At 36.3% G+C, this 144,179-nt stretch overlaps 2 protein-coding genes across 3 annotated transcripts; one reads left to right on the forward strand and one right to left on the reverse strand.

The window, feature by feature from the left end:
- The first annotated feature begins 9,286 nt into the window (after positions 1 to 9,286).
- Positions 9,287 to 48,544, forward strand: FDFT1 (farnesyl-diphosphate farnesyltransferase 1). 2 transcript variants are annotated; one of them, XM_074287936.1, is made up of 8 exons: positions 9,287 to 9,560; positions 20,108 to 20,205; positions 25,671 to 25,854; positions 34,113 to 34,241; positions 36,345 to 36,536; positions 38,239 to 38,415; positions 42,542 to 42,694; positions 47,700 to 48,544. In XM_074287936.1, exons 1-8 carry the CDS (start codon positions 9,462 to 9,464, stop codon positions 47,919 to 47,921), a joined length of 1,254 nt encoding a protein of 417 aa, XP_074144037.1. In that variant the 5' UTR covers positions 9,287 to 9,461; the 3' UTR covers positions 47,922 to 48,544. The 2 variants fall into 2 exon arrangements, with proteins under 2 accessions (XP_074144037.1, XP_074144036.1); XM_074287935.1 differs by lacking the exon at positions 9,287 to 9,560 and having other exon boundaries at positions 19,741 to 20,205.
- Positions 48,545 to 50,408: 1,864 nt separating this feature from the next.
- On the reverse strand, positions 50,409 to 80,728 carry CTSB (cathepsin B). Its single transcript, XM_074287937.1, has 10 exons — positions 80,560 to 80,728; positions 58,931 to 59,081; positions 57,431 to 57,519; positions 56,885 to 56,999; positions 56,010 to 56,128; positions 54,544 to 54,629; positions 53,410 to 53,556; positions 52,780 to 52,896; positions 52,134 to 52,262; positions 50,409 to 51,598 (listed from the first exon to the last, which is right to left on the reverse strand). The coding sequence occupies exons 2-10, from the start codon at positions 59,054 to 59,056 to the stop codon at positions 51,513 to 51,515; spliced, it is 1,014 nt and encodes a 337-aa protein (XP_074144038.1). The 5' UTR covers positions 59,057 to 59,081; positions 80,560 to 80,728; the 3' UTR covers positions 50,409 to 51,512.
- Between the last annotated feature and the right edge of the window lie 63,451 nt (positions 80,729 to 144,179).

A 144,179-nucleotide genomic window follows, 5' to 3' on the forward strand; every position in this document is an offset into this window, starting at 1 on the left:
GGATATAATGCCCTTCCTTATCTCTTTTAATTAGATCAATTTTTGTTTTTGCTTGATCTGAGATGAGGATGGCTACTCCTGCTTTTTTGGTTTTGCCTGAAGCATAATAGATTCTGCTCCACCCTTTTACTTTTAGTTTGAATGTCTCATCCTGTTTCAGGTGTGTTTCCTGTAAACAACATATAGTAGGATTCTGACTTTTAATCCAGTCTGCTAACTGCTTCCTCTTTATGAGGCAGTTTGCCCCATTCACATTTATGGTTAGAAGGACTAATTCTATATTGCTTGCCATCCTATTAACCCCTGCTTATGCTTTTCCCCTTTCCTTCCCTTTTACCCTCCTATCCAGTATTCAACTGGTAAACACCACTTGCTTTTCACAGCCCTCCCTTTTTAGGATCCCTCCCCCACCTTAAAGATCCTCCCCTTATTTTACCCCTTTTCCTCGAAATTACTGTATTCCCTTCCCCTTAGCTTACTCCTTCCCTTTCACTTTTCAATGAAGTGGAAGAAGTTTCACCATAAATCGAATATGTCTATTGATACACGCTATGTTCATCTCCCTCTTTTCTTTCTCTCAGATATAATAGGTTACCTTTGCCTCTTCATGAGATGTAGTACCACCACTTTATACTTTTTTATGATATAATCTCCTTTCCACCTCTAGTTTCTAAGACAAATTGTACATATGTTCTTTACATATTTTTTTGACAGAAGTATAGTTCTCAAGATTTCTTTTTACCTTTTTTAGAAGTCTCTTGAGTTCTGTATTTGAAGATCAAACCTTTTATGTAGGTCTGGTTTTTTCATCAAAAATAGATGGAATTCATTTATTTCGTTAAATGTCCATCTTCTTCCCTGGAAAATGATGCTCATTCTTGCTGGGTAAGTTATTCTTGGCTGCATACCAAGTTCCTTAGCCTTTCGGAATATCATGTTCCAGGCCCTGCGTTCTTTTAATGTGGACGCTGCTAGATCCTGTGTTATCCTTATTGTGGATCCTCTATATCTGAATTGGTTTTTTCTAGCAGCTTCCAATATCTTTTCCTTTGTCTGATGGTTCTTGAACTTGGCCACTATATTTCTTGGCGTTTTGATTTTAGGGTCCCTTTCAGTAGGTGATCGATGAATTTTTTCAATGTCTATTTTACCCTGTGTTTCCAAAACGTCTGGGCAGTTCTCTTTGATAATTTCCTCGAAAATGGTGTCCAAGCTCTTTTTTTCCTCCCATTTTTCAGGGAGTCCGATTATTCTCAAATTGTCTCTCCTGGATCTGTTTTCCAGGTCTGTTGTCTTTCTGGTAAGGAACTTGGACAGTCTTTTCAATTGTTTCATTTCTCTGGTTTTGCTTGACTCCCTCTTGGTTTCTCCTTGAGTCATTCATTTCTACTTGTTCCAGTCTAATTTTCAATGATGTATTTTCTTCACTCACTTTTTTTATATCTCTTTGTAATTGTCCAATTGAGTCTTCCATTTTATCCATTTTATTTTTTAGAGAGCTGATTTCTTTTTCCAGCTCTCTAATCCTGTTTTCCTTGGAGTTGTTTACCTTTTCCAGCTCACTAATCCTGTTTTCCTTGGAGTTGTTTACCTTTTCCAGCTCACTAATCTTGTTTCTCAATGATTTGATTTCTTTATCCACTCTGACTTTGAATGCATGGGATGACTTCTCCAGGCTCTCTTGCCAAGCTTCCCTTTCCTTTTCCCATTTCTCTTCTAGCTCTCTTGTGAGAGCATTTTTGATTTCCTCTATGAGGTTCTTTTGTATTGAGGAGCAGCTTATATCCCTCCCAGGGATACATCTGGGGACAGTCTGTTCCTAGTCTCCTCAGCATTTGAAGTCTGCTCCCTCTTCACACAGAAGCTGTCAATGGTTAGAGCCCTTTTGAATTTTTTGTTCATTTTGTCAGAGTAGGAATCAAAGAAAACAAACTGACAAGAGAAACAATTGGTCTGTTTTGCGGGGGATAGGGCTGGATGGTATTAATGGGCTTCCTCTACAGACTGGGGGTAGGGCAGCAGCGAGCCACTAACAGAACAGCAATGACTGTACTGAGTCTGCGCTCTGAGGCTCTGAGAACGCACCGAGTCAGTCCAGGTGGGGGTTGGGGGTGGCCAGGCTCTGAGAGACGCTGGCTTTCTGGGGTTTTAATCTTCACCTCCGGTGTTTACACCCTCTCCACCGCTCCTGGCTTGCTGCCAAGACGGAGCATCCACACTGGGGCAAAAGCCCTTTCACAGAAACAGCAGAGATCACACCCCTCCCCCTCCGGTCTGAGCTGTGTGAGCTGCCTGTCTTGCTCTGGCTGTCTGCCCTCAGTCTGCGCCCAGTCTGATTGACCCTCCCCCGAACAAACACAGACCTTTTCTGGCGACTTTCAAGGATGTCTTCTCTTGGTGATAATTTGTGGATTTCTTTCTGGGTCAAGCATTAAGTCAAAGGCTTGTCATGAAGTAAGTTCTGAGAGAAAACGAGGAGCTCAAGCAGCTGTCTGCCTCCACGCCGCCATCTTGGCCGGAAGTCCTACAATAAATTTTTAACTAGTTTCCTTGCCACCATTTTCCATCCACTACAATCCATTTTCCATTCAGTTTCCAAGCTGATTTTTTCTCAGTTGTGAGTCTGACCTTTTCCCTTCCCTCTCACTGAGCTCCAAGGATTCCTTTTATTATCAACATCAAACAAAGTCTGGTTAGCATTTAAAACCCTTTTTAATTCTGCCCCTTCCTAGAAACCATTGCTGACTAATTAGATTTTATACCTTCCACTAACTCTATAGTCTGATTGCATCAGCCTACTTGTTTCTTAAACAGAACTCTTTTATCAACTCATTTTTACGCTTTGATACTCTATTTCTGAGGCTTGGAATGTTCTGTCTCTTTCATCATGCTTTTAATTTCCCTGACTTAAAGATTTACTTCAAGTATCACCTTCAACAGTTGGCCTTTCCCAGTCTCCCCAGCTGCTAGTGTCTTCCCTTCTGAATCTACTTTCCATCCACTTCTGTATGTATCTTATGTGTACCTTACATATAAATCTTCCCCCATTAGAATAAGCTTTTTTGAGCAAAGAGACAGTTTTTCGCCTTTTCTTTTGTTTAATTTCTTCCCGGAAATATTCATTCCTCTTTAGTCTATTTTTGACTATTCCTTTTTCTATTATGTTCCCACCTTCTTTTCTCCCTCCACATTTTGAATTTCCTTTTTAATGTGTTTTCCTTCATTACAGTGTAAGGAGCACTTTTTCCTTTCATATTCCCAGTAATTTGCACAGTTCTTGACACAATAAGCAATTAGTATTTGTTCACTGACTATGCCTACTTTGCTGTTTACTTTGTCAAGACTCTGTTTACTATTCTTTTTAGACTATATCCTAGAGATATGGGGCCAGTTTCTGGTTTTGTTCATGTTTCCAGTATGACAATTTTAGCTAAGAATGAATACATACATACACACACAAATACATATGTAAATAATAAAAATCATATAAATGGAGAGATATATTCCTTCAAAAACTACTTTCTTCACAACAGCATTGTTAGATAATTGTAGCATACTTATTTCTACAGATAAACTGTTAAGTACCTTGTTCAACCACTAAATGGCTGAATTTTTCCAATATTTCTGCCTTTCCACTAGTCTTCCCCCCCCCCCCCCCCAGGCTGGAGTTAGTGACTTGCCCAGGGTCACACAGCTAGGAAGTATTAAGTGTCTGAGACCAGATTTGAACTCGGATCCTCCTGAATTCAGGACTGGTGCTCTATCCACTGCACCACCTAGCTGCTCCTCCACTAGTCTTTAATCATGAATTTGTGATTAATCTAAGTCCTTTATATGCACTTTAAAGGCCATTTCTTTTGTTACCCCTTCTTTGTGCAATATGCTTAAAACCCTTTAAATTGGACTTTTGTGTATCTCTTTTGCAAGTCTAAAGCTATCTTTTCAATCAATGAAAGCTTGGTGAATTAGGGATGTATGCTGCTATGAACTCAAATGGACATAGGAAACATTTTGACAAGTTCCAATTACTAAGTATATGTTGGATTATCCTTTGCTTTCATTTTGAGGGAGTTTGGGGCAGAAGATGATCTATGATCCATCAAACTTGTAAAAAAGATTTTGCCAGCATTTCTCAAAACAGTTGTTACTCCCAAGTTCTTCAAATTCCTTAGGATTAGCCAATGCCCCAGCCATATCAGATTTAAAAGTATATTATAAAATAGACATCAAAACCATTTGTTGACTAAGAAATAAAGTGGTGGATCAGTGGAATATGGTTAGGTACAAAAGACATAATAGGCAATAATTATTATCTACTGTTTGAGAGATCCAAATATTTCTCAGGGATAACTCAATATTTGACAAAAATTGTTGGGAAAACTGAAAAATAGTAGGGTAGAAGCAGATTGCTTACTGTTTTGGCAACGGGGAGTAATTGAAAGAAGGGGGAAAAAATTGGAATTCACAATCCTACAAAAATAAATGTTAAAAACTGTCTTTACATATAATGAAAATGAAATATTGAGAAAAAATAATTCTTAGTAATTAGCAGAAATATTTAAATATATTAAAGAAATGAAAGAAAGAGCACTTAACTAAGAAATGGGAATACAAAAAGAGACATTCCTGCTCATAAAGAGCACATGTTCTAATGGAGAAGAAAATACATTCATGAGAATAAACTTTTTTGTAGGTATACAATAAAGTAACATGGCTCTGTATTTTTCTGAACTTTGTATTTTTGGGGTTTTTATTACTAATTGGAATAGACATAGCATCAAAATTAGGAAAGCCTTGGGTTCAAGTACACATCTTTACCTCTGTATGTCTTGGCAAGTTACTTAATTTCTTTAATGTTAAGGCAACTGTAAGAATATAAATTGCTAATAAAGTTCAGATCTGCATTGAATCTTTCTCTGAGATTTCTCCATATCTATGATATTACACATCTGATTCCTAAAAAGAAAAAAAAAACTCACTAAATTATTGGCATACTTATCAGTGTTTATGATGGTCACAGTTTTCCTTTCTTTATTCTGCTTCATTTCTTATGGTGCTTAAGTCTATGTATTGCTGTTTGTCATCATGGGAAGTAACATACTCCTAATCAATCTACTTCCTTCTTTCCCCAGGTATGAGAATTAAATGACAGTGGAGCAATCAGAAAAGTACAAGGTGTTTTGCTAATGTTAGGTGGCATTTTTTTGCCCCATACCCTTTTTTGAAGAGAGTTCCTTATAATTTGATAATCATAGGTGACAGGTCTAAAGTCAAGAAAACCTGAGTTAAAATCCTTGCAGGATTGTGATGAGATCACATTTGTAAAGTGGTAAACTTTACAAAGTGTAAAGTACTGGTAGATGATATATAAATGCTTATCTCACCCCATCAAAGAATGTTTTTCTTTCAAATCATTCTCCAAAGTTTAAAAAAAAAAAAAAAAAAAAAAAAAAAAGGGCAGTGGAACCCAGTACATCTGGCCTCAGAGGAAGGAAAACCCAAATTCAAAGGTAGCCAACCCCTGACATAAATTGGCATTATGGCTCTTGGCAATCATTTAAAGATGTCAGTACAGTAGGTACTTTCAAGGGAGGTTCATGGTGGTGTAGAAACTGGGTGAGGAGACAAATATCAGATGTAGAGCTGAAATAGATCTTAAAGTCATCTAGATTAAACCCATTTTTTTTTTTTTACATAAAATTTGCATTTTATTTTTTTCTCAATTATATGTAAACAGAAATTTCAACTTCTCTTTAAATGCTGAGTTCCATATTCCCTCCTTTCCCTCTTCCCTCCATGGAAGGCAAGCAAATTGATACAGGTTATACCTGTGCAGTCATACAAAATGTTTCTGTATTTGTCATGTTGCCATAGAAAACAGACCAAAAAAACCAAGAATATCAGGCTTCCTTCGGATTTCATCAGATCTTCCTCTGGTATTGCATTTTTTATAGTAAGTTCCTTAGAATTGTCTTAGATCATTGTATTGCTAAAAATTGCTAAGTCTTTCACAGTATATTATCATATAATATTGCTATTAATATGTACAATGTTCTCTTGCTTATTGTATTTTATATCAGCTCAAAGTAAGCTTTCCCAGGTTTTTCTGAAAACATCCTGCTTCTCAATACTTAATATTCCATCACAATCATATATCACAACTTGTTCAACCATTCCCCAATTGATGGACATAGCCTCAATTTCAATTCTTTGCCACCATAAAAAGAGCTGTTATGAATATTTTTGTACAGATTTTGGAGTAGTAATATTGCTAGGTCAAAGATTATGCAGTTTTTTGGGGCATAATTCCAAATCACTCTATAGAATGGTTGAAATTACTTCACAACTTCCCCAACAGTGTATTAAGATCTCAATTTCTCCATACCTTCTATAATCTTTGTCATGCTTTTTTTTTTTTTTTTTTTTTTTGATCTTATTATCCAGTCTGATAAATGTGATGTGGTACCTCAGAGTTGTTTTAATTTGCATTTCTCTAATCAGTAGAGCATTTTTTCATGTGACTATAGTTTTGATTTCATCTGAAAACTGCCAGTTCATATCTTTTAAGCATTTATCAATTGAGGAATGACTTTTATTCTTATTAATTTGGCTCAGTTCTATTTGAGAAATGAGGTCTTTTGTCAGGGAAACTTGTCAAATATTTTCCCCAGTTTTCAGCTTCCTTTCTAATCTTGGTTGCATTGATTTTGTTGTGCAAACCTTTTAAATTTCATGTAATCAATTAAATGTAATTCATTTCACATCCTGTAATGTTTCTCTTTTGTTTGATCATAAATAAATACTCTCCTTATTCATAGAAACCTGACAGGTAAAATATTCCATGATCCCTAATTTGCTTATGTAATTTGCTTATATTCAAATCATTTACCCATTTTGACCTTATCTCAGTATACGGCATAAGATTTTCAATTATACTTAGTTTCTGCCAAGCTGCTTTCTACTTTTCCCAGTAATTTTTGTTAATGATTTTTTTGTCCCAAAATGCTGGATCTTTGGGTTTGTCAACACTAGATTACTATGGTCTTATACTACTGGGTATTGTGTACCTATCCCACTAATCCACCACTCTTCTTAATATACTAGATTATTTTGATGATTTCTGCTTTGTAATATTGCTTGAGATCTGGTACTCCTAAGCCAATTCCTTCATATTTTGTTTTCATTGATTCCTTTGATATTCTTGACCTTTTGTTCTGTCAAAATATTTTGAAGATACTCTGTTTCTCAAAACTAAGATCCAACTTGTGTCCCAAGTCTGGCATAACAATGATTCTTTGTGCTCAAGATGATATTGCTCTCTCGAAAAATGTATTGCCTAGACTGCACCAGGTGCTCACTGAGGGATTTAATTGTCCAACCTCCCCCTTAATTCCCAGGACCATCCATCACATGTTCACAATCTGTGTTCCTTATCACTGACAGGTACTATATACCAGTTCTCATCATAGAACTTTGATTCTGTGCCCTGCAGAGTGGCTACAACCTCCCCAAACTTGAGGCAATGACTGTTTCCAGGCAACCATAGAACACCTGCATTGTCCTAAGAAATAGTAAACCTGAGGACTCTCTTGAGATCTATGAATGATTGTATTGTAAGGCAATCCCTTTTTTGTATATCAGTGACCTCAGCATCAGCAGCATTAAATTTTCCTTTTAGGAAGTATCATTTTCCTCAATCTGAAATAAACATTTGTGTTATGTCTTGTCCTGTCCCTAGCCTGTTTTGTATGACTCCAGCCACCTACAGAGAAGTGGTTGGTTCTGTCCAGTTAACAGTTGTTTCAGATAAATTGTATTATTTTTTTCTAGCTCTATAAAATAAAATTTTGGTAATTTGATTGCTGTGACACTAAGTGAATTAATTTAGATCTTAATTTTTGTTATATTGGTTTGGTCTACCTATGAGCAATGAATACTTCTCTAATTGTTTAGATCTGATTTTTGTGAAATGTTTTGCAATTATGTTTGTGTAGTTCCTGGGTTTGTCTTGGAAGGTAGACTCCCCAGTATTTTATATTATCTGACATTATTTTAAATACCTACCTCTTGGTTAGAAGTATATAAGGGCATACAACCTAGCAAAACAATCATAAATTAATGTTTTGAAAATACAGGTTTTGAAATAATAATCATCTTGACTCCACATAAGATATATGGGAAGGGGGCACGGGTGTGGAATATTGCATATAATTTTAGACTTTTTGGAGGGAGCCAATTTTTTTTCCCCTTTATTCTTTTATGTGAGAGATGCTTTTCTGAGAGAAGCACTTGTATCTCAGAAAAGGGATGCAGAGCCTAATCTAGAATATATGGAACTAAAAGGTAGTTTTTCTATTTTTTTACCTATTTTGCCTCTACTGCTATGTCTGTGACATCCCTTATAATATTGCTTTTGCGGGCAGGAACGGTTTTCATTTTTGGCTTCTTTTCCACAACACCCAGACTCAGGTTCCTGACTCCTAGCTGGAGCTTAATTAATGCCGTTTGATTCAGAGCAGCTTGGGGATGGTGCCGAATCATACTAGGCACTAAGTGATGCTGGTTGTTCACCCGATTTATAACGCAATGGGCAATGGGGCGGGGGGAAGGCAGGGAAGCAGCACCACTGAGGAGTAACTAGGTGGCGGCTGCAAAACCACGTCACCTTTCAGAGGTCCCGATTCCCCGAAATTACGCAGGCCTGTCCTAACTCGGTGGCCGCTCCTCCTTCTCTCCCCTTCCTCTCCCCCCAGCCTCCGCCACCTTTACCCCGAGAGAGAAGAGGGCGGCGGATGTTAACTCCCCACGCTAGAAAACGGAAGCTTTCTCCGGTTCCTCGGGCCACAAGAGCCGGACTACTGGGCGGGTGGAGCCAAGACCCCCGAGGCGGAAGGGCTCGGATCAGCGAGGGTGGAGGGGGAATTAGAACTAGCCCTAGCTCGAGCCCCGGGGCGGAGCCTGAGGTAGCCACCATCACACCCCGGACAATCGTACAATTCCACTCACGGCCCACCCTCACGCTCAAATCCTGCTCCCCCTCGACTAACAAGAGTTCCGCGGTAGAAGCCCAGTGGCCCGGGGTATGGAAAGCTCAAGCTGGCGGTCCAATGGGCTTCGGGAAAAGGTCCGTCACACCAGGCTCGCCCGGCTTGCCTATTGGCCAGCGTCTTCCTGGTGCGAGTAGTATGGGGCCAATGAGCACGCATAATACCAGCCGGTGATCTCGGGAGGGGGCGGGACCTCGAGCATCAAGCACCGGTTGGTGGTGCGGTGATAGAAGGGGCGTGACTAACGGCTTCGAACCTCCTCCGCCGCGGTTCTTTCCTCGGGGCTCCGCCCCTTTGACTTCAGTGTTTTAGTGGTCTGTCAGTCACGGCGCCGGCGGTAACCAAGGAAGGGAAGGGAAGCCGGCTGCTAGGCTGACTGATTAGCTGGAAAAGGAGCCCGTCTGCAGCCCCGACATGGAGTTCGTGGAGCTGCTCGGGCACCCGGAGGAACTTTACAATCTCCTGCGGTTCAAGATGGGGGGAGCTAGGAAGATGATGCCCAAATTGGACCAGGTGAGTGGGGCGTCGCCCGGGACCCCCGGCGGGCCGCAGCCGCGTCCAGTGCCCGCCCTCCCCCTCTTCCCCACTCCTCCCCCTCCTCTTTTTCCCCTCTTCCCTTTCCCAGCGCAGTCCCCACTTCCGGGGGGTTGTCAGGCCCGCCCCCAGCCTGGAACAGGTGAATGATCGATTCATAGCCGCTCCTCCCAAGATGCTTATTGTGCTTCCTCGCTTCGCGGAGGAAGGACCGGTTCTGTGCCGCCCCGCCCCCGCCCCCCCTTACAGCCTAGCAGAATATCTAGGGCACATACAGAAGGTCCCTAGCTTTCGTGATTGGAGGGGGCTTGGAAATGACTTTACAACATTCCCAGCCTTTACTTCTCCCACCCTATTTTACCAAAAAGGGAACCAGTAAGTACAGAAGGTTTTCAGGAATCATTTAGTAGAAGCAACTAGAAGGGACCCTCATACTCAAGGTCAACCGCCCTCCCTTTACAGGTGAGGTCATACAGTTTTGAAGCCAGAACTCTGACCCAGGGTCAAGGTGGTGGAGACAATACTACAGGATTCATGAAAAAAATGAAATCCTGAAAATAAAATTGGAAAAAACTTAAGGTGGAAAAAAGGTCTTGTGTTTGAAGTCAAGACCCCCCAAAAACAAACAAACAAACAAACAGGCTCTCCTGAATATTAACTCTGGGTCACGGTTTTCTCCTCTGCAAGATAAATGATATGAGCCAGTTAATTTTTCTCTTTTATGTTCTATTTTTTAAAAATAGTATTTCCCCCCAATTTTATGTAAAGATGATTTTCAGCATATAGCCAGTTCATTTCTAAGTCTCTTCCACCTCTAAACAACCAGGTTCAGGGTTCATGCCCTAGTATTGGGACATAAAAACAGAATTTTATCTCCTCTGAATTAGAAGAATTGGGGACTGGTCACCAGCCCGGTGAACTGTCAGCTTCAGCACTTTTTCTCTGTTTCCCTATCTTCCCTAAAATAAAAGATTAGATTCGAGCGTGTCCAGTACTGGGCATTTGAGAGAATTTGCTTTTAAAAGGCAGGAGATACTAGCTTCGGTTTTTACAAGAATTTTTTGAAAAGTGTATCATAGTCAAGTGAACTTTAGCAGAAGACTGTCTAGAACAAGTTTAGCATTATGGGGGGAAGGGAGACATTTGTTCTTTAGAAATTCTCTTCTAGTAGGGAAAATAGAGTTGCTCACCAGAAACAGCTTTTGTACTGTTTGTTAAACTACAAGATCAGAAATAGTAAGATTACCTGGTAAAGACAAGTGAATCATAAGTGAAGGAAATACCCAGCTGATTTAAACCTTGAAAGTGGGGCAAAATTAGGGTGGTCAGAGAGGAGGGCAAAGGACCTTCCATTAAGAGCATGAGAAAAGACTTGGAGGTGGATTGATCCTGGCTTGTTTGTGAAAAGCTATGGATTTGTGAGGAATTGCTCTAAGACTTAAAAAAAACTCTTAGTAAAGTAAATAGAACTTGAATGGAAGGTAAAAGATTTGCAGTTGAAGTGCTAGGACAAGCTATAAGAAGAGAATATGATGAAAGCAATTGTGTACCAGGCACCTGCTATGCAATGGAATACAAAAGGAAAAGCAAAAACAACTCTTGTTTTTGAGATTCTTTCGTGTTAATTGGAAAGACCACATGTATAAAACAACATATAGGATAACTCCAGAGAGTATATATAGTACCTAACTCTGGAGAGCATCTATGAAACTGGCAACTGGGCCCCTCATAGAATAAACAGAGCTTGGGATGAATCTTAAGTCACTGACCTAAGAGGAGGAGGTTAAGTACAGAGTGCATCCAGGCACAGAGAACAAACTGAAAAGTCATTGAGATAGATAGGGTATGAAATGTTCAAGGAACTGCAAGTAGGCCAATATTACAAGATTGTACAGTGTGAGGGGAACAGAAAATAAGAAGATGGAAAAGGAGGGGCCAGGTTATGAAGAGTTTTTTTTTTTAATTATTATTATAGCTTTTTATTTACAAAACATATCATGCATGGGTAATTTTTCAACATTGGCCTTTGCAAAACCTTCTGTTCCAACTTTGCCCCTCCTTCCGCCCATCCCCTCCCCTAGATGGTAGGTAGTCCAATACATGTTAAAAATATTAAACTGTATGTTAAATTCAATATATGTATACATATTTATACAGTTCTCTTACTGCAAAAGAAAAATCAGATCGAGAAAGAAAGAAAAAAACCTGAGAAGTAAAACAAAAATGCAAGCAAACAATAACAGAAAGACTGGAAAGGCTATGTTGTGGTCCACACTCATTTGCCATAGTTCTCTCTCTGAGTGTTGTTGACTCTCTTCATTACTGAACAATTGGAACTAGTTTGAATCATCTCATTGTTGAAGAAAGCCATGTTCATCAGAGTTGACCATCATATAGTCTTTTTTTTTGTTGTTTAAATTTTTATTTTATTTTATAATTATAACTTTTTTTTTTTGACAGTACATATGCATGGGTAATTTTTTACAACATTATCCCTTGCACTTACTTCTATTCAGATTTTTTCCCTTCCTCCCCCAACTCCCTCCCCCAGATGGCAGGCAGTCTTATACATGTTAAACATATTACAGTATATTCTAGATACAATATATGTGTGTAGAACCGAATTTTTTGTTGCACAGGAAGAATTGGATTCAGAAGGTAAAAATAACAGTTTACATTCATTTCCCAGTGTTCCTTTTCTGGATGTAGCTGGTTCTGTCCATCATTAATCAATTGGAATTGGATTAGCTCTTCTCTATGTTGAAGATATCCACTTCCATCAGCATACATCCTCGTACAGTATCATTGTTGAAGTATATAATGATCTTCTGGTTCTGCTCATTTCACTCAGCATCAGTTGATGTAAGTCTCTCCAAGCCTCTCTGTATTCATCCTGTTGGTCATTTCTTATAGAACAATAATATTCCATAACATTCATATACCATAATTTACCCAACCATTCTCCAATTGATGGACATCCATTCATCTTCCAGCTTCTAGCCACTATGAAAAGGGCTGCCACAAACATTTTGGCACATACAGGTCCCTTTCCCTTCTTTAGTATTTCCTTGGGATATAAGCCCAGTAGTAGTATGGCTGGGTCAAAGGGTATGCACATTTTGATAACTTTTTGGGCATAATTCCAGATTACTCTCCAGAATGGTTGGATTCTTTCACAACTCCACCAACAATGCATCAGTGTCCCAGTTTTTCCACATCCCCTCCAACATTCATCGTTATTTGTTCCTGTCATCTTAGCCAATCTGACAGGTGTGTAGTGGTATCTCAGAGTTGTCTTAATTTGCATTTCTCTGATCAATAGTGATTTGGAACACTTTCATATGAGTGGAAATAGTTTTAATTTCATCATCTGAAAATTGTCTGTTCATATCCTTTGACCATTTATCAATTGGAGAATGGCTTGATTTCTTATAAATTAAAGTCAATTCTCTGTATATTTTGGAGATGAGGCCTTTATCAGAACCTTTAACTGTAAAAATGTTTTCCCAATTTGTTACTTCCCTTCTAATCTTGTTTGCATTAGTTTTGTTTGTGCAGAAACTTTTTAATTTGGTGTAATCAAAATTTTCTATTTTGTGTTCAATAATGGTCTCTAGTTCTCCCTTGGACACAAACTCCTTCCTCCTCCACAAGTCTGAGAGGTAAACCATCCCATGTTCCTCCAATTTATTTATGATTTTGTTCTTTATGCCTAAATCTTGGACCCATTTTGATCTAATCTTAGTATGTGGTGTTAAATGTGGGTCCATGCCTAGTTTCTGCCATACAAATTTCCAGTTTTCCCAGCAGTTTTTGTCAAATAATGAATTCTTATCCCAAAATTTGGGATCTTTGGGTTTGTCAAAGATTAGATTGCTATTTTTATTCACTATCTTGCCCTGTGAACCTAACCTATGCCACTGATCAACTAGTCTATTTCTTAGCCAATACCAAATGGTTTTGGTGACTGTTGCTTTATAATATAGCTTTAAATCAGGTACACTTAGACCACCTTCCTCTGACTTTTTTTTCATTAGTTCCCTTGCAATTCTCGACCTTTTATTCTTCCATATGAATTTTGTTGTTATTTTTTCTAGGTCATTAAAATAGTTTCTTGGGAGTCTGATTGATATAGCTCTAAATAAATAGATTAGTTTGGGGAGTATTGTCATCTTTATTATATTCGCTCGGCCTATCCAAGAGCACTGAATGTCTTTCCAATTATTTAAATCTGACTTTATTTTTGTGGCAAGTGTTTTGTAATTTTGCTCATATAATTCCTGACTCTCCTTTGGTAGATATATTCCCAAATATTTGATACTATCGACTGTTATTTTGAATGGAATTTCTCTTTGTATCTCTTGCTGTTGGATTGTGTTGGTAATGTATAAAAATGCTGAGGATGACCATCATATAGTCTTGTTGTTTCCATGTATAATAATTCATTTCACTGAGCATCAGTTCATGTAAATCTCTCCAGGCTTCTCTGAGATCATCCTGTGGGTTATTTCTTAAAGAACAATAATATTCCATCACATTCACATACTATGACTTATTCAGCCATTCTTCAATTGATGGACATCCATTCAGTTTACAGTTTCTCGACACTACAAAAAGGGCTGCCACAAACATTTTTGCACATGTAGGTTCCTTTCCCTTCTTTAAAATCTTTTTGGAATATAGGCCCAAGAGAAACACTGGTGGATCAAAGGGTATGCAGTTTGATAACTTTTTGAGCATAATTCCAGAATAGTTGGATCTGTTCACAATTGTGACGAGCTTTAAATACCAAATGAGGTGCAGCTAATTGGGCACTACTGAAGTGTATGTGACATGATCATACCTAAAGTTAAGGAAAGTTACTTTGGCAGTTGAATGGAAAATTATTTGGAATAGGGAAGACTTGAGGCAGAGATTAATTAGAGAATTTTTGCAATAGTCTAACAAAAGCTCATGAGGCTTGAACCATAGCAGAAAAAAAAAAGTGGAAGTAGAAACAACATTTGACAACAGATTTGATAAGTGGAGTGATTAAGAGAATATAGAGATTTCATAGAAGTTGTGAATCTGTATGAGTGGAAGGGTGGTAACAAGACAGTTGAGGAACAGGGTAGGGAGAAAAGATACTGAGTTTTCTTTTGAACATGTTGAATTTGAGGTATGAGGTGGGAGTTGGAAGTTAATGATATTGAGGGGTTTAAAGCCTTAAAATGGGTGTTGTCAGGGAATCTTTGAGAAATGTTTACTTCTGGAGAGCAGTGCTCAATACAGGAATATGTCAGGAAGCTTGAAGAATAAGCACTATTACTGAGGCAATTTGTTATTAATAAGGAAGTTTATCAAAATATGTATTATCGGCTTTGTTTCTCGTCCTTAAAATGCTTTTCCCTCATACAGAATGAACAAAAAAGTCAAGAATGATTCAGGTTGCAATCCTGAGTGACTAGAAGGATGTTGGTACCCTCAACAGAAACTGAGAACTTAGAAGAAATAGAGAGAATAATGAATTATGTTTTTAACATGTTGAGTTTGAGATGCTAGTGAGATTGCCAGTTTGAAATATTCAGTAGACAATTACTGATGTGGGACTGGAGCTCAGGAGATATACTAGGGTTAGATATGTAATCTGAAAGTAATATTTGAAGAAATAGTAACTGAACTAATTTGAGCTGATAATGCTACCAAAAGAGTAGAGAGAAAAAAAGGCCCAGAATAAAGCCTCTTGGGGGAGAAATTCATATTCCTTTGTAAATGAATAGATGGCTTCCATTAGATGACCTGTCAGAAACCTATATTTAATGGTCTTACATAGAGATATATGAATGTATGTGCATTTAAATGTGTATGACTATAAATATGTATATATACACATATGTATATATGCATGTTTAAATATATCCATATTTAATTGTAGCATTCTTGGGGAAGAGGGTAAAGAAAAATAAAGTAAAAATGCACAGGAGAGAACAAAAGAAAACCTGTAAGAAAACAAAGAAAAGATGAACAATGTGTAGTATTTATTATACAAGCTTCTTGAAATGAAAATGTATTCCTTTGGATGGGCACATGACTTTTTTTTTTCTTTTTTTGATACTGTATTTAAAATTTTAAGTTCATAGCAAAAAACAAATAAAACATTTTTAAAAAGTCTTTTATTACAAAAGGGGCTTTTCTCCAAAAGAAAAGTTTCACTTGCGTTAAATAGGCTGTTCCTTAAACTGCTTTCTCATGAAATATCCTTCATTTGTGCTTCTGCTCTTGTCATTGGTGATTATTGTCTGTGTCCTCCTTTCAGCCAACCAAGGCTTTCTGACAAATGTTCAGGTAGGACTAGTACCTCCGGTGTCCAGGCTGGCTGCTCATCCACCTTTTTGTCTTACCTCTCACTTATCTCTCACCTTTGGCTCTAAGAAGCTGTAATACGCAGCTACAATTTATGTTGGCGGACAGGTTAAACTAGGTCATGGATAACTAAGGACCCTCATGTTTGTCAGTGAGTTAGTTAGTGATGTCTATCTTGAGCATGTGAAGACTTCTGGTGGAATGGACAAATGAAAACAATTTGTTCCAACAGCCATGAAGGCTTCAGAAGTCAATATTTAGGAGCATATAGAGTTTGGTCAGGCATCAAAAGTGCCGAGGTCATCCACTATATCTCTAGCCATTGCTAGTCATCTTGATTTTGGCCATTGAACTTCAATGACTTTGGAAGAGATAGGCTTTGCTTCATTTAAATCCATTTCAGGAATGAGTCAAGACATTACTCCATGATGTAATTGGTCCTTTCCTAATTGAAGGATAAAGAACAATATTCTGAAGATGCAACATTGTTTCTTCATCTTTGTCATTAAATGGCCAGACTCACCACCTCCTTTTCTACTCATAATGAAGTCTTTTGTCTGCTTTTTTGATGCTCTCTATTGCTTGGATGACCAATAATTTTGATTCTTTAGAACTCTTGGTGTTTCTTGATTTTCAGTCAGTGGTTCATTATTGGGGGAATTATTAGAATTAGAAAAGTTTTGGTGACCATGAGAACATTGAATATCCTTTGAATATTCTTTTTTTTTTTTTTTAATAGCTTTTTATTTACAAGATATATGCATGGGTAATTTTACAGCACTGACAATTGCCAAGCCTTTTGTTCCAATTTTCCTCTCCTTCCCCCTCCCCCAAATGGCAGGTTGACCAATACATGTTACATGTTAAAGTATAAATTTAATACAATATACATATACAGAATATCCTGAATACGTATACAATACACGTATACAATATACGTATACAGAATATCCTGAAGAACATGGCATTTCCAAATTCAACCTGTTCTCCTCTTATTCAGTTCTGAACTTAATCTTCATTATCCATCTAAGATGCCTGCCCAAAGATAAATGTACTTTTTTGATTTTTCTGATGGTATCTCATTTGGGCAATATCCATTACTTTTCCACTTCATTTTTTTTCTATGTGTATATATTGTTCTAGAACTCTTAATGGCTGTTGGTAAAGTTATTGTCTACCAAAAAAAGGGGGGAGAGGGGGATTTAAAATATTCTCTTCATGAGCTATCTACTTTTTTTTTTTTTTTTTTTTTTGCTGAGGCAGTTGGGGTTAAGTGACTTGCCCAGGATCACACAGAGAGCTATCTACATTTTTTAAGCAGTAAAACTACCAGAGATTTAATATAGAAGTATTTTGCTGTTTTTATTTTCTGATACAGAAATATTGTCTGACAATGTATACAGTATTTGGTCATAGAAATCAGCCATCTTTATAAAATGAATGTACAGATCTGTTTCATCTATAATGATAGTACCTTTGTGTGATTTTTAAAATAAGTGTTGTGTAAATATTAAAGCACAGTGTAAATTCTAGCTGCAATCAACATGGCTTATTCTTAAGGACCTACTGTGATTTTTGCATTTATTCAGTCTTAACCACCTTTTAGTGGTAATTATGTTATTGTAGCCCTTCTATTTATTGGTTGATTGTTGTTTTTTGATTTTTTTTTTTTTTTTTTTGTCTCTCCTTATTTTGCTTTTCGCCATTTCCGAATGATTTTTCCATGTTTCTCAGGATTTCTCATATTTGTCATTTCTTGCTGCACATTTTCAGTTATATTCATGCCTTCATTTTACAATGAACACCCTCTTAAGTTTGTTTTTTTTTAATTGTTTCAAAAAGTACTATGACTTTTGTTTCTATTTTTGTTCTTTTTTCTTGGAGTGTATACTTAATAGTGAGATCACTGGGTCAAAGGATAGAAATAGTTTAATGATTTTTTTTCTCTCATAATTTCAAATTTTTTTCCAGACAGGTTATACTACTTCATATCTCTGCCAACAATGCATAAATGTACCTGTTTTGTTGTAGTTCTTCCAGTATTTATCATTTTCCATTTTCATCATCTTTGCTAACTTAGTATATATCAATTGGAATCTAAGAATTGCTTTAATGTGTATTTAATTATTTTTATTTGTCTCTTGCTAATTTTGATTTCTTTGAAAACTCCCTGTTCCTATCCTTTGACCGTTTTATCAGTTTGGATTATCTCTTCCTACCCATTTGAATCACTTCCCTATATAATCTGGAAATAAGACTTTTTAAAAGAATTCACTAGTTTTTTTTTTTTTTTTTTTAATCCCATTAATGATTTTCTTTTCTAACGTTAGCTTCATTGGATTTTTATCCAACCTTAACTTCTCTTCTGATTCTGCTCTTGCATCTCTCAGCTGTTTGTTAGACATTTTGAACTAGATGTCCCATAGATAACTTCATTATGTCCAAAATTGAACTCATTATCTTTCCTCTCAAACCTTCTCTTCTTCATAACTTTGTGATTAAAAGTCACCATTACCTTCTCAGTCATTTAGCCTGGAAACGTTATTCTTGTTGTTATTCTTTTTTTTTTTTTTTTTTTTTTCTGAGGCAATTAGGGTTAAGTGACTTGCCCAGAGTCACACAGCTAGAACTTGTTGTTATTCTTGACTTATCATTTCCTTTTACATTCCATATCCATGTGTTGCCAAGGTCTGTCTGTTTTATCCCCCTTTTTTTCACTCCTCTTCAGACATTATCGTCACTCTTTCTTACATCTCATTATCTTACATCTAGACTATTGAAATAGCTTTCTCATTGGTCTCCCTGCTTTTATTCTCTTTCTACTCCAGTCCATCTTTCACTTTTCTGCCGAGGTAATTTTCCCTAAGGGCAGGTCTGGCCAAGTCACCCTTTTTCTTCCTCTCCTACTCAGTAAATTTGTTGGTTCCCTATCACCACTAGAATCAAATATAAAAGCCCTTTGTTTGAGCACTTAAAGGAGTTGGTATGAAATTTTCAGCAGATTCCCCTCCCCCCATACACATTGTATTTACATCAGAAAAATTGGTAGAAAAATTTTTTCCCCCTTTGTACAATTTGTCCTTATTCTTTTCCTAGTGACATCATTTGGGGTTTTCTTGGCAGAGATCCTGGAATGGTTTACCATTTCCCTCAGAAAACTGAGGCAAAATTGGGTTAAGTGACTTGCCCAAGGTCACACAGCTAGTAAGTGTCTGAGGCCAGATTTGAGCTCAGAAAGATGCATATTCTTGACTTTGGGCTTGATACTCTAGCAACTGGGCCACCTGGCTGCCCTTTATTTCTTCTTTAGGAAGAGTAAATAATCTAGTGAGTTTCAATTCAGCTAAAAGACCAGCCCACATTGTAGTCAAAAAAGGAAGGTAGCCAAGTACTATAACAGGAATATCCAGCTTTCCAGTAAATTCAGGTCTTATTTTGTTGGGGGGGAAGCAGCTGTAGTACCTGGGCTTTAAAGAAGGGGAATTATAGACATTTTAATTGTTCAATAAATACAAAACTTTTTGAGAATAACAATGTTGTTTTTTTTTGTTTTGTTTTTTGGTGAGAATATGGTGTACCATAGACTTCCTATTCCATTTTTCTCTAAATCTGTCAATCTCTAATTAGAAGGTAATAGTGCTGAAGTTCAAAGTTAAAAGAAACTAGGAATGCAAGGTCCTTCTTTGGATTTTAAGGGTTAAGGAAGTGGGCACTTGTTATTCCATGTGTGGGGGCGGAGCATGTAGTGGAAGGAGGTGTCCCTGGGCCTTTTGGCTGTTTATCTAGCTGAAACTGGGGAGTGCTTGTTTGTTTTGGGGCTGGGAGGTCAATACCTCCCCTACTCCTAGTCTGTAGATCTTCTCCCTCGGGCCATGGAAAGGAACTTCTGCCTGTTTCAGTACTGAACCCCGCCTCCCATGGCTGCTGCCTGCTGCACTAAGGCTGGGGCCTTTTTCAAGCTCACTCTGGGGCTGACGCCCACAGCAGCTCCCAGGGCTTCTGGGATAGGCGTCGGGAGTTCTCAGCGTTGTTGTGTCTCTGCCTTTCCCCCCTGGACTAGTAGAGATTGGTGCAGAGGAGAAGGAATATGTTATTGGCTCCCTACTGTATCTCGATTTTCACAGCCCCGTGCCTCCTCAACTTCTACCTCCACTTCTACTTCCACCTGTCTTCTCTGTCCACAGGACACTCTCAGCGACGGCCTGAAAACTTGTTACAAGTACTTGAACCAGACCAGCCGAAGCTTTGCTGCAGTGATCCAGGCACTTGATAATGAGTTGCGGTGAGTACTATCAGCTATGCCCTCATTCTAGGTAGAACCTCCTGTATGGATAGTTGACTCATCTGATTTATATAAAATGGAATTGAAGTTGTGAAGAGTACTTAAATGCAGCCTAATATTCCTCTGCATTGTGTCCTGTCTAGATTGTTTTCCAATCCATATAAACTTTCCAGCATTGAAATTTCTACGTTTTTGATGGGAATGCCCTTTGAGGCCCTTTGACATTTAACAAAGTTTGAAAAGGGGACTAGTATGTCACTTTGGAAGGATAGTGACAACTTTTTTCCTGCAGGTTTTGTACCTGAATTTTTGGGATAATGCCTGCTGGATGTTTAAACTAAGATTCCTTATATTTTTTGACTGCAAAATATTTGTAATGTTTTGCATGCTACCGATATATATATATATAATGCTTATATATGTGTATATATTGCTTTTTAATTAAATATAATTCTTAGTCTGTTTTATGTGTATATATATTGCTTTTTAGTTAAATATAATTCTGTTAGTCTGTTACAATCAGTACACATCAATAAGAAAAAGTGATACAGGTGCAGTTAATTGTAAAAGAACTTTAGGTGGGCTTTTAATTTTCACATGGTGATCAATCAGAGGGCTTTGTTGCATGTAAAAGGTGGGAACTAAGCCAGGAAGCATTTATGACCTTGACTATATGGTATCCAAAGTTTATTTATCTTTTGTTCAATTTGAAATCTTTCTCTGTAATCTGATTCTTAATATATAGAATGTGTGGAATGGTAAATCAAATAAAACTCATGAAGAAGGAAGTTCACTGTTGAAGGACTTCCCTGCTTTTTTATTTTTCAGGGAGGGTAGTCTTTTCATTTGAGTTAATATGTATGTTTTGAAAATTCTTATCAAATTTCTTCCCTTAAGAAGTTACTTGAATTTGGCAGACATTCGTCAATTGGAGTACAATGTGTAGAACACTCTTATCTACATCAAGGCTGCAAAAAGAAAAAGAAACAGCCCTTGTCTTAAAGGGGTTTACAATCTAAATTAATAGTTTGTTTAATTGGAAGTTATTCATAACTACCATACATAGATTACCATTTTTTCAAACTGAACACTAGTGTGAATCCTTGATTCAGAAAGTGCTTCAAGAATATCTTAATACCTCATCATTCATTTGAACTAATGCAATGATCTCCTAAAAGGTATTCCGACTTCTTTTTCCTTTTCTAACCATTTCTTTTCACATCTCCCAAATTACTTTCTTTCCTTTTGCATAAATTTATAGTTTTGTTACTCCTTTGCTCAAAGCCCCCCCCATCAGCTACTGAGTAAAATGTTTACTCCTTTATCAGGCATCTGTAGTCTTTTGAATCTGGCCTCCTCCCATTTTTATATTTATTTTATATATACTTAATATTTTATATGTATGTGTGTGTGTATATATATATATATATATATATATATATATACTTTTCTTTTCTCTTGTTCCTCTTTTTTAGAAAATTTAATTAATATATTTTGTTTTAATATCACTCTCATTACCATAATAACCCATCTCCTATTCTCCAGAGTTTTGCTAAAGTTTGCTAAATTTGAAAATATATGCAGGTTCCATATAGCTCCCCTCCCTTCAATGAAGCCCATCTCTACAAAGAAGGCACATGCCCCATTTTCCTGTCTCGTTTTCTGAACATGCTTGGTGATTATAAAATTCAATCATTGACATTTTTTTGTTGTTTTTTCAATTTGCATTGTTCAGTCATTTAAAAATTGTTTTACTGGATCTTTTTATTTCACTTTGTGTTAATACAAAATAGCTAGCCTTGTTTCATAGTACCTTATAGTATTACATAGAACATAGTTTTAATTTTCTTTTTACTTCAATAAAATTAAACTATTCCAGTACTTCTCCATCTTGATAAATTGTTTGCCCCAGTTTTTATTATTCCTGAAATGATCTTCCTTTGTCTTGGGGAATTCTTCCTGTTCGCTGAAAATCCAAAAGATCTGAAGGGGGAGGGATGAAAAAGAAATTACAACATGATTCATTTCAAGCAAACTGTTGGTAAATCCTGATGATAAAGCAGCTGTTCTCTACAGTGTTCCCTTTACTTGAGGGGTAAAGAACCTTTACCACTATATGTTGGATAACTGTAGCATTCTGTGAAAACAGACATTATTAAAAGCTTGCTTACCTTAAGTTTAATAAACTTTTTCATGTTTGAAAGCATTAAAATTGCTTAGGATTTCAAAACAAATCTGCATTTTCAGAGTGCAGCAATTGGTGCTTTGCAGGAGACAAGTGAGGTTTCTCTGGTTGGTCTATTTGTGAATACCTGCCTTTATGTTTTCCATCATAGTCATGCCAAAAGACAGCCATAGTGCTCTATAAGTAGAAAATGTGTTTAAATTCCACTTTGTGGAAACTTTATTTCCTTCTCAAAATGTTTTTGGTATTTGAATATTAGATATTTTTTCTCCATGGAGTCACATACCTAAGCATATGATTCTGAATGGAAAAAGTAGAGGTTAGAAATCAAGTATTGGTCAGTTTTTTTTCCCATTTTCATTTATGTGCAAATTCTGAATATAAAAGCAAAGACATTAAAACACCAATGCAACCAAAGGTATTTTCATTAAAAAGTTTGACTATAATTCAACTTTACAACAATTATAAATCTGTTAATTTATTTTTTCTGGACAGTGCCTGCATTTGGATTTTTTTAAACAAGTAAATTTCTTATTGGTAGCAATTGAATGGTGTTTGTAGCATTTTTATGATACAGTAAATTTTATCCATTCACTATACTTTTCTGAGTTGTTTTACATGCAAGTACATGCTTTTTTAAATATGTTAACATATTAAACTACAAAAAAGAAAAATTGAAAGAAAGCCCAATTCACATGCTTTCCTCTTCCATAAAGCCTTCCCAGATTTTCCCAATTGGTAATAACTTTACTTCCCTCAGACCTTATATAGCACATAGCACCTCTATAAATTACCAGTGTGTGTATGTGAGGTATTTTCCCCTGCCAGGCTGTAAATGTCTTCAAAGGCAGGAGACTATGTCTTATCAAAGTTCAGTCTCTACTCCAGGCCCTTAATAATGTTTTTTGAGATGAATTTATATAGTGTTTATACTTTACATACATTATTTCATTTCAGCCCTACATAGTTACTGTAGGAAGAAGATAGAGTAAAATTTCCACACACACACATACTTTACAAACTAAAGCTTATGCAGAGGTTAAACAATTTGCTCAAGATTTTATAACTAAATAGCAGTGTCAAATCTCAAACCTATCCCTTCTGGGTACTCCACTCTTTCTGCTACACCATATATAAGTATAGGACATAATAAATAGAATTTGTACTGAAGATCTGACATACATTACAGAGAATTGCATGGTATGATAGAAAAAAGTTTGGAATTGGGAGGGACCTGGGAGAGATCTTAGCTTTTGGATGTGCTAACAATGTAACCCTGGCTAAGTCATTTTTAACACCCTCTTATTAACTTACAAAGTGGAAATAATTAAAGTTAAGCTAAAACAAAAAACAACAGAGATATGACCTGTGACAATGTATGAATTGCTCATTGTCTATAGCCCCTACCTTACTATCAGGAGAAGAGAAAAATGCAATTCATTATAAATTCTCAAGTCTAGCATTGTTCATGAGTTTGATTTGAGATGACAGCTTCTTTTGTGATTCTTTATGTTTAGATTGCATTTTATTTATATATATTTTTTCTTATTTTGCTTTCTTTGCTCTTAAATCAGTTTATAAAAGTCATCTTATACTTACCTGTATTCTTTAGTCTTCCTTTCTTGACAGCACACTATAATTCTATTGCATTCATATGCCATTATTCAGCCATTTCTCAATCTTTGGCATCCACTTTCTTTCTTGTCTTTCTTGTCTTTCTTTCCTTTCTTTCTTTCTTTCTTAAGTGATTTGCCCACGATCACACAGCTCGGCAGTGTTAAGTGTCTGAGACCAGATTTGAACTTGGGTCCTCCTGAATTCAGGGCTGGTGCTCTATCGACTGCACCACCTAGCTGCCCCTAGCATCCACTTTCTTTCCAGTTTTTTGCTGCTATAAAAAGTGCTGAATGAATATTTGGTACATATGAGACCTTTCCTTTGGTCTTTAATTGCCTTAGAGTAACAAGAAAATTATTAGGTCAGAAAGGATATGAAAGCATCTAGGTGTTACAGTGGACAGAATGCTGGAGTTAAGTAGATGTCAAATCCAGTCTCAGACACATACTAGATATGGAACCCCCTATATTTACCTCTGTTTCCTCAACTATCAAATGGGGATAATAATTGCACTTACCTCCCAGCATTGTTGTGAGGGTCAAATGAGATAATATTAATAAAATACATATATCACAGAACCTTACATATAATAAGTACATAGTAAGTGCTGTGTGTTAGCTGTTAGTTATTATTAAATGAAGTTAGTCACTTTCTTAGCAATTTCACAATATTCTCCAGGATTGGAACGTTTTTCAGTTTTACTAACAAAAGTATGACTATATATTTCCTCTACTTCTCCAACACTAACAATTTGTCTCTCATCTTTACCTATTTGGACACAAAATAAAATCTTGAGTTGTTTCATTTGCTATCTTTCCCTCCCATCCCATTTTCAGATTTTTATTGTTATCTTTTGTTTTTCTATATTGCTTATATTTCTCCATTGTGTGCCTCTTCCTCTTTCCCTCCAAAGAGCTATATCTTGAAACAAAGAATTATTTTAAAAGCGGACAAAAAACTCACCACAGTCAAAAAAAATCTGGCAAATTCAAAGGCCGTATCTGTGGACAGCCCATTTGTGCAAAAAGAGTGGGCAGAAGTATCTTCTCACATGTCTTCTTTGAGTTCAACATTGTTCTTTAATAATTTTACATTATGTATCTTTCAGATTTTTTGGTGATAATTTTTTTCCCCCATTTGCAAAGTTATCATTCTGGTAACCAATGTGTATATTGTTTTCCTGGATCTGCTTGCTTCAATTTGTATTAATTCATTTAAGGCTTTTCTGTGCTTCTATTCATCTTGCTTGTTCTCGTCATTTTTTTCCATCATAACATTTTTCTTATTAATGATTTACATTTCTTTGGTTGGAAACTGTTTATGACCTTTGATTATTTATTGGGGAATGACTCTTAAATGAATTTATATCAATTCTCTATGCTTCAAAAAAACTTGATACAAAGATTTTTCTTTCTGGCCACTCAACAATTTCTCTTAGTTTGCTTTTGTCTTTGAAATTATTTTAAATAAACTGCATGCATACATCAGAATTAGCTTGTAAAAGTAAAATGATGAATTTTCAATAAATTTATTGTTTTAAATGACAGTGTTAATATTATATGACATGTCATTGAAATACTTTGTAATGTGTGAAATGTCATAGCATTTATTTATTTAGTTCTCAGTGCTTTAAGACATAAATATTTCTTCCTCCTTTTTTCAGCAATGCTGTGTGCATATTTTACCTGGTCCTTCGAGCTCTGGACACTGTGGAAGATGACATGACAATCAGTATGGAAAAAAAGGTCCCATTGTTGCAAAATTTTCACTCCTACCTATACCAACCAGATTGGAGGTATATGGAAAGCAGTCAAAAGGATCGGCAAGTCTTAGAGGATTTTTCAACGGTATTAGATCTAAAAATAATATTCTTCATTTTTTGACAGATGATTCGTTGTTGCCAGCTACTTGCCAAAGGCATGAACCATCACTTCACTGGATTGCCAAAGGCATCTGGTAACAGAAAAAAGAATTCGGGGAGAAATTTTGAAGAAAATAGATACAATTATAAAATAATAAAGAAGTTAGGTTTTTGTTTTACTAGGGCAGCACTAGATTTATTTCTGTTATCTCTTTATGTATCTGTTTATGTGTCCATAATATCTTCAGTTTGAGTTAACTAGAAGACTTGACCATCTCTTTCAAATTCAAGGAGGAAAGTGATATTCTACCATATTATTTGTGCTCATTATATTTGTAGCCAACATTAAATTAATTAATCTTTGAACCTTTATTTTAAATATTTCAATAATGGACATTTTCTCTAGTGGTACAGATGACCAGTCATTCATATTTTCTTATGCTCTTTGACTCTTGTCTGATTTCTTCCATAGAGGTGCTTTTCAGCTTGTTAGAAGCTATCCCCATACCTGGAATGTATTTCTGTCTTCTCATCTTTCCTACAGAAGGAAACTTTTAAACTTTACTTTCATAATAAATCTTTTTCTAATGTCCTGTTATAAAAACTTTTATTTTCTCTCTCTTCTTTATCTCTTAAAATTTAGTGTAAATTTACAATTTACACTTTCATCATTCCACTAACTAAATTAAAAACAAACAAACCAAGCAAAAGTTGACAATCATAAGAGTAGTTTGCATCTTTAGGATAGTTTGAATTTCTATTCTGTAGGGATAATTCTGTTTATAGAACCCTTACTGGTTGCCTGGTAACAGAATCCTCTCTCCTAGGCAATGATAGAAACATTGAAGTTCTTTCTTAAGGATCTTTCCTTTTTCTAGATTCTGTGCAGGCCACCATTCTTTATTATGACAGCCTTTCTTTGATTGTGCTATAATGATATTTAAGATATAGAAGTATTGTCTTAGTTACATACTTATTCATATCATTTTTGAAAAGATTATGGAAGATAAACGGGTTCCCCTGACTTTTGAAAGAATTTCTTTTATTGATTTCACAACACATACAGCACTAAATTTGCAAACCATTTCTTAGAGTGATTTTCTTAAGATATTGGCTAATCAATTTGACGTTAATTTTTATTGACATGAATTTTTTTCTGAAAGTTTTATTAATGTTTTTTCTTTTTTTTATATTAACACTTCTCTCTGACAGTCTTTCCACACATCTGTCAAGAGAACTTTCTCTCTTTTTTTCCTGAGAAAATTGATGTTAAGTGACTTGCCTAGAGTCACACAGCTAGAAAGTATTAAGTGTCTGAGGCCAGATTTGAACTCAAGTCCTCCTGACTTCAGGGCTGATGCTCTATCCACTGTACCACCTAGCTGCCCCAGAACTTTTTTTAAACAAATTAATATAATAGCAACATCTTAGAATGACATTTACTAACCTTTCCAATTGGGGACATAAAGTATATTTAAAGTTTGCAGCATCCTGATTATATAGGATTCTTTAAGGTAGTTTTGCAGTTAAATAAAATGTTAGAGAATTATCTCTCAGATTATGGCCCAGAGGAACAGTACTTTTATTTTTATCAATTATAAGATCCTTACAAAGGATTATCCTTTTACCACTATTTTCATTGGTCCTTATGTAAATAAATTTTTATTTTTGTTGTTTTTGTTCTGCGGGAAGGGAAACAACAGGGAAGATGTGCTATATAGTGAAGATCTTTGCATTGCTTTGCTTTGTACTCTGGAAGCAATTAATTTTCATTACATCACAGTTACTCAAATAATGTTAGCACCCTTAGACTACTCACTGAAATAAATATATGCCAAAATAAAATAGAACTGGAAACCAGGAAGAAGAAACTTCAGGAAAAATTAAAACCCTTCTTCAATTCAAATATTTATTGAGGTAATTGAATACTGCATATGATTGAAGCTTAGTAAAAAATAGAATTCCTGCCCTTAATATATTTTCAGATTTCTTAGATATTATCTCTTCAAAGGAAATATGAATCTCATAAGAAAGAATGTAATTAAGTGCAAAATTTAGGATACATATAAGTGCTATTGAAGAGATCAAGTTTTTTTCTTCAGAAGCAGTTTGATTTGTTCATCCTACAAAATGCAAATGTTTTTAGTAGTTATTTATTCTGGAGTTTATAAGGAGTACTGGGATTTTATCTGAAGTAAAGTATCAATTAGTTGAGTGATTCTCTTGTCTATTTTTCCCCCCTGCCCTAGCCCAGCTCTTTGTAAAATTGAATCTCCTTTAATTCAATAAATAGGTTTCAGTGGTGAGATGGCATCCCTGACCCTTAAAGATTTTGTAATCTAGAAAGGGAATGATGTATTTACAGAAAAGCAATCTTTGTGATATATAATACAGAGGAAAGAGTTCTGGATTTGAAAGTCATTGTTATACTTTTCACCCATTGTAGATCATAATGGCTATTGTTTCCTGGTTCTCCGGTCAATCTCCTTTTCTCCTCCAGGAGTTCAGCTTTTGGATTATTCACTTCCCTTTTCTTCCCAACCTTCCTGTTTCTTAGTTATCTCAAATCCAATGAGTCCTCTACTGTAGAGATGGCCATATCCTGAAACTTAATAATACCCACAAGTGTTTTTCATACTTGATTAAAAACTGCTCTTATCATTCCATCCCTTCCTTAGGTCTCATCCTTTTTAAACAGCTTCTTTTTCCTCATCAGAACCTCTCTTCTCTCCATTTCTCAGTATTTTCTCAAGCTTTGATTCCTGCTTTGTCTTTTCCTATTGTAGCTAATCAGTTCAGCCCTTTACTGCCCTCTACTTTGAATTTCTTTACTTGTCCTGTTGCCATTCATCCCTTGCCATACTGTAGTCCAGAATTACTTCCATTTGCAATTCCTCTTGCCTCTGCTGTCATGCTCTTCAACTCAGCTTAAGAAAGTCACACAACAGAGTCAACTATGGAGAATAAAAGTTTATCATCTAACTTCAATTGGGTCTCTCTAATTGATTGCCTGTTATATAATCCCTCAAAAGTTACTCTGTGCCGTAAGAGGCAGAGAAGTGGTGCAGTGAGGAGAGTGATAGATCTTGGTTAGGAAGATATGAGTTCATATACAACCCCAGACTACATACTGGCTCTGTGATCCTGGCTCAGTCACTTAAGGTATGTCTGCCTCATAAAATGTAAAATGGGGATACTTATAGTGAGGATTTAAATGAAATAATATTTAAAAAACATTTAGCATAATTCTAGGTACACAGTAATTAATATAATGCCTCAAGTTTCCCATACCTCCTCTGTTTCTCCCACCCTGCAAGTTGAGGATCCTCCCCTCTTATATTCCTGAGAACATTGAGACATTGTCTATGAAGAGCTGCTTCTCCCCTTCTCTATACCACAGAACCCTTTAAAATCATTCCCTGCTCTTTTCCTCCAGCTTTCACTAATGGGGTGGCCAGTCTTGTGAAAGCTAGTTTCTCTCCATGTGTTCTTGTTCCCCTCCCCCTATATCTTCTGCAGGTTTCTTCTCAGTCATCCTTTTCTATCTCTAATCTGTGACACCTCTCCATTTAGTAGTTTTTCCCTGCTACCTTCAGATCTGCCTGTCTCTCCTATTCTTGAGAAAGCTACACTCTCCACTTGACTTTACCATTTTTTTTCTCCTTTTCTTTCTCTCTTCTCTTGGCCACTTACCCAGGAAAATGTGTTGATTCTCTTTGTCTTCACCTCCTCTTCTCTCACTTCTCATTGCTATTGGTGATAAGGATGGTGGAGTAGATCTTAATTCAAAGTTTTCTCTTTTCTTCTTGCAGCAAGAACCATACTAGAAATGGGGCCAGTAGTCAGTATGAATGATCTTTCACTTAGCAGTTTGTTTTTCTCTTAGAGGCAGTATGGAGCCATATTGAATAAGAAACGATAAGGTCAGACGTGTGCTTTAGGACCATATTGGGGATGGATTGGAGAAGGGGAAATCTGGAAGTCTGGAAATGATTAGAAGGCTGTTGGAATAGTTCTGTTGAGGAGTGAAGTGAATCTGAAATGGAATAGATGTGACTTGAGAGGGATATATTTTGTGGAGGTAGAAGTGATAAAATTGGGCATCTTACTGGTTATGTGAGAGTGACTAAAGGTAGCAAATATAAATATATAAAATAAGTTTACAAATCAAATATTTACTGATAATAAATCATAATGTTGTGAGATCTGATATGGGAACTTGACCCATAATTTTAAGAAGCTGGGGTCTAGAGAAGTGGTTATGAGAGAAAGGAGAGTCAGTATTCAGTAAACATTTTATTATCTCATTTTGATCCTTATAACAATCCTGAGAGGTAGATAGTGTTATTATCTGCGATTTATGATTGAAGAAATTGTGGCAGACAGAGGCTAAGTAATTTGGCCAAGCTCCTCAAAAAGAGCTTACAATCTAATGAGAGAAGACAATACACAAATGGAAGCTGAAAGGGGGAAGATGGACCACCAGAAGTTACCTAGTACAGGGACATAATATTTCTGGAGTGGAAACCAAGCAGCTGATGGTAATTGAATTTGACATGTGTCAGTTCTTTTCTACCTCTTTCTCCTCCCTCCTTCTCCCCCCCCACCCCCCAGACTCTCCTTCTATATCTGAGATTCTCATAAGGGAGACTTGGGGAGAAGTTCATTGCTCTACCCTCAGCCATGTAATTAGAGGGGAGAGGAAACTGAGGCTGTTGAGGAAGTGATGAATATCAAGGCTGAAGTTAATCTCCAAGTTAATGAGATTTCAGATGATGAGCTTATTCTGGGTGAAGGCATGAGGAAAGTGAACATGTCTTAGTGATAATTTTAAGTGGGTCCAGAGACATTTTGTAGTAAAAGAGGAATAATAAATTCTACTTTGGAAATATTGCCCTTGATATAGCTACAGAACATCTCTTCATTGTCTGATAAGCCAATTGGCATTGTGGGATTGAAATTCAAAAAGGAGGTTAGGCCTGAGAATTATAGATATGGCAGTTACCTGTTTAAAAATGATGATTGAACCTAAGAGAATTGTTAGAATCACATATGAAAGAAGAGAGGGCCTAAAATAGAACCTTGGGATATTTGCAATTGAGGATGGGATGTAGATCCAGCAGACACTCAGAAAGAGCAGCCAGACCAGGATAAGGAGAAAATGAGCAATGTCAAGAAACAACCCAGGGTAAAAAGATTATTTAGATTAAATTTAGATTATTTAGAACAACAAAGGAGTTTGTTCATTGTTAAGTTTGAGGACTGAGAAAAAAAGCTATCAGATTTAGAACTAAGAAATGGTTAATGGGTAAAGAGAACACTTTCACTTTAGTGGTGAAGGTAGTGATCCAAATTACAAGTGATGAGACATTTACTCAGAAGAGAAGAGTGTAGAAGCAATAATTGTGATGTTGCCTGCCCTGCCACCTCCATTTAAATTAGTTCTTGCAGATTTCACATATAACAAATCAAGATGATCTGAATAATCCTCTACTCTTAGAGAAAGGACAAATACTACACAGTAAGCCAAAATTGTCTCCCCCATTAGTGTGTAAACTCTTTAAGGCTAAAAATTTTTACTTTTGCTTATAATTTATCACCAACACTTAGTATGATACCAGATATTGTAGTTTGTCCTTTATTTTCAGAGGCCTGGTGACATGCATTAATGTCTTGACTCATGCATAATTGGATTTAAATGAGGCAGAGTTGCAAAATCAGCTGTCTAATCTCCAGGGGAAATCTTAGGTTAGACACCTCTGTAATTCACTGTTATGTTTGAAGACGTCTGGTTACCCTCAATCTGGTTTAGCCAGTCTGCCCACATGTTTTACAGGGTGAGGCTACTGTGTGTACGCTACACTTTTGGAGCAACAGGTAAGAATTAGATGCCAGGTGGACACCAAAGATGGATGAGCAACTCTAAAAAGGTCTTGGCAAGTCCCATACCAGAAGTGCTATCACTAGGCATATTAAAAATTTAATAAACCAGGGTCAAGAGTATTGTAGATTTAAAGCTGGAAGGAATCTTAGAGGCCATCAGAGTCTCATTTTACAGATAAGGAAACTGAAGCAGAAAACAGGTAAGTGATGCTTCCAAGAGTCTAAGCAGAATTTCAACTTTCATGTTAGCCAATATTCTTTATAGCTACCACTTCTCAGGACTGAGGGTAATGGGATAGGCCTTCTCTAAAAGTTATTTAGAGACATCAGCTAGTGAAAACAAAACTAAATATTGACCAAGGTGGAATTAATGCAATATTGGGGAGGAGGGAGAGTTTTCTAGAGTATTGTTTATATATTATCCCTTTGAAGAAAGTGTTGTATTACTTTGTATTATGTGACCTTTCCCCAGATTATAGTGGATTATTGAGATCATCTTCTTATTTGTATATGTGAAATCTGAAGAAGCTTATTTAAGCTTTTAGCTTTACTTTACATTGTTGCTGGAATGTAATTGTGATTTGGTTACATATGTGAAACTGCAGACTGATGCTAGTTTTGGCTATACTTAAAGAATACTTAAGTCATTATTCCACTACTTAGTTGGATTAGGATTTGTAAAGTAAGTATGCAGTCCCAATTGTCACTTTCTCAAGGTATGTTTTATATATAATAGAGCCTTACTAAAAGTTGAATGATTTTTAAGAAAGTAGTTAGAAGGTAATGGTGTAAAGAAAAGCTTACTTTTAGGAACGAGTGAAAGAAGACCCCATCCTTACCGTATTACTTTGGAAACTATTTACCATCTTCCCCTTTTTCTGTGGACTATTTCCTTCCTATAAATAGACTGTCTTGGCTAGGAAAAAAAAAAACTGGAGGAGAAAAGCATAGTTAAAGGAAGAATCAGTATAACCTAATAGATCTATTGTATTCTCATGGGCATCAACAACCAACTTTGGAGACTGGCTTGAGGTCTATGTCTTCTGAAAGATTTGAATAAACTGATCTGGTTTCATGATCTCTTTTGGGGGTTTCAATTTCAAAGAAAAGTATTTGTCCTAAATAGTACAAATATTTAAAATAAGCCAAAAAAAACCCACCATCCTATAGGCACAGTCCCAAGTATGTACAAGTTATTTCTTGACCAAGGTCTATTTACTATGTTTTAATTTGGATCAATAATCATAACATTTTCTAACATTTCATATAAGTTTTCATGTTGCTGTTGTACAAATATTTCAGTTATTTTGAAATGAAGTAACAACAAACCAATCTAAAATTAACATCAGAAACATTATTGAACATTACTGAACTATTCATCCATCAGCACATGTATCTTTCAAAACATAATCTAAAAAGATATTTGATGTGCTCTATAGTCAGGTATATTTTTTAATTCCAAATCCAAAACCAAAATGTTAATTCCAATTGGAAAATATTATGCCATGCTTAATGGTGTTTAAGTATAGAAATTAATAGTTGGTAGTATGATTTCAGTCATGGAAAAAAGACTTTCCTTTTTTATGTATATCATAAATGACAACTTCAGATATACTTACACACATACATATTGAAAAAATTTAAAAATTAAAAACAATAGAAAAAGAAAAGGAAAATTTTTTTTAAATTGTCATGTGCTCAGCAGGGAGCTGAGGATTCAAAATCTATAACAATAGACTTCCCTTTCAAGAAAGCATATATATATATTAAAAGAGATATTCATGACTGTCCATCTTTTCTTTGTTTCCTTGTAGATTACTCTTTTTCTCTACTGGGTACTTTTTACTTTATTCCCCCTCTCCCCTTTTCATTCCCTCCATTCCAGACAGACTACAGTTAAGCATAAGTGTATTCATACACATACACATACATTTACACACATGTAGGCATGCATCTAAAACTATTAGTATGGCTGACATAGATTTATCTCTTAATCAAATCTGTTTGACCTATTCAAGATCAATGATTATTAATAAATAATATTATAAATTATAATATAAATAATTATAATTAAAATAAATAAATTAATAAAAAATAATATTAATAAATTCTTCTCCAGAAAGGTGTTCTTTTTAAAGTTGTGTGTGTTGTGTGTGTATCTAAAGTTGTCATTTATGATACCTTATATTGGAGAAATCATAAGTTACTTGTTAAGTATTTGAATGTATAGAAAACTTAAGGCAGAGTCAACTTCAACTCATTTTAATAATCATTCTGATTTCAAAAAGTTATTTCTCTTAATAGCTTTTAAAGGTCATGCCTCATTCTCATAGTTTATATTTTTTATGGATTCTGTTTCAGGTCTCCTTAGAGTTTCGAAATCTGGCGGAGAGCTATCAAGTGGTGATTAATGACATTTGTCAAAAAATGGGGCATGGAATGGCAGAGTTTTTGGAAAAGAAAGTGAACTCCGTGCAGGAATGGGACAAGGTCAGTGTTATTTTAAGTTTGTGAAGGAGCATTTTGTAGGAGAAGAATAATTACAGTGATTATACCCAGTGCCAAAGATTAGGGACAAAATTGATAGCTCCTCTCCAATATATGCCTGTCTTACATATACATAAACACACAGTTATATATGTGGGTATATACATACTAACCATGATAATCATATCTTGAAGGTAGATTTTTGCATGTTGTTCATGCCCTTGAGAGTGTTAAGTATTTATTTGATCAAACTTGACATAGCTTATTCTGTCTCAGGTATCTAAGCATTAGATGACTACAAAAGAACTATATATGTTAAATCCTAATTGTTGCTGGAATCTCCTGTTAACTTACTGTGATGATAGGTAAAATGCTTTTTGTCCTGTTTTCTTAATCTCTGATAATAAAAGTAACAATGACTTTCACATTCTTCTCTCTTACAAGTTCAATAGTTTAGTACTTGTGGTGGTTGCTGCTTCTTCTAACTTATTTCCAGTCACACCCTTCACAAAAGTTTAATTTAAACTCAGGGGGTACTGGAACCATTTTAAAGCTATTGGCTTTTGAAGACTAGATTAGAATGTTCATCTTGTTCTGGATCAGATAAGTGTATTTCTTGTTCTCCACAGAGCTAAAGGGTTGAGAGAAGGGACAAACCTGCATGTTGTATGAATCAGGTAGAACTTCAGGCTTGGCTTTCTTTTTTTCTGTCACCCCTTCTCCTTTTATTTTCTTCTAAAACTAGTAAGAATTGTGGTGGAAAGTAGCTGCAGAAGTAGATGTTGAAAGCCAAGGGGGAATGAATATGGCTATTGTAGACTATCAAAAGAGAGAGGAAGAAGAATAGAGTATAAGAGAATTATGAACCTAGGGGAAATAATCATAGCTTTTACATAACATGATTTTACCTTTGATAGATAGCTATCTTTGGTCCATCCTCAGCACTTAAATAGGATATTTAATAAGTATTTTTTATATAATAAAGTTTATGGATGTGAAAGATTAGCAAAACATAACCTTGTAGGAATAATACATAGTGACTGAGGTAGCTCATAGGTGTTTGAGGTGTTTTCATATGTATGTTTTATGTAGTAAATAGCTTGATTCAGCTGAATGCAGTTTCCTGTATTCACCTAATGTTTCTTTTGTACAAAGTCTTGTATATAAATAGTTGGGAAAGTTGTTAACCTCAATGTTTCCTAATAAATCAGTTGTGTTGGAACAGATGTTCATTTTTCAAGACTAGCATTGTAGTAAAATTAACTGCATTTTTCTCCTTTCCATAATGCTAGAGTCACATGAATAATAATAATCCAATTCTCCCTTTTTAATATTTTGTATAGATTTAGGTAGTTTTACTTCCCAGTTCCTTGGATGTCATAATGAGCCTGTGTTATATAATCCATTACTATTGCAATGTGCTTCATGTAAAATGTATGGGATTGCCTGTCATCTAGGGGAGGGAGTAGAGGGAGGGAGGGGAAATTTTGGAAAAATGAAAACAAGGGATAATGTTATTAAAAAAAATTACTCATGCAAAAAAAAATTTTATATATATATATACATATATATATATATATACATATATATATATATATATATATATATATATAGTAATGTGCTTTCTAGTATTATTTTCCAGGTTTTTGTTTAATGTTAGTCAGAGAGAATATTTATTGTTTGCTATTTCCCTGATTCACTGATTGCCTTTTGTGGTGTGTCTTGGAGTCCATTTTACTTTGGCTATATAACTCACTTGAAAGATTTTTTGGGTAAAAAGAGATTTGTGTGGTGATTTTTTTCCCCAGTTTGGGGGGGGGGGAACTAATTTTTTGTTTATTACAAATAAGTTTTTTCTTTGTTTAGTCAGCTATTATTTAAAATAGTAATTTGTTGATTGTTAGTTCCTTGTTATTTCCTTTAAAATTATGATTATGACTGAAACCACTGTTAAACATTGAAAATATTTTGAATTCATTAAAAATGTAATTAAACTAATATAATTAGGTTTCTGCTAACAAGAATACTTGATCATGACATTGCATTTACTGACTCTGCAGAATAACAAAAAATTTACTATAGTTTTTAAAAAAAAATCTTTTACAGTACTGTCACTATGTTGCTGGACTAGTAGGAATTGGCCTTTCTCGTCTGTTCTCGGCTTCAGAGTTGGAAGACCCCATTGTTGGACAGGACTCGAAGCTTGCCAATTCTATGGGTTTATTCCTACAGAAGACGAACATCATTAGAGATTATTTAGAAGACATTATGGAGGGGAGAGAGTTTTGGCCCCAAGAGGTAACAGAAATCGGTAGCTATGAGAAAAAATATTTTAGAAACTTAAAAAAAAAAAAAAAAAAAAGATTGTAAAAAACAAAAAACTAAACACTTACTTAACAAAAGATAATAAGATTGAAGGATTTTCTTTTCTAGTTTTTATTTGCTCATCCTTTTGCTTTCTTATTTGTTTAAAAAAAAAAAGATGCATTTAAAGCTGTTAAAATTTTATCATATGGAATTTTGTGGATTAATGGAATACAGACCATATAGTTAAAGAAGTTTAGTTCTTTTGCTTAAAAATTCTCTTGGTGAAAATGTGTTCAATTAAAGATTCACATAAACTTTTCATCAGTTAATGTGACTTTTTAGTTTGGAAATTGTCATTGTAGGAGGCTTTATGTAGTTTAACACCATCAAACTAAAGGCATTACAGAGGACTTTCTTAAACTTGTAATCTAATAAGTGCTTTTTTCCCCCCCCTCTCTTGTCTTTAGTTTTACATCCTGTAGAATATTTTGGTGGTTAGGAGTCAAATTGTGATGGAGAAGTTAAGGAGAATAACTTACCTTTAATTTAAATATCTTAAGAATTTTTCTTGAAAAAGACAATTTATGCTCTTACTCCAAAAGCTAAGCTAAAGTCATTTATGATTTAATTTTGTAGTTAACTATTTTTCTAAATGAATATGCTCTTGAATCCAGTTTCTTTACATCTGCATTTCTATGCACTTTGTTTTGAATATAGAATTGTCTTAAAAAACACAACCTATGAAATTTTGGCTAGCTCTGAGAAGATTTCTGAAGACCTTGAAATCTATAGCATCTCCTTTTTTAGAGGTCCTGAAGAGAGAAGGATAAGCATTAGTCCATCTGGGATGTGTGTTAGGACCAAGAACTTAATTTATTTCCCAAGACTTCCTTTAGCATTATGATTTTTTTTAGGTGAAAGTACATACTTAACTGCTTATAGAACTTAGAACTGTTTTAGACAAACTAACAGGATTGAATAGATTGGAATTCATAGGCAAAATTGAGTACAGGTAAAGATAATAGCATTAATTTAAGTTTAAAAACAACACAATTACACAGATGGAACTTTTGTTCTATTTCTTAGAATAACAGGGTAGGAAAGACTCAAGTCTTATTATTTTATTTATATTTATGTTATATTTACATTGAGATTGTAAATTCAGTTTTATTTTGCCAAAGGAAAAATAGAAAAATTCATAGGAAATGTCCAACTTACCTAATACCTATATCTCTTTATTATATTTCCTTGAGGAAATTTAAATCGACATGTTGGTGAATTGTTTTCTAGAATGTATTGTTTGATTTTTTTACAAGCAATACTGATTTAATAATTGCTATTCTTTAGTTTTTGTTTTTTTTTTTTTTTCCCTTTAGTTTGTCTTAGGGGTTGCCTAGCCCTTTAAGGTAAATGAATTATTTTTAGAAGTTACATTTCTACTTGTGGTATACAATGTGCCAAAACAGTAACTTCTTAATGTGATAGAAGTAGTTATGTACTTTCTATGGGTGCTTACCATTTTTGTTAGAGTGTAATTTATTCTAGATTATAATCCATTTGTTTGACTTTTATGTAGCATAACTTGACAAATGGACAGACTTGAATTTTAGTAAATATTCAGCATTGTTGTATAAATTCTTCAACTCTTAATTTTCACTTTGGTAATGATGGTTTTTGTATCATTTATGTCTAGGTTTGGAGTCGTTATGCCAAGAAGTTGTCTGATTTAGCAAAACCAGAAAATATTGACTTGGCTGTTCATTGTCTCAATGAACTGATTACTAATGCTTTACAGCACATCCCAGATGTCCTCACCTATCTTTCCCAACTAAGAAATCAAAGTGTGTTCAACTTTTGCGCTATTCCACAGGTATATATGGGGCTATCATTAGTTGGAGGTGGTCTTTTATCTGGATCTGCATTTATTCATTTATTCTCTGTTCTGGATTTATGGTTATGATTCCTTTATTTATTTTTAACTAATTACTTTTTTGCTAAGGCAATTGGTTAAGTGACTTGCTCAGGGCCACAGAGCTAAGAAGTGTTGTCTGAGGTCCTCCTGACTAAAGGGCAGCTAGGTGGCGCAGTGGATAGAGCACCAGCCCTGAATTCAGGAGGACCTGAGTTCAAATTTGGTCTCAGACACTTAACACGTCCTAGCTGTGTGACCCTGGGCAAGTTGCTTAACCCCAGCCTCAGGGGGGAAAAAGAATTACAGTAATTTGTTTTGCTTATGAGGAAGACTTTCCCCCCCCTCGTTTCATAAAGATCAGGTTAAAGTACACCTGGTTCTATAGAATTTAATGAATTTTTAGATTATCAACTTATAAACTGTTTTTACCTTTTGAATTGTTATTATTTCTCTTTCATTTTTGAAGAAGACCGGGACATCAGAGAGGTAATGCTATGACATGCAAGGGAATTGGATTGAAGTGAGGGAGAGCTGTGCAAGTCACCAGCCTTACTTTCTCCAGAGCCATTTGGATCCAGTAGCCATGTATAGATTAGGACAGTTGCCTGGATACAGGAGACCCTGACCTTTTTAAAGCTAAGATCTTTAACTGGTCTCAGTTTGACCGAGGCAGTCACCCATTCATTGATTAAGGCTAGGTAAGAAAAAATGAAGGCCTTCTTTATTTAGGGTTAGCAAAACTCAAAACAACAAAACAAAACTCAATTTGGGAAGGGAAGATTTCGGAGTTTCTGGCTAAAACCAGAAAATCATGCTATTTACATTTACTCTGAGGCTAACTGGGCCCAAACAGAGGTCTTTGTTGGATCTTTTGAATTACAAAGAGATATAAAATAATCTTTGGGTTAAAATAATCAAAACTTTACTGCCTTAAAGTACTTCACTGTTCTTATGCTCAAGACAAAGAAACCTGTGACTACAGATTGCTTCTAACTTTGCTTCCTAAGAATTAAAAGTGTGGTTGAAACTTTTTTGTTTTAAATAATTAATCCAGGTCAGAGATTATACTTATTTAAACTGTTAAACCTGATTTTTGATATTATCATTTTGTTACTGGGGATGAATAGTGAAGTTTAACTAGGTGTTAGTGACAAAAATTGCCTGTTTGGTAATTTCAATATTTGTTTGTCTTTGGTGGCTTCAAATAACAAGGTGAGTGTAACCTCTCCTTCAGAGATTACTGCTTGCCAGGGCCATACATGCTAATCTTCCCCAGAAACACATGGAGACCAGCAGATGTTAAGGTGCCAAACAGCCTTTCTTTATTGATAATCTCAGCAGGGGTTAGCAGGAAGCAAGAGCAAGTGTATATGTTATGTATGTAGGTATGTATGTGTGTTTGTGTCTGCATCCTTGAATCTCTCTACATCTCTGCCTATCTCTACTTCTCTCCACATCCTTCTCTGCCTATGGACTCAAAGCTGGCCATTTATATTTCCTCTCCTCTGGGAATCCTGTGCCTAACCCACTCAGCACTGAATAGGTGGATTCACAGAAGGGTGAAACCTGGAGTTAGTGCTGTGTCCTAAGAAAAGATCCAATACCTTTTAGACAACCTCCTGCATCAGAGGCCAAGCCCCTTTTTACTTTCTAGGTCCACCCTACCTGCTGACATGGCAATTCTCAGAAGGAAAGTCTCTAACATATCACACTTTTTGTTTAGTGGGGACCACTCATAAAACCAGTTTTGATATTAAAAATATAAAATCTATATATAAAATATAGGCTTGAAATAGAAAAAGTACAAAAAATGCAATAAAGGAAATGAGAAGGGAGTATGTTCTAGATTCATCTGTGGCAAAGGGACAAAGGTCTCATCTTCTGGAACTACTTTAGACTGACAAGGGGCATGTAGCTGGCCCTACTCAATGGGGTCCATACTGAAGAAGGGAGATAAGTGACTTGTAGGCAGCAGCAGCTGTATCCAGTACCAAATGTCAAGATCAGGTCTAAGGTGATTTCAGGTTGACCAGTGGTTGGTATTTCTAGAATCCTTCTGAAAACCAGTGGCCTTCCCATCAGGGCCTGTAAGACATAAATATCCCGGCCTTCTCCAAAGTATTAAGGTTGGGCCTTGCTAATGTCCTTCCTAGTCCTTTCAAAGGACCTCTTTTGAATGTTCTCTGGCTCTTGAAACCTTGTTTTCATAGGATCTAGCCACATCCACCCATCTGGCTCTCTAACTTATATACTACAGCATGATCACAAGCAAACTTATACCCTAACCCATTATGCATTCCTGCCTTCCTGTCTCTCAAAGAGGCTGTTGAACCTTTGCCTCATCAAGCAGTGGTTCTTGTTCAACAGAGCACCTGAACACAGGAACTTGCAAGCTCAAGTTTGAAAGACACTGGAGCCAACGTTCTCACATCTTTTTATCATCTCCTCAAGGCTTGTGCCCTTATCTAAAGAGGACATAGCTTTCTGGCAACAGGCATTAGTGTTCTCTCTACCTAATTTCCGATAAGAAGCCCAGATGCTTCTCCTTTACCTACTAAGTTCAACAGCCCACCTGTAGGTGAGCCACAAAATCAGGGAAAGGTTCAGCTAGGTCCTGTTTGCAAAGTGTCTGCAAACAGTGTCATCCATTGGAGAAACTCCCCAGGTGTAAGGCAGACTTAGCTATAGTCTTCCAATTATTTGGTGTTAGTATTCTTTTTTTTTTTTTTTTCCCTGAGGCAAGTTAAGTGACTTGCCCAGGGTCACACAGCTAGGAAGTGTTAAGTGTCTGAGATCATATTTGAACTCAGGTCCTCCTGAATTCAAGGCTAGTACTCTATCCACTTCGCCACCTAGCTGCCCCTGGTGTTAGTTTTCTGCTGGAGGCTAGGAGAGCCAGCAGCTCCTTAACATATGGAGATTCAACCCTGTAAGTGTTAACTGCTTCTTTCAATTCCTTAAATTTCTTCCACTCTAGTGGGGCCCATATTCTTTTCTGGGGACTATCAAAAGCCAAATCCTTGCTTCCTGGTTCCCTTCATTTGCTGTCTTCTATAACATACATCCTTAATTCTGTCTGTAAATCTATCTACTTCCTGCTTCTTTCCTTGCTGCCTCTTCCTGTGATGTCACATATACTTTTTGCTTGCTTTATTAGTCTTGGGGTCTCGTCTCCCTTTCCATGATTGGACCAGCCGAACTCATGAGGTCCCTGACTAATCCTGCCCCTGTTTCAGGCACCATTTGTAACCTCCCTCTTCAAGGTTACTGATTGCCAGGGCCATACATACCAATCTTCTCCGGAAACACACAAAGATGAACCATGTTAAGGTGCCAAACAGCCTTTCTTTATTGGTGTTCTCAGCAGGAGTTAGCAGGAAGCAAGAGCAAGTGTGTGTGTGGTGTGTGTGTCTCTGCATCCCCGAATCTCACTACATCTCTGCCTCTCTCTACTTCTCTCCACATCCTTCTCTGCCTATGGACTCAAAGCTGGCCATTTATATTCCTCTCCTCTGGGATTATCCCGTGCCTAACCCACTCTGCACTGCGTAGGTGGATCCACAGAAGGGAGACACCTGGAGTTAGTGCTGCATCCTATAAGACATGACCTCCAGTCTCAGAGGCCAAGCCCCTTTTTACCTCCTGGGTCCACCCTACCTGCGGAGATGGCATACATAGCAATTCTCAGAAGGAAAATCCCTAACAGCTGAGGATAATGTAGAGGGTAGGAACAATAAAAATTCTATACTTATCCTGATTTTCCATTTATTCTGGATGTACACATACATCCACATAATGCACACAGTACATATATTTGTATGCCTCTGTGCTATATATTTGGTTTTAAATTAAGATACATAATTCCATGTCCTTTCTAGTCAGTGTTAAATGGGAAAGAAAAGAAATAAATCATGATGAATATTGATTTTAGTTGATTGCTTTCTTCTTGATACTCGACTTGTTTGAGAGGGTGATCTCACTCTTTCAATAGTAATGGCTAAATTGCTTTTCCTTGTTTCCTTCTGATTCTGAGTTATAGGATTAATTAAGAAACTTCTGAGGGTTGCTTTTGGTTTATTTGTAGGTGATGGCTATTGCTACCCTGGCTGCCTGTTATAACAACCAGCAGGTATTCAGGGGGAAAGTGAAGATTCGGAAGGGTCAAGCAGTAACATTAATGATGGAAGCTACCAACATGCCAGCTGTCAAAGCTATTATATACCAATACATGGAAGAGGTAAATTTTGTTTCAGATGCCTTGGATAGCCCTGGTGTGCACGAGAATGCATGTGTTTTGTGTGTGTGTGTGTGTGTGTGTGTGTGTGTGTGTGTGTGTGTGTGTGTGTGTGTGTGTGTGAGAGAGAGAGAGAGAGAGAGAGAGAGAGAGAGAGAGAGATTAAAGATAGAATGTATTATTGGGGAAAAATTGGAGAAATTTTAGAGCAGTAGAACAAATCAAAGTCCATTTAAAATATAAAAACACAGAAATTAAAAAGGAAAAATTAGGTTAATATTTAGTATTTGCTTGATTTTATTGTACTTTACAGGTTACTTCAGGTCTTTTCACAGTTTTTCTCATTAATGATAATAATGGTTTTATATTTCTATAGTACCTTACTGTCAGCAAAGCAGTTTCCTTTTTTAAAAATTCTATATTCAAAAAGTTTTTTTTTTTTTTTTTTTTGTTTTTTTTTTTTTTTTTTTTTGTTTTTTTGAGAGGTACTAAAATGTGGTATATAGAGAGCCAGCCAAGGAACTGGGAAAACTGAGTTCCAGGGTCTCACTTTTGAGTGTATGTGACTCTGGGAAAGGTACTTAAATTTTCATTTATCCAGAAAATAATTATCTTTAAGACTCTCAGGTAGCTGAAAAAGTTCTGAGTGGCATTGGTTAAGAAGCTTTCTGTACTGCTAAGATAACAAGGTGTCCAGTCCCTGTCCTTAAAAAAAGATTTCTAGACAAAAAGAAAGCCAGAAAAGAGGAATTTAATATGAAATGTAAAATCTGCTTATATACAGCTTTTCTTTTCAATGTATTTTACATTTAACATGGTAGTACCAATATTTCCCTGCTTATCTGGATTCTCCTCAGATCCACTTTATTTTTCATTGAAACTTTTTTTCCCTCTGAGGCAGTTGGGGTTAAGTGACTTGCCTAGGGTCACACAGCTAAGAAGGTGGTAAGTATCTGAAACTAGCTTTGAACTCAGATCCTCCTGACTTCAGGGCTGGTGCTCTATCCACTTTGCCACCTAGCTGCCCCTTTCATTGAAACTTTTAAAAAATCTTTCCTTTTTTATCATCATTGTCATTACCTCCTTCTATATATACATCCTTTTCCCTCCCTTTCCAAACTCACAGTTAAAGCATTTTTCTCATTTGATCATGGTAGCCATCAATGCTCTAAAATAATGGTGCTGTCATAACATTTTCTGCTTTGTTTATAAATACAGTAGTAACTTTTAGTTGTTTATTTTTGTAGTGAGATAAAATGAGACCCAGATAGTCACTTCGGGAGGATCTCTCAGCAACTTAGTGGAAAAGTAATAATGTAGGATTTGGGAATTTGGATTTGCTTAAGTATTTGAAACCATCATGATGCAATTATTCTGTTTCATCTTTATTCCAAATTATCTTTCTAAGTTCTAATTTTCTCTTCTGTGAAATTGGGATAGAAGGCATTATTTTACTAGTAGCTAATAATAGCTATCAGAGATCAACTACTTGCCAGGCACTGTGCTAAGCATTTTGCAAAAAAATGTGTTCTCTCATTTGATTTTCACAACAACTTGTGAATTGGTGCTGTTATCCCCATATTACAGGTGAGTAAACTGAGGCAAGCAGATTAATGACTTGCTCATGGGTCACACAGCTAGCAGGTGTTGATGAGACTTGATTTGAACTTGAGTCTTTGACTCCAGATCTAGCACTCTATCTGCTCTCAGGGCACTCTGTTGCTCCTGCCAAACATTAATTGCCTCAACATTCTGTATGTGGAAAGATTAGCATACTGCTAGTCTTGAAGTCTGAAGTTTTTGAGTCTAGCTTCTGACCTTTACTAGTCATAGATTCCGGGTAAAAATCACCACACTAAAGATAAGTCTTTCATTAACATAACCTCATAGGGATTTATAAGGAGAGTATTTGGGAACCCTTAAAGTGCTATATATAAATGATGGTTTCATTATTGTTAACTAATAATATTAAGACACCAAAATTCTCAAAACACAAAGTTCTGTCTTTTTCTTCATTCTCTTCCACAAGGGAATTCCTCCATCTATTAAAAGTTCTAATTGCTAAGAAAGAATGGATGAAGAGGGGAGAAGAGTGTGGTCCTCTGGTATATGAGTAGATTTTAAGTATTTAATTACTTTGGGAAGGAGTCTGATTATTAACGTTTTATATTTAATCTCCATAGATTAGGCCTGTGGTTTCTAATGACATTCATTTTAATAAAGTTTTAATATAATACTTTGGAAATATTATGGAGCTCATCATAATAGAATTTTCAATGAACTCTATAACCAAAGTTTCCATTCCTCTTTTGTACTTTCCTTTTATTAAATTGTTTTTAGACATTATTGTCAATGTTTCTAGCAGAGAGAGCAACCAACTGTAAAGGGGAAAGGAGAGAGATAAAAAAGTCAGTATAGCTACATTAATTTACATTAATGGCTACATTAATTTATTGAAATGGCTGAAAAAGTTCCACTATTGACTAGAAAGCAGTGTCTATCAGTCTATAAGGATAAACACAGCAAATGTGCCAATATCACAGCCTTCTTATAAATTACTTAACTGTAACTGCCAGGTGGGCATGCTACAAATGGCGCCCCACGTTAGGTGCCATTCTCTTTATCCTGGCTCCCTAGCCTGGGTGGCCAAGCCAAGATGGGTAGCCAAAAGAGGTAAGGATTTTGGTAGTGAACATGTGGGTCTTCTGACCAGGTGTTCACTCGGGAACCAACAAGTTAGGGCATTATGTGAGTAGGTATGATAAAGGCTTTTAAGATTACATGTGGCTGTTCTTGTGTGCGCTACCGGTTATTAAACTATAGATTCAAGAGATTGTGGCCAGAGACCTTTGAAGGTCTCAGAGGAGGCAAGCTGGGTAGAGTTGACACTGCAAAGGACAGTGGTCAAAGGTACTCTGTTGGGTCTAGGACAGGCTAGTAATAGTAACTGCCAGGAGGGCACGTTACACTTAACAGTAAATTTAATAATTTGCAAATGTGGTTTCAAAATAGAAGTTTTTAAATATTATTAAACAGATAACTATTGGTGGATGCAGATTTGTGTCTTGTGCTGATTAAATGAGACTTGAACTGAATGAAAGAAATATCTGTGGTTAGAGGACATGATCTAGAGAATACAGCAAGAAACATATAGAAGGGACAATTATATAGGAAAAGCAGGAGAATGGTGTCCCAAAAGACTGGAGAGAAGAGAATCGAGAGAATAATCAGTAGTGCCAAAGGCTGTAGAGAGGTCAAAGAAAATGAGAAGAGAGGAAAAATTCTTTGGATCCGGCAACTAAAAGATTGTTAGTAATTTTGGAAAGCTCAGTTATGGTGGATTGATATTGTGAGAAGAGAGAGAGGAGAGACAGTAGAAGCATCTTCTATAGATGGCTTTTTTGAGGCATTTAGCTCCAAAGTGCAGAAGAGATATAGGATGATAATGAGGATAGAAGGATAGAGAGGGTTTTTCAAGATGGGGGAACAAAGGCTTATTTGTAAGCATTGGGAAAATAAGTAGACAGGAAGACATTGAAAACAAGTGAAAAAGGAAGGTCAAAGGAACAAAATGTTGGGAGTAGACTGAATTAGATGGGATCAGTTGAGCAAATGGGGGGGGTAGCCTTGATAGAGAGAAAGCCCATTTCATCATATGAGACATGGATGAAGGAGGAGATAGTAAGAGAAGACATCTAGTAGTAGGAAATGAGGAAGAGGAAGTTTTCATTGAACAAGCTCAACTTTTTTCATAAACTATGAGGCAAGGTTCTTAGCTGAGTGGGAAGAGGAACCTCATAGGAGGTTTGAGATGGAATGAAAAGGTTTTAAAAGGGCCACTGTGGGACAGTAAGATGGCATATTGATAAGAGGAAGTGTAGTAGAAATGTCTAACAACAGGGAGGGTTGAGATGAGGTTATGTAACAAATTTGTAGTGGACCCTATTAGAAAATGTATATGATTTTTTTCCAACTTCCTTCAGCATGTGTGTAGGAGTGAAGATGCAAATGATGGGAATGATTTAAAACTGAGAGTTAGGTGCATGTAATCAGCAATAAAAGGGGACTAGAGACTGAAGAAAAGAGGACTGTGATGGGATGGAAGAATTCATGGAAAATGAGTAGCGTGAGAAACGAAGTGTTTGAAAGGGGGAGAAACAGTATTTATATGAGTCTCTTGCTTTGAGGGCAGGAGTTTGAGGAGCCTTACAAATTCATTTCATACAAGTTCTCATTTGAACCTCACAACAGCCTTGTGAAGTAACTAAGGAAAATGAATAAATGTTATTCTTATTTTCTTATTATATGGAAGTGGAAGCTTTTACTGATTAAAAAAAAAAAAAAAAAAAAAGACTATAAAAATAAAACATCTGGGAAGCATAGCACTGACCCTGGAGTCAGAAGAAAAGGTCAAATCCAGCCTTGAATACTTTCTTAGCTATGTAATCTTGGGCAAGTCACTTCTTCTGTCTCATTTCTTCCATTGGAAAGTAGGAATCAATAGTATCTACCTTCTAGCTTGTTGTAAGGGTCAAATGATATGTATTTCCAGTATTTATTTTTGTCAAGGATGATGCTTGACACATAGTAGGTCTTTTATAAATGTTAGCCATTGGGGTTCAATGTGTTCAAATGTGGTCTCAGACACAAGTCACTTAACCCCAGCCTCAGGGGGAAAAAATGTTAGCCATTATGAAGAAAGTCTGATCAGAGCCTACAGATTTGCACAGGATCAGAGCTAATAAGTGGAAGAACAAAATCCAAGTTCAGTTTGCCTTCTCTCTACAGTGTTTGTAGTGGGGACTTTGACTACGCTATTGTTTGGGGGATTTTTTTGCTTTTTTCCCCCCAGAAATTTCATGGTACAGGATTTGTTTCTAAATCTGTGAATCTCTTATGTATGATACTACATAGATATCTATAACTTGGAGCGTGGGGAGGGTCATTGAGACAATTTAAAAAAAAAAAAAAAAAAAACCTTCATATGTTTTTTTCCTCCTTCTGACAGATTTATCAAAGAATCCCAAGCTCAGACCCATCTTCCAGCAAGACAAAGCAGATCATCTCCTCAGTTCGGAAACAAAATCTTCCCAGTTGTCAACTGGTCTCTCGGAATCACTATTCACCTATTTACTTATCATGTGCCATGCTTTTGGTTGCGCTAAGCTGGCAATATCTCAGCACCATGTCCCAGGCCACAGAAGATTATGTTCAGACTGGGGAACACTGACAAGTCAGCTCAAGACTAAAATTTAATATTCAGTGGAATATTTTTAAAGGAGTTTTTTTTTTCTTTTATTCTTTTAAAACTCTATGATGGCATAAATCCTCAGAAACTGAAATGCTGTTGAGAAGAATGTAAAAATAAAAAGGGAATGACCTGATCTATTCTTAGCTGGCAGAATTTCTACATCTTTGTTCAAATTATTATATATGAGACTGCCAGACTTGTTTTCATAGGAATCCTTCTTTATAGGATTATAATGAAATCTATTTAATTGGAAGTGACCCTACTAGTACTTGGAATTTTGGACATTGTCTAGTAAGATTCGTGTGTGTGTGTGTTTTTCTATGTTTCCTGAATGTGTAATAGATTCTTTTGCTCATTATTCCGTTTTTTCTTTTATTGATTTGAATATAAAATGAATGTCATTAATGTTTATTAAGAATAAGTAAATTTCATTGCATGAGGGTCAGAGGCTAATCTGTGGGCCCGATTTTTTTTTAATTGTTTTTGGAGGGAGTTTGGTTTCAAAAGAAAAATAATGGATAATTCCTATATTGTACCTGAGTCCCATTCTAGGAGGTGAAGGAAAATCTGCTTGCCTCTAATAAAGGCTAAAATTTGCAAAAGTTTCTGTAATATTTTTAATACCCCATGAGTATGAAAAGTAAAAATTAAAGTTAGAATCCTACAGTGGCACTTAAAAAATGTAGACTTTCACAACAAAAATGAGATTAGGTGATGAGAATAGAACTACCATATAACAATTGGTAATCCTTGTGGTGTGAGAATTTGTGTGTAAAGAATAGAAATTCCCTAGATACTTAACCTCAATTACCTTGCAAATAAAAAATTGGCTTAAGTGATTTGTTCAAAGTCACACAGCTAATAAGTGTTAAAAGCCAAATTTGAACTCCAGTCCTGATTCCAGACATGTGCTCTATACCATCTGGCAGCTGCCCCTAGTACTTTGATTTTTAAAAGATTGTATTTTCTTTGATGTGGTTATTCCTATGAATGGAAAATAAAATGCCTCTAAAAATTGGCAGATCTTAAGAGTTGTTGTGGCCAAAAAATTGCATTGACCAATCTGGTAGTGAAAACACAGAATATAATTTATACATTGTACTGCTGTGACTGGCAAAGCCATAGTTTGCAGATTATGAATCTGTTACTTAATCTCAATTAGAACTCACAAAGAAATTAATTCCTTTATGTACTCTACTCCTCCCCTCCTCCAATGCCTATTCCACATTGTATTTTCCTTAAGCCTTTCACACAACTGAGAACCTTTCAACATAACATCTCAATTTTTTCAAAATCTATCAAGTATTCTACATTTCCTTTGTTCTGATATTCAAGGAAGAAGCAACTTTTCTTGAAGGCCAATCTCTCTAGTTGTAGATTTTCAATTTCTATCAATTCCCTGCTGCAACCATGTTGTAGGTGCTCCTCTCCTTCAAAACTGTACCAGTCTCTGAAGCTATTATACTTAATAAATAAAATAAAAACAAATTTCTTTTTCCCTTAACGTTCAGCTAGAACTGTTGTAGCCAAGGTCAGTAAAACTAACAGTCAACAGTGTCCCACCTCTACATGTTTTTCATGTGTGATTTGGGAGAAAAAAATTATTTTTGAGCCAAGCCATGCTGTTTCATAGGATTGTTTAAATCTTTTCCTCCATTTATCATTAAATTTATCCATTTATAGAATTTTCTATTTTTACATCTGTATCATATTCTAACCTTACAACAGTATTAGAGGTGGCAATGTATACAGGAAGAACCATAAAGCAAAAAAAACAAAACAACACCCCTCTTTGGTAGTAGGATCACAACTGTTGAATACAGCATAAACTTTCAGAGAAAGAAAGGGTCAGAAGTTTTGTTGTTTTCTTAAAATTTGAAGGAAGCAGAGGATACAGATCAGGCAGGAACAACAAAAATGTGTCCATTATTATTTATCATGCCTAGAGGGGAAAAAATGAGCAAAATAAAAGGCTTTTATTGAGATTATTTGAAATCATTCAACATTAATACAATTCTGTAACCCGAGGTAATAATATTTAAGATTCCCTGAATGAGGGAAGTTAAATATATTAGTAAATTTGTAGTGAACTGTTTAGCTCAGAACCTGTCTGTACCATTTTAATACCTGTCATAATTAAATCACTACACTTTGATTAGCCATCTGTTTCTTCGACTAAAATATAAAGGACTTCATCTTCACTAACTCACTCAAAAAGATTATTGTGGTTTATAAGGGCTTAAAAAGTAAGGTATTTCAGAAATGTATAAAATAAAGGTATAAAAGCATAAGCTGTTTTTATGTATTTAAAAATTAAATTCTGAGAGTATTCTTGAGCTTTGAGACTACCAAAAGAATCTACAAAACAAAAGAATTGGCTTTATTTAAAACCCTTAACATTCACTTTTTAGTTTCAGGAGAAATACCATATCCCTCCCCACAATTATCCACCAAGAAAAACAAAACTAAGTAAGAAGTCTTTTATTGGCACAAGGGTTCTGGGTTTCATTTCAGTCACTAAAAACCAATATTAAGGTTAAATTGCTTGAGAGATTAAAGAACAGTAGAGCTTGTTTCTCCTGTGGCCACAAAGTTCTGCTCATCTTCCACCTTTCCCAGAGACATCAGCAGAGGGAAAATTGCCTTTGGGGTGGAGTGGGGGGGAGAGTTTACCCATCTAGCTTTCTTTTCCATAGGCTCAGACTTAAATCTATTGAGTACAAATGATCCTGGCAAACTCTTCTTTGTATGATCAACCAAGGTATACTAAACAAAAATAGAGATCTCTATATTTATTGGTATCTCTTCACAAAAAACACAAAAAATATACGTGCAATACTGCAAAGCTCGATTGGTTCAGGTTGACTGATTCTAAAAGTGATCTAAGGACAAGTATGGGATTGTTAGTAGTGAGACTTGGGACAGATTAAGAGGCTAAAGCCTTGAGGGCCCCCCCCCCCCAACAAAATTGTGTGGGAAATCAAATTGATTTCTGAGAATCAGAATCCTTCTTGCTCAAGACATTTTTAAAAATCCTCATTCCTGTGGGATAAAATTTGAAAACAAAAAACCACCTTTCCCTTGAATCATTGTTGGTTTGTTGGTTCCTGGCTATTTGATACTCCTAAAAGACTGGTAGTGGTTGAAGGGGAGGTGGAAGGAACTGCAGAAGCATGACAATTGGGAATTGGGAGACTTTTTTAAAGAAAGCATCATAGATCTCTAGACCTAGTACACAGCCTATTTACCAGCAGTGCTATGTGCTATTCACAGAATTACTTAAAACTTGAAATGGCATGCATTATTAGATGGAGTCAGACCAAGAAGTATGTACCTATGTTATTACGGATGGAGCTGGAAGACTTCACAAGAATTTGGCTCAACTAAATTAAGATCCAATTTGTCTAAAATCTCAACCTTCCTGTTTAAAGAAAATGTGAATAGAACATGTATCTCTAGCTCCAAAGTCTTTTAAAAATATTCATTTCCCCCCCCCATTCACCTTACTCCCATTTTCAAGTTTTCTTTTTTAAAAAGTTAAATTGGGCAAATAGCAGATTAGATCTTCTTTCAATATTGCTCTGTTCGAGGAATTCCAGCTACTATTTCAGATTCTATTCCACAATGATCCTTTCCCCGAAGGATTTTAAAGAAACCTAAAAAAAAAAAAAAAAACAAAACAAAACAAACACACATAAACTCTGAAATCCACTCCAATAAGTACTGACACTTAACTCTCACTTATCCATTTAAGATAAAATACCCACACAAATACCTCTTTCCCAATCTCTCTTTTCTGGGATAAGCAATGTAAGTAAACTATCCTCAATCTCAAATCACAACTCTTTCCAGTGCCTTCTGAAAGTTCTCTAGAGCAACCTCTTGAGGGAAAGCTATGGGGATAAAATTCTTGCCAGGTTTTATCTCAAGGACATGAGAAATTCATGTCCACTTTCCTCACCTCTATGAGTTCCTAGCTGGCTTTAACTCCTTTTTGGTGAGATAATTAGGGTATTAGGTATTTTTACAGGGTCAAACAACCTATGATAGAAGCTAGGTGGGGCTGAACTTCCCTTACTTCCGGACTCCAAATGATTTGCTAACTTTTGGATTTGTACTGTTACTTCATAAGCCCTTGGAAAAAGGCAGACAAGTATTTTTGTATGTAGCTTACTAGCTCTTTTTACTCACCATTATCACCCCAATCTGTGTTCCAGGAGTTGGCAGCCAGCCAGTAAGGAACACCATCTTCCACACCCCAGCCTAGGATACGAATGGCATGGCCTCCAAGCATGTCTCCAGTCACATGTTGGTATACTCCTGGGAATAGTACAATGGGGTGTTTGATGCTGGCTCATGGTCCAAGGCAATTAATCTCTGTCTCCCCCCAACTTCATATCACCTTCCTCCTAACTCCTGCAAAGAACTTTTGTCCTCAGAAGTAGCCTTTATGGTTGTTCAACAGTCTCATGGTTCTTAAAATCAAGCAACACTTATGAGCTCTCACTCTAGTTATAAAGGAAAAAGCATGAAAGCTTCCTTCTAAAAAGCATGCATAATGAAGGGAGCAAAGAAGGAAGACCACCTGGGACTTCAGGCAAGAAAGAGATGTGTGAACTGAGACTTTAACATCTATCAACATTAATCATCTGTTTGCCAGAAAGCTTTATCATTAGGAAAAAGAGTGGGAAGGGAAGGGTAGAAAGAATACTGGATTTGGAAGCTCAAGAACAATTATTTAGTGTGAACACGTCAACTAGACAGTCACTTCTACCAAACACTTTACCTGATGGCTCTCCCTGGCCTTCTCTGGACAAGTTCTACTTTCTCAACTCACCAGACTTGTACTGGAGGAAGTCAGCATACACAATAAAAGCTCCCTCTACAGGGCCATTCTTGTAGATCTCAGCCATGATCTCCTTCTCACTTGAAGGTACATTGTAAGCGGTTGATCCTGAAAGACAAAATAGTCATCTTGATTTTTATCCACTCCACACTCAACAGGATAAGGACAACTGCAACTTCATTTCAATCTGCCTTCTTTTCCCTGTCCTATTTTCACCATTCTTAGCATCCAAAGCAAGACTGCAGTTTTGTGCTGCCAGTTGCTGAAAGATTGTCCAATATATTCTTTCTGCCCAAACATTTATAAACAGAGCACTGTGGACAAGGGAGAAGGCTGTGTATTTTCTGAGCCCCCAATTTCTATGAAATCAGACCAGCTTCACTTCAAGAGCTACATGGGTCACAAAATCTGGATGTCAAAATGCATCTGCTTTCCCTTGTTCATCAGAATTTCCCTTGATTTTATTTAAAGTCTTGCATACGCCTAGTCAACCTCCAGCTTAAAACTTGAGCTGATGTAGGATGTGAAGGCCCAACCCCACAGGCCCTGTAAGGGAAAAGAAAGATTTATTGCTAATTCTGGCTCTTCATATATACAATACAAATCCTGAGTCGTGCTCACCATAGTGTTTGTCATCTTTGTAGTCAGGAGAATAGCCTGCTTCACACTTCTTGTTGCATTTAGGGGTATCTCCTCCCTCTCCAGTACAGGCAGGGCGGGAGCCATTCACATGGTGCTCACAGGGAGGAATGGAGTAAGGTCTGCAGCCTAATAGAAACAAATAGCAATGGGGTTAAGATTTTATCTACTTCTACTTTGTGCCTTGGTTCTTAGGAAAGGCCTTCTTGGAACCAATTTATCCTGTGGCACTTAATTGTATTTCTCCCATGAACTCATAAGCAGGATATTACAGTAACAGAATTTATAATATTAAGAATGAGAAGAACCAATACATCCTTTTAATCTTTTTATCCATCCCATTTAAACTGGGAAAATGTCAACCTAAAATATTTATGTAAAGAAAGTATCACATTGGCAATTTTCTTTATTCAACATTTACTTACATTGGGCTTTATTCCTTTAATTTCTTTTTGATCTTTGTTCCCTTCTATCACTTGCAATTCCTAATGTATCTCCCCTCACTTCCCCACCTAAGAGATCATATGTACCTATGTTATTACTGATGGAGCTGGAAGACTTCACAAGAATTTGGCTCAACCAAATTAAGATCCAATTTGTCTAAAATCTCAACCTTCCTGTTTAAAGAAAATGTGAATAGAACATGTATCTCTAGCTCCAAAGTCTTTTAAAAATATTTCCCCCCATTCACTTTACTCCATTTTTCAAGTTTTCTTTCTTTTTAAAAAAATTAAATTGGGCAAATAGCTAAGGAAAAATAGTTCAGAAAAAAACCAATTAACTTAAATAAGGGCATATATAATAATCTACAACCATAATCTCCTACCTCAGCAAAGAAGGGAAGTTGCAGATCTAATATCCCATTCACTATAGAGAAACAAGGATGGATATTACTGTCATTTCATAGAAGGTGAAAAAGGGACTTGTCCAAAGTTATATAGCTATTCTAGTCTAATGATCTCCCTGAGGGACCAGAGGAAATTCTCTTTCAGAAATCTACTCAGATAATCAAAAGGATAAAAATCAAAGCTCCTTTCTTCCTTTTTTCCCCTAATCCTACCATAACTAAGTTGTAGGCAAGAAAGACACTTAAAAAACCCATGAATACATACTTACCCACATGGGAATCATAGAGGCCACCAGATACAAGGCCTTTCTTGATCCAATACTTCCAAGCTCCAGCAGGAAAGCCACCATTACAACTGGGAGACAAGTCCAGATAAGTATAAGCTATTTCAGTAATTAGTAAGGTACCTATTACTAGAAGGGTTAATAAGATTAGATGAACAATACTTAAACTTCTGATACTAGTATTTTATCTCTTAGGTAGAAATGACCATAATCAATGGGCTAGTTAAAGCAAATCCTTCCTTGAAAACTAAAGGGAGCCTTATAGCATTAGATCTATCTCCTTTTATGGGAAAAGGAGAAACTGGAAGATTAGAAGACCAATCATAGAAGAGAGTTGGGATCATAGGATTTCTTTAATCCTTCTGCTTGAAAACTGCTAGTAACAGTGAACTCATCCTACTTGGTAGTAAGATATTTCTTAAGTCAATCTGAAATCTATTTTTAACTTTTGTTTATGGCTCCTAGAGACAAGTTCCATGCCTAGGAACAAGAAAGTCAAATCTAATTCCTCTTCTCTACAGTGGACCTTTCATTTACACATATTTACATATTACATTTAATGTGTATATTTTTTTCCCCCCTAAGTTTCAGCCAAACTAGTTCCCTGATCTTTGAGTAACATTTTTCTAAACAGTGGCATCCAGAAGTGAATACAATAATCAAAATGAAGTCAGACTAGTATATTACCTCCCCTTGTCCTAGATATTCAAGATGACATCAGCTTTTTGGCAGTCAAATCACCACTGATTGATTGATTGATTCTCTACTTGGTTTGACAGCTTAATATTTAATAATAACTTTCTAAGAGCCAGACTTTCTGCTGGGTGGTGACATACTGCATCCAAACTTATCTTATTTGCATGTATACTTTTTCAAAATAACTGCAAAAACAAAGCACAAAACCCACATGGGTTTTGAGAATCAAATCTTTGATTCTTAAGGGAGATAAGGGAGGCACTGTAGGGGTCAGCTAGTCCAAGCCCCCTCACATTAAGAAGGAAACTAACACCAGGAAAGGATAAGTGACTTGCTCAAACACATCCACTGTTTAGACAAAACTCAGGTCTTTTGATTCTACAGTACAGAATTCTTTCCTTTTTTGCTTGTTATAACCTTCTCTATCCTAAAAGATAAACCTTGATGCTTGTTCTTGAATTATCTTTCCAAACATTTTATGATCACACTTCAACATCAAAAGATTGGATCTCTACCCTAACAACAACGGTGTCCCTCTCTAGCATATCCTTTCAGGGCTGGCGTACACCATACATATATCAAGACAGATAATTGTATTCTCAAGGAAAGGCAGATTCTAATGCTCATGGATTACATAGCTCTAACTGTTTCCATTTCCCACTGGTTCTCAGGAGTCATCATGGGAAGAAACTAAAAGCTAATGCTTACTTACTCTTGGGCCTCAATCCTCTCTATCTTGTAAGACCAAAACTTACCCTTCCCCACACTGTAATCCACAGCAGCTAAGCAGGTCCTCAGCAGACACTTCTATATGGGTATTCCCATTAGTGTGCACACAGATCCTGTCAGAAATGGCTTCCACAGCTCCAAATGCCTATGGAAGCAAATCCAAGCAGAGGCAAAAAAAAATGAAGTGTATGAGTGAGATAACCAAGAATACTGTATCAGTATCTAGGGGTGATAACTGGGTAACCACAACTACAATCCCAAATATAATGTGCTATCCTTCTCTGTCGGTGCTGAATTTAAGAAATTTTCTCTGGACAGAAGAGCCCATCTTTTCCTTTCTCCCCCTAAAAATACCCCATTCCCTGTTAATTTTTCCTAATGCTATAATTGGATAACAAAGACGGTGCTTTCTCACAGAGCAATACAGCAGTGACAGAAGGGAAACTGAAAGAGATCTTAAAAAAATCAATTAGGAGCAATTAGGATTCAACTATGTGGGCTCTGGAGTCAGGAGGACTTGAGTTCAAATCCAGACTTGACCCTTACTAGCTGTGTGACACTGAACAAGTTACCTTATTGGGGTGGGGGGAGGAAGGAATGGAGAAGAGGGAGGTGAGGAAAGGAGTTGGGGGGAGAGAGACAGAGGGAGGGAAATATATCTAATCTATTTTACAGAGGGGAAAAAATGAGGCCTTAAGAAGGGAAAGAGTTTTTGAGGTTTAAGTATCTCATGTTTATAGACTTTAAGCATTTTATTTGTATTATCCCCTGAAAGAGTCTAAATATTATTTCACTTGCCTTTACATATAAAATGGAAATAATCTTTCTAGGTTTCCCTTTACTCCAAGTCTGAGATAGTTCTGTAGTCTATAGTACCTTGTTTCTATGCCCTCATTCTTACCCAACAGGAGCCGCAGGAGCCCTGGTCTCGAATTTCCTTGATAGTTGCGCAGTTTGGCCACTGTTCTCGTGCATCAAAGTTTTCTGGTAGTTTCATGTCATCAGCCAACATCATTCTGAGAAAAGAACACAACTTTGTTTCAAGAAACCAAATGGGACTGTTCTGCCTCTCCCAATATCCCAAAGATTAACAGGGGGTGGGAGGGAAAGGGAGCATGGCTCTTAAGACTAAACAGCAATAAGAAAACAGGGTGTCCAGGTGGCAACAATTTGCCTTAGACCCAAATGCCTTCAGGCCTAGCAGATTTTCTCATAACTACATCTCACTGGTCCCTGTGATACTCTCAAGGCTTAGGCCTGTGTTAATTTATATGCATCAAGTTAAAAACTTCTGAGACATTTATGCACAGAAGAATCACGTTATAGTGGAAATGAAATAAATACTTAGATGGCATCTTGTAGCCCTGTATTCTGAATGCTCAAGGTCAGGACTTCGCCACCAATACTCTCTTCTCCCTCAGGTTGTACCTTTCCAATCACTCAATACCTCTGAGGTAGTTGCTTGGCTCCACCCATGATGGTACCACAGAGTTTCTTGACGTAGCTCATCTCCACATTACGGAAGTTATGCCCAGCCTAAAACAAAATTTACTGGTCATTACTGAGCTATATAATAAGGAAAAAAAGTCCCTCCCCCCCACAAAGAAAATTCATCTTCAATAGTCATTTCTGTGTTACTGAGTTTGTCCCAGTGGTAGATAATCATTAGGTATATTTTAACAAAATAAGATACCTTCTACCTTCTCTATCCAGCTAGTTTTCTACTAACAGTCCCACAACTTGGAGAACACTAGCTTCAATAGCCTCACTTACAGATACTATAGAGGATTTGAAATTTTGAAGAGATATAGTTAAACTTTTATTCTATAAGGAATTTGTAGGACACTAGAAGTTTTAATTGTAATTCTAGGTGGTTGAAGAGAGATCAAATGAAACTATCAGAAAGAGGATGAACAGTGGATCATACTTATGGAAAAAAGGTTTCTCCAATTTGTTAGTAAACAAGCTGGAGGCTTAAAGCTTAATGAATGGCAGTTACAACTTTAGTTATAAATGAGGAAAATTTCTAGAATTACTTAGAACTAAGATGACCAGAATAAATGTTAAATGAAGTAGGCTAAAAGGATGATCCTATGTGGGCTACATGCAAGTATAGTTAATTCTGAAACTGTTGCTGATACAGTTCTTTCCTCCAGCCTCCTACAATCTTAAGCCTCATTCTAACAGTGGATTCACATTAGCCTTAAATACTCTTGCATATTTCAAGAGTTTAACCTGTAAGGATTACAAGGTGAGAACTCAGGTTGACTTGACAGTTCTCTGGCTCAGACCTTTGGTTCAGGCAATTAAAGAGAGATTACACCTTAGGAATTCTAAGAGGAGCAAGTTCATTGGTGGAAGTATTTCTCCACGCCCCATTGAGTTCTCACATGCCTATTCTCTGGGAGGATAAAAGAAGGACAGCATTGGGTCTGAGGGAATCAACTCTGGGATAGAGTTGTGACGCCAGGCAGGCTGAAAGGAGACCAGTCTGATTTGGGGAAGGACAAGAGCTGGAAGAGATTCAGAGCTCCCAAGAAACTTGTGCACAGAGGAAAAGATTTTACAGATCTCCTCCCAGAGAAGGATTATAATTGAGCAGACAACCGGACCCTCACAATTCAAGAACTTTATATTTTGGCGCCCAAAACGTGGGGTAAAGATTTTTGCTTATCCTGACAAGGACTTATTCTGAGCCCTTCAGAGGAGCTAGCCTGGATCTTCACATTAATCTATAAGGAAAATTTGGAATACAAAGTCTTACAAAAATGAACACTGAAAGCTACCTTTGTATGTAACGGGTATTTGGAAAATACTGAGGAAAAAGAATTACTTTTGCATATAGCCTATATTTTCATATTGCTTTCTCTCTCTCTCTTTTTTTTTTTAATAAAGTACTTTTTCCTCCCAATAGCCTAGTTAGTGGCTGCACATTCCCAAGACAAACCTTCCATGTAGTATTGAGCTTGTTGACATAGTTGACCATTTCATCTGAAAGAGGAGGGAAGGACAATGTATTCCGAGCACTGGTCAGTACAACCAGGCTGCACAGAGTGGCCAAGAACCGCCACATTTTGGTGAATGAATTCCTGATTTACCTGGAAGAGAAAAAAAAAAAAAAAAAAAAAAAAAAAAAAAAAAAAAACAACTTCATGAAATTTTTTGTTGTCTGACGTAAGTCACATTGTTTCTAAGAGTCAAAAAGCCTAAAACAGATACTTAGGAATCTAAAAAGTAGTATAATAACTTCTTCTCTTGGCCTCATAGTGTCTCCTTTTGGAAGATGTGACTAAGGTAACTTCCTAATTATTTCTAGGCAACCTCAGGTTAAGTCACTTTACTCTCTGAGGTGTCTTTATGAAATAAGGGATTATATTTAAAGCACTCAAGTTATTTTGTATCTAAGATCACACCATCTGGAGAAAGAATTTCATTTATCATCCAGTTAATTATTCCATAGACTAGGAAACTGGCTTGAAGCCTGATTTTAAGATGCTTTGGAGTTTGAAATTCAAATCTAGGTATTGCTTGCAAATTTGGCTTACCATTGCTCTGCCAAAGAGAAGATGACAAGCATTTTTTTTTTCCTGTTTTTTGTTTGTTTTACTGAGGCAATTAGAGTTAAGTGACTTGCCCAGAATCACACAAGTAGGAAGTGTTAAGTATCTGGGATCAAATTTGAACTCTGGTCCTCCTGACTTCAGGGCTAGTTCTGTAACCACTACTAGCTGCCCCAAGACAAGCATTTATAAGCACCTACTATGTGTCAGGCACTATGCTAACTGCTTTACAAAGATCAACTCACTACAACTGAGATGTAGATGTTATTTTCCTCATTTTACAATCATGGAAAGTAAGGCAGAGGGTTAAGTGACTTACCGACACAGCTAATAAGCGTCTGAGGTTCTTTTTGAATTCTGAGCCCAAGAATCTACTCACTGGACTACTTAGCTGCTAATATCCTCTAGATGCCTGGAAATGTCTTCTAATTTAGGGACTCAATCACTGTACCCTTACGACTTCTTTTGTGTCACTACCTCCTCCAACTGGATAAGCTCCTAGAGTGCTTAGTAAATGCCTTTTCATCTATTTATTCAGCAGGTTCCATGCACCCACTCTGGGCGATCTCCCCTTCTTAAAAGAGCTCAAAGCCATGTTTGAATTTCTGAGAAACCAAAGCTGTGTGTGCACCTCGTTCCACTCCCCTCCAAGTCCTTTGTAATAATCTTGGCTGGCTTCTCACCATAAAGAAGCTTTAGCCAGGCGAGCTGTTGCTCAAAAGGAGATGATTATGTATCAGTTTACAGTCTTTGCAAGACAAAATTACCAACAAAGTAACATAATATGAAAAACCTCACGCCACTAACACTCTTCATAGAATATCTCTGTCCCTGTTCCCCTTTTGGGCCCTAGAGTGGCAAGATGAGGTCACAGGGCAGAGGCTCCCAATCACTTTCACAATCACTTCCTCATATCTCTTGGCTTCCAGGAAAACTCCCTGCATCCCCTATTCATTATGAAAGGAAATATGTACCAAAATCACAACTTTTTATATTATTATGTTATTGGATCCTCATAGAAAATCCGTAAGGTAAGTGCTATCATATCATTTTATGGAGAGGGAAACAGATTGAAAAGGTAAGTGAATTACTTAGGATCACACAGCTAATAAGGGTCAAAGGCAAGATTAGAAATCAGACTATCTACTGGGCTACAAAGTAGGATTTGAAGAGAAAACTAAAAAATATCACTAATTATAGATGACCAGGCTTAGCCCAGTAGCAATTAGAATAAGTCTCAAATTAATTTGACTGAACTTCTATCCCCTCCCTGTCCTTTTTAAATCCTTGGCCAAAAGTAGTTTCAGTTTTTGTTCAGTCAATTGTTGGGGTATTCCTGGCAAAAATGAAGGACTGGTTTGCCATTTCTATCTCCAGCTCCTTTTACAGATGAGGAAATTGAGATAGTGACTTGAGTCACAAAGCTAGTAAGTGTCTAAGGCCAGGTTTGAAATTAGGAAAACTCATCTTCTTGACTCTATTGTCAAAAGCACTCTATTGACTCTTTACCACCTACCTGCCCTAGAAGTTGGGGTAGAGATATATATTGCAAAACGAGAGTGATGAAAAACAAAAATTAAATCTTTTCAAAAACATCTCCCCTTTTAGGGCCCTTCTAGTTCCTTTTTTTTGTGTGTGAAATAAGGGGACTCTCCAAGGTCTTTTCCAGCTCTGACCTTTTACCTGAGCTAAGCCGTTTCCCTGACAAAAATGGTAGTTTCCTAATTCATGGATTAGCTTATATTTAACTTATTTAAATTTTAATAATTTTTAGCAGCTAGGTGAGGCAGTAGATAGAGAACCAGCCCTGAAGTCAAGAGGACCTGAGTTCAAATTTGGTCTCAGACACTTAACACTTCCTAGCTGTGTGACCCTGGGCAAGTCACTTAACCCCAATTGCCTCAGGGGAAAAAAAAGAAGAAAAGAAAGAAAGAAAAAAAAACACCTGAGTTCACCTGAACTGATAAATGGTCAAAGGATATGAGCAATTTTTAGATGAAGATAATAAAGCTATCTATAGTCATATGAAAAAATGCTCTAAATCACTATGGATTAGAGAAATGCAAATTAAAAACTCTGAGGTACCACCTCACACCTATCAGATTGGTTAAGATGACAGGAAAAGATAATGACAAGTGTTGGCAGGGATATCGGTGGAGTTGTGAAATAATTAGACAATTGTGGACAGCAATTTAGAACTATGTCCAAAGGACTATAGAATTGTGCATACCCTTTGATCCAGTAATGTCATTATTAAAGGTCTGTGGCTCAAAGAAATCCTAAAGAAGGGAAAAGGACCCACATGTGCAAAATTGTAGCAGCTCTTTTTTGTGGTGGCAAAGAATTGGAAAATGAGTAGATGCCCATCAACTGGGTAATTGCTAAAGTAATGGAATACTATTGTTCTACAAAAAAATTATGAACATGCTGATTTTAGCAAGGCCTGGAAAGATTTACACAAACTGATACTGAGTAAAACAAGCAGAATCAGGAACACATTATATACAATAACAAAATTGTGGGATGATCAACTATGGAAAGACTTGATTCTTAGCAATTCTGTGATCCAAAGCAATCCCAATAAAACTCTGGATGGAAAATGCCATCTGCATCCAGAGAGAGGACTATGGAGATTGAATGTAAATCAATACATGCTATGTTCATTTTTTTTTTCCTTTCCTCTTTTTTTTTCTCTAGTGGTTTTTCCTGGATTTCTTCTGATTTCTCTCCAAACATAACTCACAAAGAATTATGTAAAAAAAAAAAAAAAAAATTAATTATATGTATAACCAAGAAATAAAAAAAAAAGGAAAAAAGGAAACCCGGGTTTAGTCCGAGTTGCTATTTACAGATACATGAAAACCTCAAAAGGCCCACATTACTCTTTAAAGATAAAATTACAAGATAGTTGCATTTTGTCAATGAAAAATTCCTCATAGCAATTAAATTGAAGATGAATGTGGGAGAGGACTACCCACTCTTCATATCTGACTCAGTGAGATAAAGTGGAAAGAACATTAAATTTGTAGTCAGATAGATGGCTTAGATAATCAGTTCCTTGGCACTGCTTACTACTTATTAACCAAGCGCCTTCAATTTCCTTGATACATAGTATTTTCACTTTTGTTATTTGCTTGCATTGTTTTCTATTTTTTTCCCTTTCTGATCTGATTTTTTTTTTTTTTGTGCAGCATGATAATTATGGAACTATGTATAGAAGAATAACATATATTGGATTACTTGCCATGTAGGGGAGGAAGTTGGAAGGAAAAAAAGGAACACAAGGTTTTGCAAAAGTGAATGTTAAAAATTATCCATCCATGAATATTTTGAGGAAAAAAAAAAAGAGGAAAAAATTTCCTTGGCGGCAAAATCTATTCATGTGTAGAATCCTAAAGCTATTTTGAAGGAGGTAATTGGAACAACTTGCCCAAAGTCACAGAGGTAAGATCTGAGGTTTGAATCCAGGTCCTTTGACCTCAAATCATTTCTTTTTTCTACCACACTACCCTCCCCTTTTCCCTAACAAGTCTGGGGCAAAATCTTATCAACTTCATGCCTTCTAATATCTAGCAATGTTATTCAAAAGTGGGACCTTAATCAATTACTAAACAAACATTAAGTGCCTCCCCATGACCATTCAAACTTGACCTCATTGAAAAAAAAACAAACAAAAACTGCTCCTGTATTTTTGACAAGTAAATCTCAAATGGGGTCATGAAGAATCTGGCCCAATTAAAAAAAACTGAATGATGATGACAACATATGCCAGGCATTATGCGAAGTGCTGGGGATGCAAAAAGAGGCAAGACATTCCCTATCCTCAATGAGACTTATAGCTTGGGGGAGGGGAGAAGGGGAGAGACCAAGCAAACAAATATAACAACAAAGCAAGCCATATACAGGATAAAAAGGAAATAATTAGTAGAAGCAGCTAGGTGGTTTAGAGGTGGGTCTAGAGTCAGGATGATCTGGATTCAAATATGATCTCAGACAGTGAGTGGGGGAGGGGGCAGGAGGAAGGAGGAATTTGGAATTTAAAAAAAAAATAAAAACTTTAAAAGCTATGATAGGAAAAAATTTTAGTTGAGACTTAAAGGAAATCAGGCAGGTCAATAGTTGAGTGGAGGAGGGAGATGTTCAGTCCAAATGTTTTGCTGCAGATATTATAGTAATGTCTGTGGTAAGTAGGTCCCAAGGTGTTTTCCTGACTAAGCAGCAGCTAGAAGTCATGAGGTCTCTTACTGATTCAGTGTAACCTTGCAACAAGTATTTCAACACCTCGTAGACGTGATAGGGGGTTGGCTAAGATTGTTTTTGATCCAGGCACTAGGTACTTAAACCTGCATTAGGGTGTCTAAGTATGTGTGGATTTTCCCCTATAAGAAACTTCTCAGAACAGACTTAGCCAACCCACAACCCCAGCCTAAGAAAGTAGTTTCGTTTTCCTTGTGATGTGTTGATTTGCTCATGTTCTGACAAAAGTTATATCCAAAGTTAGGCTCAGTATTTTATCCAGTAAATAGCAACTATCATAGTAATCCAAGCCTCATTCTCTCATTTGTACAGTGCATTTAGGCTTTCCCAAAATCCTTTCATCATCAATAAAACAAAAGCTCCTTTTTAGACTCACAGTTGGGTATAGGATTTCTACCTGCCAGAGTCCAACATATGTGAAGTGTCAATGGTCAGCGAGTCATACCCTTAACAAGCTGCCCTGGGCTCCAGGCCTAAATTAGCTCCCCTGAATAGGTTTTTTCCAATATCTAAACCAATATCTCCACCACTAAATACAGTCTGAAGTGCCTTACAATAGCTTCCTCACTTTACAAGTAAGGATTCAAATCATACTACCTGTGTCCAGATAATTCAGTGGATAGAGCACTGGGCCTGAGTTCAGATCAAGCCTCAGATACTTAACTTAAAACTTATTTGTTTGCTTCAGTTTCCTTATCTGTAAATTAAGAATAATAGCACCTATCTCTCAGGGTTTTGTGAATATCAAAAGAGATAAGTGGTTAGCAAGCATGTGGTCTGTAGTATGTGTTATGTAGTACATGTGTTAGTTACTAAACATAAAATACAAACAGCTCAATTTAAAAAAAAAAAAAGGATAAAACTGTTTCTTAAAAACATGTATATTGAATTCAATATAGTAATAATATAACTATCCTGGTTTTATTTCCTATTGACCTGCTTTGTGTACAACAAAATACTTTATTATGTGCTTTATTGTATCCTTTCTGCATTTCTCTCACTTATATAAACTTTTTATTCCTGAAGTTCTTACCCATTAGAAATATCCTCAAGAATGCATCCACTGAAATGGTCAAAGGATATGAACAATTTTCAGATGAAGAAATTGAAACTATTTGTAGTCATATGAAAAGGTGCTCCAAATCACTACTGATCAGAGAAATGCAAATTAAGACAACTTTGAGATACTACTACACACCTGTCAGATTGGCTAAGATGACAGGAACAAATAATGATGAATGTTGGAGGGGATGTGGGAAAACTGGTACACTGATACATTGTTAGTGGAATTGTGAATACATCCAGCCATTCTGGAGAGCAATTTGGAATTATGCAAAAAAAGTTATCAAACTGTGCATACCCTTTGATCCAGCAGTGTTACTACTGGGCCTATATCCCAAAGAGATTTTAAAGGAGGGAAAGGGACCCACATGTGCAAAAATGTTTGTGGCAGCCCTCTTTGTGGTGGGCAGAAACTGGAAACTAAATAGATGCCCATTGGCTAAGTAAGTTATGGTATATGAATATTATGGAATATTATTGTTCTATAAGAAGTGATCAGCAGGATGATTTCAGAGAAGCCTGGAGAGCAGAACCAGACCATTATACACTGCAACAAGACTATACCATGATCCAATTCTAACGGATGTGCTCTCTTCAACAATGAGATGATTCAAACCAATTCCAATTGTTCAATGATGAAGAGAGCCATCTATGCCCAAAGAGAGGACCACAGGACCCGAGTACAGACCACAACATGGCATTCTCACTCTGTTGTTGTTTGCTTACAATTTGTTTTCTTTCCCAGTTTTTTTCCTTTTTGATCCAATTTTTCTTGTGCAACAAGATAAGTCCAAATATATATATATATATATATATATATATATATATATATATATATGTACATATTTATACAGTTAACATATATTTTAACATATTTAACATGTATTGGACTACCTGCCATCTAGGGAAAGGGGTAGGGGAAAGGAGGGGATAGTTTGGAACAGAAGGCTTTGCAAGGGTCAATGTTGAAAAATTAACCCATGTGTGGTTTGTAAATAAAAAGCTTTAACAAAAATAAAGAAAGAATGCATCCACTGAAACCAGGATTTGGGAGCTAGGAGTAAATTTCCCAGATCTTCCTTATCAGGAAGAGCACTTAGAGTTAACACCCTAAGATGGGTACAGGCCTATTCCTGATCATTTAAGTAGTGGTTATTCAATTGTTTAGTTTGACTCATTTGGGTTTTTCTTGGCTAAGATACCAATTTGTTTTGCCATTACCTTCTCCAGCTCATTTTGCAGATGTAATCTCTGAAGATGATAGGAAATTATTTGCATGTGGTTCATGAATCTAAGAGCCATGAATACAAAAATCCTATCACTCCACTGAAGCAAACAGGGTTAAATGACTTACTCAGGATCACAGCTATAGTGTCTGAGGCTAAATTAGCACTAAGGAAGATGTCTTCCTGATTCCAGGTCTAAAGGGTCTATCCACTGAGCTACCAACTGTCCTTCATGATAAATAGGGATGTGTAATAGTGACAGCAAGAAAGGACCAGAGAGATCAATCCAATTCAAATTCTTCCTTTTCCAAATAAGCTATGAAATCCGAGATCATAAGTTAAAATAGCATAACCACTTCCAAATCCAAATCACATTTCCTAAAACTTCAGGTTTGCAAGTCAACCTGGATATATGCCCTTCGTGAAATTTTTTTCCTCTTTTTGTTGTTAAGAGGAAAACCCAACATAATGGAAATCTGCCATGTCATCCTCCTTTTAAACTCCAATGAATCCTTCTCTTTTAGGACTAAATATAAATCTTCTGTTCTGACATTCAAAACCTGTTGAGAGCCAGCAACAAGCAGATTTCCTAAAAAAGCTATGCAGAGGTTAACATACTCTGTGCAACTATGGATTGATTTGTAGCATGCCCACCACTCTTCCAAGGTGGAGAATAGGACCAAGGTGGAGGACAGGACATGTTGATCCAATAGATCAAAGAAGTTCTGTTAGCACAAGGATGTAATATATCTGGAAGTCACCTATGTGAACATCTAGGCATCAGGAAAACATGTTTGATACAAATTTAAGATAACCTTGGTGATGAATGCATGTATCAAGAATAAGTCATCACAAACCAACAATTTGTGACTATGTTGCAGTAAACAGATTATTATTGCTAGTTACTGATTAATGTTAATGTCTAGCTAGAATGTAACAATAGAAAGTACACTAAGTAAATTAGAAATATCTGGTGTTATTGCAACACTAGCTTAAAGAGTATATAAACCCTGGCTCTCACATCAATAAACAAACTTCATTGCCAAGTCTCACATTACACTTAGGCCCTTGAGCTGCTCTCAAAAACCCTTCATGTTTCCCCTACCATCACCTGTCCAATCTTATAGCATATATCATCCCTATCCCTCTACTCTTTAATGCAGAGAAATTACCATCATTGTTGTTCAGTTGTTTTAGTCATGTCTGCCTCTTTATGATGCCTTTCGGGGTATTCTAGGTAAAGATACAGGAATGATTTACCTTTTTTTCTTCAGCTCATTTTACAGATGAGGAGGTGAGGCAAAGAGAATTAAGTGACTTGTCCAGAATCACACAGCTAGCATCTGGGGCCAAATTTGAACTCAAATATGAATCTTCTTGATTCCAAGCACAGTGCATTATCCACTGTGCCATCTAGATGCCTCCTTATGGTTCTTCAAACAAGACACTCCATCTCTTGATGCCGCATGCATTTTCATTATTTGTGACTCTTCTCATCTCCACCTTCTAGCTTCTCTGGCTTCCTTCAAGTCCTAACTAAAACCCTACGTTCTAGGAAGCCTTTCCTGGTCTCTCTCAATCCTGCTGCCTTCTGTGTTGGTTATGTAGAATTTATACCACATATAGCTTGTCGATATGTAGTTATTTGCATGTTGTTTTCCTTATTAGATTGCAAGTAACCCTAATAGCAGGGATGGTCACTTTTCAATTCCCAGTGCTTTAGCACAGTGACTGATACATAGTAGATGATTAATAAAAATGTTTAACAACAACAACAAAAAAAGTCATCAAATTATCTTTCACAAAGATGCCAAAAAAAACCTTCCTAAGGCACAAATCTTTATCCTATCAGCAACAATCTCACTCTTTTGGCAGTCAAGAATGTCTTTAGGACAAAAAACAAAACTGGCTTTTATGGCCTTTGGTAACCAGGATTCTATTATCTTTCCTTTATTTCACATACATGCAAACTAGCCAAAATGAATTACAAGAATTTCTAATCTGACAGGGTGTCTCTAATTCCTACTTTGTAGAATCTACTCTTCCTTTTAAAGCTTAGCTTCAGTGGCCACTTCAAAGTCTTTCTAGATCCCCTTCCTAGAATACTTTTATTCTTATTTTCATTCCTCCCCAACTCCCACCTTATGTTTGTTACCTGCATACAATATAGAGTTAGCTATCTAAAGGTAAGGACTAGCTTTAATAGTCATTTCCTCAGGGCTGAACAGATTGCCTTAAATTTAGGATATTTACTAGATTGAAAAGTAGTGTTTTGCTTTTCTATGCTTATAAATAAGAGTGAAGGCAAATTAACAGTGAGATACAAAAGAAAAAAGCACTATCATACAAAGAGAAAATTCAGGACAATACAACTATTATCACCTTATTAAATTTAATAACATTTTAAAACAAAATATACAAGGAAGCTTATGATTCTTTTATACATTAATTTTAAAATTATTTTTTGAATATTGCTGAATGTTATAAAGTTCATTGGAAAAAAGTTTCATCCAAGTCATAGGTATTTCCTACTTGAAGGCCAGATAAACACTAGTGGGGCAAGTTATAAAACAAAGTAAAAAAAAAAAAAAAAAAAAAAACACTGCAACCATCCAGGAGGCAGAGGATTGTCAAATGCTTTATGTTTTATGCTACTGTTACTCCCTCCTTGGTTCCTCTAAACCTCAGTATCTATCACTAATTATTTAAACAAAGTATAGTAGGAACACCCAACCAGGAGGCCAAAACAAAGGAGCCAAGTCCTGTCTGTGGAAGGCATGACTGAATCTTAAGTAACTTCACAGGGTTCATTTATATGAGTGTCTGAGACTAATATTTTCTTTGTCCAAGAGGATCACTAAAATGCCTTAAGATATTTCTGCATTTCAAAGGGAGCAAGAGGTCTCAGTTTGGAAAGTCTCACTGGAGCTAAGCCCACAATACTTGATACTATAAAAGGGGAGGACATTTCTAAGCTTCCTTTAACATATTATGCCCATCCTCCATACAGAGGAAGATTAAAGCCTTTGCCAAAATTTTTAACAGGCTACAGAAACTGTTTTCACAGCATTAATTAGATAGAATTTAAGCCACCTACCTCATAGCTATTCTTAATTAGCACCTAACTAGGTTCCCAAGCTTTTTATTTGCTGGGACCCAGCCACTCCAGAGAGTTCTCAGTATTTTGAAATAATCAGACAGACTAACCCAACTCTTCTATAATATCACCCACATCCCCCCAAGACAGGACAAGAAAGAGTCTTAGTAGTCAGAGTCTATAATTTAGACTCACCAGTCTGTTCCTTTTAACTTCAATATTCCCCATTCTCCTAACCCAAATGAATTATACTTGCTACATAGATCATTTTTTCTTTTACTTAAATTTCAAACTTCAAAATAAAATTATCATTTCAATATTAAAGCAGAGCAGAAGGAAGATTACACATGAAACCCCTATTCTCTGGTATACAACCTGCCTTTTCCTTATAATCAAAGGTATAACTTTCAAAGTTGTTCTGCTTCTGTTTTTCCTTTTGTTCTTAAAAGCATCAAAAAAGCTTCATTTCTGCCTCTCTCAACCTTACTGGCCTTTTCCCCTCCTACATTTTCCATGAGGGTAAAGGTTGCGGAGAAGGGGAAGAGCAAAATTCAAAAATTGGTCTGTCTGAAAATGAACATCTTGCTCTATGTGTTCCCTCTCTAACCTATGTTGGTAGTAGGGACTGTTGGAAAGTGTAGTTTTTCCTCATGTTGAGGAAAGGATAAATTAAAAGCAGAACTCAGATTAGCAAGAGGAGCTACACATTAAGTGAAAGATACTGCTACCCTGTATTGAGCAGCTGAAGTCACAACTGCTTTGCTGAACTACTTGTGATGAGGTTTAGAATTGGGGTACCTAAATGAATTAGGGTTTAATTGAGGTCTAGTGGCAGGTTCAGGGTAAAGGGAGTCAAATAGAGCTCCCCTGCAACCCCTTTGGATTCAGTGCAAGGAGAGGGAGTTAAATAAGGTCTAGTGGCGGTGCAGAGTCCCCTGTAAAGGAATTTACAGACCCGAAAACCTAGATGGATAAAAGAGGTTTATTATGGGGTTTAGAAGTAAGGTTAAAGTCTAGTTAGTAAAAGATGAAGGTAGAGATAAGAGGGTACTGGAAACAGGATTCCAGTGGGTAGAGAGTCTTTGGTGCCAGGCATGGGGCTGGCATGTTTAGGCTCTCTTTGAAGAGAAGACTCCACTTTGGCTCTTTTATAATGAGAGATTTAGCTAAAGGGGCCTGTGGGTAGAGTCCCAAATTGGCTCCTTGCCCATCGAGGGCTAGAATTTGCTTGGTGGAGGTTGGGAAATCTGAGCAGATCATTAGAATGGGGGCTGGAACAGCCCAAGTTGGCTTAGACTAATGGGGGTTGTGAGAGCCTGGATATCTCCCATTGGAATTCAAAGGTATGCTTTTGACCAGGATTTGTGAATCAAAGGTCCTAGCTTCTTGAACTGATAATGCATCAGCTAGGAGGGGTTGGGAATCAGAAAAGAATAAATCAATCTGAAAGGACTAGTTTCTTAAAGGGTCCACAACCCGCATCATTTGGACATAGCTTTCTGTATGTCTACCTTGCCATACTGCAGGACCTGGTGAAATTACTACCCTTTCTATTACTTTCCCTCCCCCTCTCTTCATGCCTCCTGTACTAATTTGGAAAGCCCTTTTCTATATACAAACTTTATTTGCAGATGATATTTTTACAAGTTTTGCCTCTGATCAAGATAAGCTGACCATTATGTTCTGAGAGTTGCCTGATAGCTATGGAGAAATGGATAGGAAGGAGAAGAGCATAAAAATGAACCCACCTATGACAAAAAAGACTTCAGGTCTTTCCTTATCGAAGAAGGTAATTAGTATACACTCTCTTAGTCCTCTAAAATCCCAATTCATCATTTCATCAGGGAGAATTTCTGAGTCTTTCAAAGTTGTTTTTCCTCAAAACACTCCCGTTATTCTAAAAGTTATTCCTTGGGTTCTCTTTGTTTCACTTTGGATTAGTTCGTACAAATTTCCCCATTTCTTATGGCACAATACATCCTATATACCATGTATTTGGTTGATTACTCCAATTATCAACTTTTATCCAGGCTGATTTCATCAAGTTTAGGTAACTTCCCAGGTGGTATAAGATTTTTTAGGAAGTGCCTGGTACAGAAAAAAGTTAATAATTAATTTTCCAAGGCCACAAAGCCAGTAAATCAGCAGCAGGACTTGAATCTATATTTTTTACTCTCTATAGTCAGATCCCTTTCCACATCTCAATGCCTTGAGTCTGATTATTTTTGGAAATAAGATGAACCTAAGCAAGTAATTAATTGCTAAAGAATCAGTCAAATAGATTAGGAACTAACAGTCATTTTCTAGCTGTGTGATCCTGAAGTCTTTTTGAGCCTCGATTTATTTGTAAGATGTGAATAATGAGATACCTATAAATATCCACCTACCTCACATTACTGAAAGGATAAAAGGAGAATTTAAGAAATGCTTCAAAGTCCTTAAACATCAAATAAAAATTGGCTACTACTATTATAATGAAGCATTTTATATCTATTATTTCATTTGATCTTCAAAACCTTGTAAGGTAAATGTAAGTTTTATTAGCTTCATTTTATGATCTTTTTGCAAGGGAATTTCCAATTGACTGAGAGAAATGGACCAGGGGCAGGATTCAAGTCTATCTTCTACTGCCAAAATCTGATACACTTTTTGTCATACCAAGAAAAAAGCTTCTGTCTTGAATGCAGAAGAAATATTCTCAACAGACCCCCATCCCTTTACTAATATATGCGAGTCTGATGTTTTGCCTTGGTTTCCCTTACCATTCTGGCTCTAGACTATATTCCCATTCATTTATGGATTTGAGAGACAAGGGACTCTAGTTAGAAGATGGGCATCCAAATCTTGCCTGTGACACTATATAACCAAAGAATATCTTAAGATCAAGTTGCAGAGCAGGTTCTGACTCACTTTAGAAGATGTTACTTGAATGAATTCTCATTCCAATGAAATTGCAGTTCTGAGGAAAAGGCAATCACTGTGTCATGAGCTATGCTGAAAAGAAGATGCCAGTCATCAGGATCTACTTCACAACACTAAGATGCAGGTAGTGCAAGTATTATCACTTTTTCTATTTGAGGAGAACTTGCAAGCTTTTAAGTGCATAGTATTTGCCAATGACTGTGCTAAGTGCTATAAATACAAACAGAATAGTTCTCATCCTCAGGGATGTTACATGGAAGAAAGAGAACCTGTAAATAGTGTATGAATGAGTAGGGACACATACATACACAAACACACTTTTAGAGGTCTTCTGCAAAGCATCTGAACTCTGGATCTAAAGATTCTCCATTTAAATCTGTTCTCTCAGTCTACCCCTATGAAGGTAAAAATCTTTAAGGACAGATTTTTCATCAGGATAAACACTGAGAGATATCAGAGGCCTAAAAAAATAAAAAATAAAAAATAAAATCAATGTCTACCATCATCAGGCAGAGTGTTATGAGAGGAAAACCACTAATCCTTCATTCGCCCTTAGACTGAACCCCATCCCATCTTACCTTCCACACAAGGTCATGCACCTGCCCAAATATAGTAGCTACTTTCTATTGGCACTATGGGTCCCAACTTCTGAACAGCACTTCCTGAAAAGTTCCCTGCAGCTAGTTGCAAGGGTCTCACCCCACCTTATCAGTCAGGTCAGTGTCCTTTTAGAGCTTCTCTCCTTGTCTCCTCTCCCCCCCATTCTGACCCAGTCCAAGGAGGTCTCTTATCTAATTACATAGGAAGCCTATGTAAATAAGGAGGTTGAATAAAACACAGATTACTTCACATCTCCTGTTCAGAAAGCCAATGCTACCTTTCATTTCTTATTTGGAGCTTGAGAAAAGTGGGTACTTAAGATTTCAAGGAGCCTCATTTCACTGGGGAAGGTTCTTCTCTTAAGGACAGGCAGTAGCAAAAGTTACATGAGTTTCTGCAACTCTTCTAAAATCATCACCTGCTAATAATCCTCTCCATGCTTGGCTGGATTGCCCTCAGACACTATGTACACACATTCTGTAGCTGGGCCTTCCTACTTTGGCAAGCCCAATTTTGCACATTCTAGTGGAACACTCCTTGAGAACCTAGGGTTACCTCCAAAAGACATCAAAAATTTAATAGAAAAATATATAATAACCCAGAAAATTATAAACTATTCCTTACTTTCCAAGAATGAGGACTAAAGCATTCTGGTAGAAGTTTTTCCTGATTACCCTTAGTCATTAAGACTTTCTTCCTCTCCAAATTATATTACATTCAGTTTTTAAAATGAAATACTTCAATCCTGAGCACTTAAAGAAGACTTCTCACCGATGAAGAAAATTACTACTCACTTGGTGCCTGTGTAAGGGGCACACACAATAAATTAATTTCTGGAAGCAGAGGCTTCATTTTGTGGTTGCCTTAGTATGTATTTAACACACTTGCTAAATTGCTATATTGAATAACAATTGACAAACTACAGAGACAAAATTTAAGCTTGATATGAAAGAATTTTATAAATAGAGTAGATCAACTTGAGAGATAATAGGTTTTTCTCACTAGCTTTTTTCTTTTAATCAATATTAAATTTGTAAAAAAAAAAAAAAAAAAATTTCCCCCTGAGGCTGGGGTTAAATGACTTTGCCTAGGGTCACACAGCTAGGAAGTGTTAAGTGTCTGGGACCAGATTTGAACTCGGGTCCTCCTGAATTCAAGGCTGGTGCTCTATTCACTGCGCCACCTAGCTGCCAAATTTGTCAAACTTTTAAATAAACTTGAATGATGTACTATATGCCTAGTGTTCTAATAAAAGGACCAAAGAAAATAGTATTAGCTAAAGGTACATCCTACCACACATACATGTGAATAGGGTACAAGTAATTTGCAATGAGCATCATCTAAAGTCTAGTAGTACAAATAGAGGAAGAAAGGAGACTTCTGGACAGATACCAAGCACTTCCTTAGTTCCTCATCTTCACTGTCTCACCATCCACCTAACTCAAAACCTCTCCTTCCTATTTTCTGAGGATTTGACCACAATTTGCCTTTCCAAGTCCTGCTATTTTAAAAAATGCATGGGTACATTCCTTCCCTCAAAAACAGTCACATCTTAGTGTGGTTCCATATTTGAAGCAGCCTTTTTGTTTTTATTTTTTCCCTTTACTAATTACATGGCTATCAATAATCCCCCTAAACAGCAGAGGTCTGTCAGGCCTAAAAGGAATACTAAATCTCAAATGATGTCAGAGGCTTAAAACTGGGTTCTACTGGTCACTTTCTCTGGTTTTCATTTCCTCTTTGTATAGAGATTGAAATCCATGATTCTTGGTGGAAAATCATTCATGTCTTCATACTTTAAGATTAAAAAAAGTTTCTTATAGTCTGGCTTATATAGAGGATTCTATATAATCTGGCTTCAGTCTAAGACTCCAGGTTTCCACAAGCATTTACGCTGGTACCACCTTAGAGTGAGTACTTTTACAGAAAAACTAGACCTGCCCCCTACTCAGTCTTCTTTCTTTATTCAAGGTGTTCTCCATGACTAAAATATGGCTCTCCTCTAGTGGTAACTTTACCTTATTGTCTTTTGCTTTGATATTCCCCTCCCTGGCCATTACTGACTATTTCATACTGATAATCAGCAGTTTTTATTACACTTGTAGAATGTAATGCTGCATTTTCAGGCCATCACCTGGCACATGGCAGGTTACTTAAAATCAACTGGGTCTGGTTAACTATGCTGCCCCTTTTGGCCAATAATAACCATGAGCCAAGAGTGTCCAGGAAATCTTGGAACCATCTCAGTTCCTAGAGACTCAAGGGAGAAAACAGAAAACAGTATGTTATTTGATGGGATCTACTTATGTGTCATATCCTTTCACTGCAAAGTAAACACTGATTTTTACTGGGTAAGGCCCCAGACCAGAAAACTCCTGAACTGAAACCCACCTTACTCCATATCCTGTGTATGACACCAAAGATGTTTCACACTTTTGATACTTTCCTTCCTAGGAGAGGTAAGATCCACAAACATGTCAGATGCCACTGGCAGGGCACCTCACTAAATGGAGCCCTATAGTCAGCTAAAGGGCTTTTTATACATAGGTTAATCCCTCCTATTTTTCTCTTAAACCCTCTCTGAATGCACAAAAATTTCATTCCAATTTACTCAAAAACTACTTTAAGCTGTGCTTACTAAAAGTTAGGCAATCCAAATAAGCAATGAGAAGACAGAGGAGGCAGAGAATTCCAGGGCACTGGGAAGTCAATGCAAAGGAAAAGTTGGAGTGTTGGATATGAAGAGTTTAACTGGATTAAAAAACATATGGGAGAGGAAAAAGGCAAAATATGGCCCAGTTATAAAGAGCTGGAAATGCCATAGAGCTTTATGTTTGATTCTGAACAATGCTGGATACAACTGAGAACCCCTAGAGTATACTAAGAAAGAAAGAGATGACATGGTCTGACCTATGTTTTAGGAAGTTACTTAGCTAGGAGAAGGGTTAGAATGGGGAGAGCTGAGGCAGGTGGGGATGGAAAGGGAAATAAGTTATTATACTACTTCAACGATCCAAGTGAGAAATATTCAAAACCTAAACTAGAGTAGTGACAAAAAAAAAAAAGATATAGGAATAAAAGAAATGACAAGACCTGGATATGAATATGTGAGATATTGAGAATAACACGTGGCCACTATAGATGTCAGGTTCCCATATATAAGGAGACTGCTAGTTGTTTGATTCAGTGGTATATACCAATTAAATAAAATATCCGATAGCAGTATAGATCAGTTCGGTCAAGCACAAATAGAAAAAGAATCTTTAAACCATCCCTGAGGAGCCTTGTAGGTGCATTATTTGACTTAGAAAACCACATAACATTACTATATTTTCATTTATTTTATTAAGTATTTCCTAGTTGCATTTTAAATGTGATACAGGCTGTGTTCAGGAGTATCATGACTGCATTTTTGGCATATCTAGGATAGAAAAAAGACTATTTAGATACCAAACCTTAGATTAAGACAAATCTTTTCCCTTTGTATTCCCTAAAGCCCTGATTGTATTCCAATATAATTATATAACATTTATATATTGAAGACTACTGGTAACTAGGTGGCACATTGAATAAAGTGCTAATCTTGGAAGTAAAGTTTTCCATCTGGACTCAGCCACATATTAACTGTGGAATTTTGGGCAAGTGACATAAAACTCTCAGCCTCACTCTTACCTGTAAATGGGGATAATCACAACACCTATCTCACTAGGGTGTGTTGAAGGTAAAATGAGATAATAATTATGCTAGACAAAATTCCCCTTAGATTTCTGGGCAATAGAGTGAAATCCTTTTATAAAAATACAAATTGAGACTGAATACGTTGGTACAATGCAGATGATATCTTAGTAGATCCAAACTTTTTTCTTTGGAAGCTGTCTCATTATCATATAATAGTAGTAATAGACTTCTCCCTCAATTTACAGAAGGATAAAGCAAGGCCCAGTAAAAGATTATCGACAGGTGAGTCCAGAACCCAGATATAATGCTGTATTTAGGGCAGCTGAAATTTCAATTTCTCAACTATCTTGTAATTTCTCTGTAATGTCCTGTAGTATCAGGGCTGCAAATACTGACCAGGATAGGCAAGATAAATGAGCATTGTTTTAAGTCAAAAGAACAGGATGACCTAGCCAGGGACAACTTCTCTGGACCACCATTGCTCATTTGTAAAATGAGATGTTGGACTAGATGTTCTGAGGTCTCTCCTTCAACTCTAAATCTACCTTCCTTACTCAGTCTGTTTTCTAATACATTTGAACTTGAAAATTTATTCTCATTATGTGGCCTCTAAATCACAGTGGCCAATCCAGTTCTTCCTGGCTTTCTGGAACCAAGAGAGCAGAGCCCTGAAATGCAGTCCAGCCAACTCAGAGCTTTCTTTCTTCCAATTCAGGGAACATCAGAAGTTAATATTTTTAAAAGTTTAAAGGACCTGAGAGAAGCTCATCCCTTCTATGGAAAGAATAAGATGTTAATTCATTACTGGTGGAGTTGTGAACTGACTCAACTATTTTATAGAACAATTTGGAACTATGCCCAAAGGGCTATAAAATCACACATACCCTTTGATCAAACAATAAAACTACTAGATCTGTACCCCAAGAAACTAAAAAACAAAAACAACCAACCAAAAAGGAAAAGGATCTATTTGCACAAAAATATAGCATCTCTTTTTTGGTGGCAAAGAATTGAAAATTGAGGGAATGCATACTATTGTGCTAAGAGATGGTGAGCAGGATGCTCTCAGAAAAAACCTAGAAAGACTTCCAGGAGCTGATGCAAAGTGAAATGTACTATTCACAAAGTAACAATATGGTAAAATGATCAGCTGAGATGACACAGCTATTAACCATAATCCCAGCGGGATAGAGCACCAGCCCTGAAGTCAGGAGGACCAGAGTTTAAATCTGGCCTCAGGCACTTAACACTTCCCAGTAAATGACCCAGGGCAAGTCACTGAAAGGGGGAGGAGGAGCAGGAAAAAGAAAAAGGAAAAACCCCTACAAAGATCCCAGAAGAGCTCTGAAGGACTTATGGAGAAATAATGCTACCCATCCCCAAAGAAAGAACTGACGGCATCTGAATACAAACTGAAACATACTTTTTTTTGGACTATTTTTCTGGAGGTCTTTTCCTCTATGTTTTCTTTCATAGCATGACTAATATGTAAATGTTTCACATGACTATACACATATAACCTTTATTGAATTGCTTCCCTTTTCAATGGAGGGGAAGGGAGGAAGGAATTTGGAACTCAAAATTTTAAAAACAAATGTTAAGTTGCTTTTCAAATTGTACGTGTAACAAGAAAATAAAACACTAAATAAATTTTTTAAAAAGGAAGCAGCAGCTCATCCTTTCTGCTCTGCTAAGAGCAATTCCAGCTGCTAATCTACACAAACATATCTTTCTTATTTCGATTTCAGTTTCTGGTGGCTAATTTTTCATTTCTTTCTAGACCTTTCTTCTACTCTCTCTTAATGTCAGATTACTCACATCCCACCCCTGTATGTGGGTGTATAGCATAGGGCTGTTTTGATATAAAATCTACTCTTGATTTATCAGTTCCTGTAAATAAAATGATCTTTGTGATGATGACTGACAATTACCACGCAATTGGTCTTTAAAAACTCATATATACATTCTCGGAGCTTCAGTTTACTTTATCGAAAGCATGTGTGTGTGTGGTATTGAACTAGATAAATTTTGGAGTCCTTCCAGCTCTTTGATCTTATGACTCCAAAATCTATTATCTAAACCTATACTCTGTCCTTAAATATAATCTAACTGGATGTCCCAGTAACACATAACACAAAATGCAACCTAAAATGCAGCACAAAGAAAATTCATCATCTCTTACTTTAACAGAAATTTGTGGTCTCTATTTCTACATATCTGGTCTAATCTCCTTCTGTGTAATGGCACAAAATCAGCACTATTGGTTGATTTCCTCTTAAATTTAAAACTCTTGCAACAGCTTTCTCTTTCTACTTAGTCCTTCTGATTCTAGCTTTTTCTTTCCCCATTTTAACTTCTGCAATAATATTCCTAACACACAACTCTAACCAAAAAAACCCTATCCTTCAAGAATCTTCAGTGGTTCTGTATTTCCTTCAAACTCTTATATAAATGAGTACTTCAAGCTTTTAAAAAATCTGACTCTTGCCTGTCTTTTGGGCCTTTCCCCTACTACCTCCTCTCTCTCTCTTTTTTTTAGATTTTTATTTTCAAAACATATCCACAGATAATTTGACAACACTGACCCTTGGTAGTCTTGTGTTCCAGATTTTCTCCTCCTTCCCCCACCTCCTCCCTTAGAGGGCAAGCAATCCAATATATGTTAAACATGTTAAAATATTTGTTAAATCCAATATGTATAAACCTATTTATATAATAATCTTGCTGCACAAGAAAAAGTCAGATCAAAAGAAAATATCTCCTATCTCTTTAGAGACATTATTCCCTTCCTCCCCCAACAATACAGTAAATTGGCGTCCCCAGAATTTAGTGTCTCTATTTCCTAATCCCTGCTTGAAGTGCCAAGCCTGGATTCCTAATCTACTTCCACCTCTTAAAATCTATAGCTTCCTTCAAATTTCAGTTCCTAATTAGCCTAGTTCTCTCCCTCCACAAATTATCCAGTACATAGTTAATCTGATTGTTTATAGCCTTTCCTCCAACAGTGCAGTCTCTTTGGGTGTTTCTTTTGTCTGTCTCTCCTCAGTGCCTACCAAGGAACAGGGGCTTGATAAGTGCCTGTCAGACAGGTTTAGTAGTTTATTGGGACAGGATAACCTTTCTAGGTACCAATCAAGAGTTTTCCCTCACCCCGCCCTTATGGTATTAGCAACTCCCGAAACCTCTGCCCGATTCAGAGCTCAGCAGACACAGGAAACTAGATTTTCCCAAATGGAACCTCGATCAAGGAAGGGTAATCTTTCCAGCCCAGACATGCCCAGCTTCCTAAAACTCCTACATCAGAAAGGACACAAGGCTCCAGAAAGGTCAAACTTTCATTTCTCCCTCAGGTAGTGAGGTCCATGAAGATTGGTTCCCCATAACCTTTGCCTGTGCCCTTCGCTACCAAATAAACATTTCCAGCACTGGACGCCTCACTTTCTTAGCAGTTCCGGGCTCCCCATAGTACCTTGGGAGGCTGCGGACGGTCTCTGGTTACCCACCGTCTCCTTCCCTTCAGTCTTTTATTCCACTCCCAGCACTCAGTCCCGGGGCTCAGCTGGCAACCTCGCCGTGCCCAGTGACTCTTCTCCAGGCAGACAGGGCACAAGCTACCCTGCACAAAGAGGCCTGGGCCAGGAGGTTCGTTTTCACCCGCAGCCAAAATCTCTATTGAAGGCAATCCCCTCCCCCCACATTTGGGGCTCACTAGGAACTGCTGCAGTTTCAGCGTTGGGGTGATGCCCGGATGGTTTTTAGGCTGCAGGCAAGCGGCCCCAGGATACCTCCGCACCAAGAAGAGAGAGGAGGAAGAGGGGGAGGGGAGGCCTGGCTGTGCTGCTTGTTTTGCTCCCACAACAGAACAACCTTTATACCCCTGCACGCTACAGCTGCGCTCGGGCCTCCCGGCGCCACCCACCCTACCCTGTAGTCCCCGCGTCCGGAATGCCAGCATCCCACAGCTGCCCTAAGGTTCGTTCTCCAAATTCGGGGACCTCAGAGTGAACTAAGTTCTTCACGACTAGGAAAAGAAAAAAATATACGCTCCTGCCCCAGTATTTCAAGCCGAGAAGATAAGGCCGGGAGGTGGGGGTGGGGTAGGGTTAAGGTTGCCATCTCAAGTAGCAGGAGCACCCTCCCTCTGTGTAACACTCTCCCACTCCCCAAGACTCACAGTCCCTCCGAGGCAGAACAGAAGGGCTCAGGAATTTCCAGCAAGCACAAGCGCAGCTCCCAGAGCTGGGTCAGCTCAGCAAAGAGCATTTATCTCCCAGTTCCAGTCCAGCCCAGTCGGTTCTAATCCCGCCCCCGGTCCTCAGCTCCACCCAACTGCTGATTCATTTCACGTGATCTCAGCCCTTTACTTGGTAGGGATTGCCCAGTGCCGGGAGAGCTATCTTCTCTCCTTCTCCCTTCTGCCCAGAGCTAAAAACAGGACCCTCTATCCATATCCCACCACACCTGTCCCCAGAAAGAAACAAACATCTTTCATATGGCTTCCGGAGTGCTCCTGGAGTACTAGGAACATTTTCTTTTGATTGACTCGTTCCAGAAAATGACTGAGCTCAAATCTGCTTTTTAACACAATCGGAATTGCTTCTTTCAGAATTTGATTGATGCTAGTTGAATGAATGAATGGTGATTCGGAAAAGGACTATTATTTGACTGACAAAAGGTAGTCTAGCCAACTTTAAGCTAAAAAATTTGGAGCAGCTAAATGGCTAAATGGATAGAGCACCAGCCCTGAGGTCAGGAGGATCTGAGTTCAAATGTGATCTCAGACACTTAACACTTCCTAGCTGTGTGACCCTGGGCAAATCACTTAATCCCAATTGCCAAGGAAGGTAGGAAGGAAGGAAGGGAGGAAGGGAGGGAGGGAGGGAAAAGAAAAGAAAGAAGTATTTGCTATTCAATTCTACGTTCTGTGGCTCTGTGCCAAGCTCCTTTGCTACAAAGAGACAAAAGACAGTCCCTGCTTTCCCGGAGCTTAAAATCGAATGAAGGAGATAACATACAGATATATACAAAGCAAGCATATATATAGGAAGACACTGGAATTAAAAAGAGATGTTGAAAACTTTCTGTAAAAGGTGAGATTTTAGTTTGGACTTAAAGGGAGAAATAAATCAGTATGATCACTAATTTAGTGTGCCTAAGAAGGCTGACTTTGGATTCAAATCCTGCCTTTGATATTTAAAGCCTTTGTGATTGGGGTTAGGAGTGGGGAGTCGGTCTTAATGAACCTCCTGATAGTGCAATACAATACCAGAGAAACTGAGGCAAGATGGTGATTAGAGGGTTTTTAATATTTTATTTGGATTTCTCAGAGGGAGAGATTGTGCTGAGGGCATGACGCCCCCAGGGCTGATGTCCAAAGCATCCAGCATTGAATATGAGTTTTCAATGACATATATATCCTTGGCTCCAAGCTTGGGGCTCTAAGACAAAGGGGGGGGGGGGTAGAGTCCAAACTCTGGTGAGCAGGAATCTCCAGGCAGGAACCATCAATCTGATTCTGACAGATTGGGAGGGGGGGAGCAGGACCATAAATTCTTGCAAACTGGAAGTTGAGATATCCATCTTAGAGCCAAGAAGTCTGAAACTTAGATTTATAAATAATGCCAATTAGATATCTGAAATAGGACATCTGGAGTCTTATCTTCTGGAATGTCAGGTCTCCACAGCCCTAATTATCTCAGTTCTAATGGTCAGAAAAGGAGGGCTGCAACCAGGGAAACTAAGGAAGAACAATTCAGGGAAACTGAGGTGGAGCAATTAAGGAAACTGAGGCAGAACAATTAAAGGGAACTGTGGCACAACAATAGACAGAAAGTTGAACTTCCTGATGGACAGAAAATGCATTTTGTTAAACTCTTAGTTTATGCCAGGAACGATGCTAAGGGATAGGAAGAAAACAAAATATAAGCAGATGATCTCAAGGAACTTCCATTCTAATGGGGAAAACAATACATAAGAGGGAGTTGAAAGCAGTGAATAGGATGGAATAAGGAAGGATGAAAAGAAAAATATCTATCTATCTGAAGGAGGTGGATCAGAAAATCCCTGAGGTTCTTGCCAACTGTAGATTATACAGAATACTCCTGCCTACCCATGGGGTATTTCTCTAATCTGAAAAATCTTTTTGATAGGGTCAGACAGGTTGAAGGTGAAAGTAAAGGGAATCTATGAATAGAGGGAGGGAAGATAGGGAGGTAGAAAGTGCTTCAAACAGGAGCTTCCAATGGTAGGATCTATCAGCCATTCATTATGACCATCAGTGACTGTTGAACCTTTTGGTGGGAAGGGAGACAAAAACAGAGACTTAGATAAAAGAAGAGAGGACATAATATTTTCTGAATAACTAAGATTCACAATGTTAGGATTAAATGTAATCTGATCACAAACTCAAAAGAGTAGACTAGTACCATGCAACAAGTGTGAAGGTGACAAGGGGAGTCCCAAAATTTTTTCTCTTTCTCTGATTTTGGGGGAGAACACTAATATCTCCCTTGAGATATTATCTCCTCTCCCCAGGGAATCAAGATAAAGTGGTTTTCGTTCTGTTATTTAGGTAGGGCTTGTTATTTAGGTAGGGCTAGTTAAGTCTGGAGCTGGAGATTCCAACTCTATTGAAGTGGAAATTAGCCCAGAGACACTCATTCAATTCCAAGATTTTCTATTCTGATACCTGCTCAAACTGCACCCAGCCCCCATCAAGAGTTGCTAGCCTAGGCTTCTATTATAAAATGAGCCAACTTGGGGGTTCAGTCCTTGCAGAGGACCTGATATGCCATGCCAAGAAACCTTCTCTCTCTCTCTCTGGCATAAATTGCAACCCTCTGCCTGCTGAAATGATATCACTTTCAGCATTAACCCCTTTTTTATCTCTTTCTCACCTATTTCCCTAGCAAGACTTTATACCTCTCTGTCAGGATTTCTCTGCTAGAAACTTTACTTCTCTGTTGGGATCTTGCCATCAAGGAATTCATTCTTTCTATTCATGCATAGCAAAGGCTGACTTCCCAATGCCAATAATAAACTTCTTTTACAATTTAGTTTTTTGGATTCGTAAATTCCTTTACGAAAGACCTCCATGCCATCAGAAGGGGTTCATACAACTCCCTGCCCTGCTCCGAATCCTAGGGGAATCTAGGGGAGCCAGACCTCTTCATTTGGTTTCTTGAACCCCGAACCTGCCACTAACCTCATCAAAAGAATCCTTATTAAATGTCTAAGCACCTTTTTTTTTTTTTTTGCAGGAAGAAGTCTCCAGATCTTCCTCATACCTACCAATCTATCAGCTGGTTGTCCCCAGAATAAATTTAGAACTTCTTTAGAATTCTGTGTGGTAGAGTACCAAATTTGAGGAAATGTTCTAACTGTAGTCCATTATGCTCTTCCTTATTCTTCTAGACAAGCCCATTTGAAAGGAGCTAACAAACCCTTGCTGTGCTTCAGTATTATAATTAAAAATGCATTGTGTGCCATTGCTTTCTAACATCTAGCTAGCATAGCACAATGTTTGGCATATAGTAAGAAATTCAGCCAACAGAATTTTCTGTTTTCTGGCAAAGAAACTTTTTAATGAGAAAAACCACTTGAGTTTCAACAATTAAAAGGGACTTTCTCTCTGAGTTGGAAGATGGGAAGTGGAGTAATAGAATTGAGCAATGGATAGATATCAACTGGCATATAGTAGTTTTACACAAAAAATAAATAGCCTTTAAAAAAAAGTATGTAGAACCTCCCTGAAAAAAAATTCAGTGGAATGAACACTGGCTTTAGAGCAAGAAGTCCTAGGTTCAAATCCTACTCCCCTGGATTATAAATTACTTTTCTTTCATAACACACAATATTTCTTTTATGTGTTTATTATGGTTTAATTTAAATTATTGTTGTTTGTATCTACTACTCAACACCCCTGCTAGATTTCAAGATTTTTGAAGGCAAGGATGTATTTTACTTGACTTTATAACTCCCTTAATGATTAGCAAAATGATCTGCCTGATGTATACATTAAAATGTATACTTTTAAATTAAGGTATGAGTGAATTGTTATATCAAAGCCATAAAAATTTTGAAGTCATATCTTGACACTGTTCATTATCCTGTTGTGCTAGAGTCTAAAATGGTTGGAGAAAAGAGTTGACTTTTATTCTTGGGCTGCCGTGTCTGGTTACTACAGTCAGACATCAGATCAGTTATTCTTTAGTACTGTATATACTAGAGGTTAGAGCATGAGCAATGAATGGAAGTTTCAGAGAGGCAAATTGCTGGTAATACAGAGCAAGTAGATGGTTCAGTGGATAGAGTACAGGACTTGGAATCAGGAAGACTAATCTTGTTGAGTTCGAATTCAACCTCAGATTCTTATTAGCTGTGTTACTCTGGACAAGCTACTTAACCTAATCTGCCTTAGCTCCTCATCTGTAAAATGATCTGGAAAAGGAAATGGCAAATCATTCCAGTATCTTTGCCAAGAAAATACCAAATGGGGTCCCGAAGATTCAAATAGGAAAACAACTCAGCAACCAAGACAAAATATTGTTATGATATAGTTTTCCCAAAGGAGGATGGACTATCTCAAGTGACTTTCCTCCCCAACTTACTCTATGAGGTCCCAGAAATCTCTTTATCATGGAAGCTTTCTCTAGCCCTAGACTTCACAAATTGAAAGTAGATTCTAATTTCTTTTCCTCTGATTGGCTGGTTCCTCCCAGAACCTCCATTTTAAGGAAAATACCCAGGCTATCTTTGGCATCATTCCTCACCAAACTGAAGGCAGGGGTTATCTTCTTTCTGTTTATATTTATATCTGAGTGTTTACCACAATGTTTGGCACATAGTAAGTTATTAATAAATGCTTGTTGACCTGACTTTATTTGACTTCTTTCTTGACTTGACTTCTTTCAATACTCAACTTAAATACTGACTTTTGTAGGAAGTCTTCCCAGGCCTCCCATCCACTTGAGTCTTCTCTAAAGTACTTTCCTTCTTCCCTATATGTATGTTTTATAAATTTGTTTATTTATTTGTTGTCTCTCCTTAATATAAAGCATTCCAGAACAGGGCCTTTTCAATATTTTTGTCTGCCCCAGGTCAACTGTAGTAGAATGTTTTTGTTTTGGGCTATAGATTCATTTTTGCCTGGATTCCTATCTTTTTTTTTTTTTTTTTTTTAATCCTTTAGTAATCTCACAGAAAACAGAAAAACAGAAAGCACATTCACTTACTCCAATGTTCATATAAGACATTGTCATAGAATATGAGTTAGAAGGGACCTTCAGTGGTCATCTACACCTAAAAAAGGAATCCCTTTTTCACCATTCTTAGGCAATTGGTTGAGATTTTGTTGGGCAGAACTAAAAACAGCTCAAAGTTACAAAGAGGCAAATTTAAACTTCCTGCTAACTAAATATTCCTGGCAAAATCAAAGCCAGTACAAAGTGGACTAGGCTAGTTTGAAAGGTACTAGAGAGGGTACTCCTTATTGGAAGTATCCAAAAAAAGACTGGAGGAACACTTGTGTGGTGGGTTGTGGTACAGATACTTTTTCGGGTATGAGTTGGAACATGAGGTGGTCATGGTCCTTTGTGAAGCTGAATTTCTGTGATTCTGTCACCTGCAGAAAGTCAGTAGAAGGGCTTGTGGGTAAATTCTGGGGATTTTGAGTCCATAGTCTACTCTTCTGCCCAAGATACTTGCCCAAGAAACCAAAAGACTGAAGAGTAGATACCAAGACCCAAAAACATCTATGGTCAAAAGTGCAAGCATTGTAAGACTGCAGCTGGGTGGGGCAGACCATTCTAGAGGATCATTCTAGATCCTCTAGATCCTGGGTGGGAGGATCATTCTAGAAAGGAAAGAATATCTGGCTTGTACAACGTTTGCCCTGGACATAGATAAGAGCAGACTTTAAGGTATAATAGAAATAACTTTTCTAGCTGTGTCTTTAGTAAGCCTATTTTAACTTTACTTCACAGGGTACCCTTTACTTCAAAAAGTTTAGGGAAATGAACTATTTCAAATAGTCTATCATACTTGCAACTAAATCTCAGTATTTTGTAAGGAACCTTAGATGTGGAATCTGGATGGAGTTTCTAGATGGTATGAATATGGGCAAATCATTTTACTTTCCAGAGCTCAGTTTTTTTCAAATGTAAAGTAGGAGTAAAGCACTACCTCATTGAACTGTTCTGAGAAAAGTGCTCAAAGCTTTACAGAAATGTAAAAGAACCTGGTATGAAATTAGGAAAATAAAGTTTTGAATTTAGGCTTATAAATATATAGGCTATATTTGAACTCAGAGGTCTATAGACTGCCAGAAGGGTCTATGACACAAATGAAAAAATCTCTGGTTTAGAGAGAGGAGAAAATATCTATTTGTGCACCTATGCATTCAAGATAGGCACAAAATAGATACAAAAAAAATCTTAAAAGAGAAGTCATTATAATTTTTTTGGGGGGGGGGGAATGAAATCAGGAAAGACAGTAACACTTGGAATGAATCTTGAAAGAAATGAGGAATTCTGAAAGAAGAAAAAATAATTATAGGAATGGAAGACAGCCAGTGCAAAAGCATAGAAATGAGAGGTGAAATATGTGTGTTTTTGTTGTGGTCATTATTGTTCAGTACTTTCAGTTGTTTTGAACTCTTCATGACCTCATTTGAGGTTTTCTTGGCAAAGATACTTGTATGATTTGCCCTTTCCTTGTCCAGATATCCTGTGTGAGAAACAGCAAATAGGTCAGTATAGTATGACTTGCATGTCAAGTTTGCAGATGGGGGTTATATATGATAAGATTGAAATGATAATATGGAGCGGGATTGTGAGCTTTTGGAATCATTGAATTTATTGAGTAGAATGTGAATGGTCATACCTACATTTTAGTTAGTTTTTTTGTCTTCTTTTTTACTTCAACAGCTTTACAGAGAATTAATTGGAGTGGAGAGAGACTTGGAGACTCCAATTAGGAGGCTATGGAAACATTCTAGTTCTAAACTAGGCGTTGGTTGTGTGAGTAGAACGAAGGGGACATATTAGAGATGTTATGAAACTAGAAACAAGATTTGGCAATGAGCTATATGTATGGGGAAAATAAGGAGTAGAGGATGATATAATATGGGAGAAACCTTTAAAGTAACATAGAAGTTAAGAAGAGGGATGAATTTGGGAGAATAAAGATAATGAATTCAATATTGAACATGATAAATTTGAAATGCCTATGGAACCTCCAACTTGGAATGTCTAATAGTAGGTGAAATGGCTCTGGAACTGAAAAAAAAAAAAAGATGAGAGCTGGAAATATAGATCTGGGAATCATCTTCTTAGAGATAGTAATTGAACCCAGGGGAGGTCAGTGAGAGCAAATACAGAGAAAAGAGAAACAGACCTAGAGCAGAGACAGAAGATAATCCCAATGTTAGTACTCTTGGGGCAAGAGGAAGAGGTGAAATATTCCTTGTTCCTCATGGACACTTCTAAACTCATCCTCTGACACCAATCTCTGAACAATCTTTTCACTTTTGAGGTTCACTCCATTTATCTATATCATCCTCTGCAGATTTAGTTGCAAAAATCTACTGTTCCCCAGTCTTTTCCAGTTTTTTCCTTAAAAAGTCTAGCATATGACTCACAATATTCCTCTTTAGCCCAACCTCTGTCCTGATACTGAAGGACTCCAATTTGTTGACCGTCACTATGTAAATACTTTTTACTCTGTATATTCTGTAATAATAATAATAATAATAGATATTATTTATATAAATACTGTGGGGCAGCTAGTTATCACAGTGGGTAGTTTTCAGGGTGAATGGAGAGGAACATTAAAACACTAAAGAAATAAGGAAAATTAGTGTAGGAAGTAGAACCTGAACTGATCTTTAAAAGGACGTAAGGATTCGGAAAGATAGAAATGAGAATGGAGAGAGCATGGTGAGGCAGAGGAGTTGTTACATGGGAGATGGAATGTCATAGAAGAGAATTACTGAATAGGCCAACATGACTAGGGCATAAGAAAAATGATGTGAGAGGTCTTGAAAGAAGACTATAAAGAGCATTTTTTTTTGTAATTTAAGTTTTGTTGGTTTATTTTGATTTCATATTATATATATTTATAGATTACCCTTATTCTGGGAGATTTCTTTAAACAAAATAAAATTAATAATATAATGATCTCATCTGAAATGATCTGTAGAATGCCTGCAGAATTCTGCATCTATAGTGCCCCCTACCTTTTTATTTAAAATAATAATAATAATAATAATAAATGTCTTTTTCTCCATTGTGCCTCCAACTTTTTTGAAAAAAAATTTCTCATAACAAATATGTTCATTGTGTTTACTCAAACAGATCTGGGAAAATGTATATCCTCCATTTTGTCAGAAAGATGATATGGAGTTGTTAAATCTTTTTGATTATGACCTAATTAATTCAAGTCAGTTATTACTTTTACTTTGTTAGTACTAGTGGGAGATGTGAAAGCAAACCCAATTAATCAATTAAGTATTTATTAAAAATATATTTACTATACAATGGGGATTGTGTTGGGTCCTAGGGATATTAAAGCCTAAATCCTGCACTTGAAATATCATTACATTATTTAGCAATTTTAATCTTCAGGAAATTGAGAAGTACTCAGATAGGTAGGAGGGAAATCAGGAATAGTAATGTCACAAGAACCTAGAGAGAAGAAAATGTTTAGCCATGTCAAAGGCTGCAGAAAGATAAAGTTCTGATTGAGAAAAGACTATTTAATTTGGCAATTAAGATATCATTGGTAACTTTGGAGATAGCAGTTTCCCATGAATGATGAGTTAAGCTGCTAGACTATTGAGAACTAAGAAGAGAATGAAAAAGGAAGGAAAAGAAAGCATTGATTAAATAAAAGACCTTTCTGAGGAGTTTAGCTACAAAGAGAAGGTGAGAGATGGGGTCATAGGTAATGGAGATAATAACCAAGGATTTTTTGAAGATGAAGGAGACTGACCAACAGGATGATTTCAGAAAGGCCTGGGCTGACTTACATGAACTGATGCTGAGTGAAATGAGCAGGCCCAGGAGATCATTATATACTTCAACAACAATACTATATGATGATCAATTCTGATGGATGTGGCTCTCCTCAACAATGAGATGAACCAAATCAATTCAAAGAGAGCAGTAATGAACTGAACCAGCTTCACCTAGCAAAAGAACTCTGGGAGATGACTATGAACACTACTTAGAATTCCCAATCCCTCTATTTTTGTCCGCCTGCATTTTGGATTTCCTTCACAGGCTAATTTACACTATTTCAAAGTCCTATTCTTTTTGTACAGCAAAACAACTGTTTGGACATGTATACATATATTGTATTTAATATATACTTTAACGTATTTAACATATATTGGTCAACCTGCCATCTGGGTGCGGGGAAGAAGGGGAAAAATTGGAACAAAAGGTTTGGCAATTGTCAATGCTGTAAAATTACCCATGCATATAGCTGGTAAATAAAAACTATGATTAATTAAAAAAAAGAAAAAGAAAATGAAGGAGGCACAGATGTTTGTAGGGAGTAGGGAAGCAGTCAGTAGAAAGATTGAAGATAAGTGAGAGAGTAAGGATGTTGGAGTGGTCTATTCAAGAAGATTGGATGGAATAGGATATTTGTGCATAGAGAGGGTTTTGCCTTAGCAAGAGAAAGGTCTCTTCTTCATATGAGAAAAAGAACATAGAAAGCATCTAAATAATGTGAGATGAGGAGGAAAGATAGGAGAATTCAGTGGATTCAAACTTTTCAGGTAAATAGGAAGCAAGGTTCTCAGATAAGAATATGGGGGTAGTATGAGAGATCTGAGGAGGGATGAAAAGGTTTGGGAGCCCTTGTTTCCTTCCCTCCATAATGAATTAATTACCTAAGTATAAAAAAATAAAAAGATTTCCTGGCTGCAGAGGACAGAGTTAATCTCATCATCTTTTATCTGGGGTCAAGATTAGTCATTAAAGTCAAATTGAATTAGTCTGTATTTACATTATTATGGTCATTGTATACTATTTTCTTTGTTTTGGTTACTTTACTTTATATTCTTTTATACTTGTTTTTCAGAGCTTTCTGAATTCTTCATTTTTATTAGTTCTTATAGCACTATATATATATATATATATATATATATATATATAATTATTATTATTTATATATATATATATATATATATATATATATAATTATTATTATTATTTTTTTTTTTTTAGACATTTCCCAGTTGCTAGACACTTTGTTTCATGAATCAGATTGCCTCTGGCTATTTGCCTGTAAATCAGATGAAATGGAATAGAAGGATAGATGCTATTGTCAAGCAAGAGAGATTTTATATACTTTTCATCTAGGTTCAAGACAAAATGCTTCAACTTGAGATGCAACATTGTTCACAGTTTTACTTTCCTATTTATCTCTCATTCCTTTCAAAGTCAAATGCTCTGATCCAGAAAGACAGATATATGTTTCCTAAATTTGTGTACCTGCTCTCCTTACCACTTCAGAACCTTCCCTTTTGTCTTTCAATTTTACTTAACATGAGTATTTTCTTCGAGAAAATAGTTGGGAAGCACTGGACATTATGAACATTAAATAATTGCACTCACACACACACAAATGAGATTTATACACAGGAAATGACATTACTGAGTTATGGCAGTCATTTCTAAATAATTTGTCAAGGTTAGTCAGGCCATCAACATGTTAGTGTAAAGATTAAAATCAACATTAGATCATAAGAATAACAGTGATAACTATGACATATAATTAAAATAGTGCCTACTTAACCTATTTATTTATTTTATTTTATTTTTTTGATTTTTGAGATAAAAATTCTTTATTTATTTAGAATTTTTTCCCCACAGTATATATGCATGAGCAATTTTTTTTTATAACATTGTCCCTTGTATTCATTTTTTCCAAATTATCCCCTCCCTCCCTGCACTCCCTTCCCCCGATGACAGGCAATCCCATACATTTTACATGTTACAATATAACCTAGATACAATATGTGTGTAAATACCATTTTCTTGTTGCACATTAAGTATTAGATTCCAAAGGTATAAGTAACCTGGGTAGATAGACAGTAGTGCTAACAATTTACATTCACTTCCCATTGTTCCTTCTCTGGGTGTAGTTATTTCTGTCCATCATTGATCAACTGGAAGTGAGTTGGATCTTCTTTATGTTGAAGATATCCACTTCCATCAGAATACATCTTCATACAACATTGATGTGTACAGCGATCTTCTGGTTCTATTCATTTCACTCAGCATCAGTTGATGTACTACTTAACCTATTTAAAGAAGTTATCAATGACCAAAAAATGCTAAATGAATAAAAGAACAAATATCAAATATCAATGGCTATCACCATTTCTCAGTGAAAGTTGAGCAAATATAAATAAGAAAAACAAAAGAACATGAAAATTACCATAAATATTTGAGTTCCTCACTGAAAGAAGTGACATAGCAACCAAGGGCAAAACTTATTTGCAAAATCTTATGGAGGATGCTGGAAAATTACAAGAAATACCTCATAAAATAATGAGAAGCAGTGGAGGGAAAACAAAAAGATATGGAGGACTTGGCGAAAAACAAAATTATGCCATATCATTCTTAAAGCATTTAAGAATGAAAGTGATCAGTGGAATAGGTTAGGTTCACAGGGCAAGATAGTGAATAAAAATAGCAATCTAGTGTTTGACAAACCCAAAGATCCCAACTTTGGGGATAAGAATTCATTATTTGACAAAAACTGCTGGGAAAACTGGAAATTAGTATGGCAGAAACTAGGCATGGACCCACACTTAACACCACATACTAAGATAAAATCAAAATGGGTCCAAGATTTAGGCATAAAGAACAAGATCATAAATAAATTCCAGGAGTATAGGATAGTCTACCTCTCAGACTTGTGGAGGAGGAAGGAATTTGTTTCCAAAGGAGAACTAGAGATCATTATTGATCACAAAATAGAAAATTTTGATTACATCAAATTAAAAAGCTTTTGTACAAACAAAACTAAGGCAAACAAGATTAGAAGGGAAGTAACAAATTGGGAAAACATTTTTATAGTTAAAGGGTCTGATAAAGGCCTCATCTCCAAAATATACAGAGAATTGACTTTAATTTATAAGAAATCAAGCCATTCTCCAATTGATAAATGGTCAAAGGATATGAACAGACAATTTTCAGATGATGAAGTTAAAACTATTTTCACTCATATGAAAGAGTGTTCCAAATCACTACTGATCAGAGAAATGCAAATTATGATAACTCTGAGATACCACTACACACCTGTCAGATTGGCTAAGATGACAGGAACAAATAATGATGAATGTTGGAGGGGATGTGGGAAAACTGGGACACTGATGCATTGTTGGTGGAGTTGTGAAAAAATCCAACCATTCTGGAGAGCAATCTGGAATTATGCCCCAAAAGTTATCAAAATGTGCACACCCTTTGTGGAGTTGTGAAAGAATCCAACCATTCTGGAGAGCAATTTGGAACTATGCCCAAAAAGTTATCAAACTGTGCATACCCTTTGACCCAGCATTGCTGCTATTGGGATTATATCCCAAAGAAATACTAAAGAGCGGAAAGGGACCTGCATGTGCCAAAATGTTTGCGGCAGCTCTTTTTGTTGTAGCTAGAAACTGGAAGATGAATGGATGCCCATCAATTGAAGAATGGTTGGGTAAATTATGGTATATGAAGGTTATGGAATATTATTGCTCTGTAAGAAATGACCAGCAGGATGAATACAGAGAGGCTTGGAGAGACTTACATCAACTGATGCTGAGTGAAATGAATAGAACCAGAAGATCTCTGTACACTTCAATGTTGTATGAAGATGTATTCTGATGGAAGTGGGTATCTTCAACATAAAGAAGATCCAACTCACTTCCAGTTGATCAATGATGGACAGAAACAACTGCACCCAGAGAAGGAACACTGGGAAGTGAATGTAAATTGGTAGCACTACTGTCTATCTACCCAGGTTACTTATACCTTCGGAATCTAATACAACAAGAAAAGAATCTAATGCAACAAGAAAATGGTATTTACACACATATATGTTGTATGTAGGTTATATTGTAACATATGTAAAATGTATGGGATTGTCTGTCATCGAGGGGAGGGAGTGGAGGGAGGGAGGGGATAATTTGGAAAAATGAATACAAGGGATAATATTATAAAAAAAAATTACTCATGCATATATACTGTCAAAAAATTATAAATAAATAAAATTCAAACTTAAAATTTTTTTCAAGTAAAAAAAAAAAAAAAGATGTGTGTTCAAATTCAGCCTCAAATACTTACTAGTTGAGTGACCCCCAGAAAGTTATTTAAACTCTGCCTTAGTTTTCTCAATTCTGAAATGGGGATAATAATAGAATTTACCTCCCAGAGTTGTGAGAATCAAGTAAGATCATATTTGCAAAGTGTTTAGCATGATACTTGGCATGTAGTCGATGCTATATAAATGCTTATTCCCTTCTCTTTCTTTTCTTCTCCCCTGTCTCCTTTTCTCCCTCAGCATCACTATTACTTATGTGTTACATTAAGAAGTAGAATTAAGGCTACATAAAAGAAAGATAGAATGTTGCTATACCAGGCCTGTTATATACATGTTGGGTGTGTCATAATTTCAAGTCCATTGAAAGACAGGTTCTCAAGGTATTTATTCTCAAGATTGGTAAGCATCTCTTGGTTCACTATATCTAACTGGCCTCAGATACTCCAACCGTCTTCTTCCCATACACTCTGTTGCTATTATAATATCATCTTTTTTCCTAGACTTCCAGCTGTCAATCCATAAACAAATCAATGTGGTTATTGCATTTGGTGAGGAAAGGACCTATCATTCACCTCACTATGGACCCGCTTATAATCCCTGTAGCTTTCAAGATGGTAAGATTGTATATGTAGAGCTACAAAGGGACCTCAGAGATCAAACGGTTCCACTCCCTCATTTTTATACATGAGAAATTGAGGTTCATAAAGTTTAAATGGCTTAAACAGGGTTTCAGAATTAGTAAGTACCTAAAATAAGATCTCCAGAAATCCTGACTTCAAGTCAGCATTATATTCCCTAACCTATCAAAACATCTCTTCTGGCTACCTATCTATATGTGTTATTTTTTCTAATTGTATGTAAGCTTCTTAGGAGCAGAAGCTGTCTCAATTTTGTATTTATATTCTTTTTTTTTTTTTTTTTTTTTTTTTAAGAGTAATTAAAAAGGTTTATTATGGGGTTTGGAAGTAAAATTGAAGTCTAGTTAGTAAAAGGTGAAGGTAGAGACAAAGGGGCAGTGGAAATAGGATTCCAATAGACAGAGATCCTTGGCAACCAGGAGTAAAGCTGTCATGTTAGGAGCCTCTGCAAGAGAGCTCCAGCTTGGCTCTTTTATAATGAGAGATTTAGCCAAAGGGGACTGTGGGTGGTGTCCCAAGTTGGCCCAGATCTGGGGTGGGGGGTTGTGAGAGCCCAGATCTCCCATTGGAATTCAAAGGGGTAAGAGAAGGGATTTGTGAATCAAAGGTCCTAACTTCTTGAATTGATAATGCATCTGCTAGGAGGTGCAGGGAATCAGAGAGGAATAAATCCATCTGAAAGAATTAGTTTCTTAAAGGAAGCACAACCCATATCATTCTCCCCTCAAGCAGTTAAAACTTAAATTCATTTAAGAAAAAAAGACTTGGGGCAGAGTCTCTTGAGGCAGAATTGAAGATTTCCTCCTTCTAGGATCTTCAGAGTAGTGGGGTCCCCTCTTCATTCCCTCCTCAAGCAGTCACCTCCAAATGGATGTAGGAAAAGGTGCGATGATTTCCTCTTAACTGCTTTCCGCTGACAAGGGTCGTAGAGATTTGGAGTTTCATGCCAGGAGGTGAGGCATGAGGTGTGGCGGATGGCAGCAGGGCATCTAGGAGGTGTCCTGATCAGTTGTCCCCAGTCAGTTGTCCCCATGTTCTCCAGGCTGAAAGGCAGTTGAGAATCCAAAGTTTGAAGCCCAGAGAAGCTCTCAGGAGCAGATTAAAAGTGGGGTGTCATCCAGGGTGGAGGCGACTTTCGGGAATGGGGAAATACATTAGGTCACTTCTGTGAACTGTTTGTAGAATGCTAATGGCCCATCTAACTATCAAAGAGAAATAGGAGAAAATGCTGAGAGCAAAAGATTATTTGTAGCCTAGCTCTTTCACCCTTAATTTCCAGGAAAGCTAATTACTCCTGGGATTGGGATTAAAGGGTGTGGACTCAGAAGTCTGGGGAGGCTAGAGGCCTTAATATCTATTCAAGATAAGAATGTACTTTAAGGTCTTGGAAATATTATCTGTGTTGTTTTTCTTTAAAATAATAAGAGTTGGTTCCTCAATAAGCAAAGATCCTGAATGTTCCCTCCCACTATCCCCACTTTTTATGGGGAGAGGTGGAAGGGATCAGAGGGAGTGCCAAATATCAGGGTGCCTACCCAGTTTACCAGCCCCTGAGGTGTTCGGACTGTCCTGGGATAAAGGGAAACAGGGCCGGACCCCAAATCCCTACCAGGGATCAGGATGCTGGGGGCCAGGTCAACCCTTGTGGTATTTGCTGCGGTGGTGAGAAGGCAGTTCCTCCTGCTCGAATTCAGGGCAGAGACTGGGGTCTTCTAAGGCTTAAGTCTAGAAGAGATTTGCATTAAAAGGGCGCCTCTGTTTCTGAGTGTCTGGAGGCAGAAGTTTCCCTGAGAAGAACTGAGAGTCTCAGGTTAGAGAGTTAAAGGGAAACCAACAGGGGTTAGCAACAATTTTGGCCTTGGACCCCTGAAAAAAAACGTTGAGGCAGTCCCAGGTCTCATGAGATTGAATTTTTTTAGCTTTGAAAGTGACTAGCATGCTGGGTGTTTCACTAGCCTCCTTTTGTCTGAGGGCAGAAGTGTTAAAATGCAAAAGAAGCTCCTTTCAAGATGGGTGGAGGGAGAATCCCTTTCAGCTAATCTATTCAGTATTCAAATTGAGGTGGAGGCATTTTTCAAGCCAAATACTCTCAGTCTGCATTTGGAGAGTTTAAGGCGCCCCAAGCATCCCAATTCTATAGCTTTTCGTTCTCTTTGGGGATCCCCAAGAGAGAGATATGACAAAAACTTTTTGGGAGATGAAAAGAATTTTTGTCAAGTTCGCAGGAGTTTTCGCCACAGATATCTCAGCTGAGCATTTTGAGCTCCAAGACTGCGTCAATCAAGTCCCAGGAAATTGAGCTGTCCACCTCTATGATAGAGGGTGTGGGTTTGTGTTACCTCATGAACAGTAAATCAGGAAGACTGAAATAGAGACAAGAGCAATCAAACTATTGGAGTAGGTCTCTAGAGGGGAGACACCATCTTGATAAGACATTGGGATGGGAGAGACATTCTACAATTCTAAGTCTAAATTCTCATCTGGTCTAATGATAAGGAGGCCGAGAAGGTTTTTCTGAATGGAGAAGCAGGAGAACTAAGGCGTGGCTGAGTCAGGATAATTAGGGAAACTGAGTTAGGACAAAAGTAAACAAACCACACTAATGCTAGAAAATGCAAGGACTTGTAACAAAGACCAGTTTCTCCCTGATAACCCCAGAATGATTAGCATCAAATAGCACTCCTCATTCAGGGAGACACACAAGCTTCCCTGTTCGAATCTCTGTAGTTGGGGGGCATCTCAGCCAGAGATGGACAGTCTTTAGGTCTGTGGTCATTTGTGCATTTAACTCAGCCTCTGTTGAGTAGCAGTGCTCAAGGCAATCCTACTGGCCTAAGAGGGCACCCCAAGTCTGTCAGGGGCTCCCAAAAGAGGGGAAAAATGGGGTTTTAAGGACTCCACCTATCCCCTCTCTCTGGAACAGGAGTTGCTGGGAGACAGATTTCTGAGTAAATTATGCAATTAGACCAAGACAGGCCACCCCAAACCATTAGAGTCCTGATATGGACATGCTGAAATGGTAATTAAGGAACTAGGGTAATAAGGGTGGAGAAACAGATCAGAGAGACTGCCAGTCCCAGGACAGGTGTTTGATTTCTGCTTGTTTCTAAAGAATAATCCCAATAACTGAATAAGGGATTTCAAAGTTAAAACATAACCCAGCAAGTCATAGTTCAGTAAATTTTAAGCAAGGAATAAAATTGAATTTCCAATTCAATCTGAACTAATGACATAGGGGGCAGAGCAGAAGTGCCTAAGAAAAATAACATCAGTTTCCCAATTTCCTGACCAGTTTCAGCTTCCTTCCTCCCTTTTTTTTTTACATGGAAAAATTATCAGATTACCATTCCACATATAAATCCCAAGGATGAATCAAAATTCATAACAGACTAGTAAATTTCCTAAAATCCCTCAAGCATACAGCAATAGTTAAAGTTTCTTTCATACAGCAATAGTTTTAACAAATCTTAAAAATAGATCAATTAACTTAAAGGCTAGCCTATCTGGAAATTTTTTGCCAAAGTCAACCCTCAGTGGAAAGAGGCTGGAATCCACTAATGGGTAAGGGGGAATTACACGTGGCCCCCTTCTCCTTACTCCATTTCCCCAGGGGCAGGGGGGGAAGGGAAGGAAGCTAACCTTCACCCCAGGCTAACTAGGAGCTAGTAGAGAGCAGTGGGTGAGTTGAAGACAAAAGATCCTACCCCACCCAACCTTTAATGGGTTGGGTGTGGGGGCGTTGAAGATTTTAGAAAAGTCAGACCCTAATTGGAGATATGTGATCCTTTTCAAGTAAATTAGAAATTCACCCCAATAAATTCTTAAGATCTTACATTCAAAGATAACTAAATCTAGCCTGCAAAGGCAATAGTAAAATTACTTAGATACAGTGATACAGTTAGAATGTCAACAATAAATGTTTCCCACTCCCAATGTCAGTCCAAAGAGCAGTAATCTTAGAAAATGTGTTAAAAGCAAAAGGTTTTGGGACTGAGATTAGAAGCGAGAGTGTTCCCACCAGTAAAGTAGAGATTAGAGTGTATTCAATACAGAATTTAATGGGGGAGGTACCTGGATGGGGCGGACGTCTAAAACATTAAGAAGGAATAAGTATAGCCTAAGGTCTAAGAAATAAAACCTTTATCTTAACATTAAAAGGGAATGGTTGTTACCTGAGGCAGAGTAACTGAATAGGACAATTAGGGAAACTGGGTCAGGATATTAAGAGAGCTGTGGCACAAGGTTAGGTATGAAAGTGAGAGAGACATAGCTGGGTTTCAGGAGATAGAGAGGCTATTTATCTCTCCACCTGCAGGTGAGGAAAGTTTTAAGTGCCCTGAGGACAGGAAAAAAACCTAGAGCAGTTTTGAAATCCCCAGTTTTTTGACACTGATACATTGTTGGTGGAGTTGTGAAAGAATCCAGCCATTCTGGAGAGCAATTTGGAACTATGCCCAAAAAGTTATCAAACTGTGAATACCCTTTGACCCAGCATTGCTGCTATTGGGCTTATATCCCAAAGAAATACTAAAGAGCAGAAAGGGACCTGTATGTGCCAAAATGTTTGTGGCAGCTCTTTTTGTTGTAGCTAGAAACTGGAAGATGAATGGATGTCCATCAATTGGAGAATGGTTGGGTAAATTGTGGTATATGAAGGTTATGGAATATTATTGCTCTGTAAGAAATGACCAGCAGGAGGAATACAGAGAGGCTTGGAGAGACTTACATGAACTGATGCTGAGTGAAATGAATAGAACCAGAAGATCTCTGTACACTTCAATGTTGTATGAAGATGTATTCTGATGGAAGTGGAAATCTTCAACATAAAGAAGATCCAACTCACTTCCAGTTGATCAATGATGGACAGAAACAACTGCACCCAGAGAAGGAACACTGGGAAGTGAATGTAAATTGGTAGCACTACTGTCTATCTACTCAGGTTACTTACACCTTCGGAATCTAATACTTAATGTTCAACAAGAAAATGGTATTTACACATATATATTGTATCTGGGTTATATTGTAACATATGTAAAATGTATGGGATTGCCTGTCATCGAGGGGAGGGAGTGGAGGGAGGGGGGGTATAATTTGGAAAAATGAATACAAGGGATAATATTATTTAAAAAATTACTCATGCATATATACTGTGGAAAAAAATTCTAAATAAAATTTAAAAAATAAAAAACAAAATAAATAAATAAATAAATAAATAAAAGAACTCCCCAGTCTTTTGAGAGCCTCATGAGCTTGTAAAAGCATAATTTTGAGGCTTCTACAGTTAGAAGGCTGTGATGGGAGGAATTGCTCTAAGGCAGGTGACCAAATCAGGTTTTAAAATGTATGAGACATAGTCTCAGACACTTAACACTTCCTAGCTGTGTGACCCTGGGCAAGTCACTTAACCCCAGCCTCAGCAAAAAAAATAAAAAAATTAAAAAAATAAAATAAAATAAAATGTATGGGACAAGCTTGCTTTGGGAGGGCTGGAAGCTAAGGCTTTTAAGAGCCAGGTAAAAGGTCTGGAAGGGGCGAAGCCCACTTATCCAGGTTGCCGGCAGTGTTTTAAAAGTTTGGTGAAAGCTTTTCCAGAGATTTGAGAAGATTAAGATTGAGGCCCCAATCTCCCCATTGTACCCCAAGAAGGGGATAGGATAGGAGCATTTAAATGGCAGGTTGCCAAGCCACAGGGGAGAGGTCTGAAAAAGGCCTTGAGTTCAATCCCACTCCAAGGCAGAAGGGGACCGGATAAGAGATATTCCATCTTTGGTCAGGCAAACTCTGGGAAGACAGAGGCCTGGAGGCTGGAGCACAACTTCCCCAATTTAAGAAGACTTCAAGACAGAGACTTGGTGGTCCTCCTGCCTCCCTCACAGAAACCAAGACACATTTTGGAGGACCTCCAGAAAGCTGCCCGGGTCCCAGGCAAGGAGTCAAGGAGACAATAAAGATTTTTTTGACTTTATCTGGCTATTCTCATGGTGATTATTTTGCTGAACCAAAGGCTGGTCCAGAAACTTCCAGAAAACCAACCTGAACACTACACGAACTGATGTTAAGTGAAACAAGTAGAACCAGGAATACATTGTACATAATAACAGCAAGAATGTGCAATGAACAACTGTGAAAAATTTACTTCTCAGTGGTTCAGTTATCCAAGATAAACCTAATAGATATTAAAATAGATAGAAAATGCCTTGTGCATTTAGAAAAAGAACTATGGAGATTGAATGTAAATTAACACATGCTATGTTCACTACATTTTTCTGTTTTTTTTTTTTTTTCTCATGATTTTTTTTGTTCTGAGTTTACTCTTCCAACATAATTCATAAAGCAATGTACATTAAAAATATGGGTTTTTTTTGTTTTGTTTTTTAAAGAGTGTGTTAGTGTCCTAGTTTTCCCACATTCCCTTCAATAGCCGTCATTTTTTTTTTTTTTTTTTTTTTTGGCATATTAGCCAATCTGATAGGTATGAAGTGGTACCTTAGAGCTGTCTTAATTTGCATTTCTTTAATCAGTAATGATTGAGCATTTTTTTTTTTTAATATGACTATAGGTCAGTTTGATTTCTTCTTCAAAAACTACCTGTTTATATCCTTTGGCCATTTAATAATTAGGGAATTATTTTATTTTTTATAAATTTGACTCAATTCCCTATACATTTGAGACACTAGACCTTTAGCAGAGAAATTTGTCCTTCAAAAATTTTAGTATTACTTCATCATCTTCAGCATTTTTTAAAGCAAAATTTCTTTTTTTCTTTTGATTAAATCTATTTTTGCTTTTGCTTTATCTGAAATCTTTTTTTTTTTTAATTTTTTATTTTATTTTATAATTATAACATTTTTTGACAGTACATATGCATGGGTAATTTTTTACAACATTATCCCTTGCACTTACTTCTATTCAGATTTTTTCCCTTCCTCCCCCAACCCCCTCCCCCAGATGGCAAGCAGTCTTATATATGTTAAATATATTACAGTATAATTTAGATACAATATATGTGTGTAGAACCGAATTTTTTGTTGCACAGGAAGAATTGGATTCAGAAGGTAAAAATAACAGTTTACATTCATTTCCCAGTGTGCTTTATCTGAAATCTTGATTGCTACCCCCTGCAAGCCTATAAGTGTGGATGGCCAGTTTCTTTGATGAGAGCTCCAGAAACTGCTTCTTCAGTAGCTGTAGTTGTTGTGGCTGGCTTTAAGTCCCACAGATGCTGCTGATGATATTCTCTGGGCCAATATCTAACCCAGTGTTTCAGACATTCCTGGTCTCCTAAATTATCTTAGGCTGAAAAAATTTTTCACTCTGATCTTTTGTTAGCTCTGCTGCTCAAAAATTAGATTTGAGAAGTTATTTTAGAGTTTTTTTTTTTAGGGGGGAACACTGAGTTCAGTTGAGTGTGTTTCTCATCTACTATCTTGGCTCTGATACTATTTACTTTCAATTCCACATTCTCTTTCTCTCTCCACTTCCTTATTCATTGAGAAAGCAAGAAGTACAAAAATCATTACAAACTTGAAGTTATACAAAATAAATTTTGTCATTAGCCATGTACTAGGAAAAAGAAAAAGAGAATGATTCAGTTTGTACTCTGAGTGCATCAGTTTTTTTTATCTGGAAGAGAGTTTTCATCATGAATTTTTTGGAATTGTGGTGGATCATTGTGCTGATTTGAATTGCTAAGTCTTTCACAGTTGATTATTTTTGTATATTGCCATTACCGTGTATAGATTGTTTTCTTAGTTCTGCTCACTTCACAGTGGGTCAATTCATATGTCATCCCAGGTTTTTCTGAAACCATTCCCTTTATTAATTCTTATAGCATAATAGCATTCTATTGCATTCATGTATCATAACTTGTCTAAGCATTCCTTAATTAATAGGCAACCCTCTAGTTTTAAGTTCTTTGTCATTATAAAAAGTGCTGCTAGAAATATTTTTATACGTATGGACCCTTTTCCTTTTTCTTAGATCTCTTTATGCTATAGACCTAATAGCAGCTTTCTTTTGGGTCCAAGGGTATGTACATTTAGATAACTTTTGAGACATAATTGTAAATTGTTTTGTAGGATAGTTGGACTGGTTCACAGTTTCACCAATAATATATTAATGTATCAATTTTCCAATGTCATTCTAGGATCTCCATTTTCCTTTGAAGTAATTTTAGTCAACCTGATGGGTATGAGGTTGAATCTCAGACCTTGTTTTAATTTTTATTTCTTTAGTTAGTAATTTAGAGTATTCTTCAAATGACTATTGAAAGCTTTAATTTCTTCCTTTGATGTCTTCCTCTTCTGCCTGCTTGTCCTTCTCAAAGCCTATCAGGGAGGTAATGAAGTCTCTCACTGTTTCTAGGGCCATCTCTAGTCTTCCTGATCTATATCTTACTATATAGACCTACATAGTTCCAGAGGGAGAAACTAAGGCTGATGACTTTCTACAACCCTCCCTCACTTTAATGCCATTCACTTGCATGCCATGGTGTCACCTTTCTGATGTTATTGTCATCTTTGAGAACATAGGACAAACAACAATTTCTCCTCATCCTCCTTCTCCTCCTTCTCCTCCTCCTTCTCCTCTTACTACTATGACCACTACCTTTTCATATTCCTTGACCATTTATTAATTGGGGAATTGTTAGGATTCTTGCAAGGTACTAAGACAGTAAAATTGATAGAGACAATAATTATCTAATTTAGCATGATTCAGTATGATTGATCTGATCATAATAAGGAGATGTTATGGGCCAGAACTTGAAACAAGGTACTAAGTGGAATTGAGGAGACAGGGATTTAATCCTACAACAAATAATGGTTTCCTAATGATATAATGATTGATGTATATTCAGTGTGGGGCATATAAAGAGGAGGTCTCAGGGCCAGAAAGGACAAGCCCACTCTCAAAGGAGGAGACAGATTCATTCCATCTTCCACCGTTGTGCTGGCTGGAGACATTAGGAGGAAGCTAGAGGCAGAAGCTGGCAGAGGCAAAGGACTAGCAGCAGGAGCTCTTGGGAACCAAGGAGAGAGATAGGCTGCTGAGAAAGCTAACCGGGCCACTGGAAAAGAGAAAAGACTTGGAAAGAGACTATAAAAGATTTGGACTTTAACTCCTGGCTGCATTTGAGATGATTATTGAATCTGAACTGAATTATTGAACTGAAAAGAAACCTGCTCCCAGAGAACTTTATATTTTAGAGAAGAATATTACAGGGGATGGCTCTTTCTATAACATATTGGAGTCAGTCCCCAATATTTCTGAGAAATTGCAGGTTGTTTTCCCCCATTAAATTATAAACTTCTCAAGGCCAAGGGCAATGATCGCTTACCTTTATTTATATTTCTAGTGTCTAGTGCATAGTAGGGACTTAAATGTTTGTTGACTTGATTGAGTTTGAGTCTGAACAGAGTTGCAGGTATGGCAACAAGGGTTGCCACTGGACTATGAAAGTGTACCACAGTCTATAAGAGCAAAGCTCAGGATTATTTGGGCAGGCCCAGTTTGACTAATGGAGGAAATTTATTGGATGCCTTGGAAGTAAGTTCTCCAGGCTGCATTCTCAGACTTGCCCAACTGTCCCATGACCAGGAAGTGCTCCAGTGAGAATGCATAAGTTTTCTGCATTGCAGAAAGCAAATTTTAAAAGAATATGGATTAGCAGGATGATTTCAGTGAGATCTAGAGAGACTTACATGAACTGATGCTAAGTGAAATGAGCAGAACCGGGAGATCACTGAACACTGCAACAAGATTATACGATGATCAATTCTGATGGATGTGGCTCTCTTAAACAATGAGATGATTCAAATAAATTCCAATTGTTCAGTGATGAAGAGGGCCATCTACACCCAAAGAGAGGACTTGCGGAACTGAGTGTGGACCACAGCATAGCATTCTCACTCTGTTGTTGTTTGCTTGCATTTTCTTTTCTTTCCCGGGTTTTTTTTTTCCTTCTTGATCCGATTTTTCTTGTGTAGCAAGATAACTGTATAAATATGTATACATATATTGGATTTAACATATGTTTTAACATATTTAAAATGTATTGGACTACCTGCCATCTAGGGGAGGGATTGGGGGGGAAGGAGGGGATAATTTGGAACAAAAGGCTTTGCAAGGGTCAATGTTGAAAAATTACCTACGTATATGTTTTGTAAATAAAAAGAAAAAGAAAAAAAAAAAAGAAAATGATTATACATGGATAACCTAATTTTTTTTTTAAAATAAAATAAAAGCAGTGGATTATGTAAACTTCCTTAGCCTTCTAAATCACAGACACAAACAGTTTCACAATGCTTGAACCCATTTTGCTTTTGGATATTTTATTGATTTGTATTTTGTGAGTTTCATGGTGGGCATAATAGCACATTACAAATGATATTTGTGTTCAAGAAGGGACTGGGAAAGAGAATGGGGACTTTTGTAATGAAAATATATATAGAATGAAAATGAGAAATAATAGATGGACAGTCCTAGTTGTGAGGTCAGTGTTAGATGTTAGCAGAGGAATTGATCCCTGAAGCAAGTAGGGAGAAGGCTCTGATAGAGATCACTTTAGTTCCATGGTCCTACTTTCTGGGGAAGTCTATCTGTCTGAAATCCAAGTTAAGTCAAATCACTGAGCCCACCCTTTATAGAGAGGTCTTGAGCAGTCTCACCTTGCTATGCCCTTTCAGAAATCCCAATCACGTCTCTGATTTTCTCTACAAAATCTACTAATGGGCCATCCAATGGTTCTGCCTTCCTTTGAATCAGTCTGCCATGGCACTGTGCCTCGTGTGGTCTTTCTCCTTTCCCTTCCCTATGCCAGGTGGTAACTCAGTAACTCCACTATACTTCTCAACCCTACTTCTTTTCCTTACAGCTAACTTAACTCTTTTAGGCGTGCTAAGTCCCTTTCAGGGACTTGCTCCAACTTCATGGGGTGTTTCTTTTCCACTGGGTAATTGTGAGTTCCACTGAGGAACTTATCTTTCATATGCTTTCCTAACTCTATTTCATATTCACCATTTCTGGTATCTATTATATCCCTTCATTTTATCTATATCTTCCCTAAATAAATCTAACATTTGCCACAGAGAATGGCCATTGTGAATTTTTTACATGACTGCATCCCAATTTTTGGTGCCTACCATCATTTGTTGCCTACATCACCTATCTCATGATCACCACATCATTTGGTGCTGAACCCCACATCATGAACCACACCATTAGTGTAGTTCCACAAAATGTAGAAAGAACTAATGGAAGGTCATTAGTATGCTGGTTAGGTTTTCTGTGGAGGAGTAATGGAAAAAAAACAAGAATCTTGGAGTGCGGTACCAGTTCTGGGAATATGAGCTTTATTAAAGAAGTATCAGAATAAATATACATTCAGTGTTGAGGAAAAATAAAGGAGGAATGATCCATCATTATTTTCATATTCCCAAGAAACACAATTCTTCAATGCATTAGGTTCCTTGCCCCTTGGCCCTCTTTTGCAGAAAGAGAAATGTGGAAATTAATAGGCCCAGCTTCTTGTGATTCATATATGCTGTTTTGACAGAATCTGATCCTATATAAGGCTCATCCTTCCTTTCTTTCCCTCTACTGGTATTTTCCGTGTGGGAGGTGCTGGCAAATAAATCGTAGTACTCCTCCCATACCTACCTAGACATGATGACTTGCTTCACTTGGTGATCTATTGCAGGGGCTAAAAAACTGGTATAATCACTTAGCTCTACCTTGGCCCAAGTTCAATTTTTTTCATCATTTCAACCAATCATTGAGCAATTACTGAGAACTTGATCCATGGTTAATTGTTCATCCATTTGTTCTAGTCCTGTCCTCAGGTGGGCTGAGAATCACTTAATATCCAAATTCCTCCAAAGATAGGACTTTTCAGTTCATCCTTGGGACAAATTTTCAGCCTTACCCTCACCTTGTCTGGAAAAAGTTCAAGATGTCAGCTCTTAAATGGCACCTGTACAACTTAGCCCTCTTGATAAGATGAAGAGTAATAATTTTTCAGCATTGTACAAAGATGCTACCGAAGCCTATTCTAGGAGACAGGGAAATGGACTCTTACGATCTCTTCTTGTCTTTCAACTTTCTTTTATCCATTTTAGTACCTTTCCAAATAGATGAATGCTTCTGATGAAGATGAGGATGATAATATGAGAGGATTTTGTAGGACAAGATGAGAACACAGTAGAGAGAAATAATAAACAGTGGACAATGGCAATAACAGATTGTTAAGGATTAAATGTATTTGTGAAGAAATTCTTTTTGTTCACATTCTACAAATAATTAGCTTTGCCTATTATTGAATCTTCTACCTCCTCAATGAAGTCTGTCCTGCTGTTCTTAGCCGGAAGTAATGTTTTCCCTTTTCTTAAAACACTCCCTATTTATCTCTCTTGTGCCCTTAATTAGAACCTAATTTGCACTTATTTGTGCCTTCATCCATTAGGCTGAAATCTTCTTAAAAACAGAGACTCCCTAACTCATTCTCTCATTTCATTTTTGTACCCTCAGCAACCATCATGACACTGCAAATTTTAAATGTTTAATAATAGTTTGTTGCATCACATTTAATTGGATGCTGATGTCAGACACTACTCTTATTGATATGAGTGTGGAATACTTTGTTTTTATTTACTGTACATTTGAGTATTTTTTTTTTTGTTCTTCTAAAAAATAAATTCAGACAAAAGGTGGGATGGTGTAATGGAAAAAACAAACAAACCCCAAGCTATATGCTTTTTTTTCCTGGCTGTGTGAACTTGAAAAAGTTACTTCACATCTATATAAAGCTCAGTTTTCTTCAGTGTAAAATGGGCATAATATTTTCACTTATTTAATTGTTATTTGTATTTTTTTTTCTTTTTCATTTTCCCCCCTCTGAACTGATTTTTCTTGTATCTCATGACTAATATGGAATTATGTTTAGAAGAATTGCACATGTTTAGCCTATATCAGATTGTTTGCTGTCTTAGGGAGGAGAGAGAAGAGGGGAAAATTTTTTGAATACAAGATTTTGAAAAAGGTGAATGTTGAAAACTATTTTTGCATGTATTTGGAAAAATAAAATACTATTAAAATAAACTTCAAAAATTATATTAGCAGTTTTCTTATTATCCTATTTGATGTTTTCTTACTTTGTCACTTCTTTCTTTAAATCATTTTACAGATGATGAAGCTGCAGTAAACAGGATTAAGTAATTTACCCAGGGTCTCAGCCAACAAGTGTCTGAGGCCACATTTGAACTCAGAAAGATGAATCTTCCTGACTCCGGGCCATGCTGCTCCAGCAAATATGCCTTATAGCTGTCAAAGATGAGATCTCTTTGTTAAGGATCCAAGAGAAGGAAATGCCTCTCACCATTATATGTCTCATATACTCATTTCCATGTTGGAAAGCAGAATCTGGAAGGGCTGAGACACCAACAGAAGCTTGACAAAACAAACCTCATTTGGCTGGAGAAATTGAGTTTATTGCAGCATCAAGCCTAGACAGAACTGGACGGCTATCTCCAAATATAATGTCTGGAAGGAGTGTTTATTCAGAAAAGAGAAGAATAGAGAAAGATTAAGTCTTAGATTCCTAAATTTATGCATTTAAAGTCAAGGGTTTATTAATGCTTCTATAGACTTACAAAAAATCTAAAACTTGATATGTTCTACTCGTCTGCTTAGTATCAATTGCTGGACTTAGAATGAGAAAAAAACAATTTAAATCCTATCTTAGATGCTTGTGACCTTTAGATAGTTATTTAATTTTTATCAGCAAAATGCTTAATCTCTTCCCTTCCCAGAACCCAATCTCTTCCACCAAAGTTTCCATCCTACATGGTTTTTTCTTTTCTTTCAATATTGTCTCTCTTATGACCTTCCCTGTTTAGTTTAATTACCTCTATTAAAATGATTACAAAATCCAGAAATTGCAAACTTTAATATGTTTCCTCTCTGTAGTTGTCTTTTTTCTTTATAATGTAAGCTTCTCCAGGGCCTAGGACTTTCTGCTTGTATCTGCATTCCTAGCTCTTAGCACAGGTAAACATTTAATAAATGTATGTTGACTTAACTTTAATTTGTGCCCTTTAGTTTATGGAATATTGCCTTCTTGCCCTTCTATTGTACCAAAAGAGCTTTAGGCTTTGTTGATTTTCTTGCTTCTAAATTCTAAGGACCTCTACTTTTCCATCTACATTGTGGATGAACTGTCTTATGTGTGTCATCCCCTCCAATTGGAAGGAGAACTTTTAAAAATCAAGGACTGGTTTAAATTTCCATTTGTATCCCTGATACTTGGCATATAGAATGGCTTAATTGATTAATTCATTTATTCTTTGGGTTACTCATTTGTTATTCTTTTCTCTCTTTTTGGATTTTTTTTTTTTTTTTTTGTCCTCGATATCTTTGATATTATCTTTTAATCCCAATCTTTCAATTTCAACACTTATTAAATTATTGTCTAGGCACTAGCTAGATGCTAGTAATTCAAATGTAATGCCAGAGAAACTGAGGCAAGATAGAGATTAGAGAGCTTTTAATATTTTATTTGAAAGGGAGAGATTTACTGGGACCAAATGGATCTATGATTTGATAGGTTGGGGGGGGTAGGACCATAAATTCTAACAAGTTGAGAGTTAAGAAAGTGTCTGGTAAAAGACAGAACATATGGATCCCCTTTTTGAGTTTACACATTGACAATTTATAACCTTACAGCAAATAGCCCTGAGTTATATCAGTCTTCATGAAACAGAGGGGAGTTTGCAACTAAAGGGATTGAGGCATAACAATTAGGGAAACTGAAGCAGAATAATTGAGGAAAACTGAGTCAGAACAATTAGGGAAACTGAGTCAGGATAATAAAAGAGAAATGTGGCACAACACAAACATCAAAATAAAACAGTTTTTGTCTTCAAGAAACATATTTTTCTGGAGATATGCAAGTAGAATAAAAATATAGGTAGATAAAAATATAGGTAGAATAAAGATAAGGTATGGATGCAATTGGACAAAAGAGACATTATTTCACCAATGAAGAGGTTTTTGAGCTGAGCCTTGAAAAAACATATAAGCATTCTGAATAGTGGAGATGAGGAAGGTATGCATTCCAAACATGGGGGGGGGAACCTATAAAGGAAGGAAATGGTCAATTGGTCACAGTTAGTTAATACTTCAATGTGACTAGAACATAAAATATACAAAGGGTGATAAGGAAAAATAAGGTAGGAGAAATTAATAATATTGAAAGTAAAAAAATTATTGAATTAATAAGTAAAACTAAGAGTTGGTTTTATGAAAAAAACCAATAAAATAGATAAACCTTTGGTAAATCTGATTAGAAAAAGGAAAGAGGAAAATCAAATTGTTAGTATTAAAAATGAAAAGGGGGAATTTTCCACCAATGAAGAGGAAATTAGAGAAATAATAAGGAGTTACTTTGCCCAACTTTATGTCAATAAATTTGATAACCTAAGTGAAGTGGATGACTACCTCCAAAAATATGGGCTTCCCAGATTAACAGAGGAGAAAGTAAATTGCTTAAATTGTCTCATTTCAGAAAAAGAAATAGAACAAGCTATTAATCAACTCCCTACTATCTATCTATCTATCTATCTATCTATCTATCTATCTATCTATCTATCTATCTATCTATCTATCTATCTATCTACCTATTTATCTAGAGAAGGAGGGGATAGAAACAGAAGGAGAGAAGAGAAAATGGAGCAAGATGGAATCTTGGTGAATTCTTATTAAGTGGTATATATCCCCATCTATCTGAAAAAATGAAGTGAGTAAGTTAAGAAGAAGCGAAGTCAGTAAGAAGGAAACTTTCTAGGAGTTGGAAAGAACATCCTACTGTGCCAAGGAAGACAGATTAGAAAGTAACTTGAAGCCCTAATTTTGAGTAGTTTAGGAAGCAGTAGCAAAGGATCCAGGAAGTATAAATGAGATTGATAGAGATTCATAGGGTGAGCTCCTAAAGGATTTAGGAGTTTTGGGGATCAAAGGTATATGCAGAGAAGATAGCCTTCACAAGATGCTAATGCAAATGAGATAGGAGGATTGCATAAAAACATCTGAAGGTTTTTCAAAAAAACAATTAATTAATTTTTAATACACATTGCTTTATGAATCATGTGGGAGGTTTTGAGGTTTTATAGGAGAGATAAGAGAGCTCATGGTTAATTGCCTCCATTTTCTCATTAAATCAGGAGGTGAGATCATCTGTTAAGAGAGACAGGATTAGAAATTGACCTGAGAGTTTGAAGGGAAGATTTGAAACAACCAATATGATAGATAATCAATACAGCATGAATAAGACTACCATGAAACCGAGAGAGCCCAAGTGAGATTAGATAAAATGCACTTATGGTGAACTCTATTTGCATTAGAGAGCAAATTCTTCCAGCAGTGTTGATCAATCAACCAATCAATAAGTATTTATAAACTACCTACTAGATACTGGATACTGTGCTAAGCATCAGATATTTCAAGAATATGAGAAAAGACAGAGAAAATGGTGATTTAGAACTGAAGAGCAGTAGAGTAGAAGAAGTATAAAGGTAAGGGAAAATGGTTTAAATAAAATCAGAACATGGGGGATAGATTGTGAAAATAGGGAGAGATGGAGGGATAGGGAGTCACAAAGTATCCCAGACCATGTAGTCAGATCTATACTTGGATCAGAATCTCTTCGATTCTTTACCTGGCAATTGGTCTTCTGTTTGAAGATCCAGATGAGAAAAGGCCCTCTTTCACTTTGAAGTACACTAAAGTTTGCCTTCTAAATTCAAAGCTAATTGATCCAGAAAGAACCAAAAAGAGTCAAAAGTCTTTATTTGGCTGATCCATAACTTTTAAATAGAACCAAAACTGGTTCCAGAGTCAATTAAAATGGCTCCCCGACGTGGTTGGGGGATCAAAACTAGTTACAGAATGTGAACTCTAAAGTCAATGTGGGATTTTGTTAGAAATCATAAGGATCATGTAGCTATTTAGCTCCTCTTTCCTCTCATGATACAGAGATGCATGGAAAGAATTCCCTGACCCGATGAAGAGTGAAAGAAGTGGAACCAGGAAAACAATATACTGAAAGAACACAAGGGTAATACTTCACAGAATTGCTAATGAATGTCCCCTGTCCCTACTTCTAACAGTGGGAGAATTGCTGTAGATCAACCCCAGCAGAGGGAATTTCCTCACAGGGAATGAAATGAATATAATGAAACTTACCAATGTAATCACAGACAGGTGTTTCCCCCCAAAATTCTCTTAGGAGTTTTTACTTCAAAGGGGAGATTTTACTTCAGAAGATAGAACTCCTACAAAGTAGCCCACAAAGAAGGAACTGACTACTTCTGTATGTAAAGAAAATGCTGACAGGATGCTTCCTAGATCTTTCAACAAGCAGCTTAGTGAATAGAAACCAGTCAACAAGCATTTTTTTTAAATTTTATTTTAATAGTAATTTCAATTACTTGTAAAGTTGGTTTTTAACTTTTTTTTTTTGGTTTTGATTTCCAAATTTTATTTTTCTCCCTTCCTCTCGTTCCTACCCACTTCCCAAGACAATAAGCAATCTGACACATATTATACATGTATAATCATTTTTAACATTTCCATATGAGTTATGTTGGGAAAGAAAAATCAGAGTAAAAGGGAAAAACCATGAGAAAGAAAACCAAAATAAAACAAAAAGGTGAAAACAGTATGTTTTGATCTGCATTTAGTCTCCATAGCTCTTTCTTTGAATGTCAATGGCATTTTCTATTGGAGTTAAGTCTATCACAGTTGATCATCACATAATCTTGCTTTTATTGTGTTCAATATTTTCCTGGTTCTGCTCAATTCTCTCAGCATCAATTCATGTCTTTTTTTTTTTTTTTTTTTTTGACCCAAAACATGAGCAGCAGTATTAAAAAAAAAAAAAAAGCTTCTTGATAGTATTTTGGTTTTCCAAATACATGTAAGAATAGTTTCAACATTCATTTTTGTAAGATTTTGTTCCAATTTTTCTCCCTCCTTTCCTCTCTTACATCCCCCTTTTCTAAGACAATAAGCAATCTGATATAGGTTAAATATGTGCAATACCTTTAAACATATTTCTATACTTGTCATGTTGTGCAAATGAAATAAATCAAAAGGGGGGAAAAACCACGAGAAAGAAAAAAATAATACAAACTAACAAGAAAAGGTTGAAAAAATACCATGCTTGGATCCATCACAAGTCTATTGTAATTGCCTTGAATCTCTGAATTGTTGAGAAGAGCTAAGTCCATCACAGTTGATCATCACATAATCTTTTTTTTTTAATTAATTTTATAATTATAATTTTTTGACAGTACATATGCATGGGTATTTTTTTTAACAACATTATCCCTTGTATTCATTTTTCCAAATTTTCCCCTCCCTCCTTCTACTCCCTCGATGACAGGCAATCCCATACATATTAAATGTGTTACAGTATATCCTAGATACAATATATCACATAATCTTTTTATTGTATACTTTGTTTTCCTGTTTCTGCTCACTTAGCTCAGCATCAGTTCATGTAAGTCTTTCCAGTCATTTCCGAAATCATCCTGGCCATCATTTCTTATAGAATAATAATATTCCTTTGCTTTCATATGCTATAATTTATTCAACCATTCCCTAAAAGATGGGCATCCCCTCTATTTCCAATTCTTTGCCACTACAAAAAGAGCTACTACAAGCATTTGCACATGTAGATCCTTTCCCTATTTTTGTGATCTCTCTGGGATATAGACCTAGTAGTGACATTGCTGGATCAAAGGGTATGCACAGTTTTATAGCCCTTTGGGGATAGTTCTCCAGAATGGCCAAAGTAGTTCATAATTTGATCAACAATGCTTTAGGGTCGCAGTTTTCTCACATCTCTTCCAATATTTATCATTATCTTTTCCTGTCAATTTAACCAATCTGATAGGTATGAGGCTGTACCTCCTATCAACAAACATTTATTAATATTTTGACAGGTAGTATTCTAAACACTGGGATTAGAAAGACAATGAAACAGTTACTGTTCTTAAGAGCTTGAATTCTATTATGGGAAAGAATATGTACTTTAATTTTGTAACATCTTTAAAGTAAGCCCCTTTCTCTCCTCTGACATGGCCATCATACTAATTCAGGCCCTTATCACCTTTAGCCTAGATTATTGTAATAATCTGCTGGTTAGTGAGTCTTCCTGCCTCAAGTCTTTCCTCAGATCAATCCATTCTCTACCCAGCTGTATGATCTTCCTAAAGTACAGATCTTCCCTCAATTCAATAAACTCCATCAGCTTTTAGATACAATTTAAAACCTATGTGGCATTCAAACTATTTTATCACTTGGCCCTTTCCTACTTTTCCAGTTTTCTTATACCTTTCTCCCAGTGACTCTGGCTCCTAGCTGCTCCTTGAAAAAGGCACTCCCATCTGCCAACTCTGAGCATTTTCACTAGCCGTCTCCCATGCCTGGAACTCTCTCCCTTATAGTCTCCATTCTGCCTTCCTTCAAGTTTCAGCTAAAGTCCCATATTCTGCAGGAACTTATTCCTGGTTTTCCTTAATTTTAGTGCCTTCCTTCTGAGATTAATTCCAGTTTATCATGTATATTGCATTTTTCTGTATAGTTATTTATATTGTCTTCCCCATTAAATTTCTTGAAAGCAGGAGCTCTCTTTTATCTTTTTTTGTATTCCTTGCTTTTAGGTCAGTGTTTGCCATATAGTAGGTGCTCATTAAATGCATATTTACTGACTGACAGAGAATATGTGTGTCTGTGGATTGAAGAATAGCTCATAGAGTGTGTCTACAAATGAGCCTCTGGGACATGGGAACAGCTTTGTGAAGTAACTTCTGAGGGTGTATTATCATTCTACATATGAGAAATTTAAGGATGAAAGAAGACATTTCTTATTAGGATCATATAGCTACTGTGTCAGAACTGGGACTTCAGCTCAGGACTTCTGATCAGTGAGTTTTGCACTGGGAGATAATTTGTGGACACAGATTTAATTCACTCTCTTCATTTTATGAAGGAAGAAACTAAAGCAGAAAAGATTTTGCCCCAAGATAGATGGGTAATAAGTTGAAGAAGTGGTTGATCTCGGGTGTTTAATTCAAAGACCTGTGACTTTTGCTTGGAAATGTGTGATTTTTCTATTCTACCCCACTGGAGAAGTTTATCTCTAGTGGAGAAAAAGCTCTAGTCAGTAAAATTTTGCCTTTTTCTAGCAAATAATAAATGAATAATTGGTAAAATTCATAAATGATTTAACAATTACAAAAACTAGCATTTTTTGATACCCAAAATTTTGTTATGTACAGGTTATTTTAATTTAAATGTATATATATATATGCATATATATATATATATATATATATATGTGTGTGTGTGTGTATATGTATATATACACACAGAGAGAAATATATACATACACATATATAATATATATAGATATACACATATATAACTCCATATAAAACATGTTTATATATACACACACACACACATATATATTCAATATATAATTTTTAAAGTTCTCATTCTTGTCTGTTTCCTTTCTGCCTTTTTTCTCTTCTGTTTAGTGCATTAAAAATAAAAATAAAAAAGCTTCAATGATACTCATTGAAGTTTTCTTGCACAATGGAAAAACAAAGAAAAACAAAATATCACAAATGAGCATCATGTGCATTATACCTTTGTTAATCCTATATCTATGCATTATATTTTTGCTTGAAAGTATCTTTAGACAATAGAAATTGTTGTTGGAGTTAGAAGTCACACATTTTCATTTCTAATCTTCATGACCTAGTTGGCTTCTCTCCAGCTCTTCAAAAGGACTTCAAAGATCCTCGGCACTAGTTTGCTAATTGGATACTGGGTGAAGCAACTATTAGAGGCAATAGAAAATTGCTGTGGGGGAAGAACTGTAGAGGGCTGAGTCATGTCCAGATGATTGGAGGTCAACACTGTGTCTTGGTGAGACATTGGTATGCATTGATAGTATCAGTGCCCTTGTTTCTTGTCATTATCAGTTGACATTGAAGTCATAATGTTGATGTTGCCTTTTGAACCACCCACCTTCCTTGGCAAATTGCTGCCTATTTCTGTATTGAGTTTGGGAATGGGGTGGAGGTGGAAGGAGAGAAGGGAATTTGAATTTAGAGGCCTAGTGGGCCAAAATTTAGCCTTGATTTAGGAAATGGTTTTAATTGAGTGCCTTACAAATTGTCTTCTCAGTAGTCTCCAGGGCCTATGAATATGTATGAAAGCCTCTTTTTAAGACTTTAGGAATTGGGGCAGCTAGGTGGCGCAGTGGATAGAGCACCAACCCTGAATTCAGGAGGACCAGAGTTCAAATCTAGTCTCAGACACTTAACACTTCCTAGCTATGGGACCCTGGGCAAGTCACTTAACCCTAGCCTCAAAAAAAAAAAAAAAAAAAAAAAAGACTTTAGTAATCTACTGGGATTCTGAGGATTAGCACTAGTAAAGACTGAAAAGGTAATTAGGGAAGTGGGTCAGAATCTCAGCTGTTCTTTTACCTGTATATGGGAAAAAATATTTTTACATGTAAATTGTCAAAAGCTATATATGTGTTGTTAGGCATAATATGGAGGTTTGAAGATAGGAATGTGGGGAGACTTAATGAACTATTCAATGAAAAGCCCATTTAAGCAACTTTTTAAAGCAGAAAGATGTAGGACTTGTAGTCAGAAGATATAGGTCTGGGGTAGCTGCATGGTGCAGTGGATAGAGTGCTGGCCCTGAGTTCAAATTTGGTCTCAGACACACTTCCTAGGCAAGTCACGGAACCCCAATTATCTCAGCAAAAAAAGAAGAAAAAAACAAAATATAGGTTTAAATTCCCTCTCCAAGACTTTCTATCCATATGGCTTAGAACAAATCATTTTATCTCTCTTTGAATTTCAGTTTCTCCTTTTTTTTTCCTTTCCCCCCCCTTTTTTTTTCTTTCAAGCAATTGGGGTTAAGTGACTTGCTTAGGTCATACAGCTAGAAGTGTTAAGTGTCTGAGGCCAAAGTTGAACTCAGATCCTCTTGAGTTCTCCTTTATCTGCAAAATGGAGTCAACAATACTTATCTTGCCTGTTGCATAAGGTTGTTGTGAGAAAAGCACTTAGGAATGTGAGGTTACCACCCATAATTGTTGCAACACCTCCAAGAGAACTATCTCCAGTCCTCCTGAACTACATCTAGCTACTAGACCCAGTTGGCTCTGGAGGAGAAAGTGAGGCAGGTGACCTTGCTCAGCCCTCCCTCACTTCAATCCAATTTACTTGTATGTCATGGCATTACCTCCCCGATGTTGTGGTTCTCTTCAAGTATAAAGGACAAGCAATAACACCTCCAAAAATTAGAACATTACTTTCTAATCATAGCTTCTTATCCTTCCAAGTCTCTTACTTTTTCTTTGCCCTCACTGTTTTTTCCAAACTCATCTTTATTCTCCCCACCCAAACTGCTTCTATACTGAATTCACTTGCTTCTATACTCAGCCTTTGTCCTTCAGTTTGTCACTTTTATTGTCTCACTATGATCTATCCTAGAATGCCTTATCTTCCTGATCTGCTGTTCCCACCCTACAAGTCATTTTATACCTGATTTTTGTATTCTGTTTTCTCTGCTCCTTTTCTCATGCTAATGAGAATCACTAGAGAACAAATTCATAGCTCTAAGCTTATAACTTCTATTAGTTCATTGCTACTGTTCAATAATCCTATTTTACTGTCTTGATGTCTAAGCTAATCCAATCTGATAGGATCCTAAAAATTTTTATTGACAACCTACTATAATATAAAAAACATACTGAGAGCAACAAAAGTTTTTCCAAACTTTTCTATTCTCACAAACATCCACATTTCCCTCCCCTCCATGAACCTTTTAACACTTATGGTAGCTTAGTGTTGACACTGGTTTAATTTGTATTATCTGATATATAGTTTTCTACATATATTTTCTTTGATTTCTTTTTTTTGTTGTTGTTGTTCTTACTGACTTAGATAAATGGGTTTACTTGCTATATGTGGAACTTGTATTTGGTGGGAAGGTGTTAAATCTTGGATATAAAGCCTGAGAGCCTCCTTCCTCATTAAGGAAAAGAAATCAGGAGTTTAGCTTGAATCTAAAGATTTTATCCCCTAGATTATTAAGGGATATAATAATTTAAAAGAGTATATATATATATATATACACATATATACTTATCTAGAGTCACACAAACTAGTAAGCAGATAGATATAATTCTGAACAGGTATCTCCTCTCTCTAAGGAGAACAGGAAGTCCAACCTCTGATTCCAGTCTCCTGGAATCAGTTTCCCTTGGAGAAGTTGGGGAGAAGAGTTGGTAGAGATGTCTAGTCTTGCTTCCCTTTGAATCACAATATGACCTTCCCTCTACTTGCCTATATATTGTATGATGGTAAGAACTCTGATTTAGGAGTCAAAAGATCCGTGTGCTAATTTTGGCTCTGAAACTTACTAATGGTATGACCTTAGAAGAATTATTTGATCTCCCTAGGTTACTTTTTTTTCTTTTTTCAGAAGAGGTCCCTTCTAGCTCTAGCTCTGTATTTTTGTTATTATAGGATCCCCTGATTTCTTTCCTGTTGATCATTATGGTGAGGGACTTAATGAATTCTTATCATGCTTTAAAGAATGTAGGTTAGCAGCTTCTCTGTATCTTCTTCCTAGGATAGTAATGCCAAAATGACAGGCTAAGCACAGAGTACCCCCTAGTGCGGTCTAATAACTTTTAAAAATGCTTTTAAAATCAATTAATTTTTAACATTCTTTTTTAAATTAAAAATTTTTCTGGCAAAGCAACTGGGCTCAAGTGACTTGTCCAGGGTTATATAGCTCATAAACGTCAAGTGTCTGAGTTTGGATTTGAAGTCGGGTCTTCCTGATTCTGGGGCCAATCTTCCATGTACTGTACCTAGCTGCCCTTAATTTTTAACATTCTTAAAAAATTTCTTTTGAATTACAAATTTTCTTTCCCTGCAGCCTCTCCTCCACCCATTGAGAAGGCAAGCACTATAAAATCAGATATACATGTGAACCTATGCAAAACATATTTCCATATTAGCCATGTTGCCAAAAAAAGCAATAAAAGTAAAGTGAAAAAACCATGCTTCATTCTGACCTCCGAGTTCATCAGTTTTCTTTCTGTAAAATGGTCCAGATAAATAGCATTTTTCATCAAAAGTCCTGTGTCTTAGATAATCTAAGACAAGGAGCTAAGTCTTTCACAGTTGATCATTGTTTCAATATTGTTGTTATTGTGTAGACATTCTGGTTCTGTAGCTGTCTGATTATTGTTTCTCTCTGATAGGTGGAATAGTATATTAAATGCTGAGCCTGAAGTCAACAATACTCACCTTCCTGAGCTCAAATCTGACTGTGTAATTCTGGGTAAGTCACTTAACCCTGTTTGTCTCAGTTCCCTCATCTGTAAAAAGTGAGAAGGAAATGATGAATGACTCCAATGTCTTTGCCAAGAAAACCCAAATGAGTTCACAAAGTTTTCATGACTGAAAACAACTGAATAACAACTGCTTTTAAACTCATTTATAATTGAAGAAATCTCATGGTATGTTCTTAGCTTTTAAAAATTCTTCATTCCACTACACCCTTTCCCCTATAGATTCATTCTCTTAATATTATTCCTTCTGAAAATTCCCAAAATTCCCTTGCCCTCTCTGATGACTATATCTGTTCTTTTCTTTGCCCTGAGAATATTTTTTTTCCTTCAACTTTGTCTCTTGTCATGACTATAACTGCTAACCCAATCTCTAGCCCTGGTTCAACCTCAGGATTTCACCTTAGGTCAAGGATGTCACATAGGGAGGGCATATGGGAATGTGGTACCTATATTTTTCTTGCCCCTTTACTCTCCTACATCCTCAAGTCAGAGTTTAATAAGAACAACAATCACTACATCATTACAGCAACAGCACCATTTGCTAACATTTGTATAGCATTGTAAAGACTGCAAAGCCCTTAACATGATATCTGAACTCATCTGATCTAGCCTGTGTTTTAAGATGAATCACTTCTACAATATTATACAAGGACTCATCTAACCTCTGAAAACCACTAGTAAGGAGGGACCTACTACATCTTAGGGAAAACCTATTCTACTTTTTGAGATCTCTATTGGCCAGGGAAAAGTTTTTCCTTAATCTTTATTGAATTTTCTGTAGCTTCCATCCATTTTTCCTGATTTTGTTCCCTGAAGTCAAGAACACTTCTTCCACATGATTAAAATTAAAATATTTGAAAAGAGCTACTCAGTTCTTCAAAGTTCTATCTTCAGAATACACATTCCTAGATCTTTCAATATATCTTCTTCTAGCCTAATTTCCAGGCTTCTTGCATTTAAGTCTACAAGTGCTTCAGGTTGTCAATTTCCATTCTAAAATGTGATGCCTGAAAATGAATTTAGTAATTCCAAATATGCTCTGACGAGAGCCTACTTTGGGGCAGCAAGGTAGTACAGTGGATAAAGTATTGAATTTTCAGCCTAGAATCTGAATTTAAATCCAGTCTTAGACACTATCTTTGTAAACCTGAGCATGTCAATTGAGGTCTCTCTGCCTCAATTTCCCCAAATGTAAAATAAAGATAATAATTGCATCTACTCTCAAATTTGTTATAAAGAGACAATAAGATATTTGTAAAGTGCTTAGCACAATACTTAGAACATAGAAGATCCTTAATAAAAAATGTGTTCTCTTCTCTTCCCTAGTATTACACCTCTTATTCCAAATTCCATTCTTCTCTGAGTAGCCTAAAATTATTATTTTTTTAATGGCCATATTACATTGTTCTCTTGAAATCATTTTAGCATAGTTAATTTTCAATTCCCAGGCCTTGCCCGAGGAGTCTTACCATAGAGATAGTAGACTCAGGAAATGTCTTTTTTTCTCTTTCATTCATTTTTTTTGTTTGTTTTTAATTTGTGGTTTTAATAAAACCACATTTCTATAATATAGTATAATAAAAAAAGATGATTGCATATGAAATTGCAAATCTATTATGTACAGCTTTCTATTCCTTTTAAAGAAATAGTAATATTATGATGTAAATTTCCTTTTTTCCCCTTTCCCTCCTTCCCCTTCTCTAGAGATGGCTACCATTAGATTCAAACATGTCTAGATATGTAAAATCATTCTATAAATGCTTCTGTTTCAGTTTTTTCTCTGGTCACAGATAGTATCTTCTTTCATATGTCCTTTGTAGTTAATTTGGGTATTTGTAATAGTCAAAATGACGCAGTCACTTAAAATTGTTCTTTTAACAGTATTGCTGTTACTGTATACAAAATTCTGTTGGTTCTGCTCATTTAGCTCTTGATTATTTTGTGCAAGTTATTGATGTTTTTTCTAAGCTCATTGAGCTCATTATTTCTTGTAGCACAGTGATATTTCTCTTATTATTAGAATTATTTCCAAAGAGTTATTAAACTGCTTATATCCTTTGACCCAGCAATGTCACTACTAGGTCTATTTCCAAAGATGATAGAGGAAAAAGGAAGTGAACCTATATGTTCTAAAAGTATTTATAGCAGCTCTCTTTGTGATGGCAAAGAATTGTAAATTGTAGGAATGCCTGTCAATTGGGGAATGGCTGATGTAATGCTACAGGAAATGTCTTAATAGAATGTACCAGATTTTGCCATTTAGGTGATGCTTTTAGTAGGGTATTGAGAACTCTGGGTAGGAGAAGCCATAAGAGTGCTAACACATCCAAATGAATTTGTTGTTGCTTTGATCTTGTGATTAAGATTTTGGAGTGGAAAATGCTGGTAAACAATCGATTTTGAGAGCCACAATCTGAGAATTAGAAATATTAGAAAGGCACACTTTGGCATGAGATGCCCTTACTTCTTTCCTTGGTCCCCTACCCACAGGGATCTTTGCTGGTGAAGCTAGAATATTTAAGATTGGGAGTGAGAGAAGTACAAGAATTATTGGGACTTAGGTTCTGGAATGGAGAAATGCAATTAAATATTACAGGAGGTGGGTTTGAATTCTTGCTCTGTGTGATAATGGGCAAATCATTTGTACTATCCTTGATTTCTGTTCATATCTATAAAATTAGAGGGAGAGCAGATAGGTGGAGCAGTGGATAGAGCACCAGGCCTGGAAATAGGAAGACTTGACTTCAAATAGTTTCATATATTTATTAGCTATGTGACTCTGGGCAAGTCACTTAACTCTGTTTGCCTTAATACCTCACCTGTAAAATAATTTAGAGAAAGGAATGACAAATCATTCTGGTATTTTTGACCCAAATGGGGTTATGAAGAGTTGGACCATGATTGAAAAAACTGAACAACAACAACAAAGTTAGGGAGTTGGACTGGATGATGGGTTACATGGGCTGCTAGGTAGTATAATAAATTGACAAGTACCAGAGGATAGAGTACTGGAGTTGTATTCTAGAAAACCCAACTTTGAATTTTGCCTCAGACTCTTAGTAGTCCTATGACCCTGAGTAAATTCTTTAATCATTCTCAGCCTCAGGGATGCCATCTGCAAATGCAGTTAATAATAGAACTTATATCACAGGGTTATTGTGAAGATCAGATGAGATGATCTATGCAAAACTTTAAAGTACTGTGTAAATATTATTATTATTATTACTATTAAAATTGGAGAGATGAATTTGGAGTCAAAGGCCCTGGAATTAGATTTGGGCTCTGCTATGTGTTACCTGGATGACCTTGCTTTTCTTAGATTGAATTTCCTTTTCTATAAGATGGCAAGGTTAGAGAAAATCTGCTGTTATTTAGTCATGTCTGACACTTCATGACCCTATTTGGTGTTTTCTTGGCAAAGATACTAGAGGGATTTGCCATTGTCTTCACCAGCTTATTTATCAGATGAGGAAGTGAAGCAAAAAAGGTTATGCGACTTGTTCACTCAGTGAGTAAGTGTCTGAGGATGGATTTGAACTCAGGAAGACAAATCTAGCTCCTCTTAAAAATCTCCTCAGGTCCCTTGCTTTGAATTTATGATCTTAAGTTCTCTTCTAGCTCTAAATTTTACTGTTTTATGAATATCCAATTCATTTCATTTCTTCTCTTTCTTCATTTTCTCTCTTTCACCTCCCATCTTATGTAAGTAGTTCTCAATGAAATCAAAGAATCATTTCTTTAGAGCTGGAAGGGATCCCACAGGCTATCTATTCTAACATCTAATGGAAGAGGGATTTTTCTTGTATAATAATAATAATAACAAATAATAATAAAAGCTAGCATTGGTATAACAGTAAGGTTTGTGAAATGTCTTGCAAATATCTTATTTGATGTTCGCAACTACTCTAGAAGATAGGTGTTATTATTATCCTCATTTTACAGGTGAGAAAACTGAGGTAGAATGCAGTTATGTGATTCACCCAGGGTCACACAGCTACTAAGTATCTATGGCCAGATTGGAATTGAGGTTATCCTGACTCCAAGGCCAGTATTGTGTCATATAGCTTATATTCACTTTTCAGGATTATTCATTGTTGAGAACTTTTCCTAACTGGGTCAAGAAAAGACTGTTAGGGAGCAGAATTAAATCAGAAGTTAGCAGGAATAGGAAAGAAGAGATGTACACAAACATTACAACAAGAATCAGGAATAGAATTTATTGGAAAAAAAATTTGGCTAGTAATCATTGATCTTAGACAAAGTCAAACTTAAAGATTCAATAAAGACAGAAATCTACATTATATGTCAGCCATAGTAATTTTGTTTTAGTTGCATGTTTACATTTGGATAAATGTATGATAATATCTGAGTATATATAGATGTGTGCATGTTGCTCTATGTATGTGTGTATATAGAAATATGTATATGTAAATATGTCTGTGGGTGGATGTGATGTATATGTATATATGTGTATGGGTATATGGGTGTGTATGAGTGGAAGTGTGTATGATGATGTATATCCATGTATATGTATATATCTATATTTATATCTGTGCTTGGGAGATGTGGAAAGGATAAAAGGGAAAAACAAGAATAAAGTTTAAAAAAAATTATGGAGCAGAAAACAAAAGAACAATCTACAAGAAAGCAAAGAAAGAATGGACACTCATGAATATAATTTCTTCTACTATTATACATCCTTTCTTGAACTGGTAATTTATTATTATATATTCTGAACCTTCCCTGATGTGCTACTGGGCACATGACAATGTTCTGCTTTGTTTTCTTTTCCTTTTTTTTTTTCTTTTTTCTATTGGGTTTTTTTTTTAATGCAATTTAAAAAAAAAAAAAAAGAAAAAAAAAGAAAACATTGTGTTTCCAGATTACCTGCTGTCAACAGCCTCCTTCTATACTATTTGAGCAAAAGGGAATGATCGAATCACATAAAGGAAGAGGGAAAAAAGACAAAATCCATATTCTTACAATAGGCTCCATACCAGGAATTCCCATTTGATAGATTTGCTCTACTTTGAGCCATGATATAATTGTGGATATAAAAGTACTGCTAGCCTTTCTTCAGAAAGGTGCTGTTATTCAGACCCTTCATGGCCATGATGCAGAATTGCTCAGAGTTCACTAATGTGCTAAATGAACATGACTTGTCTTTATTACTATCTTTACACAACATAGCATAATAATAAATGATATTTGTATTATACTACATATATATTATCTCATTTGAGACTCACAACGGCCCTCTGATGTACATCCTGCAGATATCATATATGTGAAGAAACTGAGGTTCAGAGAAGCTAAGTAAAATCATATGGGGAGTAAGTTTCAGGGAAAGGGTTAAAAATCAAGTCTTTCTGACTTCACTTGAAGTGCAGAATTCCTACCAAACTGTGGAAAGAACACTGGATTTGGAGTAAGAAGGTGGTTATTGTAATATTTGGCTCAAATTGTTTCTGCTCTCTGGGCTTTAGGTTCCTCTTTTATTATTTAGTCATATCCAACTCTTTGAGACCCTATTAAGAGTTTTCTTGGCAAAGAAATTGGAGTGGCTTGTCATTTCCTTCTCCATCTCATTTCATAGATGAAGAAATTGAGGCAAGCAGGATTAAGTGACTTGTCCAGGATCATACAGCTAATAATTGTCTGAGGCCAGATTTAAACTCATGAAGATGAGTTTTCCTGACTTAAGACTTGGCATTCTACAGCCATCTAGCCATCCCTTCCTCGCCTCTAAAGGAAATAAGTTGGACTAAGTGATGTTTGAGATTCATTTCAGCTCTAATATTTTATGAGTTTGAAACCAGTTAGAGAACAATAAGCATTTATTAAATGCCCACTCTGTGCCAAGTGCAGCTAGGTGGCACAGTAAATAGAGTGCTGGGTTTGGAATCAGGAAGATTTGTCTTCATGAATTCAAATCTAGCCTCAGATGCTTATTAGTTGCGTGATGCTAAACAAGTCACTTAACGGTATCTTAATTTTCTCATCTATAAAATGAGCTAGAGAAGGGAATGGCAAATCACTTCAATCTCTTTGCCAAGAAAATCCCAAATGGAGTCACAAAGGGTCAGATATGACTGAAAAACAAGTAAACAACCTAAACCAAGACATGTGTTAAGAGATGGGATAAGAATAGAATTGGATATTTGGACTTTTGATTTCTTTCCCTTTCCCACCCCCCACAATAGGATTTTATTTTTCCAAATACATGTAAAGATAGTTTTCAGCATTCATTTTTATAAGACTTTGTATTCCCTCTCTCTCTTATCTCTTCCACCCCAAGACAGCAAGCAATCTGATATAGATTAAATATGTACAATTCTTTAAATATCTTTCCATATTTATTATGTTGTACAAAAAAAATAAGACCAAAAGGGGAAAAACTCACAAGAAAGAAACAAAAGATGAACATACTATGCTTTGACCCATATTCAGTCTCCATTTTTCTTTCTCTCTCTCTCTGGATACAGATGACATTTTCCATCTCAAGTCTATTGAAATTGTCTTGAATCACAGAATTGTTGAGATGAGTCAACTCCATCACAGTTGATCATCACTTAATCTTGTTGTTACTGTGTACAATGATCTCTTGATTCTCCTCACTTCATTCAGTATCAGTTCATGTAGGTATTTCCAGATTTTTCTGAAATTAGCCTGCTTATCATTTCTTATAGAATAATAATATTCCATTATCTTTATATATTATAATTTATTCAACCATTCTCAAACAGATGGGCATCCATTCAATTTTTAGTTCCTTGCTGCCACACACACACACAAAAAGAGCTGCTACAAGCATTTTTATCATATAAGCTTCCTTTTTAATGATTTCTTTGGGATACAGATCCAGTAGTAAGACTGCTGGATAAAAGGATATGCACAGTTTTATAGCTCTTTGAGCATAATTCCCAATTGTTCTCCAGAATGGTTGGATCATTTCACAACTCCACCAACAATTCATTAGTAGGTCTTGTGATTTCCCTGGTACAGGGAATTCTTGGTTGAGGAAATTTCTTCTATCAATGTAGATTATAATTTTCTCTGCAGTTTATTGTCCTAGAGATTTACTAAGAAAGCTGAGAGGTTTAGTGCTCTAAGGACTAAAGTTATACAGATAATATGTGAAGGAAACAGGATTTGAATGAATGTCTTCCAGGTTTCACGGCTGGCTCTCTGTTTACTATGTCATGTTATCTCAGCAATGTGGATGCAAAGATAAAAATGAAATAAAAAGGAATCTTTTCTCTCTCACTCAAATAATATAGGCGGAAGCTGTTCCTAATAGGTAAGCTGGAACCATAGAATTTTCTTGATTTATTCCCTTCCTGAATAGGATAGTAGAAAATTACACAGAATTCAGAGTCAGGGTTCAAATCCTGTCTTCATAGTCCATACCAAATCACTGAATTCCTTTGGCTCTCAGTTTTTTAATGTATAAAATGGAATCGGTTTAAATGGCTTGTTATCCCTAAGTTCTTTGATTCTATGATTCCTTACCATCATATTCTCAGATCTAAAAAACATTTTTTAAAGTCTTTGTATTTCTTATTATTTGCAAAATCCTATATAAATATAAACATACATTTATAGACAGATATAAATAATATATTCACATATTTGATATCTACCATGTACAATCTATTGGGAAGATACCATCTGTATATGTACATATACGTGTATATATTTGTATACATTTTTGTGTATGTATGTACATAGAAATCCAGCTTTAAAAACTTACTAGTTGTATAATCCTGGCAAATCACTTAACCTCTGTTTGCCTCAGTTTCTTTATCTACAAAATATGGATAGTAATAATATCTATCTCTCAGGGTTATTATGAGGATCAATAGAGTTAATAATAGTAAAAAGCTTTCCTGGAACAGTGCCTGGAACAGAGGAAGCACTATATAAACATTAGGTATTATTAGTATTATTCTCTGTGTATTATTTATAATCTATACACATACAAATTATATAAAGAATAAAATGCAAGGTAATTTTGGAGAGAGAAGCATAAACTAGCAGCTGACTATGGGGGAGGGAATCAAAAAGGGTCTGGAAGTAGCGCTTGAGTTGAGATTTGAAGGAAACAAGGGATTCTAAGGAGTGAATGTGAAGGAGGAATGCATTCCAGGTATGGGGGTCAACCAGAAAATACCAATGAATAATAAAAAACTAGCTAGGCACTCAGAGTTAAGAACCAGAAAATGGGGAGGAAAAGACAGAGATGAAAAAAAGAAAGGAGGGAAAGAAAGAAGAAAAAGACACAGCAAAATGAAAGAAAATTGAGGAAGAAAGATATGAAGAAAGGAAGAGAAATGTTGTATAGAGATTAAATGTGGTCAGAGAAAGATTTTTGATATCATCCTTTTGTTGTCTTGTTCACTGGCTTTTTACTGATCAAGTCCAAAATCCTCAGCTTGCCATTCAAGGTCTTCCAATATCTGATCTCAGTTTAATTAACTTTGTCTTCTACAACTGTCTAATGCAAATACATATGGACTTGGTCTATAGTACTCCATTTTATCTGCAAGGATTTCAAGAGACTATGTTATTGCAACATATGCCTTTGATTATAGACAAATTAAAATGTTGAAAATAAGTCCTTACGTGAAACTTTTTTATAATATAAGATTGAAATCCTTTAATGGCTTACCATGGTATGAAATGTGAGGGATGATCCTAAGTTCTTGGATATGCCATAGAAAGATAAGCTCTTATATTCTGAGGAATCTGTCAATATTTTAAGCACATGTTCAATGAAGAATTGTGACCCTGTTGTCTGAGCCTGGTTTGGAGAGTTTCATCACTTTTAAAATAAAAGAAAACAGAGAAAGAAAGTGGAAATCAGAGGATAAAGGGAAGAGGTTCCAAGGAAGTGCCTTTTGACTTCTTTACCCTTTTATCCAAGACTCTTTTACAATATGGGTAATAATGGCTCACATCATGACATCTGGATTCATTTTTTGTCTTCAATACCTCTCAGGTGTCTGTGGACAAGTTATTTTGTTTCTTGATCCCTCTCTCCCTGGTTCAACCTCTGCTTCTCAATCTGTAAAATTGGATGTATTACCTTGATTAGCCAACATAAACATAGCCAAGACATTAAGTGTCAGGAAGGAGTAGGCATTCCAGAGCATTCAGAACTGGGGAAACAAGAATGACTCACAAGACTGGAAGATTGTCCATGGGATGTGCCATCAATGCCAGCTAACATCTCCACTCCACAACATTGAGTGTAGGCTGTAGGCTGCACATGATGAAAAACTTCATCAATAGGGCCTTAGCTGAAGTTTTATAACAACAAACCTCAATCCTTGCCTACTGTAAGAAGTTTCCAGAACTCCTAATTTGTTATTCTTGTCATTTTGATCCTAAGAGCCTTGTTGAGTTAACTTTGAGCAGCTATTCTTTGTTCTGGGGTCAGGACACTCATATTTGGCCTCAGACATTTCCTAGCTATATGACTCTGGACAAGTCTTAAACATTATCTCTGTCTCAGTTTTCTCATATGTAAAATTGGGAAAATAGCCCCTACCTCCCAGAATCAAACGAAATAATAATTGTAAAGTGCTTAGTACAGTGCCTGGCACATAACAAATGCTATATAAATAGTAGTTATATTTTAAAATTATTTTAATTTTTATTAGCTATTATTATTAAGGGACTAGACAAATCATGGCAAAATAGGCTGGAAGTTTGGTATAGTATAATTTGTTAAATTACCTGCCTTTAGGCAAGTCACCCTAAATCTGGTGCTTTTAATCTGGATTGTATGAACTTTCCTAAGGTACTTATCTTTGGTTTCTTTTGTAACTCTATGTATTTTATATATTTTAAAATAATCTTCTGAGGAGTCCCTAGGCTTCATTAGATTGCTAATGGAAGAATCTGTACCCTAAACCTTTCCAAGATGCCTTTTCAATTTGTAAAAGGTTCAAAAAGAATAGAAAGTTGTGGAACTTAGGGGTAAAGCATAGAAACTCAATATTTTAAACCTGGAAATCAGTTTTAGAGCTTACTTACTCATCTTAGAGACAACTTATTCTAATTCCTTCATTTTACAGAAAAAGTAACTGAGGAGGGAAAAGGAGGTATTGAATAAAATGGGGTATAGAAAGGTGTTTAGAAAAATGAGAGTGAGATAAGGAATGTAGATTAATGGGAATAGGATAAAGAGGAAGGGAAAGGATGAGAGGAGATGATAAGGAAGGGATCTGTGGATAGGATGGAGGTTCAGTAATAGGTAGGCAAATTAAGGAATAGAATTAAAGTAGAAGAGTTAACAGGGATAAGAAATGAAATAAATACAAACAAGTACAGGAGTAGAATTTATTAGAAAAAATAAAGTTACAAAGAGAGAACCATGGGGAACAGAGTGTGGAACACAACATAGCATTCTCACTCTCTCTGTTGTTATTTGCTTGCATTTTGTTTTCTTTCTCAGTTTTTCTTTTTCTTCCTTCTTGATCTGATTTTTCTTGTGCAACAACATAACTGTATAAATATGTATACATATACATGTATTTCAATATATTTAACATATATTGGACTACCTATCAGCTAGGGGAGGAGGTGGGGGGAAGGAGGGGAAAATTTGGAACAAAAGGTTATGCAAGGGTCAATGTTGGAAAAATTTCCCATGCATATGCTTTATAAATAAAAAGCTTTAATAATACAAATAAATAAACAACAAACAAACATAAATAATATTTTTTATTTTATATTCTGTATATATAAAAGAAAAAAAATAAGGTTAGTAATCATTGTTCTCAAAATCAAACTTAAAGATTAATTCAAGAGAGAAATCTACTTTATATGTCAGCTATGTTATTGTTTTAGATGTATGTCTATGTATGTATAAATGCATATATATGTATATGCCTGTGTGTATATATATATATATATGTATGCATGTGGTATACATATGTGTGTATGTATATGTTTGTATGTGCTTATATATCCATACTTAACTGTAGCCTGCTTAGGAGAAGTGGAGGGAATGAAAGGGGACAGAATAAAGTAAAACATGTACAACAGAGGACAAAAGTACAAACTACAAGGAAGCAAAGAAAAGATGGACGGTTGTGAATATAATGTCTTCTATTATTAGATGTACTTTATTGAAATGGAAATTTATTATTATGTATTTTGAATCCTCTTTGATGTTCTGCTAGACACATGATATTTTAAAATTTTTAAATTTTCCCTTTTCTGTCTTTTCTTTTTCTATTTTAAAAATTTTTTTTAAAAAAGAAGAAACAAGTTCAGTAAAAGAAGGAGATTTACCCAACATCACATGTTAAACCAAAAGCAAGCCTTCTGGCTCCTATTTCAATTTTCTGAGTCCTTTGTGTTGCCCTTGCCCTGCTCAGTATTTCAAGAGACTGTGTTTTATCAGGAAGTTCATATTTTAAAAACTGTTGTCAGCTACTGCAATCCTATTATAGCCAAAAGCAATGTATTAATAATTTATGAAAGTTAAAGACCATGGCCTTGTAGTTATACACTTATAAGGGATGACAGGAATTCTTTTCTTGGCTTAGCCTGAGTGCTAATGTGAACTTCAGGTCATATACTCCTTTTGTGGAAAATTGTTTTCCTTTTGGTGATGAAAGGGTAAAAATCTCTTTGGGATACTCAAAGAACAAGCTTTTGGTTTAGGTCAAATGTAAGGAAATGAATGCTAATAATTATCCTTTGATGGTTCACCATTAAAAGCATTTAGCTTGTTCAAAGAATGTTCATATACATTCACTAATGAGAATGAGGACTTCATTGTTTGGAATGGCCAGTTTTTGGAGGTGATGTAGAAGGGATTACTATATCATGTAGATATTATCATCTCTAAGAATATAAGGGACATTATCTAGTCCAGTCTCCTTGTTTTAGAAATAAGGAAATAGGCCCAATGCTATTTTTTGGGAAAAACTGAAGAGTTATGGGTAGGATGGTAGTACAACTTGAGTGGTTTGGAATTGCTTTAAATGTCAGAGTTGAGATTGATATTAAAAGAGAGTCTCCCATGGAGTTCCTCAGGGATATGTGTTTGGTTTTGTTACCAAGAGCCAAATATTCAACATCTTTTATTATTATCTTGGGGAAAGGGAGAAGAGGAAATGAACAAGCATGTATTAATCATCTATTATGTGCCAGGTATAAGTACAGGTTTAGAAGCCAGGAAGACTTACCTTCCTCAGTTCAAATCTGGCCTCAGACACTTAATAGATGCTTGATTCTACACAAAAGTCACTTAACCCAATTTACCTCAATTGTTTCATCTGTAAAAAGCTGGAGAAGGAAATGGCAAATCACTTCATAATATTTGCCAAGAAAACCCCAAATGGGGTTATGAAGAGTTGGATAAGAGCACTTTACAAAATTTATCTTATTTAATCCTCACAGCAACTCTGTAAAGCAACTGCTATTATTACCATCCTACTTTACAGTTGAAGAAATAGAGATAGACTGAGGCCAAGTAACATACCCAGATACACATAGCTAGTAAGTGTCTGAGGTCAGATTTGAAAGCAGGTTTCCTGACTCCAGGACCAGCACTCTATCTACCTTACCACTTAGATACCCCTCAAGGCATCTTGGAGAAGCAACTATAGGACCTCCTTTTAAAAATTTCAGATGATAGAAAACTGACTAGGGTTGAGGGTGGAGGATGGAGAAAATGGAGTGAGTTTCTAACGTGTTAGGCAACAACATTCAGATCCAACAAAACACTTGGATAGCTAGAACATTGAGTTGAATCTATAAAATAAAATGTGATATGGATGAATGTAAAGTTTTATTTGGGGCTTCAAAAATCAAGTTTATAAGATAGAAAAGACTTGACTATATGGCAGTTCATCTTTTTTTTTTTTAAATTATAGCTTTTTATTGACAGAACATATGCATGGGTAATTTTTCAACATTGTCCCTTGAACTCCTGTTCCAACTTTTCCCTTCCCTCCCTCCATAGTTTTGGGTCCTTTTCCATAAAAGGACCCATCTTCCCCTTTGTTAATTACGAGTTCATTAGGAACATTGCCCATCTTATAGTGCCATAATACAGCTTTGCTCCTAGACTTGGAAATGGCCTGAGCATGTGAATTCATTTTGGAAGACTGCCTTCCTTCATCACTAGTGGTATTTTGGTGTCCTATTAGATCTTATCATATTGACCTGAGAAGTATTGTTCTCTGCCTCATGGGAAAATTTTAATCAAAAACTAGAAGATTAATTGCCCAGATATGTTGTAAAAGGGTTACTTATTTAAGTATGTGTTGAACTACATGGCCTTGAAAAAATTTTTCTGAGAGGTGCATCTGTCTATGAATGTGCTGTTCTTTGTATTTAAAGAAAGTTTGGTATTATTATTTCCCTCACTCCAATTCAACTAATTAAATCAGTTGACAAACCTTTATTAAATGCTAACTACAGATACTGTGCTAAGTGTTGGGGATACAAAGAAAGGCAAAAAGCAATCCTTAACCCTTAGGAGCTCCCAATCTAATGGCTGAAGAAATCACTTACAAAGATGCTGAAAAGGGTGTGGGGAAGACTATGATGAAGATGTAATGGAGAATCTGAGAGGATCTTTCTTTCTTTCTTATTTAACTTTTTAAAAATTATTAAAACTTTTTATTTTCAAAATATATGCAGATAATTTTCAACATTCACCCTTGCAAAACCTTGTTTTCTAAATTTTTTTCTCTTTCTCTTCCCCTCACTTCCTCTCTAGATGGAAAATAATCCAATATATGTTAAACATATATAATTCTTCTATACATATTTACACAATTTTCATGCTGCACAAGAAAAATCAGATCAAAAAGGAAAAAAAATGAGGAAGAAAACAAAATGCAAACAGACCCTAACAAAAAGAATGAAAATACTGTGTTGTAATCCACACTCAGTTCCCATAGTCCTCTCTCTGGGTGCAGATGGCTCTTTTCATCACAGGACCATTGGAACTGGCCTGAATCATCTCATTGTTTGTTTGTTTGTTTGTTTGTTTTGTTTTTAAATCATTATAGCTTTTTATTTACAAGATATGTTCCAATTTTTCCCCTCCTTCTCCCTCCCCCCTCCCCCAGATGGCAGGTTGACCTGCTTTATACATGTTAAATATGTTAGAGTATAAATTAAATACAATATATGTATGCATGTCCGAACAGTTATGCTGTACAAAAAGAATCGGACTTTGAAATAATGTACAATTAGCCTGTGAAGGAAATAAAAAATGCAGGTGGACAAAAATAGGGGTATTGGGAATTCTATGTAGAGATTCATAGTCATCTCCCAGAGTTCTTTCGCTGGGTGTAACTGGTTCAGTTCATTACTGCTCTATTGGAATTGATTTGGTTCATCTCATTTGTTGAAGAGGGCCACGTCCATCAGAATTGATCATCATATAGTATTGTATTGTTGTTGAAGTATCTAATGATCTCCTGGTCCTGCTCAGTTCATGTAAGTCTCTCCAGGCCTTTCTGAAATCATCCTGTTGGTCATTTCTTACAGAACAATAATATTCCATAACCTTCATATATCACAATTTATTCAGCCAATCTCCAACTGATGGGCATCTACTCAGTTTCCAGTTTCTGGCACTACAAAGAAGGCTGCCACAAACATTCTTGCACACACAGGTCCCTTTCCCTTCTTTAAGATTTATTTGGGATATAAGCTGGATCAAAGGGTATGTACAGTTTGATAACTTTTTGAGCATAGTTCTAAATCATTCTCCAGAATGGCTGGATGTATTCACAATTCCACCAACAATGTATCAGTGTCCCTGTTTTCTCACTTCCCCTCCAACATTCTGCCCTGTCATTCTAGGCAATCTGACAGGTGTGTAGTAGTATCTCAGAGTTGTCTTAATTTGCATTTGTTTGATTAATAATGACTTGGAGAATCTTTTCATATGGCTAGAAATAGTTTCAATTTCTCCATCTGAGAATTATCTGTTCATATCCTTTGACCATTTATCAATTGGAGAATGGCTTGATTTCTTATAAATTAGAGTCAATTCTCTATATATTTTTGAAATGAAGCCTTTATTAGAACCTTTGACTACAAAAATGTTTTCCCAGTTTATTGCTTCCCTTCTAATCTTATCTGCATTAGTTTTGTTTGTACAAAAACTTTTCAATTTGATATAATCAAAATTTTCTATTTTGTGATCAATAATGATCTCTAGTTCTTCTTTGGTCATAAACTGAATCACCTCATTGTTGAAAAGGGCCACATCCATCAGAATTGATCTTGCTGTTGCATATATAATAACTTATTCAGCCATTCTCCAACTGAAGAGCATCCACTCAGTTTCCAATTCCTTGCCCCTACAAAAAGGACTGCCACAAATAGTTTTGCACATGTGGGTCCTTTCCCTAGAGGAGCTTTCTTGACATCTGCTCTTTTTCCTCATGGTCAGAAGGAGGAAGGGGTCCCAAGGCTACAGGGGATACTGAGGAGGTGATACTTTTAATCTTGACTCAGTCTTACAAGAAGATGAGTCATCACTGAAGACAGTGATGAATCCTGGAAGATCACCAGTATGGGAAAACTTACATGATTCCTTTTAGCCTATGGAATTTGCTCCTGACTATCTTTTCCTTGTTCCCCTCTCCCTTCAGTCTTTTGAAATCCTACTTATTAAGATTTGTGGTTTATTTTCACCGAGAAAAGCTTGCTGGATGGGAGATGAGGCACTGAAAAAAAATATTGGGTTTGGAGTCAAACACTCTAGACTTGAGTCCTGGCTTAGTCACTTAGAAGTTTTGCATTCTTGAGCATATTTCTTCACTTTTCAACTTCAATTTTCTCAATAGCAGAATGAGAAGAATAGACTAGATAAAGGCTTCTTAACTTTCAGTCTAAAAAAAATTTTTTTTAAATATTTTAATAACTATATTTCAACTTAACTAGTTTCTTTTGTAATATTATGAGTTTTGTTTTATGCATTTAAAAACATTATTCTGAGAAGGGATTTATAGGCTTCATGGGACTGTCAAAGGGAGCCAGGTAACCAAAACTGGAACCCTATTCCAAATGCTCTTCATGATTTCTTCCAACTCTGTGAAATGTTTTCTCTACATATTTTCTTCCAGTTACTTTTATCCTTTTTCAGTTATCAATAACCCTTCTCTCTTCAGAACTCTTGAGGAGATATTTAATTTGTTCTAGTGTCATTGCATATAGAAGGTGGTCTACAATATTTATATAATTAATGCATTATGGCTCTCATAAGAGCTTCACAAGAAGCATATGATGAGAAGTATGCTGTGGAGACCATGGGAATGGTTATCCAGTTTGTTTGTATGTGTGTCTTCATGCTTGTTCCATGTTCATGCATCTCCATGTGAGTATCCTCCCTTTGCATTCTATAGTCACATGTGTTCTCTGTATGAGATACACGAATTTTGCCAGATGAGCCCTTGATGTTTCTTCTATTTCCCAGATGATGGAATTTTCTTTCCCTTTAAGTTCAGATACTATCTAGAAGGCCTTGGCTTTCCTGGAATTATCCTTTCAGCAGTAATTTCTAGTTATCATTTTTTTTTTTTTTTCTTTTCTAGCAATCTTAACTTTCCATGGTAGGGTCAATTAGACACATTTCCTCAATGGGATTTAATAGGGTCATCTTAATTTTCCTTTCACTTTCTAGGTCTCTACTTGCATGAAGTCCTTAACCTTTTATTTATTCATTTGTTTGTTTGATTATTCTGAACTTACAAAAGTAAAACAAGCATTTCCATAACCTAACAGGATAGGAAAAAAAAAATGATTTCACATGAAATTGCAAACCTTAACCTTTCCAAAAATGCTCTAAAGGCAAGATTGAGGGAAGACTTTACTTTTCTCCATGAATACCTTAGGCTGAGAAGAAGGAGTCAGGTAAGAAAAAGGTCATTCCCATGCTCTGGTGACCCAAAGGCAGGAGAGGATAGCCTGGTTGGGAGAACAACTGTTCTGTGGGAACAGGATTCTTTTCCATAGGGGCTCGGCAACTTCCCTCAGAAAAGTCTCTGCTTAGCATTTTCTCTTGTTTTTATTTCCTCTTCTGATAGAATCACATGTCTCTGGGGAAAGAATAAAACTGAACATAGTGACCTCATGTCCTCTGATCACGGGGTCTTTGTCAAGTCACATGTTCCCATAATAGAAACCAGACAACTCCTTGTTCTAGCCAACCTTCTCAGGTGACAGTTTTCACAGTGGATGGGAAAGCGTGGGGCAAAACCCCTTTACCATTCACTCATGCACTCTCTGGCACAAATGGGGGCCATTTTGTTTTAGCTGGTCATTCCTCTTTCACCAAAAGATAGATATTGAGATTGAGATGCTGATTGGTCTCCGGGATTATAATATAGGAATCTTCATGATATAGATACCACTGCAAGGGATCTCTGAATTTTGGGATTTAAAATGGATAGGGAGTTTCCAGGCCAATCCTCTCATTTTATCAAAGAGATAATTCTCATTTTATCAAAGAGATAAGTCCAGAGAACTTGTCCCAAGTAACATAAATAGGAGGTGTCCCAGGCAGCATTAAAAACAAAACAAAAACAAAAACAAAGACAAAAACAAAATAAAACAACAAAAACAGATTGTCAGTTTCCTCATCTGTAAAATGAGCTGGAGAAAGAAATGGCAAGTAACTCTAGTATCTTTTGACAAGAAAAACTCAAAGGTGATCACAAAGAATTGAAAACAGGCCTGTGGGGTTAACACAGCGGGGATTATTACCATTGACATTCAAAAATGGTGTCTCCAGGGTTTTCCCCCAGGTGCTATTATTTGGAGGTGGTACAGATGGATTATGGTAATACAAACATTTGATAGCTCTGTTTATCATAATATACCGCCTCCCCTATTTCAGTCCATTTTGTTTTAGACAGACTAGATATAGTGAATTCATCAGGCATAAAAATCTATGGCAGTTCAGAGTCTGTAAAAAATGCAACTTAAGGATAAGAATTTTAGTAAAAATGAAACCCAGACCTCACATGAGAAAGTTGATGGTAGAGAAATAGGAAGGGAAAATATTAATATATATAGTACAGAAGTTTGGTATGTGTTGCAATTTTAGAATTTATTTTTACAACAGGTATGATTTAATTCTGACTATTTCAAACCAATTTCAGGAAGCTTCAGTTTAGACCCAGTTTAAACCTCTTTTCAACTTGCTTCTATCAGTTCAAACAGGTTTTGACTTTGACTATACTAATTTAAACTGGTTTGAAAGAGTTCTGTCTGGTTGTTAATTCAAATTGGTCTAAACTGGTATTGGCAAACTCAAACAGGTTCAAACTAGTTTTGACAAATTCCCTTCAGAATGTTTCAGGCAAGTTTTTGTCCACTCTATGGGAGACTATGAATAAGAATTAAATATGATGAAAAGATATAGGTGGGTTATGATCTGTTCTAGTGATCCACATGGATGAGATTTCCAGACTTCTCTGCCCTCAGTTTCCTTATGTATAAGATGAGAAGTTTGTATTAAATGACCTTTGAGATCTCTTCTAGCTATAAATTTATGACCCTATAATGCAATGTCAATATTTATCAATAGAACAATGTTTTCCATTTAAAAATTGTTATATTATTTTCATAAATTTTTAAAGGAGTATACTATAGTTTTTCTGGAACTGATACTCATTCCTTCAATACCTTTCAGAGCTATGTAGATAAACCCAGACTATATCACAGATCATAGCATTCCAAAGTTAGAAAGAACCTTAATAGATCACACCTATAGCAACCAGGACTATCTCATACCCTACAAATGGTCTTCTAGTTTTTTCTTGAAAAGAAACAATCTGGGGGCAGCTTGGTGGCGCAGTGGATAGAGCACCAGCCTTGAATTCAGGAGGACCAGAGTTCAAATTTGACCTCAGACACTTAACACTTCCTAGCTGTGTGACCCTGGGCAAGTCACTTAACCCCAGCCTCAAAGGGAAAAAAAAAAAAAAAAGAAAGAAACAATCCTTACTTCTTCTTCTTCTTTTTTTTTTTTTTTTTTTTTACATCTTCTTTTTGTTTGTTTGTTTTATTTTGAGGCAATTGAGGTTAAAGTAACTTGCCCAGAGTCACACAGTTAGGAAATATTAAATATCTGAGGTTGGCTTTGAACTCCTGACTCCAGGGCTGGTACTCTATCCATTGCTCCATCTAGTTGCCCCACAATCCTTCTTTTGGAGAGCTCTAGTTAGGAAGTTTTTCCTTATATCAAGTCTAATTTTTTTTTTTCCTTCAGTTTCCATAGTGGAAGATTTCTAAGGTATGGCATCTATACTGCAATCATCTTCATCCTCCTTATTTTGGAACCTGGATCTGTAACTTCGGAAGTTTGGGTTTTGATATGTTAACTTTCATCCCCCTTGTTTTTTGCCATTTCCTTTGAATTAAAAAAAACAAAACAAAAGAAAAAAACCGTCCCACACCTTCCTTCATGTGTTTTCCTGGACATTATTTTGGAGATAATTAAACTTTAATTTTTTCCTATTTACATGTAAAAACAATTTTTAGCATTCTTTTTAAATTTTGAGTTCCAAATCTCTTTTTTTCTTCTTTCCCTCTTCACTTCTTGAGAAAGTAAGCAATTTGATACAGGTTATATATGCACAATCACACAAAACATATTTCTATATTAGTTATGTTGTAAAAGACAAATCAAAAAAAAGAAAAAATAAAGGAAAAATAAAGTTAAAAAAGTATGCTTTGATCTGCATCCAGACTCCATTGATTTTTTTCTCTATAGATAGCATTTTTCATCATGAATCCTTTGAAATTATCTTAATCATTGCTGACAATAGGCAAGTCATTCACAGTTAATCATTGCACAGTATTACTGTATATAATGTTTACCTGGTTCTGCTCACTTCACTTTGCATCAATTATAATCAATTATAAAAGTCTTTTTCCTGACCATTCTAAGCCATGCTTCCAGCTACCATCCATTCCCTTACTGTCCTTCCACCTTTCTTTCCTGTGTTATTTTTATCCATTAGAATGCAAACTCTTTGGAGTTGTGAAATGATCTAATCATCCTGGAGAGCAATTGGGAACTATATCCAAAGAGCTATAAAACTGTATATATACTCTTTGATCCAATAGTCATACTACTGGGTCTGTATCCCAGAGAGATCATAAAAAAGGGAAAAGAACATTTATGTGCAAAAAATGTAGCAGCTCTTTTTATAATAGCAAGAAACTGGAAATTGAGTGGATGCCCATCAGTTGGGGAATGGCTGAATAAGTTATGGTATATGAAGGTAATGGAATATTATTGTTCTATAAGAAATGAGCTTTTTTTTTATTTCAGAAAAGCCTGGAAAGACCTACATGAAATGATGATAAGTAAAGTGAGCAGAATCAGGAGAACATCAGACACAGTAACAATAAGAATATGTGATGATCAACTATGATGGACTCTGCTCTTTTTAACAATGTGGTGATTCAAGGCAATTCCAATAGATTTGGGATGGCAAATGCCATCTGCATCCAGAGAAAGAACTATGGAGACTGAATGTAGATTGATGTGTAGTATTTTCACCCTTTTTTGTTCTGTTTTTTTTTTTCTCATTTTTGTGGGTTTTTTCCCCTTTTGAGTCTGATTTTTCTTGCACAACATGACATATATGAAAATATTTAAAAGAATTGCATATACCAGATTGCTTACTATCTTGGGGAAGGAAGAGATAAGAGAGTGAGGGAGAAAAATTTGGAGCACAAAATCTTACAAATATGAATGGTGAAAACTAACTTTACATGTGTTTAGAAAAACAAAATACTATTAATAATAATTTTTAAAAGAATGTAAGCTTCATGCAGGCAAGAAATGTCTTGATTTGACTTTGTAAATTCAGAGCTTGACACTGTGCCTGGCACATATTAAGCACTTAAAAATTTTTGGTCATTTATGATTCCTGGTTTTACTCTGGGATCAAACAAAATATCTAATTCCTTGAGCACATGACACAACAATTTCTCCTGTTTTTGCTTATTTAGGTTAAACATCCCCAATTCCTTCAAACAGTCTTTATATGACAAGGACTCAAGGATTTTCACCATCCTGCCTTGCCTCAGTGTCCTTCTTAAAATGTTGAATTCAAAAGTGCATATAATACCCTGAATGAGATCTGACAGGGCTGAAAACACTAGGGACTGTTGCTGCCTTCTTCCTGGAAGCTATGCCTTCCTTAATAGAACCCAAAATGGGTTAGCATTTTTTTTTTTTTTTTTTTTTTTTGGCTATCACATTACATTGTTGATTCATTCTGACTTTGCAATCCCCTTGCAATTCTTAACATCAGTAAAATCTAGTCTCTGGCACATTCTACCAAGCTGGAAAGCTTGATGGACTCTGTAACTGTTGTATGAGAAGTAACCTAGGAAAGTGTGGAGAGGCTCTGTGAAAAGAGACTGGTTAGAAAGTGGGCTTTTAACTGAGACTTGAAGGAAACTCAAGTAGCCAAGAGGAGAAGAAACAATGAGGAGGAAGATGTCTCTTACAGGAGACAAACAGTGTAAATTCTCAGTTGGGAAATGGAGAGTCATGTTTAGAATAATAGCAAATGTGTGTTGGCTGAGAAGGAGAAAGTGTTGGATTGTTGTTCAGTTCATTTGTGCCTGATTCTTTATTGAGTCCATGGACCATAGCATGCCAATAATGATTCATGGGGTTTTCTTGGCAGAGGTACAAGAATGTTTTGCCATTTTCTTTCAATTAAGCCATAAAATGATTTGTCCAAGATCACATAGGTAGTGAGTTCCTGAGGCTAGATTTCAACTCAGGCCTTCCTGACTCTAGGTCTAGTATTCTATCCACTAAGCTACCTAGCTGCCTTGGAGTATAGGAAAAGGCATATTATTACATTGATTGTGGAACTTATTGGGATAGAATGTAATAGCAGTATGAATTGGGTTTTAGAACTCAATTGGTTTTCCATATTACTAAATAAAAATGTAAATATGGGTTATTTTTGTGGCAATCTAGTGTCCTTCTTTCTCATTTTTGTCTTTTGGCTTTCCTGGCTTATTTCAAGTTCCACCTAAAATTCCACAATCAACAAAAAGCCTTTCCTCTTAATTCCCCCTAGTGCTGTCCCTCTGTTGATTACTTCCTACTTGTTCTATATATAATATATTCTGTTTGTATATAGTTGTTTTCACAATATCTCCCCTATTAGATTGTGAGTTGCTTGGGAGTAGGAACTAATTTTTCTTTCTTTCTTTCTTTCTTTCTTTCTTTCTTTCTTTCTTTCTTTCTTTCTTTCTTTCTTTCTTTCTTTCTTTCTTTCTTTCTTTCTTTCTTTCTTTCTTTCTTTCTTTCTTTCTTTCTTTCTTTCTTTCTTTCTTTCTTTCTTTCTTTCTTTCTTTCTTTCTTTCTTTCTTTCTTTCTTTTCTTTCTTTCTTTTTTTTTTTTGGTATTCTCAATATTTAGTTAGTACCTGGCCAAAAACAGGTACATAATGACTGTTGGCTGACTGAATATCTGACAGCAACTTGTGAACAAAACTAACATATTTAAAGATACATGGGGGTAAAATTTTGGGATGCACTAGGCTGGTTCTTGGTCTCAATTCTATAGGAAATGAATGCTGACGAATGATCTCCCATGAGAACTTCTAGGGTATCATGTTCTTCCAGGCTTGTGACGGTCACTGGATAAATTCTATTTTCACTTGTTTAAAGTTCTAACCACTCAGATATAGGTGCATGAAGAAGAGAGCAGCCCTAAAGTGGGGGTTTCTATCCTTCCTTATAGTGTAAAAAAGAGCCCTCTCCTAAGGATAATTATATTTCCATTAGTTTCTCCTTATTTCTAACAATAACAACAGCAACTGACTTCTATAGAAATGAATTAAGTACTAGGTTTAGAGTCAAATATTGAGTGCAAATTCTGCTTCAGACATATGTTAGATAAATGACTCTGGGCAAGTCACTTAGACACTACCTGACTCAATTTCAATAACAATAAATTACATCTACATCATAGAGTTGCTTTGAGGATATAAAGATACAAATAGAATCTTCTCTGCTCTCAAGGAGCTGAAAACAGAATGTACACACAGATAAATATATAAAATGTACTTTCAGAGTAAATATAAATAAGTTTGGTAAATGAAGGAGACCAGTCAGTAATAGTAGGGAAGAAAAGGAAAGGCCCCTTATATGATTTGGCTCCAGGAAGCTGGGAATTTTTATAAGTAGATGTGAAGAAGCACAACATTCAAGGAAAGAAAGTGGATATGGGAAAAAGAGAGACCCATGCAAAGAAAAGGATGGAGTTTAGAAATGGAAAGTAATGTATAAGAAACACTAAGGAGGCAATTTTGGCTATGTTCCAGCCAGTATGGAGGGGAAGATTGTGTGATCAGCCTGGAAAAGTAGTTTGGAGGTATATTGTGAAGATCTTTGATTGCCAAAGGAAGAGTTTATATTTTAGTCTAGAGGCAATAGTGAACCATTGAAGCTCCTTGAACAAAAAAGAGTGATATGTTCTCTCTCCTTTTTTAATTAAAGATTTTTATTTTCAAAACATATGCATGGATAATTTTTCAACACTGACCCTTGCAAAACCTTGTATTCCAAAATTTCCCCTCTTTTCCCCCCACCCCTTCCCTAGATGGCAAGTAATCCAATATGATATTCTCAAAAGATTCATTTGGTAGCTGTGTGGAAGATGAATAGGAGAGGTGGGAATCCAGAAACAGAGATACCAATGAAGATGAGGTTGTAATAGTTTAATAAAGGCCTGAGGGCCTGAACCATGGTCCTGGTCTTTGCTCAAGCAAAGAAAAGGGGAAAGATATGAGACCTGCAATGGAAGTAGGATAAATAAGGGAGTTGTCCAACTGTTTGGCAACTAATTTTATATGTGGGTGAGATGAGGGAGAGTTTCGACACTTGTTGACTAGAAGAATGATAGTCATCTCATCATGAATAGGGAACTATGAAAAATGTATAAATTTCAAAGGAAGATACTGAGTTCTGTTTTGACCACATTGATTTTAAGATAACAAAGGAGTGATGGTGAAACACTCTACCCACCCCCATCCAGAGAGGTGATAGACTTAAAATACAGAATGAGACAAACATTTATATATAAGGCTATTGTGGAAATTTGTTTTGCTAGCTTATGAATATTTGTAATAAGGGATTTTAATTTTGATTTTTTATTGTTTGATGGGATAGTGGAGGAGAAGTAAAACAAATAATAAATTTATATAAATAAATGAATAAAGAAAATTCAAAAAAGAAAAAGAAAAATTCTTTTTGGAAATACAGGTGGAGATTTCTAGTAGTGAGCTGGGTGATTCAGACTTGGAAGCCAGGGGAGAGTCAAGGGCTAGATATGTATATAGAGGCTTTAGCTGCATAGAGATGATAACAACTCATAAGAAGTGATAATATCACTAAGGGAGAATTCATAGGATCTAGGACAGAGTCCTGGAGTACATATATCTGCACAAAAAATATGATCCAGCAAAGAGCATTAAGAAGGAGAAGTCAGATAGATAGATGGAGAATTAGGAGAGAACAGTAACAGGAAAATCAGGAAGGAGAGAGCATCTAAGAGAGAAGTCAAGGTTAATAGTCAAGGTCAAGAAGGATAAAGGCTGAGAAAAGGTCATTGAATCAGATAAAAGATCATTGATAACCATGGAGAGAATAGTTTTAACTGAGTACTATAAGGTAGGAAAAGATATTACAAAAGACTGAGAAATAAGTTAGAGATAAGGAAGTAGCAGCAAAAAGCAGCAAAGCAGCAAAAATTGGCAGCTTTCCTAGGAGATTGATTACGAAAGGGTAGAGAGATAGGAAGTGGCTAGAGTGCTGAAGATTCATCTTCCTGAATTCAAATCTGACTTCAGTTACTTACCAGCTGTGTAATCCTCAGTTTTTTTTCATCTGTAAAATAAGCTAGGGAAAAAAAAAAAAGGTGAATCATTTCAGTATCTCTGCCACGAAAACCCCAAGTGGGGTTGTGAAGGGTTGCGCATGACTGAAACAATTCAGCAGCAGCAGCAGCAGCAGCAGCAGCAACAACAACAACACAACAACAGCAAACAACAACACTGGTTGTTCTTTATTTAACAAATTTCTTTATATTTGCTCTGGAGGTACATTTTATATACTTATCTGGGGACATTCTGTTTTCAGTCTTTGAAAGCAAGAATGGTTCTATTTTTGTCTTTATATTATCACAGCAATATGTGATGTAGATACAATTTATTATCCCCATTTTATAGTTGGAAAACAGAAATTTTATGGCCAAGTGAAGGTTTTTTAAAGACAGAAGAGATGTGGGCATGTCTACAGACAATATAGAAGTCAATAGATAAAGAGATATTGAAGTTTAGAAAGAGA

This window comes from Sminthopsis crassicaudata, chromosome 2 (assembly GCF_048593235.1).
Source record: "Sminthopsis crassicaudata isolate SCR6 chromosome 2, ASM4859323v1, whole genome shotgun sequence".
NCBI classification, from domain to species: Eukaryota; Metazoa; Chordata; class Mammalia; order Dasyuromorphia; family Dasyuridae; genus Sminthopsis; species Sminthopsis crassicaudata.

What these genes read in the sequence shown, in the direction of transcription:
- FDFT1 (XM_074287935.1), top strand. Translation starts at nt 19,841, where the DNA reads ATGGCTGCTGCCTGCTGCACTAAGGCTGGGGCCTTTTTCAAGCTCACT. An exon ending in GCACTTGATAATGAGTTGCG is followed by an intron (nt 20,206 to 25,670) that starts GTGAGTACTATC and finishes TCCTTTTTTCAG; the next exon opens with CAATGCTGTGTGCATATTTT. An exon ending in TATACCAATACATGGAAGAG is followed by an intron (nt 42,695 to 47,699) that starts GTAAATTTTGTT and finishes TCCTTCTGACAG; the next exon opens with ATTTATCAAAGAATCCCAAG.
- CTSB (XM_074287937.1), bottom strand. Translation starts at nt 59,056, where the DNA reads ATGTGGCGGTTCTTGGCCACTCTGTGCAGCCTGGTTGTACTGACCAGT. An exon ending in AGCTCAATACTACATGGAAG is followed by an intron (nt 57,520 to 58,930) that starts GTTTGTCTTGGG and finishes ATTTTGTTTTAG; the next exon opens with GCTGGGCATAACTTCCGTAA. An exon ending in CTTCCTCCAGTACAAGTCTG is followed by an intron (nt 52,263 to 52,779) that starts GTGAGTTGAGAA and finishes TACTATTCCCAG; the next exon opens with GAGTATACCAACATGTGACT.